General features: G+C 43.0%; 7 protein-coding genes, 1 non-coding gene and 1 pseudogene across 9 annotated transcripts; 2 read left to right on the forward strand and 7 right to left on the reverse strand.

The window, feature by feature from the left end:
* Nucleotides 1–2538: 2538 nt before the first annotated feature.
* On the reverse strand, nucleotides 2539–5132 carry insl3 (insulin-like 3 (Leydig cell)). Its single transcript, XM_065016933.1, has 2 exons — nucleotides 4870–5132; nucleotides 2539–3311 (listed from the first exon to the last, which is right to left on the reverse strand). The coding sequence occupies exons 1-2, from the start codon at nucleotides 5054–5056 to the stop codon at nucleotides 3022–3024; spliced, it is 477 nt and encodes a 158-aa protein (XP_064873005.1). The 5' UTR covers nucleotides 5057–5132; the 3' UTR covers nucleotides 2539–3021.
* A 960-nt stretch (nucleotides 5133–6092) lies between these two features.
* LOC135571142 (potassium voltage-gated channel subfamily V member 2-like) lies at nucleotides 6093–9925 on the reverse strand (annotated as a pseudogene).
* Nucleotides 9926–11380: 1455 nt separating this feature from the next.
* On the forward strand, nucleotides 11381–13078 carry rps28 (ribosomal protein S28). The gene is made up of 4 exons (XM_029642278.2): nucleotides 11381–11449; nucleotides 11745–11792; nucleotides 12208–12332; nucleotides 12950–13078. Exons 1-3 carry the CDS (start codon nucleotides 11411–11413, stop codon nucleotides 12328–12330), a joined length of 210 nt encoding a protein of 69 aa, XP_029498138.1. The 5' UTR covers nucleotides 11381–11410; the 3' UTR covers nucleotides 12331–12332; nucleotides 12950–13078.
* A 30810-nt stretch (nucleotides 13079–43888) lies between these two features.
* On the forward strand, nucleotides 43889–51629 carry angptl4 (angiopoietin-like 4). The gene is made up of 7 exons (XM_029642279.2): nucleotides 43889–44547; nucleotides 45548–45658; nucleotides 45750–45840; nucleotides 48969–49082; nucleotides 49337–49432; nucleotides 49903–50181; nucleotides 50322–51629. Exons 1-7 carry the CDS (start codon nucleotides 44035–44037, stop codon nucleotides 50504–50506), a joined length of 1389 nt encoding a protein of 462 aa, XP_029498139.1. The 5' UTR covers nucleotides 43889–44034; the 3' UTR covers nucleotides 50507–51629.
* A 3084-nt stretch (nucleotides 51630–54713) lies between these two features.
* On the reverse strand, nucleotides 54714–85666 carry LOC115114213 (dipeptidyl peptidase 9-like). 2 transcript variants are annotated; one of them, XM_029642281.2, is made up of 21 exons: nucleotides 85526–85666; nucleotides 82973–83063; nucleotides 82348–82586; nucleotides 82078–82190; nucleotides 74920–75093; nucleotides 69273–69441; nucleotides 69031–69141; nucleotides 68664–68792; nucleotides 67489–67550; nucleotides 67222–67322; nucleotides 65251–65428; nucleotides 63968–64127; nucleotides 63547–63626; nucleotides 63016–63168; nucleotides 61679–61814; nucleotides 60074–60219; nucleotides 59511–59657; nucleotides 58904–59056; nucleotides 57709–57851; nucleotides 56940–57051; nucleotides 54714–56331 (listed from the first exon to the last, which is right to left on the reverse strand). In XM_029642281.2, exons 2-21 carry the CDS (start codon nucleotides 83026–83028, stop codon nucleotides 56239–56241), a joined length of 2655 nt encoding a protein of 884 aa, XP_029498141.2. In that variant the 5' UTR covers nucleotides 83029–83063; nucleotides 85526–85666; the 3' UTR covers nucleotides 54714–56238. The 2 variants fall into 2 exon arrangements, with proteins under 2 accessions (XP_029498141.2, XP_029498140.2); XM_029642280.2 differs by having other exon boundaries at nucleotides 69273–69444.
* A 7822-nt stretch (nucleotides 85667–93488) lies between these two features.
* Nucleotides 93489–95511, reverse strand: LOC115114215 (small ribosomal subunit protein uS19-like). Its single transcript, XM_029642282.2, has 4 exons — nucleotides 95423–95511; nucleotides 94955–95040; nucleotides 94248–94482; nucleotides 93489–93644 (listed from the first exon to the last, which is right to left on the reverse strand). The coding sequence occupies exons 1-4, from the start codon at nucleotides 95423–95425 to the stop codon at nucleotides 93531–93533; spliced, it is 438 nt and encodes a 145-aa protein (XP_029498142.1). The 5' UTR covers nucleotides 95426–95511; the 3' UTR covers nucleotides 93489–93530.
* On the reverse strand, nucleotides 94765–94900 carry LOC115114894 (small nucleolar RNA SNORA35). Its single transcript, XR_003861290.1, has one exon. It is a non-coding gene; the product is annotated as a small nucleolar RNA SNORA35 (small nucleolar RNA).
* Nucleotides 95512–99152: 3641 nt separating the features above from the next.
* cnn2 (calponin 2) lies at nucleotides 99153–105036 on the reverse strand. The gene is made up of 7 exons (XM_029642283.2): nucleotides 104858–105036; nucleotides 102941–103062; nucleotides 102538–102604; nucleotides 101734–101871; nucleotides 101250–101366; nucleotides 100831–100977; nucleotides 99153–100657 (listed from the first exon to the last, which is right to left on the reverse strand). Exons 1-7 carry the CDS (start codon nucleotides 104918–104920, stop codon nucleotides 100376–100378), a joined length of 936 nt encoding a protein of 311 aa, XP_029498143.1. The 5' UTR covers nucleotides 104921–105036; the 3' UTR covers nucleotides 99153–100375.
* A 13138-nt stretch (nucleotides 105037–118174) lies between these two features.
* On the reverse strand, nucleotides 118175–132158 carry LOC115114217 (mediator of RNA polymerase II transcription subunit 26-like). Its single transcript, XM_029642284.2, is given in 4 exon segments — nucleotides 118175–120754; nucleotides 120757–121387; nucleotides 121650–121727; nucleotides 131572–132158. Coding segments are annotated over 4 exon segments (1824 nt in total). The 5' UTR covers nucleotides 131644–132158; the 3' UTR covers nucleotides 118175–119711.
* Nucleotides 132159–144179: the final 12021 nt, after the last annotated feature.

Here is a 144179-nt window from a genome sequence, read left to right on the forward strand (position 1 = left end):
ATCTTATCAAAAGCTATTTAATGTTGTGTTCATTATGAATAATTACTGGCTATACTGATGATTATCTTATAATCAGATTGGAGATTTTATCAGGAAGAGATCAAGTACCTGAAGGTAAATGGCACCGTTATATGGATTGTAGAAACAAACTATAGACAGGAAGGACATTGGTAGCAATTAGATATAGAAGTGACAGAATGAGCTCAATATCTGGCAAATCAGTGGTTCTCAGTCACTCACTATTTGGTCAAATAAGAGCAACTATAATAGTGAAATGCAGACAACGCAATGTTCATATACAATAGATATCTGATGCCCTCTGGTGGCCGACAACACACTGCAAACACACTACTTGCCTTTCCAACCCCAATGGTCACGCCTAGAAGAGATACAGCGTTTGTCAAATTAACGTAAAAGAAATCTAACGTTAATTTGACAAAAACTGGATACCTTCTAGCCATGACCCAACCCAACCAGTATTGGTTGTGGACGGTTAATCCCATTTAATATCACTGATTTCAGGACATGACAAGAAATTCTCAATATATTTGTTTCTCTCTCAAGTTAATCAACCTTGCAGGAAATGCAGTAAGCCTAATATATAGGGTTAAATTTAAAGAATTACTGGTTACCCCCCCAGAGGCACCCCCATTAGTGTTGAAATATAAACATGTGCACCCCTATACAATGTTGGTTCATCACAGAATTTATAGGACACCTTCAAAAGTCAATGTGCAATTTGAACCGCAACTGTGGGCAATCAATGTGAACAGTGATCATTCGATATTAGGCTTATTGGATAGATAATTTCAGTGAGTCAATAACCTACTACGGGAGGTGAAAGTAAAATGAGACATTTTTATTTATTTAACTAGGCAAGTCAGTTAAGAACAAATTCTCATTTACAGTGACAGCCTAGGAACAGTGGGCTAACACGTTAGCCACTAGGCTACCTGCTGCCCCTTTTAACAACTATCCCCTGGTTTTAAGCCAGGAAACCAACCATCCGTCTTTTTCCATATAGCCACTTCTAACAGACACCAAAATAGAGCTCGCCAGTTTGTAGTCTTAAAAAACGGAAATGATTCACTTCTGCTTCATTTAGCCATTCCTATGAGCAAAGGAAGGAAAATGCTTTTGGGATAAACGCCGAAAATAAGGTCGGAGGTTAACACAGGCTTAGGAGATCTACAACGGTAATATTCTATGTATGTGACGCCTTTATAGCCTTCCCCCTTGGGTTCTCAGTTGATACGGACCACATCTGGCTAATGTGAACTACAATCCCAACGCTATGTTTTAACGTTTAGAAACGCTATTAAATCCTCGCTAGCGTTACGGTTTTTGAAACCTTGCCTGGTGCAACTTTGCTAAACTGCATACAGTAAGTTTATCTTTTATATTAAAAACAGTATTTCTTGCTCACCTGAACGTTAAGTTCCAAATGTTTCCAAAACTGTATTGCAAGCGATGCGTATTCGCATATAGACAGAGCATTTGGGCAGCATTGGTGTAATGCAATGGAATTGGAGATATTGAACAAAATCCACAGGTGATTATAATTTTTTTAGCTCAAATTAGCCAATAAATTTGGCATAAATGAAAGGACACGATACGATTGACATGGTTGAAAACTGTATCTCTAGGCCTGCTTGGTGTCTATCACTGCCAGTTCCACCTGTTAATTATTGACCGGCACCATATTGCCATTAACCCCTGAAATGCTACTCTGCTGGTGAAATACAGGTAATCACCAGGTGTCACAATAAAACAAACAAAAAATTGGTTTTATAAAGATATTTATTTTTTCCAAATAACGTTTTTAATACATTTCATACTAAATTATTATGCATTCTGTAATATTCTGTAATGTAACACTTTTTATTTTCATTCAAAATGGCTAACACCATCTGAGCTGACATAACACAACAGTAACCATATATTAGCCCCTATTCTACAGGTTAAATGTTCCACTATATAGTGGCATCTGTAGTGCTTATCATATCTGATGGGATATTAGCCCCCCCCCAGACACACACACACACACATACACACACACACACTGTGCGGTTAAAGGGATTTGTGTTATGGTGTCTTAGTTGGAGCACTTGGCCCAATCCGATTCATCCTTATCAGAGAGCGTCAACCGGATTTCGTGTCTATTCAGACCGAGTATGATTTGGGAGCTGTAATCTGGCTACTGCCATACAGACTTTTGAAGGGATTTTCTCTGCCTTTTTCAATGATGTACACTGATGAAGATTGTAATGAGAATGGAAATTGTTTCAAGTGGAGTGAGAGGGCAGGTGGATCATTTGATCTTTACTAGAGGGGGATGCTCTGTGGGGATGATGCCTTCTCTATGACACATGGATCGATTGCATTTCAACTGTATAGCACATGTCGCTATAGGTTTCAAAGCACTTTCAACATGGCATGGAGCTCGCAACACATTGTGGAGAAGTGAGGGGTTATTGTCCCTGTTTGAAGTCAGAAAAGCATGGTTTGCATAAGACAGACAACTGTTAAGTGACCTCCACTCACCGATGATCTTCAAAAGCTTTATTACATTGTGTTTCAAGATGAACAGGAAGGTTTCTTGACAACTCTCATTTGGCATTCATTGTTGTCCTTCATTGTGCAGGTGAGAATCAAGTATAATATTAATGTGATAAATAATACAAATTATTATTATGATAAATAAAGCCTCTTTCGACAACATTCTTTCCGTCTTGATTTTATCATTACACAAGTCCTTCCACAACAATACTCTAATGATTAGATTAACACACAATTCATGATATCAAGAAAACAACATGAACATTTCTGTAGAACTAACTGCATTAGCTCTAATGCAAAGGTTTGGCAACTGCAAAATGGCCCTTCAAACATCCCAACCAATGTAAATAAACCTGATTTTAACCTATTCCATCATTCCAATGGCTAACCAAGCAATGGCTGACCAACAATTCCTTGTGAAATGTTATTCTTGCCTAGCATTAGTCTAGCATTAGCTTTAGCTTAGCAATACTGGACCAGCTCGCTCATGGTGCAGCCGGATCGGCAGCACACCCCAGCAGGCCCCACGTCTCGGCGGGTACGGGAGGACACGGTGTACCCCAGAGGGACGGTTGAAGGCTCCATGTCCCCCTGGACCTGCGGTGTGCTGGGAAACCCTGGATGGGTCTGCTGGTCTTCTGTCATACTCTCTGTGGAGTCCTGGTCATCTTGCTGTGTCACCACATCTTCACCAGTCTCTGAAGTCCTCAGGTTGGAAAACTGATTGCTGTTCAGCCAATCCAGAATTACCCCTGTAGAAGGAAAAAACAGAATTAGGCATCATTCACAATGTAGGCAGATGTCAGCAGAGGTGTCATGCCTATAGGGGGCACAAGAGCACATGCCCCCTCAGAATTGAATTTGTTATTTTTATTTAACATTTATTTAACTAGGCAAGTCTGTTAAGAATACATTCTTAGTTACAATGCAGCCTACTCCTGCTAAACCCGGGAATCGAACCAGGGTCTGTAGTGATGCCTCCAGCAGTAAGATACTTAGACTGCTGCGCCACTCAGGATTTGTCCTGTTTTGACCTTTTGTAGATGTTAAATGAGTTACTGAACTTAATTTTTAAGCCCAAGTTTTGTCAAAATTGTTTATAAAAATATCTGTCAGTGGTATTTTGCGGGGGGGGGCACTCTGGCTGGAACCCCCTACTCTCCCTAGTAAGTGTTTACTTCGAAGGTGCACCACGGAGCAAGAAAAAGAGTTAAGAGTGACACACAGGGTTTGATTTGATTTTAGTAGTCAGTGATGGGCAGCACTCGCAGGAGGTATGTTTGTAAATTAATTTGATCAAGCTATGTAGCCTATTCATTCCTTCTTGATGAATAAATAAAACAAAAATGTTTCTTTGTTTCTCTGAAATACTACCACCTAGCAATTTTATAAAGTTGGCTTTAGCTAGCTAGCCAGATAGGTTCCCAATCTCCCGACCTTCTAACTAGCTAACAAGCCATTTCAGGCTATCAATCAAATTAGAGTAGATTGTCTAACTATCTTAGCTATCTGCTGGAAGGTTGCTGGACTTTAGCAACCAATTACTAAATGCACTGATTAAGACTCACATCTTTTAACCAGATTTTGCAGAGATACAGAGTAAACATATTTAGTTTCTTGAAAAAAGAACCACCAGTCAGGAGGATACAGACAGCTCAAGAGGTAAGCTTAGATATGCAGAAAAAATGCTTGTTTTAAATGTAATCTGGCACGCTAAGTCTAATATCATGATATTATTGTATTAATTATGACTCCATGATATGTGCCTGTATTGATGATATGTGTTATGTACTGTTTTGTAATTTGTATGTAATATCTTAGGCATGTTATTGCTGTATATTGAGATGTGTGATTTACAGTCAGAAGGACACCCTCATTAAAATGACAATGGGACAGGTGAAGAAGATATGCTGAGATAACCTATGCAGAAAAAAATCATGATGATTATGGCTCTGTTCCAGGTGATTGAAAAATGCTCAATTCTAGGGGTTCTCAGGAGGGGTTCTCCAACTCCATCCTCATATACTTCGTGCTTTGGATGTCAGCTTGTTTGAGAAGAGGATTCCATTTACCTCCAACCTCTATTCTCGTCCCACTGGGCACAGACGTCAATTGAATGTCTATCCCACGTCATTCTTTGAAATGACGTGGAAACAATGTTGATTCAACCCGTGTGTACCCAGTTGGATGCGTTTTAGTATAGAAAATACATGTATGCCTTTCGGATTCAACTAAACTGAACTCCGGCACAAACAGCAGCATAATAAACATATGAAAACAAGCTATTAGGTCCTTGAGAGTTGTACTCACTGTGGTGGTTGACGGGGTGTTGTCCAAGCTCCGGAGTGGAGCGCCTCAGTCTGGAGCTCCCACACGATGTGACTACCATACGGATAAACTCTCTCCCACACAGCTTCACCCTGGCATCCTGCCCGTGGGTCCCATACACCCCAACCATGAGAACTACCACAAGAGACACAAGACACTTAGCATCCATGATGTTGATGAGGATGTTTGCGCCCAAGTGAATCACACAAACAGCAAATCGATGCAGCAGGTATGGTACGATGAGGAGGGATGTGATGTGTAGCTTGTGAGAGCTTCCTAGAGCCTTATATAGTGCCCTGCTGTCTATGCCAGGCCCGGGATTCTCATAAGGAGCCATTCGCCCTTGGCCAAGGAAAAGGATGTCCTGATCTTGAGATCACTACATGTCAAAGAGAGTTCCCCTCAAGGCTGGAACTCTCATTTGAGATAAATACATATCAAATGGTGATCTATAGCATGGGGTTTATGAACTGGGGTTAGTGGTGCAAGTATAGGAAAATGAATACTTCCAGGTGATCTGAAATTGTTTTTCCTTTTCATTATAAAGATTAAGTTTACTCATATTCAAGAAAAGCCTCTTATGGCCCCAAAACCATAGGGTGATCCATATATTGACCTGATGGATAATAAATCTGATTTTTGTTATAGGTAGCCCAGTGGCTAAGGAGTTGGACCTGTGGCTGAAAGGTGGCTGGTTTGAATCCTGGGCCAGGCGCTGAGAAAAAGGGAGTGGGTGGAAGACTCATTTCCATTGTTCTCTGTAACATATGGACAATGAAGTTGCTGTGTTGTATCCTACCATTATGAAATATTTCATTATCTAACCCTGATGAGCCTCTACTGTGAAAATATGGCGCATAACTTACTCCGTAAATCTTCACATTTAGGGACTTTTTATTATTTGAAAATGTTGATATGTGTATGTATTCTCTGTGATTAGTTTGCATATTTTCTTTGAGAAGTGTTATTTACCAACTGTGGCTATGTGTCTGGACTTATCTAGAAGAAGGGGAGCTAATAAAATCAGGATGCAGGTGCAAAACAAAGTCAAGGATAATGACTTACCATGCGCATTCATACCACAGCTTCATATTTCAAACATTTGTTGAATACGGACATTATGCGGTACTTGGCATTGAGCTTCAGTTACATCTTGTTTTGTTCGTCTCAAAATAAAATATGCAGACAATAAAATTCAAAGTGCATCATATCTAGAATAGCAATATCAAGGAGTCCCATGGGGGAGTCACAGCCGTCACACGGACTCCTTTCACTGTGTGTGTGTGTGTGTGTGTGTGTGTGTGTGTGTGTGTGTGTGTGTGTGTGTGTGTGTGTGTGTAGCCTTGGGTGCATTCCCTGTCTTTCCCTACTTGGCTCCAGGTTGACGCTAGAAGACACCGCCAGGCGACTGGCTTCTCGATTTAATTGATGTGGAACATTTTTCGTCATGAATCTTGTTCTGGAGGCAGCTCTGCAGACTGGTCACTAGCTGGCACAGCCACAAAGTCATAAAATCAGATTTTAAACCTAACCTTAACCACACTGCTTACCCTAACCTTATATTAAGACCAAAACAGCTCATTTTTGTTTTCATGAATTTTTACAATATAGTCCATTTTGAATTTGCCATCTAGCAGAAATCTTTCAGTTGTCAATCCAGGGCAAGATTCATGACAATAGGTTGACGTTGCTAGCTTGTACTTATTTAACTCAGCCTGCCTGGTCGACCAGCTAGCCAGACAGTTTTATTTAGCTAACATTAGCTAGCTACTGTAACTGTTATTGTAGCTTTCTGTTTTTATTTTTCCTTTATTTAACTAGGCAAGTCAGTTAAGAACAAATTCTTATTTTCAATGACGGCCTAGGAACAGTGGGTTAACTGTCTGTTCAGGGGCAGAACAACAGATTTGTACCTTGTCAGCTCAGGGGTTTGAACTTGCAACCTTCCGGTTACTAGTCCAACACTCTAACCACTAGGCTACCCTGCCGCCCCTGCCGTTTGTATGTGGCTTGCACTTCAATGGCATCCCTCGAGGAGATTTTCTTGTATCTTTCCAACCAGGCGAAGTACTATGAAGGCACCACTGATCTCGACAAGAGGCGCAACATTCAGAGAAATTCACAAGCAGTTAACTTCTATTAGATAATTGGACAGATTAAGCTATGCACAAACATTTTCCATCTAGTTAGTTGGTCATCTATATGTTGTTAGTTATACATATAGTTCAGTGGAGGCTGCTGAGGCGAGGGTGTGAGAAAGAAAGTGAGAGAAGGAGAGAGAGGTGGGAAGAGAGTGGAAGAGAGACAAAGAGAGAGAGAGAGAGAGAGAGACAGAGAAAAGACAGCAGTGCAAATGTACTGAGACTTGAGTATTTCAACAACTCTTCTCTTCCAACTTGTTAGGTAATCATGTACCTACAAGGGAAGGATGGCCAGCCACACAGGACCGAGATGCATCTTGGCCATTTCAGAGTGAAGCCATGATTGCCAAAATCAACCTACGCTTCTTCTGACGGGGAATTGTCAAGGTGGACAGCTGGGAAAGTGTTTATCAATCACATTCTATTATATCTATTATATCTGAAATGATTTCAATTAATGTCATATCAGAGAGCGCACATGTGATAACGTGCGTCTCGGTGAGAGGTGTAGGAGTCAGGCGCAGGAGAGCAGGGATGTCTGAGAAGCGTATTTAATAATATGGTCCACCAATATAAAAAGAACACAGACGAAAATCCAAAAACTACGCTCTCGAATACTCAGAAACTCATGCAAACACACGGAGTAACAAACACAGTTCCGACACTTTACATACACGTGCGTAATAGTGAAAACAACAAACATCAAATACAATCGAGCGCAACACACACAAATCTAATCCCGCACGAACTAAGGCAGGCAACAGGTACTCTATATACACACAGAAATAAACGCAAATTAAACCAGGTGTGAAAAGAATCACAGACAAAACAAACAGAAAGGGGATCGGTGGCGGCTAGTAAACCGTCGACGCCGACCTCCGAGCGCCGCAGTGTTATTTCATATTTTTGATGTCTTCACTATTATTCTACAATGTAGAAAATAGTACAAATCAAGAAAAACCCTGGAATGAGTAGGTGTGTCCAAACTTTTGACTGGTACTATATATAACAAAAATGCTAAATGATACATGGTCATACTATCTTAAACAATTCCATATGTCAGTTTAGCACCCCCTCCCTCAACATCTTAGACTTTTAAGAATTACAACACTACATTCCTAACCGGCAGTCTGTGCAGATGTGAGACATGCTTGAACGAGAAAAACAACAGTTGAGATTAAATAACTTTTATTCTTTGCACATTCTTTGCAACCATTGCATAGTCTATTTATTGCAATTGAGTCCTATATACAGTACTACAGTGTATCCAGTGCCTTCAGAAAGTATTCACACCACTTGACTTTTACCACATATTTGTTATGTTACAGCCTGAATTTAAAATGGATTAAATTGAGATTTTGTGTCACTGGTTTACACATAATAACCCATAATCTCAAAGTGGAATTATGTTTTTGAGTCAATAAGTATTCATCCCCAAGCGTATATAAATTCAGGAATAAAAATGTGCTTAACAAGTCACATAATAAGTTACATAGACTCACTATGTGTGCAGAAATAGAGTTTAACATGATTTTTGAATGATTACCTTATCTCTGTACCTCACACATACAAATATCTGTAAGGTCACTCAGTCGAGCTGTGAATTGTTTGGTTTGGTGGCCAACGCAAGAGAACGCTACCTTCCCCAATGCATAGTGCCAACTATAACGTTTGGTAGAGGAGAAATAATGGTCCGGGGTTGTTTTTCGTGGTTCGGGCTAGGCCCCTTAGGTCCAGTGAAGCGAAATCTTAACTCTACAGCATGCAATGACATTCTAGATTATTCTGTGCTTCCAACTTTGTGGCAACATTTTGGGGAAGGCCCTTTCCTGTTTCAGTATGAGAATGCCCTCGTCCACAAAGCGAGGACCATAAAGAAATGGTGTGGAATAACTTGACTGGCATGCACAGAGCCCTGACTTCAACCACATCAAACACCTTTGGGATGAATTGGAACATCGACTGTGAGCCAGGCCTAATCGCCCAACATCAGTGCCCACCTCACCAATGCTCTTGTAGCTGAATGGAAGCAAGTCCCCGCAGCAATGTTCCAACATCTAGTGGAAAGCCTTCCCAGAAGAATGGAAGCTGTTATAGCAGCAAAAGGGGGACCAGCTCCATATTAATTCCCATGATTTTGAAATGAGATTTTTGACGTGTCCACATACTTTTGGTCATGTAGTGTATGTAGCTAAAATAGAAGTGGCATACCATAGGAGAAGAACTGAAATGTAGAGCATATTGTACAGAAGACAAAACATAAAGAAGATGGAGTTGTTTACTCACAGCGGCCCACCACCAAGCGTCAGGTATGCTGCTGAAGGGGGTGCCTGGCTGGTCCAGCTCCACAGTGTGCATGAGGGCCGAGAAGGTGAAGATGCCCAGGATAATGAACAGGAAAAGGCAGCACACCTGCTCTGAGCACTGCCGGATGGTGAATCCAAACGCCTGCATGCCTGTGGAATGCTTGGCCAGCTTGAGGATGCGGAAGATGCGCAGGAGCTTGACCACCTTGAGCACCTTGCTAACCTTGCTGACCCGGGCCATGGTCTTCAGGTCCTTGGGGCACTGGCATCATTTACGTCTGTGAAAATCTAAAAAATAATCTGGATGAAGTAGGGCATGACAGCCAAAAGGTCCACAAAGTTTAGAGCACTTTTCACAAAGTGTTTGATGTCACAGGTGGTGTGCAGCCTCAAGAAGTACTCAAAGGAGAAGAATACGATGGAGATGATCTCCACACACTCCATGTAAGTCTTGCCGTAGATGGTGTACTTCCTCAGCTCCTTCACCGTGTTGAGGGTCATCGCCACAATGGAGATGAGGACGAAAAGGCTGGAAAACACGGCAAAGCCCTTAGCCACTAATGAGGAGTAAGAGTTCTCCATCAGGTCCCCCCCCCATCAGGTCCCTCCTCATTAGTGGCTAAGGGCTTTGCCGTGTTTTCCAGCCTTTTCGTCCTCATCTCCATTGTGGCGATGACCCTCAACACGGTGAAGGAGCTGAGGAAGTACACCATCTACGGCAAGACTTACATGGAGTGTGTGGAGATCGTCTCCATCGTATTCTTCTCCTTTGAGTACTTCTTGAGGCTGCACACCACCTGTGACATCAAACACTTTGTGAAAAGTGCTCTAAACTTTGTGGACCTTTTGGCTGTCATGCCCTACTTCATCCAGATTATTTTTTAGATTTTCACAGACGTAAATGATGCCAGTGCCCCAAGGACCTGAAGACCATGGCCCGGGTCAGCAAGGTTAGCAAGGTGCTCAAGGTGGTCAAGCTCCTGCGCATCTTCCGCATCCTCAAGCTGGCCAAGCATTCCACAGGCATGCAGGCGTTTGGATTCACCATCCGGCAGTGCTCAGAGCAGGTGTGCTGCCTTTTCCTGTTCATTATACTTATTTTCCACCATAATTTGCAATTAAATTCATTAAAAATCCTACAATGTGATTTTCTGGATTTTTTTTCTCATTTTATCTGTCATAGTTGAAGTGTACCTATGATGAAAATTACAGGCCTCTCTCATCTTTTTAAGTGGGAGAACTTGCACAATTGGTTGCTACTTTTTTGCCCCACTGTATTGTTGTCTCTACCTTCTTGCCGTTGTCTTTGCCCAACAATGTTTGTACCATGTTTTGTGCTGCTACCATGTTGTGTTGCCCCCATGCTATGTTGTTGTCTTAGGTCTCACTTTATGTAGTGTTGTCTCTCTTGTCGTGATGTGTGTTTTGTCCTATATTTTTATTTTGTATTTTTAATCCCAGCCCCTGTCCCCACAGGAGGCCTTTTGCCTTTTGCCTTTTGCTAGGCCTTCATTGTAAATAAGAATTTGTTCATAACTGACTTGCCTAGTTAAATAAAGGTTCATTTATAAAAGATGTAAATAAAAAAATACCCTTCAAATTTTCATTGATAGACACATTTTATTGATAGACTATATTTGTAAGTGCCATTACAAGTCCATTTGTTTTGTCTAGTCCTTCGAAATTCAACTTTATATTGGTGTAAGACTCCACACTGCTTCAATTAGTTAATCAGGCTTTGTCTTTGCGATTAAAATATACCTATAAAATAATATATATTTTTTATGCAACTATAATTAGAAATCAAAGGCATTATACTGATTATTCATCCCCCCCATCCGCCTATTTCTTGGAGTGAATGAACAACAATACCGGAACCGGAAATGTTCATTTATTTTAAATATACTATGTTTTTAATCCAGGGATATGTATTTTTTAAACGCATATCATACATAATATGAAATAATACAATTACAAAGTGCCTAAATCTATTAAAAGTTGAAAATAATTTGGATTACAGTTTGAATATATACAGTACTCTCACCACGTGACTTCCTTTCCAGTCAACCTGACAATATGGATGCCAGCCGCGTGCAGCCGATCAAGCTTGCAAGAGTAAGAAAACGCAATCATATTCAAGAGACTTTCAATATATTCATGTGTACATTCGTAAATACTCAGTGTTTCATTTGAGCTCATTTTAATAAAAAAAGTTCCTGCCACGTTTATACTTGAACGGAGCCTCATTGCTTGGTGAGCTGCGCGTGCTGGAAGTGCTAAATTACAGCAACCATTAATTTATCTAGCTTAACACTCGCTAGGTAATTTAGCTGAAAAACAGGCACTCATACGTCCCACGTTATCTCAGATGTGTAGTTGGCTAACTAACCGTTTTACGATTCTTCTCCAGGTCACCAAGGTGCTCGGGAGAACTGGTTCCCAGGGACAGTGTACTCAGGTATGTGTTACTGAAACGCTAGTAGGCTAACTTGATAGCCAATTAGTTAATCAATGTCGATGGTTAGCAATATTAGCTTGCTAATGGTGATGTATTGTGCACTAACTAGTAGTCCTTGATTCCACGTCTGTTATTCTGGCTATACCACATGCTAATGTACAAGATTGGTTGTGGCAAAAGGTCACTAAATTAGCCAGCTAACATGTCATGGTAAAACAAAGGTAGTTAATCAATGACATGTGTATCCCAACTGTCACTACATTGAAATGCAATTTATTTCTAGAAATGCACTAGTTTAAACACCTGGTGTGATCAGATGTATTATTTAGGTCCTTGGTTCTGTGTTATGGAATCTGTAAACCGTGTAGTGTGTGGCTGTTGCATGTTCAAATGTATCATGTCTTGTCTCTTTCAGGTCCGTGTGGAGTTCATGGATGACAGCAACCGGTCGATCATCAGGAATGTGAAGGGGCCAGTCAGAGAGGGTGATGTGCTGACACTTCTGGAGTCTGAAAGGGAAGCCAGAAGGCTGCGATAAAGGTGTGCCATACTATTGTCCATTTAAAGCAGGGCTCCAACCCTGTTCCTGGAGAGCTATAGTCCTGTAGGTTCACTCAACCCCAGTTGTAACTCACCTGATTCAGCATATCAACCAGCTGATTATTCAAATCAGGTGTGCTAGTGTTGGTGTGAACATACAGGATGGTAGTTCTCCAGGGACTGGGTTGGAGAGCCCTGATATGTATATTAGGTCAGTCATGTGTACTCCTAGACAGCAGTTGGGTGGGCATGTTTTTGCTTCAGCCTGATTCAATTAAGCTTGATCGTGAAGAGCAGTTTAGACGAATCAGGTATGTCGCAGTAGTGCTGGAATTGCAATCCTGCAGGATTTCTGAAGTAGCTTTTGGTGTGACAATCCAAGGGAACTATAAACCAATGTTGCTATCAATGGTCCTCAAGGGAAGTCAAAACCATTTACCACAACCTCTATAAAAGTATTACTTTAGGGTAAAAGGTAAATAATTGTTGGTGGACTGGGAAGTCATTAGGCTCTACATCCACTTGTATGTCATCCCAGGGATATGTAGGTGTCTGTTAAAATTATGTCCTTGGGTCTGTTATATAAATGTAATTAATTCCCACATCTTTCGTTGCAGTGCCCGGCGAAGTTGTGAGATGCCAAACCAACGCCTGGGGTGCAGACACCCCATCAGTTCATATGCAATGGCCCCACATCTCACTTGTGCAGTTTAAGAAAAAAATAAACATTTGTTGTTCAAGATGAAGATTTGTGTTTTTCCTGTTCAATGACCAATGTGTGTAGACATGTTGTGAACCAAAGTTAACTAATGGTAGTTTATTTTAAAGTACACTTTGTCCTTGAATATGTTATGGATGCCACCTGTTGCATTGATGATCCTATTTTAGACATACAATTCCCACTTACTGCAAAATGTGTGCAGGTGCTGAAGTAAAACCCTAACAGGTTTGATTTGAATGATTGCTCTCCTTTTGTCAGAAGAGCAGCATACAGAAATGTACTGTACAAGGGGACGAAGTAGCAGCAGCGTACTGATTCGGTGATCACTGGAACTAAATGGTGTGTTTATGTACAGTATTTGGAATGCTCACCTACGTTTGCTGAATTTTAAATTGAGCCATGGGGCACCTCTAGATTTGAAAGGATTGGCTTGGGTGGGTGGGATTTTACTATATTGCTTACGCCTATCCAATAGTTTCAGGTCCACGTGGGTGGGTAGGAGGGCTAAGGGTGGATTTCAGCCTGTACTTAGGACTAGTTTATTTGTAGGCCTAAACAATGCCACTTTCGATTGAAATATTAAGAGATGGAATGTTTTCCCTTTTATTTGGATTGGGTTTTTAGCCTGATCAATATTTGGCATAATTTGAGAGCAAGGGTTCTGTGATACTTTTATTTTATCAGATCAGGGTTTACTGTAGGTAAGGGAGGCATGAATCAAAGATTGATAAGTGATGACATCGTTACCACTGGGGGGAATATGGTTAGTCTGCTTAAGGGGTGGTTTTCCCGTAGACCAATGTGACAGTAGCGGGGTCTGTTCTTTGATTATATGAACCAGAAAAAGATATTTGAGATTGGGATGTCTCGCTTCCTCTTACATCTCTGGAAGTATGATGCTGTGTGAACATTGGTCTACAAAAATGGATATTCCTGATCCCGCATACTAGTGTAATATGACTGTATAGTATCGTGCCCATCATTCCTTACTGTGTTGCTATTGCCGTTCCTCAGATTTGTTTTTTTATAGCCTTATACAGCTAGACCCAAATCTAGAGTTTCACTGCTCCAGAATCGTAGGTCAAATATTTCATGCTGAAATCTTATTTCACTATCATTTCCACAAAGTTTAGCCTACCCTTTTATTGTTCAATGTTTTACTGTCAGAAGTTGATTTATTTATTTTTTGTCTGAAGGTTGTTGTAGCAACATGAATTGCCAAATAATTGTAATGGAACTACCCTGTTGGGGCTTTTCGTTATGATGCAATATCAAGTTCATGTTGAGTTAGCTCATTTCCAGTAGAGGGAAGCATCGTTCCTAGTTTAACTCATTACTTTTCAGTAGTCCACAGAGAGGGTTGTGACATCTGCCACGGGGTTATTTTTACACCGATGTTCCATGAACAGTCAGTGATACACTAACTTGAACTCATGAACTCCCTGTCTCCAACATTTTGGGCCAGATTCAAGCAAACTTGCAAAAGGCTGCAAAAATACACCCTTTCATCAAAATTCAAGTGTGTTTTGTGTTTCACCCACCCAGCAGTGTAAACATATATATATATTTTTTTTTAAATAGTGTTTTTTTCTGCGGTGCAAGTTTGAATTCCAGCCTCAATGGGCAAAGTTAAACAAGTCCTTAAATACCAAAAGAAAAGCAGGTCAACCCATTTACAGTTTGAATGAGTATTCTCTTTGCTATGTGCACCTTTTCAACACCTGTGTGGTTTGTGGTGAAATTGCTTTCTATTCTGTAACAGCAACACTTACCGTCTACCTATTTCCAACAACTACAGGACATGGACATACTGTTTGTGGTACCTATATTTCACTCATCTACACATGTATTTGGACAGTGATTTTAAATGTGGCTCCAGTACATTTGATCTCAAATCCAAAATATCCTGTAGGGTGACAGAGGAGACGGTCACCTTTTATTTGAGGGTCTTTTCATGCGTATCGGATTTACTTTTTAGAAATGAAACCACTTGATAGGTCTATGTATGAAAATACCCTCATTTAAAAGGTGACATTCTGTACTGTCACCTCATGAAACATTTTGACATCACTGTCCAAATACATAGGTAGTGGTGTATGTATTTTGAGACCAGAATGGTATATGAATGCTATCTAAATTAAGCTTGATTGACATTATCATTATGCCTCTCTATACTGTGACATGCCTCACAAATTCCTTTAAACATGGCTTGTGTCTGACCTATCATTGTCTACAATGCTTTTGTATGTCTCGTTCCTCTTATCCGATCAATTGTGATTTTGTTCTCTTCTGGTAAGTAAGTGTGATGATTATGAAAGTAATCCATCAGAATGTGAGCTCTCGTGTCTTGTTTAAGAGGGAATTTTAAATATGTTAAAAGGAGGACAGAGCAGTGGACTTGACAGCGTAGAGCAGCATTTGCTGCTGTCTAGTAGAGTACTGTGACCGTTCAGTGGATCAACAGCTCGACACAATCAAAATGACCTGTTAGCTACCCTGTGTCCTGGTGCAACTTTCACATAGACTCCCCTTTTTTTCTACTGTGTTATTGACTTGTTAATTGTTTACTCCACGTGTAACTCTGTGTTGTCTGTTCACACTGCTATGCTTTATCTTGGCCAGGTCGCAGTTGCAAATGAGAACTTGTTCTCAACTAGCCTACCTGGTTAAATAAAGGTGAAATAAAAAACTAAAAAAACTCAGAAAGACGTAAGTTGAAACCCAAAGTGATTTACTTCCGAACTATTACGGGCCCCTCTCACTGGCATACATTTGCAAATGGACCGGATCAACTTTTGCCAAGCTATTCATGGACTTCGAAGAGTGGGTCCAATGACACATGGTATCGTTTGGCATTATCATGAGCTGTCATTTCTCAGAAGACAGGTGGATGAAAGACCAAAGGGTAACCATTGTTTTCATTCCTAAAGTAATATTTCAACATACAAAATGACTAAGATGCATGAGTTTACCCCACTTTCATGTTTACATATCACGAATAGGGTCTTGAATGAAACCTAACCATGTGACCTGACCCGGGAGAAGAGCCCAAAGTTTCAGGTAAAACTCAGGGTCTTAATAATGACGTTTTGGTCATTGAAACCATCTGCAATTATTGAAACTACATCTATCAATTCTATATTTACCTCAGAGGAAAACATGCCAAGTAGACACTACCATACATATCAATCTCTAAACAACATGTTGTTGGATTGTCACAGTTTGTAATCAACTCAGTTGACATAAATATAATATCTCTTAGGTAAGCTGATAACCTATGAGCCATATTTAGTCTCAATCACATTTGACACCCTTGGCGAAGTTTCATTGAAAGTGGCCGATGTGAACGACTAGAAAGAGCAGGCTGGCACTTAATAAGAGGGAGAGATTCCAAGCTGAATGCTTATCAGACTTCTTAGTCAACAACAACATCTCCGAAAGGGATGAAAACAACAAGGTGTCAGCTTACTTCTCATCACTCCACAACACTCATATCTGAATCATCTACACGGGCAGCATGTAGCCTAGCGATTAGAGGCTGTGTGTGCGTGCGTGTGTGTCTTTCTCTGTGTGTGTGTGTCTCTCTATGTGTGTTTGTGTGTAATAAAAGTATAAAGAATAACAAATAATATAAAATGGTAGTAAATAATAATAATAAAAACATGAAAAACAATAAAATGGTAAACAGTCAATATAGAAATATAATAAATATAAAAAGCTAAACATGGAAACTAACTATGTAATTGCCATCTTCACCATTTCGTCAGTACTACAGCTGTTATTTTACAGATGTACTACAGCTGTTAGTACTACAGATGTTATTATTCAGTGTCCTTCAGGCTATGGCAGGCAAATACAAATTTGGCTGCAAGAGGAGCCATTGCTCCTTCGCCTATAAGTATTTTTAGTTTTTCCTCTGGGTTTAATAAGTAAAAATTTGGAATAAGTGTAGTAATTTCTGTGAATAATGAATCTCTTGGTGAGGAATATTTATATATTTTTATGTCTGCCGGTTTCTATTGCCAATTGGTGGTCACTCAGCCTGTACTTGGTAAGAATCTGTCTCTGCTTCGTATTCTCTGTTTAGGGCCAGATAGCAATTTAGTTGAAAAGATTTGGACTCAAACTGCAGCCTTGTCTCACACCTCGACGTTGTGAAAGGAATTCTGTTCTTTGGTTTTAGATTTTTATTGCACACTTGTTTTCTGTGTACATACATTTTATTAAGTCATACACCTTACCACCATAGCCCTTTGTGCCAAATATAATCAAATAATCAGATTTTGTCCTCTTTTTTTTAGTGGACGTGTTTATTAATTGTGTGTGTGTGTAAGGTGCATATATAGTCAGTAGTGCAATGGTTGGGGAGAAAGCCAATTTGATATTTACTTATTACAGGACTTAGCACTGAATGTAGTAAACTTTCACTATAGCCTGAGGGACACTGAGTATCTATGTCTCCACGACACCATGTAAGTAAGATTATGATGTCCTGTCCCATGATGTTTTTAAGAAATTCTGGATTTGTTTTTAAAAACCAAAATAGGAAGAGTATAGGCCCTGGATATTCCAAGAGCTGATAGTATAAATTATCTCATTTATAATAAGTGATAATAACTGGTTTGAGTAAAGTACATTGAAAATAAATAAATCATGTAAATTTCAATATATAGATATATTTGTTGGGGCTCATTTTTCCAGCAGCTGCTGATCAATTTGGATCCCTCCCTCCCTCCCTCCCTCCCTCCCTCCCTCCCTCCCTCCCTCCCTCTGTGTCTGGGTGGAGGTGGCTCTCTCTCTCTGTGTGTCTCTCTCTGTGTGTGGGGATGGCTCTCTCTCTCGCTCTCTCTCAAATTCAATTCGCATTTTGGCATGACGTAACAATGTACATATTGCCAAAGCTTACTTTGGACATTTCAAATATTAACATAATTAATAATAATAAATTATGTGTGCTGCCAACACACAGCTCTCTAAGTCCTCCCCCAACAGGACGGGTAGCCTATCCTCATCAGAGAGGTCTTAGAAACCTTGAATAAGGGTTTCAAATTTGGGGAAATTACACTCCAATTGTTTTATATTTTTGTCATTTTGTCAAGAAATGCAGCTCTGTCTCGGGTTCTGCTGTGGTGCAGTGGTTTCACATTCTTTCCTCTACAGAAAGCCATGATTTCCTGTGTCTACCCTTCTCAATGGCAAGGCTGTGCTCACTGAGCCTGTACTTTGTCAAGGTTTTGCTAACGTTTTGATCAGTAACCATGGTCAAATAGTTTGCCACGGTGTACTGTCGATTTAGGGCCAGATAGCACTGCATTTTGCTTTGTGTTTCCCAATAAGTAATGTAGTTTTGTTTTGACTGTTTGTAATTTGGTTTATTCTGATTGATTGGATGTTCTGGCCCTGAGGCTTCAGTGTGTTAGTAGAACAGGTTTGTGAACTCAGCCCCAGGACCAGCTGGATGAGTGGACTCTTGGTATTGCTGGGCTTGGTAATGATATGAGAGGGGGTCACTGTATTTTAGATGTTTCCAAAACTGAATTGCTATTTTTTTTGTTTTTATTATTAGTGGATACTGGCCTTATTCTGTACTGCATGCATTGTTTGTAGCTTTCCTGTGGACATGTAGGATACTCTTACAGAACTCTGCATGCAGGGTTTCAATGAGGTGTTTGTCCCACTGGGTGAAATCTTGTTTTGCAAGTGGACCCCACACCTCGCTGCCATAAAGTAGAATTGGTTCAATGACACATTCAATTAGTTTTATCCAAATCTTTATAGGTATTTCAATTTGAATTTGTTTTTTAATGGCGTAGAATGCCCTGTGTGCTTTCTCTCTCAGTTCATTCACTGCATCATGAAGGTGTCCAGTTGAGCTTATTTTTAAAGTAATTGTAGTGTGTGCAGTACTCTATATACAGTGCCTTGCGAAAGTATTCGGCCCCCTTGAACTTTGCGACCTTTTGCCACATTTCAGGCTTCAAACATAAAGATATAAAACTGTATTTTTTTGTGAACAATCAACAACAAGTGGGACACAATCATGAAGTGGAATGACATTTATTGGATATTTCAAACTTTTTTAACAAATCAAAAACTGAAAAATTGGGCGTGCAAAATGATTCAGCCCCCTTAAGTTAATACTTTGTAGCGCCACCTTTTGCTGCGATTACAGCTGTAAGTCGCTTGGGGTATGTCTCTATCAGTTTTGCACATCGAGAGACTGACATGTTTTCCCATTCCTCCTTGCAAAACAGCTCGAGCTCAGTGAGGTTGGATGGAGAGCATTTGTGAACAGCAGTTTTCAGTTCTTTCCACAGATTCTCGATTGGATTCAGGTCTGGACTTTGACTTGGCCATTCTAACACCTGGATATGTTTATTTTGAACCATTCCATTGTAGATTTTGCTTTATGTTTTGGATCATTGTCTTGTTGGAAGACCAATCTCCGTCCCAGTCTCAGGTCTTTAGCAGACTCCATCAGGTTTTCTTCCAGAATGGTCCTGTATTTGGCTCCATCCATCTTCCCATCAATTTTAACCATCTTCCCTGTCCCTGCTGAAGAAAAGCAGGCCCAAACCATGATGCTGCCACCACCATGTTTGACAGTGGGGATCGTGTGTTCAGGGTGATGAGCTGTGTTGCTTTTACGCAAAACATAACGTTTTGCATTGTTGCCAAAAAGTTCAATTTTGGTTTCATCTGACCAGAGCACCTTCTTCCACATGTTTGGTGTGTCTCCCAGGTGGCTTGTGGCAAACTTTAAACAACACTTTTTATGGATATCTTTAAGAAATGGCTTTCTTCTTGCCACTCTTCCATAAAGGCCAGATTTGTGCAATATACGACTGATTGTTGTCCTATGGACAGAGTCTCCCACCTCAGCTGTAGATCTCTGCAGTTCATCCAGAGTGATCATGGGCCTCTTGGCTGCATCTCTGATCAGTCTTCTCCTTGTATGAGCTGAAAGTTTAGAGGGACGGCCAGGTCTTGGTAGATTTGCAGTGGTCTGATACTCCTTCCATTTCAATATTATCGCTTGCACAGTGCTCCTTGGGATGTTTAAAGCTTGGGAAATATTTTTGTATCCAAATCCGGCTTTAAACTTCTTCACAACAGTATCTCGGACCTGCCTGGTGTGTTCCTTGTTCTTCATGATGCTCTCTGCGCTTTTAACGGACCTCTGAGACTATCACAGTGCAGGTGCATTTATACGGAGACTTGATTACACACATGTGGATTGTATTTATCATCATTAGTCATTTAGGTCAACATTGGATCATTCAGAGATCCTCACTGAACTTCTGGAGAGAGTTTGCTGCACTGAAAGTAAAGGGGCTGAATAATTTTGCACGCCCAATTTTTCAGTTTTTGATTTGTTAAAAAAGTTTGAAATATCCAATAAATGTCGTTCCACTTCATGATTGTGTCCCACTTGTTGTTGATTCTTCACAAAAAAATACAGTTTTATATCTTTATGTTTGAAGCCTGAAATGTGGCAAAAGGTCGCAAAGTTCAAGGGGGCCGAATACTTTCGCAAGGCACTGTATTTTCTACCAATTGAGAACTTGGGTATAATTCCATGAGATCAGGATCTTCTCTGAAAAATAATTATTTTAGTATTTTTGCACTGTACTGCTCTAGCAGGTCCAGGCTCTGCTGTCGGCCATGTGCTGTGGGTGACAGTAGGCATAGGTCATCTGCAAAGAGCAGGCATTTAATCTCTGAATTGTGGAGACTAACACCAGGGGCTGAGGAGTTTTCTAGAATAGTGGCCAATTCGTTGTAAATATTGAAGAGTGCAGGGCTCAGATTGCAACCCTGGCGAAGGCCCCGCCCCTGGTTAAAGAATTCTGTTATTTTCTTGCAAATTTTGATGCTGCACATATTACCAGTATACAATGATTTAATTATGTCATAAGTTTTACCCCCTACACCACTTTCAATAACTTTGTAGAACAGTCCTGTATGTCAAATAGAATCAAATGCTTTTTGGAAGTCGATAAAGCAAGCATATATTTTGGTATTATTTTGGAGGACATCTACCAGGGTGTGTAGGGTGTACATTTTTGTATTTTTTTTATTTCACCTTTATTTAACCAGGTAGGCTAGTTGAGAACAAGTTGTCATTTACAACTGCCACCTGGCCAAGATAAAGCAAAGCAGTACGACACAAACAACAACACAGAGTTACACATGGAATAAACAAACATACAGTCAATAAAACAATAGAAAAAAGTATATATACAGTTTGTGCAAATGAGGTAAGATAAGGGAGGTAAGGCAATAAATTGGCCATAGTGGTGAAATAATTTCAATTTAGCAATTAAACACTGGAGTGTTAGATGTGCATAAGATGAATGTGCAAGTAGAGACACTGGGGTGCAAAGGAGCAAAAATAAATAACAGTATGGGGATGAGGTAGTTTGATGGGCTATTTACAGATGGGCTATGTACAGGTGCAGTGATGTGTGAGCTGCTCTGACAGCTGGTGCATAAAGTTAGTGAGGGAGAAATGAGTCTCCAGCTTCAGTGATTTTTGCAATTCGTTCCAGTCATTGGCAGCAGATAACTGGAAGGAAAGGCAGCCAAAGGAGGAATTGGCTTGGGGGGTGACCAGTGAAATATACCTGCTGGAGCGCGTGCTACGGGTGGGTGCTGCTATGGTGACCAGTGAGCTGAGATAAGGTGGGGCTTTACCTAGCAAAGACTTATAGACGACCCGGAGCCAGTGGGTTTGGAGACGAATATGAAGCGAGGGCCAGCCAACGAGAAGCATACAGGTTGCAGTGGTGGGTAGTATATGGGGCTTTGGTGAAAAAACGGGTGGCAGTGTGATAGACTGCATCCAAATTGCTGAGTAGAGTGTTGGAGGCTATTTTGTAAATGACATCGCCGAAGTCGAGGATCGGCAGGATAGTCAGTTTTACGAGGGTATGATTGGAAGCATGAATGAAGGATGCTTTGTTGCGAAATAGGAAGCTGATTCTAATTTTAATATTCTCTCTCTCTCTCTCTCTCTCTCTCTCACTCTCTCACTCTCTCTCTCTCCCTCCCTCTCTCTCGCTCTCCACAGGCCTTCAGGCCTCTACTTGTACAGAGCAGGGAGACTTGTCTCGAGGGTATATCATAGTCAACAACACCACGCCAAGTTTCCAACCCAACCGCAGGCGGAAAGAAAAACATGAAAACAGAATCTGAGGTACTTGTTGAGACAAGTTTACATTTACATTTACATTTAAGTCATTTAGCAGACGCTCTTATCCAGAGCGACTTACAAATTGGTGCGTCCACCTTAAGACATCCAGTGGAACAGCCACTTTACAATAGTGCATCTAAATCTAGTAAGGGGGGGGTGAGAAGGATTACTTTATCCTATCCTAGGTATTCCTGAAAGAGGTGGGGTTTCAGGTGTCTCCGGAAGGTGGTGATTGACTCCGCTGTCCTGGCGTCGTGAGGGAGTTTGTTCCACCATTGGGGGGCCAGAGCAGCGAACAGTTTTGACTGGGCTGTGCGGGAACTGTACTTCCTCAGTGGTAGGGAGTTCTAATACAGTAATCTTTACTGTGCACTTAGTATATGATGTGTAAAGCAATTTCTATGTATTTCAGAGGTGCAAACCTCCTGTATTGTGCTGGTTTTCTTTTGTCCTTGGCAATTAATTAGATTTATGGCAGTTCACATAACTGGCTACCCATCTAGCAATCTGATTATTAGGCAGTAACAAACAAAAACAGGCCTACACTCTGGCCCAAGAGAACCAAAGTTATGCACCCTATGCTATATCTAACAATTGTATCACAGATCTTACAGACTTAAAATTCATGATGTACAAATTGAAAGAGATATTTAATGGAGGTTCAATTATGTAAGACTAGCTACCTCAGACCAATAGATCGTTAGTGGTGATTTTGAAAAGGTTCCTTCAGACACTTGGCACGACAAACAGGATGGCTTCAAGACAGCCCACCTAACCTACTCCTCAGGTTTCCTCCAAACATATCGTGATAACCTTGTTTGGAAGCCAGACAGCAGAGTATTAAGCTTCAACAATGCTAAAATTGGATCCTGTGCCAATAACACCCTATCAATGTTAAAATTGGAGTTGGTGTCACTGTTTAAATTATATCCCCCATTGCATATAGAGGACATTTGGGAAAAGGCATCTTTGGAACTTGGCAGAGCCTTTGTCACTCTCATGCTGTGTAGTAGGACATGCTGTGGTGGGGGTCAGGGAACCTCCTGGGGAAGCGGGGCCTCTGATTTACTGCCCTTGACCCGGACAGTGGCCCCAGTCATGGTGCTCATATTTACTAATGGGGCCCTTAGGACACAGAGGGAGGCCTTCAGACAACCGCCTCTGAGGTAACTAGCGGACATTCACTGGTTCTCTGAACTGCAGTGCAACCTTAAGCACAGAGAATCCATTTCCTGCCATTAATTGCAGCACAACGGGTTTAATTAAGCTCCAAGATGGAGGCCAAGTTCCCACAGCTTGGGGACATGAAAGCAAAGCACATTAAATAAGTTAAGAGACAAGAGAAACACAAATTTAAAAAAGGCACAAATACTCTAATTTGCATTGACGCCATGTCGTTCATTAAGATGTTCTGAACTTGTGCTAGCCCAATAACCAGTAAACAACCTGCCTAAAGCTGCCGACTTCCATCCTGTGCAGTAGATGATCAAGTGTGTGTGACCATGAGAAGGACATGAAGAATGGGGAATTGAGTGTGTATGTTCTCAACATGTGTGTGACCATGTAAGATACAGTGGGAATGAGAAAGAGTGCTAGGGGACTTCAGCCCTAGAAAAAAAAAAAATTCAGACTTTTTGCTTTTCACCAGCCCATACAAATAGCACTGGGGATTGGTCAATGAAATCTAGAACTATTTATTTTCAAAGGTGCAGTCCCCCACGTCGCATACCGGTTGTTTGTATATCAGTTTACCACAATTCCCACTACTCAGCAAAGTGGCAGTGCAAATAGCAGGTGCAAAGAGCGACTGCATGCTGGAGCCACGAGGCAGGGTCAGACATGTTGCTGCTGTTAGGCCCGTTTTTGAGTGATTGGGGGGGGGGTAAAAAAAACAGTTATGACCTCCCTTCTTTAGTAAACACTGCTGTGATGAAGCTGATTAACTGTGTACTCTGCGCTGCCGAAGCCAACGCCACTCAATCGCCATAACAGGGAGTTGGGAGCTGAACAACAAGGACTCACTTTGTTTGGCATTCCAGCAACTGGGCCCAGCGCTTTACCCTGTTATCAGCCACATTGCGGTCGTACTTGGTCTGAGAAGAAATTATCATGTTTATCAGAACTTCCAAAATGCTTGTTTTGCTTTCAGTTGTTGTGTTGGCAGTCAAAATGGGTCACTGCAAGATAAAGCAAGAGAAAGTGGTTACTGGAAGGAAATGTCATTTTTTAAATTAAATATTAGAAGCATTATGTTCATAATCAATGTTGGACTTCGGTATTAAATTATCGAATGATTGTATGTTTGGTCAAATAGCCAAGAGAGTTAATTTAGGGATTTGACAAACAATGCTGTAATTTCATGACCGTAAAAAAATATATCAAAATACTACAATTAAACAGCCCACTGACACACCTACAAAGAGAATATGACAACATGTGCAACTCAATATTACAAAGATGTTCCTAATGTTTGCTATACTCAGGGTAGCTGTTTATTATTATATCATCACTGTCGGAGAAATCCTCAACTCCAAATTTTGTGATTTTCATTTTTGTACATAAATCGATACTATTGGTTCCCCTTTACGTCAGTGTGAAAGTTTCATGACCCCTTGACCAATGAAATGTATTCAAAATAGCTTGTCATAAAAACTCTTAAGTCCATTAGCGCTCCGTCAAACACTGCATCTCCACCAAGGCATTTCAGCCACCAGCCCACATCACCTCCCCCTCACACTGTCTTTGCTTCTCTCTCTCTCTCTCTCTCTCTCTCTGTCTGTCTGTCTGTCTGTCTGTCTGTCTGTCTGTCTGTCTGTCTGTCTGTCTGTCTGTCTGTCTGTCTGTCTGTCTGTCTGTCTGTCTGTCTGTCTGTCTGTCTGTCTGTCTGTCTGTCTGTCTGTCTGTCTGTCTGTCTGTCTTCCCTCCCTGAGCCAGCCCTACAGCTGACCGCATACGTCATATGCCCTCCTCAAGTTGGAGGGATCTGAATTGGGTTCTCAGGTGGGGGTGGGGGGTCATGAAGTTATTGCCCAGCAAGGGTCCTTCCGTTTGATCCATATCCACTGGCTGCCTCTTTTAGCTGCTTGAGAAACTGCTCTGACGGTCTGCCGCAGAGCCTGTCCATGGATTCCAAGTTCTTTCAGCAACCTGATGGTGGAAGAAGCCACGAATCCTCTGCATCCCACTTCAACTGGCCACACTTTTGCATTCCAGCCACGCTGAGTTGCGTCTGCTGCCAACTCTGTGTAACACAGTTTCTTACGCTTGTAAGCCTCTTCAACAGAAGTTTCCCACGGGACTGTGAGCTCTGTGATGTACACAGACTTTCGTGAAGGGGACCAGAGTACCATGTCTGGCCTAAGGTTGGTAGAAGCAATCTCAGGTGGAAAAATGAGTTGCTGGTCAATATCGACAAGCATCTTCCAGTCCCGGGCCATGACTAGGTGTCCAATTTCTGGCTTTGTAGGAGGATGCTTGGGCCTTTTCTGTCCCTCCCGGATGAATGTTGTTGTTTTGACGGGATTGCTTGTTTTTGGAGGTAATGAATTGGTTGCACTCCTCTTGGTCTCAAGTGCTGCAGCCAGGCTCTTGAGGGCCTGATTGTGCCTCCAGGTGTAGCGGCCTTGTGAGAGGCTGATCTTGCAACCTGTCATTATATGCCTGAGAGTCGCTGGAGCTGGGCAGAGGGGGCAGGTCGGGTCCTCGCCATACCATTGATGTAGGTTTTTTGGTGATGAAAGCACATCATAAACAGCTCTTATGATGAAGCTGATGTTGCTTGCCTCCATTTGCCAAAGCTCACTCCAGTTGATCTTTCTCCTCTCCAGGCCTTCCCACCGCGTCCATTGCCCTTGTTTAGCAAGAGAGACAGCCATTGCACTTCTTGCAGTCTGCTCCTGTCTGCGCACCTCCTCGACCACCAGCTTCCTGCGTTCAGATGTTGTTGCCTTATGGAACGTTGGTTTGCTTGCTGCCAGGCCAAAGCCTCCTCTTCCATGCTGGATATTCCCCACAATGTCTTGGTGTCTCAGGGCTGATGTTGCTTGCTGCACAGCCTTGGATGATGTCCATTTCTGTCCAGTTTGTAGGGGAGGTGCAGCCTTGCTAATGGTCTGGTCTTTGGAGTCCTTCAATGTCATCTGAAGTCTCACTTTAGAGCACTTGTACTCCTCTGTTAGACTTGTAAGAGGTAGTTCAAGGACCCCTTTGCCATAGAGGCCGATGTTACTCAGGCATCGTGGGACACCCAGCCATTTATTCACGTATGAGCTAATGGTTCGCTCCATCTTCTCCACTGTTGTTATTGGGACCTCATAGACGGTGAGTGGCCACATTACCCGGGGGAGAAGTCCAAACTGTAGGCACCAAAGCTTGAGCTTCCCAGTCTTGTTGATGTTCTCAAGACCGTCGGCGATGTCCTGCCTTACTTGCTGCACTTGATCTTTATCCCGGAGGCTTTCGTTGGAACCATCTACCCAGGCTCTTGACGGGTTGCTCAGACACCGTTGGTATCGGGTCATCTCCAATGCAGAACCTCACATCTTTAAGCTGTCCCTTGACTATGGAGATGCTTGAGATTTGTTTGACTTGATTTTCATCCGGGCCCACTTGATGTTATCCTGCAGTTTTGCAAGTAGCCGTCTGGTGCATGCTGCAGTGGTGGTCAGTGTAGTCATGTCATCCATGTATGCTCGGATAGGTGGGAGACAGATCCCTTCCTTAGTTCTCACACCGTCGACCACCCATCTCGATGCCCTGATGATGACTTCCATGGCCATAGTGAAGGCCAGAGGTGAAATTGTACAGCCTGCCATTATGCCTACTTCCAAGCGCTGCCATGTTGTTGTGAAGTCGGGTGTTGTGAAACACAATTGCAGCTCTTGGAAATAGGCCTTTACCGGTGTAGTGATGGGTTCTGGTTCGTGGAAAATGTTGAAGGATTATATATGTTTCTGGAGTAAGATAAGTATTTCTCAGATATAATTCTGCCGTTGAAATGGTGTTTTTTGAGGGCGAGTTAGCTTTGTCTATCACTCCGTGCGTTGCGAGTAGTGACGGGTTGTTCACAAACGAACGGCTCTTTTTGAACTGCTCTTTTTTCCTGCTTGCAACCAAAGACTTTCGAGATATGTTTGCCCTCTGGTTGGTATTGTCATCGGGAACATCTTAGTCCTTTTTTAATGGACTAAGGGCGATTTATCTATCTATTTGACAAGCATTCCGCCCAATAGAAATAGAGTATTTCCTTGTTTACCACGGAAAATCTACTGTGGCAATTTACCCGACACTGTATGAATGGAAACTAATGTTGGCCTAATGTTATAATTTTATTCATTTCCTATTTATGCTATCCAAAAGTGTCTGGTATGGTCATTTCTTATCAAGATCGGAGGTAAAATATCTTTGGACTGTCAATATTTGAAATGTGTAACTAAAATCAAGTCAAAACAGGGGGGGGTTGAGTTATTTGTGCCAGAAGGGAGTGGGCCAGAATCTAACCCACGGCAACACAGTAGGCCTTTATGTGCGCGCACTGAGGGTAGCAGCCATAAACGCTAGACCACCCCAGGCCACGATTGAATAACATTTTGACCGTTAATTTGTCATTTTAGGATACAGTCCACACTGGTATGTAGTATCATAGTAGAGAACAATATCTTGTGTTATTAAACTATATAAAACGACGGTTGTTGATGTGTATGGCTGCATTCCAGATAGATTTTTGTACATTTGAATGTTGCAATAATAGGACCTAGTCCTACCGTTTGAGCGAGCGAGAGAGAAAATTATTTTGATAGCAAGTCCTGACCCCAATGACTCGACTGCCCCTACATGGAGAGAAAGAGAACGGCTCATTTTCATGTAATCACAAGGCTCATTTGAATTTCCTGATGCAACAGGAAAATGATCTGCTACAAAAGAGTGATCATGTTAAGATCTGACATCTGCAGGCATAACGTTGCTGTTTTCCTGCTTGAGATGGTCATTTTCTTTCCATTAGAGATTAAGGGTCATATCTGGCAGTGCAGAAGGTTGCGCCTGTTATTTACTACAACAACAACAACAACAAAAAGGTCATCTTTCTTTCACTTTCCATTTTTGCTTGTTATGTCTTCTTCCATATGGTAATTATTCCAGGTGCCAACTTTTAACTAGTGCAGATCCTTTGCAAATATGGTCAAGGGTCTCACAGTAGAACTGAAGGCATCCAAATACAGACCTTAAGACGAGGGCTTTCATATCATCCTAAATAGGTCTTGAGCAGGGCAACTCCTCCAACGTTAACCCCTCATGGGGAACTCTCAGCGCTTGAGGCGCGAGCACAGCTGCTGTGGCGGGGTCAGGTCTCCGGCAAATGAGGAGGAACACTGTGTAACCAATATTATTTTCCCCAGTGTCTCATTGCTAGCACTTAACAGTTAGCCACAGACAGCTAGGCTGCCTGCTTAGAACTGTTGCGATTACGTTTCAAAGGGTAGAGATTTGTCACCATTATGAGATTGCATCTCCATACCGGCATACAATTATAAATATACCGTAGATGCTGGAAAATGGAGCTGCATGAACCTATATAACGGGAAAGAGTTTAATATACATAGCATTCTAGATGACATTTCCACAGGCTCGGCTTTGTAGTTTACGCTCAAGCTAGACAAAATAACCCTTCCGTAACATGTTTCAGACCACAGAAATGTAAAAAGATTTGGGTGTGGACTTCTCAGTTAGGCCTAGGTGCTATCCCAAATGAACTGGATTCCCAGACAATTAGAACACATGCTCGTTATTTACAGTTAGCTAATGGATTTCGTAGGAGCCCAGTTGAACTCCATCCGTTGACCCTGGATCTGAAGTCAACAAAAGACTTACTGTAGTTGTGGAGCCGTTCATAGAGTAACCCGTACATCATGTTGATGATACTTGAGTCTCGCCATCACGGTTGACAACTCCATTGTGTCCTCCTCCCAGAGCGCTAAGAACCTTGGCGTGATCCTGGACAACACCCTGTCGTTCTCAACTAACATCAAGGCGGTGGCCCGTTCCTGTAGGTTCATGCTCTACAACATCCGCAGAGTACGACCCTGCCTCACACAGGAAGCGGCGCAGGTCCTAATCCAGGCACTCGTCATCTCCCGTCTGGATTACTGCAACTCGCTGTTGGCTGGGCTCCCTGCCTGTGCCATTAAACCCCTACAACTCATCCAGAACGCCGCAGCCCGTCTGGTGTTCAACCTTCCCAAGTTCTCTCACGTCACCCCGCTCCTCCGCTCTCTCCACTGGCTTCCAGTTGAAGCTCGCATCCGCTACAAGACCATGGTGCTTGCCTACGGAGCTGTGAGGGGAACGGCACCTCAGTACCTCCAGGCTCTGATCAGGCCCTACACCCAAACAAGGGCACTGCGTTCATCCACCTCTGGCCTGCTCGCCTCCCTACCACTGAGGAAGTACAGTTCCCGCTCAGCCCAGTCAAAACTGTTCGCTGCTCTGGCCCCCCAATGGTGGAACAAACTCCCTCACGACGCCAGGACAGCGGAGTCAATCACCACCTTCCGGAGACACCTGAAACCCCACCTCTTTAAGGAATACCTAGGATAGGATAAAGTAATCCCTCTCACCCCCCCTTAAAAGATTTAGATGCACTACTGTTCCACTGGATGTCATAAGGTGAATGCACCAATTTGTAAGTCGCTCTGGATAAGAGCGTCTGCTAAATGACTTAAATGTAGTGCATTTATGTGGTGTATCCCCCCGATTTTACATATTTCGATAGTACACAGTGGTCAATTCTTTGCTTTATTTATTTGCTGAAAAGAAGGGCAGGCCAGTCAACACTAAATAGGACAAAAGGGATATGCTGTTGTCAAAAAATGAATGAAGCATAACCTTGTTGGCTATTTCCGATACACCTTGACAATGAGAGTAACTACAAGCTATCAAATAAACAGCGTATCTACATTACATTCGTCATTGTAGTGCATTCTCCATATGGATCATAGACATGGATCCTAGAAGGCTAAATGAATCACATCATTTAGTTAAAGGAATTTGTTTTTGCCAGCTGTGCAACGGTTAAATCGACGTATGGACTCCAATTGGTTGTCTTGAAAAGAATGCACACAGATGTCCACGGCTTCTGAGGTCAAATTAACGTGGAAATATTTCCCAAATTGGGTTGTGTGTACATTCTGTACTTTTCCATTCTTTAACGTTTCCTGCAAGCTGGGACTCTCGTTTGAAAAAGCTGTGAGAACTAACTGAACTCCAGAGGCAGCATCTGTGTAAGTTGAGATATCTATTGGTCTTCTCTGTAACCTTACATGACAGAGGTTCGAACCCTACGGTATAGCACTTCTCAGCTGGCAGACAACTTAGAAAACACAAGAGCATACTCGTGCCTATGTATGTATGTATGTATGTATGTATGTATGTATGTATGTATGTATGAGATATATATATATATATATATATATATATATATATATATGGAGAGAAACAGATACAAACACTAGTAGCAGAATATTGTGAATATTTTAATGGCAGGCCTGGCTGACGCGACTGAAGTGACTCACCGCGCTGTGACCACACTGGTCTGGAAAGGAGGCTGTTTGTTAAATGCAATATTCGCTTCGAAATTGTGTGATGGGTTTGATTGGTTCTCTAAAGTTTTTTTTCCGTTGTTGTTGTTTTCCCCCTCCAGGGTTGAGACCTCGACTTGTTTGGATTTGAAAATTCAACCGTTGTAAATGGAAGGGTGGCGGCACTTGTGGGCTGCGTGTGGCTGTACATGTGGGTGTTTGAATGAGAAGGACACAGGAGAGCATACCAGTAAAAGCACAGCCCCCGTCGTGAGCCACGCATTGTGCCGACCACATCAAAAGGAGCCATTCTGAAGTCAGTAGGACTATGAGAGCTAGGTGTTAGACAGACTACAGTATCAGGCCCTTTCCTCCTCTCCTCTTTCCAAGAAGCTGACAAACATGAAAAAGATGCCTACTGTATTTGCAGTACTTCTGTTAAAAACACACACACTCACGCTGTCTACCCTTACTTTATCCAGCGGGCATGTTTTCCAGTAAGCATGCCAGTAAACTCCGGCCATCCTGACACAACCGAGCTGATGAACAGCTGTCGCCCATGCTTACTGGGGGTACCTCGGAGCATGCAGAGTACATGATGCGTTGGCCCCTGTGCCAAGTTCAGGCATGCTCAAGCCGTGTCCTCCCTTCATGAATCAGCCAGTGACATTAGAGGTGATCCTGGGACAGTGTGCTGCTGCTGTGCACACAGCAATGCAAACCATTTGGCAGCTAAACATGACCTGAGCAAATAACACAAGAGGGTCACAGGGCGGACATCCATCCTCGTGGGCACGTTTGAGGTGAAGTGACGTGAGGTCGAAAAGGGGTGTCAGCTTATTTTCAGAAATGCTTTATCTTATAGACTGGTATTTAGCTGGTATATACACGTAAAAAGTACATGGTTAAAACATTTTTACATAATAATTACTTTGAGGTATCATTAAATTTTTCATAAACAGGCTCCACTATCAGAAAGTTCATTCATTGAAGTACAGTACCAGAAAATGCATTCCTTAAATTCTTTGACCTTTGAGAATCAAAAAGCTAAAGTTCGGGTTGGCTGCCTTTGGTGCTACTACTGTTGATAGTTTGTGAGTCAACATTCAGGAGTCAGAGGTGACTCGTGCACTTTTTTGGAATGATTTCAACTTTTTTACAAAGAGTTGTAATCATTATTATGAATAATCATTATTCTCAGCTAAGGTGAGTGTGAGTGGAAGGTATGTGGACTAATGAGGGCAGGCTGACAGGAACCTTTTCTGATGAGGCACATGGCATAGCAAGCTGTGTGAATGTTGCACAGTTTTGGTATGTGCAATGTTAGAAGAATGGTTGCGTTTCTTTTTACCTACAGTGCCTTCAGAAAATATTCACACTCCTTGACTTTTTACACATTTTGTTGTGTTACAGCCTGAATTAAAATGAAATACATTTAGATTTGTTATCACTGGCCTACACAAAGTGGAATTATGTTTTTAGAATTATTTTTTAAATTAAAAAAAAAATGAATGCTGAAATGCAGAGTCAATCTATTCCACCCTTTGTTATGGCAACACTAAATAAGTTCAGGAGTAAAAGTCACATAAGTTGCATGGACTCACATGATTTTTGAATTAATACCTCATCTGTTATCTGTTAGGTCCCTCAGTCGAGCAGTGAATATCAAACACAGATTCAACCACAAAGACAAGGGAGGTTTTCCAATGCCTCGCAAAGAAGGGCACCTATTGGTAGATGGGTAAATATATATTATATATTATATATATTACACTTAAAAAGCAGACACTGAATATCCCTTTGAGCATGGTGAAGTTAATAATTACACTTTGGATGGTGTATCAGTCACTACAAAGATATAGGCATCCTTCCTAACTCAGTTGCCGGAGAGGAAGGAAACCGATCAGGGATTTTACCACGAGGCCAATGGTGACTTTAAAACAGTTACAGAGTTTAATAGCTGTGATAGGAGAACTGAGGATGGATCCACAACATTGTAGGTACTCCACAATACTAACATAATTGACATAGTGAAAAGAAGGAAGTCTGTACAGGTAAAAAATATTCCAAAACATGCATGCAACAAAACACTAAAGTAATACTTCAAAAAATGTCCTGAATATTAAGTGTTATGTTTGGGACAAATCCAGTAGAACACATTACTGAGAACCACTCTCCATATTTTCATGCATAGTGTGTGGCTGCATCATTTTATGGTAATGCTTGTAATCGTTAAGGACTGGGGAGTTTTTCAGGATAAAAAGGAAACGGAATGGAGGTAAGCACAGGCAAAATCCTAGAGGAAAAACTGGATCAGTCTGCTTTCCACCAGACACCGGGAGATTAATTCACCTTCCAGCAGGCCAAAAACATGAAAACACAAATATACACTGCAGTTGCTTACCAAGAAGACAGTGAATGTTCCTGAGTGGCCTTAATTACAGTGTTGACATAAATCTGCTTGAAAATATATGGCAAGACCTGAAAATGGTTGTCTAGCAATGATCAACAACCAATTTGACAGAGCTTGAAGAATTATGAAAATAATAATGGTCAAATGTTGTACAATCCAGGTGTGGAAAGTTAGAGACCCAGAAAGACTCACAGCTGCAATTGCTCACAAAATGTGATTCTAACATGCACTGACTCAGGGGGTTGAATAGTTATCCAATGAAGATGTGGTTGTTTTTTTCATTATTCTTTTTTTTTAATACAAATGTTAGAATTTTTCTTCCACTTTGACAGAGTATTTTGTGTAGATCGCTGACAAGATCGTTTATTGCAAGCATAAATTAACTATACTCCTCAAATTTCCAATGATAAAAACCGGGGAAAAAATCCTATATGGTCTGGATATTTTGTCCTATTCTATATTCTTACATTAGAATGATTCTGTTACATCGCCCACTCCTAGGCTTTATATTTAAAGAATGTTATATGCATCACATATGAATTTTAAGAGTAGGAGGTGCGCAAATGTATACAAAAACAAATGTGAGAAGTTTGGCACAATGGACTCAAAGAAGCAGCGGTCAAACATTGAAGAGCAAGCCTCTGAGGTGGGTTCCTACACACTGGAGACCGTTCCCCTCCAAGATAGACAGCATCTGCTAAGCCCTCACAGGAATCCTCTCTCTCACCACTTCTGCTTGGGAGGTGCTGAGTATGCAGCGGTGAAATGAAATAGTCTCGTCTCTTGTTATGAGAGGGGGAAAAGTCCTGGCTTCGGTGTGGTGTGGTAATTTAGACTGAGGACAGATAAGTAGGGAAATCGCTGATGGGGCTCCTCTGCCTTTTCCGAATTTGAGCATAAATTGTCATGCAATTGCACCACAAGAGGGCAGGAGTGAGTTTTGCCATGTATGACTCTCCAACTTGGTTTACACTAAGCATAACACAAATCATCAAATTACCGGTAGTCACATATCCACGTGAATCTCTGCACGTTTTCAAACACTTTCACATCCGCACGTTTGAGAGAGTGTGTAGGAGATTTTTTAGATTTATTTTTTTCCAGTGATGACTAAATGGTGTTTTTTGTGTTCCCCACACCACAAAGAGATGCAAGGTCGTCAAGAAATCAAATTTTTGTGTCACGTGTTTCGTTAGCAACAGGTGTAGACAAACAGTGAAAGGCTTACTTACATGCCCTTATCCAACAACGCAGTTAGAGATTGTTTGTTTAATACCAAATAGAAATAGTGACAGGCGGAATAAATACTCAGTGAATACCAAATAACAATAACATGGCTATATACAGGGAGTACAAGTACTGAGTTGCTGTGCAGGGCTACAAGGTAATTGAGCTATGTAGGGGTAAAGTGACTAAGCAACAGGATAGATGAGACAGAAGCAGCAGCATATGTGGTGAGTGTCAAAGTATACGTGTGTGTGGCAGGTCAAATGACATTTTATTTGTCACGTGTGCCGAATACAACAGTGAAATGCTTACTTATACAAGCCCTTAACCAACAATGCTGTTAAGAACAATACCTAAAGAAATAAAAGTAACAAATAATTAAAGAACAGCGGTAAAATAACAATAGTGAGGCTATACAGAGTAAAATGTGCGGGGGCTAGTCAGGTAATATGTACATGTAGGTAGAGTTATTAAAGTGACTATGCATAGATAATAAACAGAGAGTAGCAGCAGCGTAAAAAAGGGGGGGGCATTGCAAATAGTCTGGGTAGTCATTTGATTAGATGTTCAAGAGTCTTATGGCTTGGGAGTAGAAGATGTCTAGAAGCCTCTTGGACCTTGACTTGGCGCTCTGGTACCGCTTGCCATAAGGTAGCAGAGAGAACAGTCTATGACTAGGGTGGCTGGAGTCTGACCATTTTTAGGGCCTTCCTCTGACACCGCCTGTTATAGAGTTCCTGGATGGCAGGAAGCTTGGCCCCAGTGATGTACTGGGCTGTACCCACTATCCTCTGTAGTGCCTTGCGGTCGGAGGCCGAGCAGTTGCCATACCAGGCAGTGATGCAACAAGTCAGGATGCTCTCGATGGTGCAGCTGTAGAACCTTTTGAGGATCTGAGGACCCATGCCAAATTTTTGCAGTCTCCTGAGGGGGAATATGTTTTGTCGTGCCCTCTTCACAACTTGCTGTGCTTGGACCATGTTAGTTTGTTGGTGATGTGGACACGAAGGAACTTGAAACTCTCAACCTGTTCCACTACAGCCCGTCAATAAGAATGGTGGCATGCTCAGTCCTCCTTTTCCTGTTGCATCCTGCAGCACTGATTCCAAAAAGTTTTGGGACACTGTAAAGGTCCATGGAGAATAAGAGCACCTCCTCCCAGCTGCCCACTGCACTGAGGCTAGGAAACACTGTCACCACAATAATCTAGAATTTCAATAAGCATTTCTCTACGGCTGGCCATGCTTTCCACCTGGCTACCCCTACCAACAGCTCTGCACTACCCGCAGCAACTGGCCCAAGCCCACCCCCCCTGCTTCTCCTTCACCAAAATCCAGATGTTCTGATATAGAGCTGCAAAATCTGGATCCCTACAAATCAGCTGAGCTAGACAATCTGGACCCTCTCTTCCTAAAATTATCCACCGCCATTGTTGCAACCCCTATTACTAGCCTGTTCAACCTCTCTTTTCGTATCGTCTGAGGTTCCTAAAGATTGAAAGCGGCCGTGGTCATCCCCCTCTTCAAAGGGGGAGACACTAGACCCAAACTGTTACAGACCTATATCCATCCTGCCCTACCTTTTTAAAGTCTTCGAAAGCCAAGTTAACAAACAGATCACCGACCATTTCGAATCCCACTGTACCTTCTCCGCTATGCAAACTGGTTTCTGAGCTGGTTACGGGTGCACCTCAGCTATGCTCAAGGTCCTAAACAATCTCATGACCGCCATCGATAAAAGACAGTACTGTGCAGCCGTCTCCATCGACCTGGCCAAGGCTTTCGACTCTGTCAATCACCACATTCTTATCGGCAGACTAAACAACCTTGGTTTCTCTAATGACTGCCTCGCCTGGTTCACCAACTACTTCTCAGATAGAGTTCAGTGTGTCAAATTGGAGGGCCTGTTGTCCGGACCTCTGGCAGTCTCTATGGGGGTGCCACAGGGTTCAATTCTCGGGCCGACTTTTCTCTGTATATATCAGTAATGTCGCTCTTGCTGCGGGTGATTCTCTAATCCTCCTCTACGCAGACAACACCATTCTGTATACTTCTGGCCCTTCTTTGGACACTGTGTTACTTAACCTCAAGACGAGCTTCAATGCCATTCAACTCTCCTTCCGTGGCCTCCAACTGCTCTTAAATGCAAGTTAAACTAAATGCATGCTCTTCAACCGATCGCTGCCCGCACCTGCCCGCCCGTCCAGCATCACAACTCTGGACGGTTCTGACTTAGAATATGCAGACAACTACAAATACCTAGGTGTCTGGCTAGACTGTAAACTCTCCTTCCAGACTCATATTAAGCATCTTCAATCCAAAATTAAATCTAGAATCAGCCTATTTCGCAACAAAGCCTCCTTCACTCATGCTGCCAAACATACCCTCATAAATCTGACTATCCTACCGATCCTTGACTTCAGCAATGTAATTTACAAAATAGCCTTCAACACTCTACTCAGCAAATTGGATGCAGTCTATCACAGTGCCATCCGTTTTGTCACCAAAGCCCCATATACTACCCACCACTGCAACCTGTATGCTCTCGTTAGCTGGTCCTCGCTACATATTCGTCGCCAAACCCACTGGCTCCAGGTCATCTATAAGTCTTTGCTAGGTAAAGCTCCGCCTGATCTCAGCTCACTGGTCACCATAGCAACACCCACCCGTACCACGCGCTCCAGCAGGTATATTCCACTGGCCATCCCCAAAGCAAACACCTCCTTTGGCCACCTTTTCTTCCAATTCTCTGCAGCCAATTACTAGAACTAATTGCAAAAATCACTGAAGTTGGAGACTTATATCTCCCTCACTAACTTTAAGCATCAGCTGTCAGAGCAGCTTACCGATAGCTGCAGCTGTACACAGCCCATCCAACCAACTACCTACCTCGTCCCATATTTGTTTTTCTGCTCTTTTGCACACCAGTATTTCCACTTGTACATCCTCATCTGCACATCTATCACTCCAGTGTTAACTACTAAATTGTAAGTACTTCGCCACTGTGGCCTATTTTATTGCCTTACCTCCTTACTTCATTTGCACACACTGTATACAGATTTTTCTATTATGTTATTGACTGTACGTTTGTTTATCCCATGTGAACTCTGTGTTGTTTTTGTCACACTGCTTTGCTTTATCTTCGCCAGGACGCAGTTGTAAATGAGAACTTGTTCTCAACTGGCCTACCTGGTTAAATAAGAAGGTGAAATGTAAGAAAATGAAAAACATTCTTAAAAGTTTCAGACACTTGCAAATTGAAGGAACGTTTGCGGGTGCACAGTACACTGTTCGGATGCTGGAATAATTGTTGATGAATGTGAGAAGATATCACTTAAAAAAGCAGGTTTCGTTTGACAAATCAGATGAAAATATCATGACTGGTTGTGTTCATGGCACATTAAAAGGTCTGTTTTTACAGTTTTATAATAATAACTTTTAACCCATTACAAACTGGCCTCTGCCTGGGGTCGCCAAACCACTAAGTCCTGAGGGGGAAGCAAGCATTGGCTATCTGAATTTACACTTTAAAAGGAGCTCTGCTGCGAGATGCTAAAATACCATCTGAGGAGCACGCACATGCGTTTTCCGATTAGCAGACCAGGCAGCGTCAGCACACATAATCTGCAGCTGGATGCTTCTCCTTCAGTTGGCTGTACAAATGTTCTGCATTTGGAATCTAGGTTAAAGGTTGTCAAGCTGGGGGAACGTCCATTTTGAAATTGAATAAGCAGCTGTAGTTGTGGTTCCGGTGATCAGTCACAGACGGCTGGAATGCGTCATATTCCCGTAGCCTCCAGCATCCGTGACTTTTCTTAGTTAAAATCCTGTTTAGTCTGTCCTAGGAATGTCCTGCTTATAACTATTGGCGGAGAATATTGATTGCTTCCTTCACTGGTTTGTATTTTGTATGCTGGTTCTCTTCCATAATGTAATTAAGACTCAAAATCAAGAGAATCTTGTTTTGTTATGGAGGACCATGTTAAAGAGTATGGTGATTCTTCCTAGAAAGAACTTAAGCATGATAAAGATAAGGCTTGAGGTATTAATCTACTGTACATGTTTATTTGTGGAATGGTAATTACATCCCCTGAGTTATAATTCCTCTCACAATCCCTGCCCAAAATATATTGGACCCATGGGGGACAAACATCCCCAAATAAGAAACCAAATAAATATCGATAATCACCAGCAACACGGGAAAACATCTATACAGGTGAAGTCGGAAGTTTACATACACTTTAGCCAAATACATTTCAACTCAGTTTCACAATTCCTGACATTTAATCCTAGTAAAAATTCCATATTAGGTCAGTTAGAATCATCACTTTATTTTAAGAATGTGAAATGTCAGAATAATTAGTAGAGAGAATTATTTATTTCAGCTTTTATTCTTTCATCACATTCCCAGTGGGTCAGAAATTTACATGAACCAAATTCTAATAGTGTATTGCCGTTAAGTGTATTGCCGTTAAATTGTTTAACTTGGGTCAAACGTTTTGGGTAGCCTTCCACAAGCTTCCCACAATAAGTTGGGTGAATTTTGGCCCTGACAGAGCTGGTGTAACTGAATTGGGTTTGTAGGCCTCCATGCTCGCACACACTTTTTCAGTTCTGCCCATAAATGTTCTATATGATTGAGGTCGGGGCTTTGTGATGGCCACTCCAATACCTTGACTTTGTTGTCCTTAAGCCATTTTGCTACAACTTTGGAAGTATGCTTGGGGTCATTGTCCATTTGAAAGACCCATGTTGCTTCAATATATCCAAGTAATTTTCCATCCTCATGATGCCATCTATTTTGTGAAGTGCACCAGTCCCTCCAGCAGCAAAGCACCCCCACAACATGATGCTGCCACCCCCGTGCTTCACAGTTGGGATGGTGTTCTTCGGCTTGCAAGCCTCCCCCTTTTTCCTCCAAACATAACGATGGTCATGATGGCCAAACAGTTCCATTTTTGTTTCATCAGACCAGAGGACATTTCTCTAAAAAGTACAATCTTTGTTCCCATGTGCAGTTGCAAACCGTAGTCTGGCTTTTTGATGGAGGTTTTGGAGCAGCGGCTTCTTCCTTGCTGAGTGGCCTTTCAGGTTATGTCAATATAAGACTTGTTTTACTGTGGATATAGATATTTTTGTACCCGTTTCCTCCAGCATCTTCACAAGGTCCTTTGCTGTTGTTCTGGGATTGATTTGCACTTTGACAGAATGTGTCTCTTTCCTTAGCGGTATTTATTTTACCTTTATTTAACTAGGCAAGTCAGTTTAGAACAAATTCTTATTTTCAATGACGGCCTAGGAACGGTGGGGTAACTGCTTTGTTCAGGGGCAGAACGACAGATTTTTACCTTGTACCTCCGGGATTTGATCTTGCAACCTTTCGGTTACCAGTCCAACGCTCTAACCACAGTCCTAATGACGGCTGTGTGTAATCCCATGGTGTTTATACTTGCATACTATTGTTTGTACAAATGAACGTGGTACCTTCAGGCGTTTGGAAATTGCTCCCAAGGATGAACCAGGCTTGTGGAGGTCTACAAAAAAAATGTCTGAGGTCTTGGCTGAATTATTTAGATTTTTCCATGATATCAACGCAAAGAGGCACTGAGTTTGAAGGTAGGCCTTGAAATACATCCACAGGTACACCTCCAATTGAGTCAAATGATGTCAATTAGCCTATCAGAAGCTTCTAAAGCCATGACATCACTTTCTGGAATTTTCCAAGCTGTTTAAAGGCACAGTTAACTTAGTGTATGTAAACTTCTGAGCCACTGGAATTGTGATACAGTGAATTATAAGTGAAATAATCTGTCTGTTAGCAATTGTTAGAAAAATTACTTGTGTCGTGCACAAAGAAGATGTCCTAACAGATTTGCCAAAACTATAGTTTGTTAACAAGAAATTTGGGGAGTGGTTGAAAAATGAGTATTAATGACTCCAACCTAAGTGTATGTAAACCTCCGACTTCAACTGTATAAACATATTTAAAGCCAACTTCTAACACTGACTGAATGACGGTCTGTGGTTCGTGACACAGTCCATCAGTCACATTACCGGTGAAACAACTACTTATATTTGAAATAACCTTTTGACTTGCAGAACCACATTAGTACAGTATGCAGTGGGTCACTTCCTCTGGCTTGTCTCAGACGTCATCAGGCCCAGGCACGACGTGCGGTGCGTGCACCAGCAAAAAGGCAGTAGAAAGCTAGGGGAACCTTCCAGTCTCCAAATGCAGAACTCTGTTCTAGCCCTTTACACCCGTCAATTCCCTTCCCGCCATCTGTAATGAAGCACATGCATATTCTTTCCATATAAAAATCAGTAACCAGTGAGTATTTTTGTTCAATTTGTGTTCGCAACATTATTTCGATATTTCTAGTCTTGAGATAAGGCCACACGTTTGTGGTTAGGCTACAGTGTTATTGCATGTTCCTGCCAGAAACAAAACATTTCTCAGCTTTTCCGTTTATTGGGGGGGGGGGGGTTGTGTTAGCTTTTCAAAAGCTTTCAGCAACACAACATCTGTTTCCTTTCAAATAGTCTCTGTCAGTTACTCTGACCTTATAAATCATATTAGATCACTTTTAGCGCATGGGCATAGGCACAACCCACTGGGGAACCAGGCCCACCCAATAAAATAGAGAAGTTATGTTCCAAATAGGACGTTATGTGTTTTCAATTAAACATGCAAACACCATCAGATAGAATTCATAGCAACCAGTGCACTGCGTTAGTCAGATTTAATGAAATATAACATGACACATGAACTTGACAGGAATTCACTAATAAAAACTAACTGAAAGCCACACCCCCAATAAACCACTCGAATAGGACTGCATTTAGGCATATGTCAATGCATTCTTCATTTAGCAAACAAGACCGCTCATAATCCAGTGCCTTTATCACAGTCAACAACACACCTATATCCACATTTCTGCAGGCCCACCCACCAACACATTTCTGGCTATTTCTGGCTAAATAACAAAAAGTTATTTGACCGTCTTCATAAAGTCCCTGAGCCTTTATCAAACGAATGGATGTTTGGTCCAGGATGTACAGTTCAGTTGAAGTGAGTTTCACTGCCAAGCACTGTAGGAAGCCTTCCCAGTTACCTTTCACCTACTTAGCCTCCACCACGGACATGAGAGGGTTAACTCCTTTTCTTTGTGGTCTGGCCCCAGCTCATGAATTGCCTACTTGCTCCCCAGCAGTTAAATCTGGGCCTTGGGAATTACCATATAATGTAGGCATTCTCTGTGGTGAACTTTCCCCTAATTCTCACACTGCTCCTGCCTCACGGCAGGCCTAAAGAGGAGCACTCCAGGCCAAATTATACAGCACGTTCCCCCTGACTTCCAACACATTGCCAATGACTTCACACAACCGCAATGGGCTTCATTCTATCCCAGCCACATGATTAAGCCGACTCAGAACACTGTCGCAGAAAAAAGCTCTCGCTGTACTTTGATGGATGCGTTTTCTAATAAGCGCTAATATCTACAATCGACACGGAGTGTGTTAATAAGTGCTTCAGTAAATGAAGTACAATCAGTTATTTTTCTTTATGGAGGAAGCAAGACAATGTTTATTCCCAAACTGCATATAATTCAGCCAAATTCTTAACTCTGCAAATGAATATGCAATGTAACATTGAGTTGTTTAATTAAAACCACTGATTTATCTAAATCCCTTTTCTTATCGTATGGGAAATAATGGTAACTTGTGTCATTGCTATATTACGGTCAAGTCACCCCGTAACACATGATCAACAACAAAGAAATCGATGTCAGTGTCAATCACAGGTGACAGGTTTAATACTCATCGCTGCATCCTTTATTAGAAGGTCGGCTAGACCTCTTAATTCCCGTGGATCACGTCACTTCTCCCTTTTTGTTGACAAAGCTCTTGTGCACAAACTTGCAACATTATCTCACTTCTCTGTTAAAGTAGTAAAATACTGGGCACCAAACTCGTTCACAGGGTTGGTTAACTCGAGGTCCTTCGTGTCTCTATCAACCGAGGTAGAACAGCCTTTAGTTAAGGCGAACCATTCAATCTTCAAACCTTGGTGGCGAGGCGGCAGTTTAGAACACTGAAGAGGGTTGAATTCCCTTAGGTTTTGCTTTGATTGTGGTGTTTTATTTGTTTTGTTGAGATGTGGTGTGTCGGTATCTGCTGTGTCCTGTAGTTCATTTTTTTGCTGTTTTATATTGTAAGTTGTTTTTCTCAATTGGTTCCCCTGAATACACACTGAACAAAAACATTTAAAAACTCAACATGTAAAGTTTAGATTTTTTTTAAATCCCAGAAATGTACCATTTGCACAAATAGCATCTCTTAAATGTTGTGCACAAATTTGTTTACATCCCGGTTAGTGAACATTTCTCCTTTGCCAAAATAATCCATCTACCTGACATGTGTGGCATATCAAGAAGCTGATTAAACAGCATGATCCTTACACAGGTGCACCTTGTGCTGGGGACAAGAAAATACCACAATTTGTCACACAACACAGTGCCACAGATGTCGTGAAATTGGCATGCTGACTGGAGCTGCCTCCAATGTAATTTTAGAGAACTTGGCAGTACATCCAACCGGCCTGACAACAGAAGACCACGTGTAACCATGCTAGCCCAGGACCTCCACATTCAGCTTCTTCACCTGCGGGGTCGTCTGAGGGTGTGTGTGTGTGGGGAGGGGGGGATTCAAACTCATTGTGAGGAACAAACTCATTGTGATTAGCTGGGCCTGGCTGCCAAGTAGGTGGGCCGATGCCCTCCAAGGCCCACCCATTGTTGCACCAGTGCCCAGTCATGTGAAATTAATAGATTTGGGCCTAATACATTTATTTCAATTCACTGATTTCCTTATATGAACTGTAACTCAGTCAAATCTGAAATTGTTGCATTTATATTTTTGTTTAGTATACATATATTTTTTAATCAGCCTGTATGGCTTTCCTATCTTGTTTGATGTGAACCACATTCTTTGTTACATCATGATGTGTTCAAAGTGCGTCAATCTATCCCTTGTCATACAGCTGTCTGATTGTCAATTTCTAGTGTACTGACAAGTCTGAACCCCTTTCTGGGTATGGAATGATAGAAACATTATAGATACAGTAGCTTTCTGTTTAACATCCTTATGATCATCAATACATCCTAATGTGTTTGCACAAAAAGCTGTCTTTATCATACAGCAATGTGCAAGGGTTTGCCCGAAAATCTCAATTCTTTACTGTATTCTAAGGGTACTGATGGAAACCAGCTTCATTGTTACATCATGTGCTCCCCTCCCAGTCCTCCTCTAGACAAGAGTGGGGAAGAAACCAGAGAGCAGATCTCCCCCCTCTGCTCAGCCAGCCAATCAGATCAGCCAGCTGGCTGGAGTTGAAGGGCTCTGAAAGTATAAAACTGAAGTGCTCCTCACAGAGAAGTAGGAGCTTGAGATCTAGTAACCAACTGGAAAGGGAAGGGTGCACACTTTGCGTGCCTCTGCAAACCACCGGAGGATAAAACCAACCAAAGAAACCGAGTCAACGAACTAACAAACAAAGGAAAGCAAGCGACAATGAAGACAACACTAGTAACTGTGACTCTGTGCCTGGTCATTCTGATGGCCACCGGCAACCCCTTCGAGAGGAGAGGAGGCTTGGCCGCTGGCGGGAAGGAGAAGAGGGTGCAATATGCGGCGTGGGACGATGTGAACGTGATCGCCCACGGCCTGCTCCAGCTGGGTCAGGGGCTCAAGGAGCATGTGGACAAGACCAAGGGCCAGATGAGGGATATCACTGCCAAGCTGAAGGCCTTCAACGGTACCGTGGCCGACCTGGGCAAGGAGGGTCAGAGGCTGCAGGCGGAGGGCGATGCACTGAAGGCCCGGGCCCGGGGGCTGGAGGACAGGGAAGTCCAGGTACTCAACGTGACGGCCGAGCTGAGGGAGAGGACAGAGGAGATGCAGCAGGAGAGGAAGAGGGTGGATGAGCGGATGAACAAGCTGGAGGAGAAGGTGGATGGCATGCTGCAGGGAGAGGGGCTGCCCGACATGAATGCAGGCAACTACAGCGATGCCCGCATCATTCAGGTAAGGTGGGAATCCAAGACTATTTGGGGATACTTTGTTTTTCTGTTTGAAAAAGCTATAATACAAATTGCGCATTTGATGTGAAAGGAGAGCAAACGACCTGAGAAAGTTACTACTGACAAGACAGACTGAGCTGATTTGCTGCATATCTCCCCCTTCTGTAAGCTTACTTCTCTGCAGTTGCCATTGTATCCAATCATTTCAATTGTATGAAGGCATTACCAATTATTATTTTTTTACAGTAAACAGCCTGGCCTATTCATTCACTGTGCTACATGACAAAACATCACAGAAAAATAGATGAATTGATTAACATCAAGTCATGCTTAATACAGTAAGTTACTAGTAATATACATCAGTCCTGCATAATAGTTTGACAAATTGCCTATTCGCTACCACTACCCATCTTCAGAAAAACAAGTGGAGGGGGGCCGTGTGATGCACTTTGATGGACAAGAACATATGGTCTGGCGTTATTTCCATTGACCCAAAGATATTCAGATTACAGTAAAGAAAGATCTCCAGCAAACCCTTGAGTCACTGGGACTGTACAGAAGGCACGCCAGTGGGTGTGTTACTATTGTGCTGAAGAGCTTGGACTATGTGCAGAGAGAGAACGCAAAATCTTGCCAGACAAAAGGAACTGCACGCCTAATTTTAAAACCGTGATATTTGGAACATGGTCCAATTTAGGAAAATGTCACGCTTGATTTTATAAATGGTTTACAGCTGCAATAGCACCTGAACTCGAAATAATTTATTGTTATGGCCATTTTGGTGGGAGGGATGGAAAACCCCGAGTTATGTAACCAAACCACCCGGTTGGAAAATACAAATACCAGCGTTGATTTTGGACATGTGCTCCGAAGGATATGAGTTGTGTTTTCTGGATATAGTCTAGTAGGTCAATGTGGGCTAGTCATGTTATAAGTAACCTAGGCTACTTACAATTACGTCACAGGAGAAAGACTTACAGGGTACCCTTTCTGTTTTCTTTCAGTGGATGCTGGAAGCTCAGAATAAACGTATTGATGACCTGGTCAACAGAATCCGACTCCAGCAAGATAAACTTGACAAGCAGAACGTGCGCATCAGAACCCTGCAAAACCAGGTGTGGAACACAAGTCCATTTTAAAATGTATCATGATTTATGCGATTGTTTTGTATGAATTATTTAAAGCTTTGTTTTCTTGCTCCCTCAGATTCAGCTAACAAAAGAGAGACCAGCATTCAGGCGTAAACCAGAGGAGGCCGTTCACAATGGTAGCATTGAGCAGCGCGACTCACCCATCGGTAAGTAAAACCAAGCTTCCTGTCGAATCCGTTGACTCAATTTACTTTTAAGACACCCAGACAAACACTGACCTCCCGTCCCATGCCATCTGCTTAGGGACAGTAAGATGCTTAAAACGTCAACTTTAACTGGAGTTGTTCCTACATTACTTGAAGTATAGGCTTATTAGCTTTAATCATCAGATTATTGTATGCACGCATTTTACTGCCCAAAGCTCACGAGAAATTGTGCACAGATGATTGATTACTTGTCTGATGGAATCCCAATCTGATGAATCCCAGTCGGAGCTTGTTTTTTCGCAAGTTTCCAGTTGTCTTGAACGCACTGAAGCCATAATTCGGAGATGTCTGATTTCCCAGTTGTTTTGAACGCGACATTAGGGACATTTTTCCATGTAAATTCAACAACAAAAAATGTGATGTGATGACGTTGAATCAATGTGGAAAACTGATTGGATTTGCAAAAAGTAATCAACATAGTGACATTTTGTATTTTTGTCACCCAAATTTTAACCTAAATCCAATGATTATTTGGTTGATTTCATGTTGAATTAATGTTAGTTGACGACTCAAAACAAATGAACTGACATCTGTGCCCATTGGGTGTTTTTCATTAGGTTCACAGAAAATAGCATGTATTCACAGTCAGGAAGTGTACATTAAGTGAGGCTACTCCCCGTCTTACTCAATACTGCAGTGCAGTACTTGTAAAAGTGATCATGAGCTCCTCCACCTACAGTACACCCTACGTCAGGCAGCTGTTCCCATCTGAAATGTACTACAGCGGCCTACTCATCACGTGGGCTTTCATCAGGGCGGTATAGAGTTGGCTCATGGTTTCTGGCAATGGAACAAGGATTTAGGGCTAACTCGTGGCAAGTTCCTGTTTAGTCCTCAGAGGGGTGGTCACACTAAAAATCCAGCATGAAGGGATATGAATGAATCAATAGGAAATTAGAAGAGTTTATAATCCCTCTGAATGATCCCTATGCAAACCATGCCACTTCATGGATGTTGGTCAGATCTGCGATTGACCGACTCGAGTTAATTGAAGAAGAAAGTACCATTGTTATACAATTTCAATATATTCCCTGTTAAAAACAAGTAATGTATCGCTCTCTCTCAATCACAAGCAACATCATTCGTGGTTATATCAAAATATTTCCCACTGTCTGATAGCCACTAAATGAAGTAGTTGAAAAGTGAACCCGGAGCTTGGAGATGCAGTCGCTCAGGCGAACACAATGAGTCCTCTCACAGCAAGTTCTGACAGCAGGATTTTTAGGAATGTTATAAAAGAAACAAGTCCTCTGGCTGCACTTCCATTGAGGGAGAGTTCAGCAGTCTCGGACAGTGTTATCTCAGGGTCACAATAGACCCCGATCACTGAGGGATTACAGATCTGACAGAGCTCGGGGAGGGGTGAATTTCAAAATCTAGTATGCTATGTTCTTCAGATTAGGTCCTCTGGGCCAGAGCCAGAAAAAAAGTCATAACAGAAAATGGAGGTGGTCTAATTTTGTCTGGTGAACTTTGCACACACATCATTTGTTGTTTTTGATGACACGGACTGCCTTGCTCCATCCTTCCAGCTCTCCACTTTGTACTCCTTCCCATAAAACAAATAATCGCCCATCCCTCAGGAATGTCCAACCGTTCCCCCAGATCTGTCAGAGAAGCCAGCTGTCCACCTTCTCCCCTCCTCCATCCCCGTAGACCCCCGCCTCTTCAGGCCTAGATGAATGCAACTGTGCCAAAGTTGAGGAGAACCCCTCTGAACGCAAGGCAAATTACAACTACCCATCGCTAACCAATAGAGCTCATGCCTCGCCTAGAAGGGTCATTCCAGAAGAGGGATGTGTTGCGGTCCCGTGGTCGGCACTCATGTTTGTACTTGAAAACAAATATCAACCAAGTCAAACCGATATTGATTGATTGGTCCCAATTTCAATCTTGAATCATAGTTTAGGCGATTGGTGCAGACAAAGAGCATCATAGCGGATAAACATGTGCAGTATCTCTCAAGTCAGCATCATATAAACGTGAACTATTTTCTGGAAAACACTTAAGGTTGTGCTGTGCACTAACTCATGCCTTATCAGGCACATTACATCCAATGGGCTCCCCAGGCCTTTTGTTGACGCTGTCTCTATCCCATATAGCGACAGCATGCTCCTAGCACTCTCTGAGCATTCCCTTTGCATGCAGTGGCCATGCACTTCTGTCACTGACTGGCTGCTGTGCATGTGAGGGAGGTGTGACAAACAGGAGGGGAGGGGGAGGACAGAAGGGGGTAGAGGAATGCGAGTTGCCAGGCAGCTGAGGTGGAAGTTTGCTTGGGAACTGGGAGAAAGGTCATGTTTACTACTAAGCAAGGAGCTGCCCCCCCCCCCCCCCCCCAGTTCAGACTAGGGCACAACACATTAACTCTTTCTGTGTTAGGGTATCCAACTATTGATTAACACACTTCACGATAAGGCCCCTTCTTTTTCGCAAGCATTCATATACCCAGAGAGCTACAATAGAGAAGTCAATGATAGGGATCCCAGCAGTGGAGGCTGGTGGGAGGACCTATAGGAGGAGGGGCTCATTGTAATGGTTGAAATGGCATAAATGAAACCGTATCAAACGGTATGGAAACCACATGTTTGATTCCAATGACGGCCTACACGTGTAGGCTGTCATTTTAAATAAGAATGTGTTCTTAACTGACTTGCCTAGTAGCATACTAAAATAAAAAATGTTTGACTCCGTTCCTTTAACTCCATTTCAGCCATTACAATGCACCCGTCCTCTTTATGCTCCTCCACTGGATCCCAGATAGGGAAACCAGGTGGATCCTGATTCCTGAACATCTGACCTAGTTATTAAGTGAAAGGTAGACCATGTTCTCCAATAATGTCCATACAAGTGTGAAGTCTCTCAGTAGAAAACAGTGCCCAGAGTTTTTATTTTCTAGTTGAATTAATCATTTAGAATGTATTTTTATGTTGATTTATATTTGTTCCAGTGTAGAGGAAAGGCCAAAGCACTGTTAGGACACGGACATTGACGACGTGCACTGATACTAACTATTTGAGATACGGTGTGGACAAACTGTGAACCATGTTGTATTTTTGTTCTTTCAGAGATGGCCTCCGATTGCCATGAGCTGTTCCTGAAAGGTGAGACGGCCAGTGGCGTGTACACCATTCAGCCATTAAACTACCAATCCTTTGAAGTCTGCTGCGAAATGACAGCCGGTAAGTGGCATTAGCCAGGGTTATACCCTTGTGTTCTATTTACAGGGCTTAACTAGCAATCGTTAACTAGTCCAACAACCAATCTTTATCTTCAGGCAAAATGATAGCTCAGAAGCCCCTATAGGGGACAAGTCACCGTATAAGGTTTCCCTGTAGCGTAGTTTTTAAACACATTGTATCACTACATGTATGACAATTGGCTGTGGTAAATTGCTCATGGTCAAGACTAATCCAACTACTCTTCCTCTTTCCAGAAGGTGGCTGGACTGTGATCCAGAGGCGCCAGAATGGCTCAGTTGACTTTGACCAGCTATGGCTGGCCTACCAGAGCGGCTTTGGCAGTCTGAGTGGTAAATAAATCCTCTTATCTTTTCTCATCTCCCTCACTAAATTCCACTGGTGCTAGCTAGCGAGGTCACGCCGAGGTTCGGACAGTACCACCTGTAGCCACAGCATAGAACAGTACAGCGCAGCGCTCTTGATCCGAAAACCTCCCAGTTCAGTTTGATTAGCAAGTATTGATACTAACACTAATGCAGGATTGTAGATGTCAAGATCGAGAGATCAGGTGGATCTTGATATGGCAGGTTTGGCACAAACAACCATCTAATCTGCAGCTTTAATGACACTGGTGGCTTTAGGTGCCCGGAGTGACCAAATCGCATGTTCTATTCCTTTTTAAATTCCATTAAGTGATTACCGGCCTCATTACGATCAGATCTTTTAAATTAACGAAGACACATGTAGGCAGACTTTGCACACGCTGCCACAGCCACTGCTTAGGTCTGAACCCTTTCTTTTTGAATCTCTCTCTCACTAGGTGAGTTCTGGCTTGGTCTTGAGAAGATGCACGCCGTGGCCAAAGACATGGACTACACCCTCAAGGTCAAGTTTTCCGACTGGATGGATGATTCTGAGACGGTCCAGTACCCCATCCGTCTGGGCGGGGAGGAGAGCCACTACGCCCTCCACATCCAGGAGACCTCCATCGGAAACCTGGAGAGCTCCCTGGCCACCGAAGCCTCCGGCCTGCCCTTCTCCACCCGCGACCAAGACAATGACCAGAAGAGCGACACCAACTGCGCCAAACACCTCTCTGGTACGCTCCTCTTTATCCAAGTTCAAAGTAACTTTTTGTCCGAATTTGATCTTGAGGTCTCAAGATGTATCTCTCAGTAACTCAAATTTGGAATGTAGCACCAATGCCAATCTAACTAGATGTTTGCGCTCTTTCCCCAGGTGGCTGGTGGTTCAGCAACTGCGGACGCTCCAACCTGAACGGGCGCTACTTCATGAGCCCTCCTCCCAAACAGAGGCATCAGAGGAAGCAGGGGGTTTTCTGGAAGACCTGGCGTGGCCGATACTATCCCCTGAAGACCACCGTCATGATGATCGCACCCATCGCGATCGAGAACAAGTCGTAGGGAAGAGACCCAGCAATCTTCCGACTTTTCTCTTCTTAAACTGAAACACCTTTAGAGGCGGTTGGCCGACGAGTTAGGTTAGCGACCTGCTCATCCCAGGCCTCGCCCACTTAGGCTTCCAACAGAGCCAAGGCCATCATAAAAGCCAAAATGAACTCATAGTTGAATGGGCTCCCTGTTTCCAAAGCTTTGTTTTTCGAAAGTCTTCAAGTTTCTCAGCTACAGACACAACCGAACAATGCAGAAATGTCTGTTTTAAGAAGTGAAGAAGTACATGTGCATCAGCCTTAGTGGAAATGAATGGCACAGAATGAGGCGAGTGCCAACATGTGTTCTGTGTTCCAAGAAACAACGCATTTTCTACATGTGGAGACTCATCTGACAGATGTTTTTAAATGCAAGCGCTCCACCCAGATGTTGAGCAGTGACATCTAGCTAGAATACGGTGTTGTCAGCATGAACACTGCCCTCCACTGCAGTTGTACAAGTGGGGCAACTGTGGAGTTTATTAATCCGATTGTATGGACCAAAATGGTGACTGAAACAATTAGTTGTTTTCCACATGAACGTAATGGCATTAGCTATTCAAAGGCATTATGTAAATAAATAATCAATGTAAACTAGGATTACAGAAAGTGTGTTAAGAATTTTTAAACAATAATGGTTTCTTTGTCTACATTTGCCTGTTCCTCTATGGAGCAAAGCACAATTCCAGCCTTTTGTACAAAGTCACTTTTTATTTTTTTATTTTTTTTATTTTCCTGCAGTTTTATTTTGAATCAAAGTAAGCTCCTGCTCCACTGTTGTGTTCTAGTGGAGACGTTTTATTCCTCAGTCATATTGACTGCATTTAAAATGACCAGAGTCGTTTCTTTCTGTATGATGAACCTTCACTGCAACCCGTTGTCACATTCTCTAGTGTTCTTTGTCGATGACTTTGAGTTTTTTTCCCTTTTTTATTTAAAAGCTTTAAAGAATCTTTATATATTTCTGGTATTGTCTGTTTGTAATTTATATAGTCTATTTTATGTTTGTCAGTTGTAAAATTGTTGTTTTTCTTTTAAAGAAAATAAACTGATTTTTGGCTTCAATAGGAGTCAATAAAAATGATTTAAAGAACCAATATTGTCTGAGCTCTGATCAAACACACTGCTGCAGCTGTAAATACAAAACCAGAAGTGAGCCAAGTATGCAGTCAGAATGAAGTAATATGTCAGACAACTTCAAATGAACATCCGTAGCTAACCCAAAAACAGTCAAATGAATATGGTAGCCAACTTGAAAACTAGGGGTTTTCAAACTTTTCTTGCCCAGGGACCCCATCATATGTTAGCAAAAAATAAAAAGTCATGTCTTGACTTCTCATCAGGTGAATGATAAATGTCAAGTAGAAGTAAAACATTTTGAAATGAATAGATTTGGAAGACAGTTTTCATACTTTCAGTTTATAAAAAAGGTATCTTGCCAGGGGAGAGATTTTGCTGTTGTAAAGCACATTTTCTGCAATTCTACACATATTTCCACTGAGCTGAGAGAAAATGTTGCTGATTTCCTGCAATTTATGCATTTTGCAATGGCTAACGCTGTGTGCCTCTGCTCAAACATATCAAAATCAATGGGCATGCTCGATTCTCCCTTTTTAATTTTTTAGTTCTCAAAGATGGTATTATTTTTAAAATATGTATAGTTCAATATCTTTTCTGCAAGCATTCTATCTGGTTTTGGTTGTTTAAGTTGACACTGAAATTGCCCACCTAAGACTTTTCTATAAAGAAAAAAAACCCAGTAATCAGCTCCAATGACTGCAAGTTCCTCCATATTAAGGGATTTCGAGATGTTGGCAATGACGCCATTTAAATAGGCTCCCGAATGGTGCAGCGATCTAAGGCACTGCGTCTCAGTGGTAGAGGCGTCTCTACAGACCCTGGTTTGATCCCAGGCTGTATCACAACTGGCTGTGATCGGGAGTCCCATAGGGTGCCGCACAATTGGACCATCGTCGTCCGGGTTAGGGGAGGGTTAGGCCGTCAATAAGAATTTGTTCTTATCTGACTTGCCTAGTTAAAGGTTAAATAAATTTTAAAAATCTAGACGGATGAACAGGAACAGCTAGCGTGCTAAACTGTTCCTTTAGACTTCCAATTGTGCCAATGCTAGTTAAAACAACCCTAACTTCCTTCATAAATGGTATCCAAAATGGTATTCTACTGTAGCTAGCGGAATTCATAAAAATGATCATTTTTCACATAAATTCCCCAAAATATTTTCCTCAAAGAAATAAGTAAGATCGTGGACCCGCTGCGGTACCTCCCGCAGACTAGGGTAGCCAACTCGAAAACAGTCAGGTGAACGTAGTCTTAAAACTCCATCCAACACAGATGGTAGGTCAGCATGAGATACTTGATTGGAAAATGGATAAGCAGACTAGCTAACTAATCCATCCCATTCACACACAGAGGGTTAATCAGATCTTTGCATACTGCCTGGCAGGTGATAGAGGAATGTCCTGGCCGTGCTTAAGCTTGCCTTGCGCTGCGCCCCACAGCCAAGAGACAGGCCCTAACTCTACCAGCTGCATCCCCCATCTCTACTAGCAAATGGTTCCCAATGTGAAGATTCCCCACAAACAAACTACAGAGACAAACGTGTCATAGTGCTGAACAGGGACGGGCTGCTGTGTCAAGGTATGTTTGCTTTTACAAAGTGAGGCTGAGTAAGGGTTCCTCCAATTAGCGGTATTGATTGAAATTGAGCTGACACAGAGCCGAGTTCAAACGTGCTTATTATCAAATCAATATGGGTTTTGTTTTTTTTTTTGCCTCAATTTCAATGATTTATTTGCATATTACCAGGCTTGATAATATTGCATTTGATCAAGACTGCAGTACTGAAGCCATTCCATCATCGTAAAAGCAGTGAAGCTCTTGGCTTGCAACTCCCATTTTTCCACCACAGTAAGGAAACATAATATTTCACCAATTCGCCTTAAATTGCAGCCACTCATAAAATCTGGATGGAATACCTGAGGGAAAGAAAACAACTTTCCCTAGGCAGGCTAGGGTTGAGACAGAGACACGTGTTAACAGTATCCGTGCATAGTGTCTTAGAAGCACCATGCACGTGGACCTCTTGTATTCTCCCAGAATTAACAGCTAAGTCATCTTAAAACAAGCTATGTCCAGAGGCTTCCTTCCGTCAACTTCAATGTCTCACACCTCTGATAAATCTGGTCAGGTGTTAGGCTTTACGGCTAATGTGCGTTCTAACACCTTCAGAGAGAGTGAATGACAGGAAGGGGCATCCAATGCCCAATGTCCCACTGTTCGTTATTGACCTCGATCAAATGCTAGCTCAGGTGGAGTTTTCCTTACTCAATCTTGTTCTGAGGGCAGTTCTGCCTCGAAGGGCAGAACAAACGGCATTCTGCCTGGGTGCCGATGTGACTCTAGCCAATTGGTCATTTTCTTTCTGTGACAATCAGGCTATTATTCTGACTTTCAAGAGTCAAAATTCACTGTCCGGTAGGGATCATGCACACATGGAAAAGAAAAACTCTTGAGATGCATTTTTCATAGAGGATGACAAATCAAATATGTTGTCGTTGTCATCAATAAAAAGGTAGCCAAAGGGTAAACCGTTACTTTGACTATCCATTCACTCATAAACTATTTCGAGCTGCAGTTGAACGTCTCACCCTCTGAAACAGGTGCTCAAAATGGCTACCAAAGCTTCATGCGGTGGTCCACATGGACTGCAGTCTACTCAGTAACATCAAGGCATCTGCAGCGTCAATCACGTTCAAGCGCTCTCGCTCCCAGCAAGCTCATCTATAAAAATGCAAGCGTCGATCCCTGGCGGCCATGGCAACTGTCCCCCTCCCAAAGGGAAGGTGGATGCATGAGTACTCAATGATTAAAAGGTGCTTTGCTGTTCCAAAGGGAGATGTCTTTCCCGCTCTGCAACAAACTAGGAGGGTCAAAGAGGAGAATACCTGCTCACGTGGAAAGATGAATAGCCCTGAGATGGAGCGTAGTTTCACTGTGTTTAAGATATCAATCACATCGTAGTTGACCATTGACACTCACGCTTGTTATCATGTACAATATGACACATTGAAGCAGAAGCGTGTCTATATATCTATCCATCCATCCATCCATCTATCTTTGTTCATGTTCATCTAGGACAAATGAAATAACAACAAAGAGCGGAGATTTCATTATACATTTATTCATCGTCATGTATAAATTTTATTCAGGTGGTAAAAAGCTGTTTAAGACTCGGCTGCTCACACTTGCATCGTTATTGGAGTAAAAAAAGAAAATAACAGCATGATCAGAAGTCAGAAGTACTTTGGCAAATATTGTATCTTCAGAGGGCAAGCCGACACCTTGAGCAATGTAATGCGAGGCGAGATTAGAGAAAGGGCGCAAAAATGACTTTATATCAATGAGGGACTTCGTTTGACGCTCATTATAAAATAATAAGAATCCATACAAATATTTTATTTTAACAATACACACTTAAAATAGTTGATGAATGCAAGTAGAGGCAGGGTCTCTTCCGCTAGACATTACACACCACATCCAATGCTTAAACTCACAGTATGTATTATAGCTATATTCTTTCTCTCTGCCTGTCTGTCTGTCTGTCTATATTCCATTTCCTGTTTGAGGAACCCCACTCCTACTACTGACTTGAGTGAATAAAATGTAGGAAAAAGAAAAACATTTGGCAAAACAATCATGGTTCCAGTGAAGAGGAAAACAAGGGAGAGTGATTGCGGCTCAGCCTCCAGATAATGTTGTCCTCCTTTCATTCCACAGTGAAACTTGATAACACTGCCTTGGATCACCTTAGGTAACCTAACCCTACCCCCCACCCTAATGTAGGGGCGAGAGAAAGGAAGAATGGGAGAGCGAGAGAGAGAGAGAGAGAGAGAGCAGGCAACAGAGAAAGAGAGGGAGAGAGCTAGCAACAGAGAAAGAGAGGGAGAGAGCAGGCAACAGAGAAAGAGAGGGAGAGAGCAGGCAACAGAGAAAGAGAGGGAGAGAGCTAGCAACAGAGAAAGAGAGGGAGAGAGCTAGCAACAGAGAAAGAGAGGGAGAGAGCTGGCAACAGAGAAAGAGAGGGAGAGAGCTAGCAACAGAGAAAGAGAGGGAGAGAGCTAGCAACAGAGAAAGAGAGGGAGAGAGCAGGCAACAGAAAGAGAGGGAGAGAGCAGGCAACAGAGAAAGAGAGGGAGAGAGCTAGCAACAGAGAAAGAGAGGGAGAGAGCTAGCAACAGAGAAAGAGAGAGAGAGAGCAGGCAACAGAGAAAGAGAGGGAGAGAGCAGGCAACAGAGAAAGAGAGGGAGAGAGCAGGCAACAGAGAAAGAGAGGGAGAGAGCAGGCAACAGAGAAAGAGAGGGAGAGAGCAGGCAACAGAGAAAGAGAGGGAGAGAGCAGGCAACAGAGAAAGAGAGGGAGAGAGCAGGCAACAGAGAAAGAGAGGGAGAGAGCTAGCAACAGAGAAAGAGAGGGAGAGAGCTAGCAACAGAGAAAGAGAGGGAGAGAGCTAGCAACAGAGAAAGAGAGGGAAAGAGCAGGCAACAGAGAAAGAGAGGTGGAGGCATAATGGAGTGAGATCTCCAGTTCACGGTAAATGTGGGGTGGATGGGCGTGGCTGCAGAGTGCGAGGTCTCTATGCCAAGGTTGAGGGGTTATCGGGGGGAGGGGGGAGGTTCACCCCGGTTTCAGAGGTATTGTTGTAGAAAGTGCAGCAGCATGATCTCATAGTGTTCTCCTGACTCTGGGCAGCGAATACTGTGTCGCTCGTTGGGGTAGACCTGCAAAACAACAGAGGAAAATCAACCACTAATTCCTGCTTCAGTACATACTGTACAGCACATGTGACTCCAGCTACCTACAATCTGCAATGTTCTGAAAATATTCCCTGAAACCCATTCATACCAAGAAGCTGTACACTAATAAAGAGGCCCAACTTTCTGGTCTGCTGGCTTTCATTTTTAAGTGACAGTTTAGTCATAAATTAAGACATTGGCTTCATGCTATATAGGCGCATACCAGTGTATGTTTCTGGGCCCCACTTTGACAGCACATGGAAGAGACTGTAGCAGTATTTTCTCTAATTGTGCAACAATGTTAGGGAGAAAATAATATGGGTAGCGTAGAGATAGTTGATGCACAGTAGTTACCCAACTGTTGCATTCCAACACTGAGGCCCTACAGTATTTTAAGCAAATCTGTCCAATTTGACAGCTGCACTGTGTTATCGCATTGTCATTACGTCAACCCAAGTGATTAAGATTATATCCAGCAGAAGCTGCTATGCCTATGGCCCAGTGGCTATACATTATCCATAACCTGCCATTAACGCTGATTCTAGAAATGTGAAAAACGCATTAATAAATTGTAGAAAAAGTCAAATACTAGCCTGTAGCTGATATGGCTTCCCAGCGCGGATTATTTGTGACACCAGGAAGTTGGTGTGGAAAAAGTGCACATTCTCGTCGAGGAATCCGTGTAGAATCAGCAAGCGGTTTGGCCTGTTAGGACAAGGAGAGGGTTTCAAAGGGATGGAAATGGACATAAAATGGACATTTAAATTTATACTATACAATAGTAAGTATATCCTGGGTTTTTAAAATGTATACAGATGTATACAGGGTATGCAACTTTCACTGGGCACGAGGGGGACATGCCCCCCCACATTCTGAAATTGCATTTTTGTCCCCTGCAGTTTTATCATTGGAATGTGACTCTTCTTTTTTTTTAAACAATGAGGCAATGGTGTGCTTTAGGACCATGCGGACGCCTCCGAGCAGTCGGGGAGGCTGTTTGGAGTGTTTATCCGAATAGATAAAAAAATATATGTGTGTGTCCCCCACTTCTAAAACCAAAGTTGCACCCCTGTAGAAATGTCAATGGTGAAACTCAATAACATCCCATCTGTCCTTGAAATTTGAGCCGAGACATTTTTCGCTCAAAACCCATGCCCGTTTTTAACCAACAATGATGAACAAAATGGAAAGTAAAACAGAATTGTGCGATCATGTTACAACACCTACATCTGACCTCGAGGGCCTACCATTATACCCAGACCACAAAAGTGTTATCTACAGTATATATATATATATAGATAAGTAAGCTATTCTTATTTCTTAGATTCGTTGAATTGTAGAGTGCAGTAAACTGGGACTGACTCGCTGGGCAGCTTGTCCACGTGCAAAGCCACGGAGCCCTCCTCGTAGCCCTGCGGGTTGTTCTCAGGAGTATCCATGTAGCGCTCCGTGTAGCCCGTGTCGTACGCCATCCACACGGTCACCGGGGCACCCGCTATGGCCACCTGAAAGGAACAACAACTTTGCCATTTTTTTCTCTCATTTATTTGACTTGTTTATTTATTTTCAGTTAGGGACAGCACAGAAACTCCCCAGATACAGGTGTGCCAAGCCTTGTAGCGTCACACCCAAGAAGACTTGAGGCTGTAATCACTGCCAAAATGTGCTTCAACAAAGTACAGAGTAAAGGGTCTGAATACTTATGTAAATGTCATATTTCTGCTTCTTTTCTTTTTTTTAAATACATTTGCAAACACATTTTAAAACCCGTTTTTTTATGTGTCATTGTGTAGATTGATGAAGGGGAAAATATTATCTCATCCATTTTAGAATGGGGCTGTAACGTAACAACGTGGAAAAAGTCAAGGGTTTTCTTTGTCATTATAGGGAAGGAGCCAGGGACTAAAATGGAACTGGTCCTTTATGACCTAGCAATAATAGTGAGATTGTGTAGATTGATGAAGGGGACTTTTTTTTAAATTTTATAGCCTGTCCTGCTATTTCTCCCTCCACAGCCTCCATTGGGAAAGACACAATTAAGACATTGACACATTGAAACAAAACGTCACACTTCAGTTTGCGCTAATTTCCAGCATTAGTGGTTAGCGCAAAACGACAGGTCGAAGCACGATTTCTGTCAAGCAGTAATGTACATATTGACAAGAAGCTGAATAGGCCCCCTATTACCCCTGAAGTGGTGGTGAGAGAGATATACTCTTGTTGATCTTCGCCACAGTGATATGTAGAGCAGTACCACTAAGAACAGGCACCATGAGCTAAGACTACTGATGAGAACTGCAGTGTAGAATGACGTGTAAACCCACAGCGACACCATGAGGACAAACAGAGAAACTACATCTATCCAGAACAGATGTATCAAATCAAACCTATTCCATCTATGGTTCAATCAATCCAGCCCACTCTGATTTTAAGGAGAAGGAAATAGTAGAGGGAAGGTAATGACACTTTGTGGAATGAACCTCAGCCCAGTAAAGATCTAGAGATTCTAGTATTCTATTGTCTCGGGAGTGGTGCCTTTAACTGTGGCGCGTCTCACCTTGAAGACGTTGGGCCTCTGGATGAGGCCCATGAGGGAGAGGAAGCCGCCGTAGGACCAGCCGTGGATGGCCACGCGACTCAGGTCCACAAAGTTGAACCTCTCCGACACGTACTGCAGCCCCTCCACCTGGTCCTCGATCTCCACCTGGCCCTGGTAACACACAGAGTGAGAGCGAGAGAGAGAGAAGGGCGTTAGTCACACCGATAGATCCACATGCCCAGATGGCTTGGGTAGAATGAACATGGTTCTAAAATTCACAAAAGGATTCATAGTCTGGATGAAAGCTGTGTGAGAGATATGAAGTGCACATTCCAAATAGTCACGCCGGCGCTGCCCAATGAATAAATAGTATGAAGTAATATTAATAAATAAAAGGAAGCCAGCATACGGTATATGCTGCACACATGTGCTTTAATGAACACGCACAGCCGGAACAGCCTTGGTTGGCAAGGTGCAAATTTGCCATTCCTATGTCTAAAGTTGAACACGGGCGCCTTAACGCTTAACTACAAAAAGACGGAACCATTTGTATTGAAACAATTTATAAACAAAAAGCAAGATACGGGTTGGAAGGGAAATAGTTGTTTTCGAAAACCAATCCTACCATTTTGTTTTTCAGAGCCCCTTCAAACTCCAGGCCCCTCTGACAGGAGCCCCTCCCGTCGATGACCACCACAGCATATCCCAGGGAGGCCAGGGTGTTGAGGCGCAGGTATTTCATCCCCTTGAAGGAGTTATTCACCAATTGGACCTGTGGATACACACAGGTCCCATTTTCACACCACTGAGACAAACCTAGCAGAGCTGAGCCTCACTAAGGCCGGCCTGAACCATGCTGGAAAAGATCACTCAAAAAGAAAATATATCTTAGCAAGCGCAGTGAGGTTTGGGTCAGCCCTATCGTGAACACGGGACTTCAGCCTTGTACACGTCTTGCTACTGTATGTGAAAAGCAAGGTGACAGAGCTTGGAATGGCTATTTCCTGGGTTAAACAGGAAAGCATTCACTATTATTGCTAGTTACAAACAGGTCATAAAGGACCAGTTCCATTTTAGTCCCTGGCTCCTTCCCTAGTTCCTACCTCGTCGGTGCTCACAGGTCTGACTGGATTTCTATCAGGAATCAGACATACAAGAAAAATGGTATGTCTGAGAGAAGCCACAAACCTGTGGGCCGCCATAGACAAAGAGGACTGTGGGATGCTTCTTGCCAGGCTGGAGGTTGTGAGGCTTGTACACCATTCCGTAGAGCTGGAAGCCCGACTTTCCTGGGAAGTCAAAGATCTCCGGAGATTTGTAGTCTCCTGGGCAACCTGAAATACACACAGCGAAATAAGTACTGATGACATCAATAATTGACTGACATAAAATTGCCCACCTAGCTTAAAAACTGCAATCTGGGATTAGTTTTGCAGCAAAACGACAGCCCTGCTACTCGTTTTAGTATATAGCTGAGGAATGGCAGACATATCAGTGTGGATGACGGATCACCACCTCAAGCTGAACCTCGGCAAGACGGAGCTGCTCTTCCTCCCGGGGAAGGACTGCCCGTTCCATGATCTCGCCATCACGGTTGACAACTCCATCGTGTCCTCCTCCCAGAGCGCTAAGAACCTTGGCGTGATCCTGGACAACACCCTGTCGTTCTCAACTAACATCAAGGCGGTGGCCCGTTCCTGTAGGTTCATGCTCTACAACATCCGCAGAGTACGACCCTGCCTCACACAGGAAGCGGCGCAGGTCCTAATCCAGGCACTTGTCATCTCCCGTCTGGATTACTGCAACTCGCTGTTGGCTGGGCTCCCTGCCTGTGCCATTAAACCCCTACAACTCATCCAGAACGCCGCAGCCCGTCTGGTGTTCAACCTTCCCAAGTTCTCTCACGTCACCCCGCTCCTCCGCTCTCTCCACTGGCTTCCAGTTGAAGCTCGCATCCGCTACAAGACCATGGTGCTTGCCTACGGAGCTGTGAGGGGAACGGCACCTCAGTACCTCCAGGCTCTGATCAGGCCCTACACCCAAACAAGGGCACTGCGTTCATCCACCTCTGGCCTGCTCGCCTCCCTACCACTGAGGAAGTCCAGTTCCCGCTCAGCCCAGTCAAAACTGTTCGCTGCTCTGGCCCCCCAATGGTGGAACAAACTCCCTCACGACGCCAGGACAGCGGAGTCAATCACCACCTTCCGGAGACACCTGAAACCCCACCTCTTTAAGGAATACCTAGGATAGGATAAAGTAATCCTTTACAGCAATGCTCCCCATCTAACCTGACAGAGCTTGGGAAGATCTGCAGAGGAGAATGAGATCAACTCCCTAAATACAGGTGTGCCAAGCTTGTAGCGTCATACCCAAGAAAACTCAAGGCTGTAATCGCTGCCAAAGGTGCTTCAACAAAGTACTGAGTAAAGGTTCTGAATACTTATGTAAATGTGATATTTCTGTTTTTTTTTTTTTTTATACATTTGCAAACAAATTTTAAAACCTGTTTTTTTCTTTGTCATTATGGGATAGTGTGTAGATTGATGAAGGGGAAAAAATATTTAATCCATTTTAGAATTGGCTGTAACATAACAACGTGGAAAAAGTCAAGAGGTCTGAATACCTTCCCGAATGCACTATAACATAAATGCATGATGAGGTAATGGAATGAGGCCTAACCCCTCTCTTCCTAACCTGGGGCTTCCATCATGCTGGCCCAGCACTCAGGAAGGAATGATGTTGATTAATCATTATTGGAACGAGGCCTAAACCCTCTCATCCGGTCACCCTTACCTGGGGCTTCCATCATGCTGGCCCAGAACTCAGGCACCATGTGGAGAGGGTCTCCCTCTGAGGCGGTCAGCTTGTAGACGTGGACACAGGGGGGAGTGCTTACGTTACAGTAGTGGCTGACAAACATGTCAAAGTTCTGCCGAGAGAAGAGAGAGAGAGAGAAAGCGGGATGGGAGAGAGAGAGAGAGAGAGAAAGCAGAATGGGAGAGAGAGAGAGAGGGGGGGATGGGAGAGAGAGAGAGAAAGAGAGAGAGAGAGAGGGATGGGAGAGAGAGAAAGAGAGAGAGAAAGCGGGATGGGAGAGAGAGAGATAAAGCGAGAAAGAGAGAGAGAGAGAGAAAGCGGGATGGGAGAGAGAGTAAAGAATAGCGACAGAGCATGCGGAGAGGAGGGATACAGTGAAAGACAGAAGAAGAGGGGAGATACAGTGATAAGAAGGAGAGAGAGAAGGAGACAGAAGAGATGAGTGGCAGTGAATTAATCTTCTTATCATCACATCGGAGACTGAACGTCACTGGGCCCTGATTTCAAGCCAGCTTTGCTGCTCATCTTATAACGTTAGAGGCACACCTGAAACAAATCACACAACTGATCTAAGACCAGCAGCGTCAGAACCAACTCCCTGTGTATTTCAACATGGGTCCAGATGCCCACACAACAGGCCACGACACAGCATTGTCTACTCGGCCCAATCTGTTCACAGCCAGGGCAAATCCCTTACATTGTAGCAACGTCCATCAATATCCTCTCGATGTCTCTCTATGACACACACAGACAGACACACACACACACACACACAGAATGACCAGATGGTTACACCGTATGACATGAGCAGTTCCACAACGCTCCATGGTGTAACCAGGCTTCTCATAGGGAAGGAATCACAGCTGTCCCTCCCTAAGGTTCTTGTGTGGCATGATCTGATGAAGCGTGGGTAGAGGTTGATTAAGTGCAGTGTGTCAGAGGTCAGGGTTGTTGCAGTGTTTTGACAGTATTACCTACTGCAGCGGTGTTGTTTGGCAAGATGGCTAGTGAATGCAATGCCAGGCGACAGAGGGCTCTATTCCACCAAAACCTGTAGCTCGGTTTCAAGAATGCATTTTGCGGTGAGAGTTGTAATTACAGGGGTGCCAGAGGGGGGCTAGGCACACAAAGGTTTACAAATAGCACCGAAAGCCAGGCAGCCCATAAGCGTTACAAAAATCTAAATGCTGAGCTAGCCTACTACTGTTAGCTCAGTCCCAAAGAGTAAACGTATACTCCCTACCCTGCGTTATTAGAGAAAGGGCTAAGGGTAATGCTAACGTTAGCTAAATCATATTTTGTCGCGTCCGTACCTTACTTATGGAGCAGCTGTGGGAGAAGCCAGGCTTGGTGAGTCTGACCACGTCGCCAGGGGACTGATAGCTGACCACATAGAGGTGGTGCTCCAGGGGAGTGTCTCTAGTGCCCTGGAAGTACACCAGCTTAGAGGCCTCATTCACCCAGATCTACAGGGACAGAGGGAGACAGAGAGATACAGAGTGAAAGAGAGAGATACAGAGTGAAAGAGAGAGAGAAGAGAGAAGAGAGAAGAGAAGAAGAGGAGAGAGAAAGAGAGAGAGAAGAGAGAAATAAAGAGAGAGAGAGAGAGAGAGAGAGAGAGAAGAAAGTATGAGCGAAGAGAGCGATGAGAGAGAAGAGAAAGAGAGAGAAGGAGAGAGAGAGAGAAAGAGGTCCTGAGATTTATTTTGACGGCAAAGTACATTATAACTGTAAAATAGCGTGGGCACACACACACACAAATCCATTATAAACATATTCAACACATCAGATTATAAAAACACAGCGACAAGAAGGGCTTTAATCTGATGAACTGAAGTTACTACCTTGGAGCCATGCCTGGCCAACACCTCCCACTCTCCACTGGTCAGAGTCACCTCCTCCTTGATTGCACATTTAAAGTCTCCTGCAGAGGAGGAAGAGACCATCGAGATTTGAGATGCTGTTTTGACGTCCTTCATTAGCATTACTTGACCGACAGTGCGGCAATCTGACACCCCCCTGGATGGCGACCGCAGATATTTCGAGGTCACATCCTATTTGCCTTCAAGATCTCGCCATTCACTTAAACCGGCGACACATACAGATCGGTGATTAGCCCGAGGAAGGAAGGACTAAGCCAGAGTCCTGGATCTGTTTGTGCTGTGACATGGCGATGACAGCAATGACATTGGCAAGACGGAAAAAACTGATCTGAGACTCAAGGCAATTTGACGTTGTTAAAGGTTCTTCAGTCTAATGACTCACCCTCTGTATGTGTGTAGTTTCCTGACCATTGGTAGCAGCCTGGTCGCAAAGTTGACGTGATTTTGTACAGATGGCTGAAGCCCGTTTTGGATTCATTCACCCATATGAAGGAGAAGTCGTCCTCGGACGTTTGAACGAACGGATAGAAAATATCATGAACCTGGAGGCAACAGAAAATCATGGCTGTTATTCGTTTGTCGTGGCCCAACTCTTCCTTGCAAATATACACTGAGTGTACAAAACATTAGGGACACCCGCTCTTTCCATGACACAAACTGACCAGGTGAATCCAGGTGAAAGCTCTGATCCCTTATTGACGTCACTTGTTAAATCCACTTCAAATCGGTGAAGGGGAGGAGACAGGTTAAAGAAGGATTTTTAAGCCTTGAGACAATTGATAAATGGACTGTGTTTGTGTGACATTCAGAGGGTGAATGGGCAAGACAAACTATTTAAGTGCCTTTGAACGTGGTAGGTACCAGGCGCACTGGTTTGAGTGTGTCAAGAACTGCAACGCTGCTGGGTTTTTCACGTGCCACAGTTTCCTGTGTTTATGAAAAATGGTCCACCACCTAAAGGACATCCAGCCAACTTGACACAACTGTGGGAAGTATTGGAGTCAAAATGGGCCAGCATCCCTGTGGAACGCTTTCGACACCTTGTAGAGTCCATGCCCTGACAAATTGAGACTGTTCTGAGGGCAAAAGGGGGTGTTCCTAATGCTTTGTACAATCAGTGTATATGTCAACATACACCCTCAATATATAGTGACTGTTTTACATGTAACTTTTTAGTCATTTTAACAAACACTCTTATCCAGAGCGACTTACAGGAGCAATTAGAGTTAAGTGTTTTGCTCAAGGGCACACTGACAGATTTTTCACCAAGTCTGATCGGGATTCGAACCATCGACCTTTCGGTTACTGGCCCAATGCTTTTAACCACTAGGCTACCTGCCAACTGTCAATTCAATAATCAAAGTCAATAGGCAAATGTTCCAAGAGTAGTTCCCAACAAGCGTCAAACCTTTATTTTTGAAAGAGCACGGATAACCAAATCTAGAGTCTTATGATTCATGGTACACATAATACTAACCACATAATCTGGTAGCTACAATTCTCTCATATAGTACAAAACGGGTTAAATTGAGGGGCCCCTCCATTACCAAACCTTATTCACGTTCCATCATAACAAAATGTTTACTTTCCCTGTTCATGCTCAAAACAACAACTGAGATGTGCCCAGCCTCTTAAGAAGTGCCATCCCCAGAAACTCTCTCTCACATTGATCCAGATGTCGGTGGTCTCCTCATAGACAATGTAAGGGTGGACGTCCTCGGGCACGGCCTCCAGGCTCTCCTGTCTCTGGGCCGGGTCGTCTGTGATGGGGATGAAGAGGGCCGGGGGAAGCAGGACCAGCTGGAGTCTCTTCTGACTGCGGTCCAGCAGCACGGCCCAACCACTGAAGAGGGAGACAGAGAGACACTTTACCTCACTGACTGGATCCTATACAGTACACCAGGCAAAAGCAAATTTGAGCCATGCGTCCTCCGGGATCGAACCCGGGTCTGTAGTGACTCTAGCCTCTAGCACTTAGACCACGGCGCCATTCAGGAGCCCCCCCCCCAAAAAAAGTTTTCTGAACAAAAAATAAATATGGAACTGGGAACTAAGGGGCCTAGTCCAAACCATGAAAATCAGCCCCAGATAATTATTCCTCCTCCACCAAACTTTACACTATTGGGGAAGCTAGAGTTTTCATCCGTTGGACTGACAGATGGTGAAGTGTGATTCATCACTCCAGAGAACGTGTTTCCACTGCTCCAGAGTCCAATGGCGGTGAGCTTTACACCACTCCTGCCAACGCTTGGCATTGTGCATGGTGATCTTAGGCTTGTGTGCGGCTGCTCGGCCATGAAAACCCATTTCATGAAGCTCCCGACTAACAGTTCTTGTACTGACGTTGCTTCCAGAAGCAGTTTGAAACTCGGTAGTGAGTGGTGCAACCGAGGACTGATGATTTGTATGCTCTACGCGCTTCAGCAGTCGGCGGTCTCATTCTGTGAGCTTGTGTGGCCTACCACTTATGGCTGAGCCGTTGTTGCTCCTAGACGGTTCAACTTCACAATAACAGCACTTACAGTTGACCGGGGTAGCTCTAGCAGGGCAGAAATTTGACGAACTGACTTGTTGGAAATGTGGCACCCTATGATGGTGCCATGTTGAAAGTCACTGAGCTCTTCATTAAGGCCATTCTACTCTCAATGCCTGTAGAGATTGCATGGCGGTGTGCTCAATTTTATACACCTGTCAGCAAGGGGTGTGGCTGAAATAGCCGAATCCACTCATTTGAAGGGCTGTCCACATACTTTTGTATATATAGTGTATATGTCTACTGGAACAATGCAGTCATATCCTGCATAAGAGTAATGGTAGTAGGCACCTCCATTAGCACAGCTGATTGATGGAGAGAAAATAATGATATATTCACGGGAAATGACTTTACATACCCAATTTATCAATCGCCAAATTTCTTTCATGATACATCATGTACAAATATAATGTATATTTCTTTATTTTTTACTAAATGTTTTATTGTTGGACATAAGACTGTAAAAAACACCAGCAAATAAGATCCAAGTTATTTCAATTTTGAAAATCTGTTCCCACGCATAATAGAGAGAGAAAAAACCTGAGGAACACCTTCCTAATATCAAGTTGCACCCCCTTTTTCCCTCAGAACAGCCTCAAATTGTCGTGGGCACGGACTCTACAAGGTGTCGAAAGTGTTCCACAGGTATGCTGGCTCCAATGCTTCCCACAGTTTTGTCAAGTTGGCTGGATGTCCTTAGGGTGGTGGACCATTCTTGATACACTCAGGAAAACTGTTGAGCGTGAAAAACCCAGCAGTGTTGCATTTCTTGACACACTCAAACATTATATCTGTTTGGGCTTCCTGCGGACAAATTTGCAGTCGACAAATGATTTGTAATTATGTTCCGGCCCCCCTGACCATCCGCTCAAGAAGATATCGTCCCGCGGCTGAATCTAGATGATGATCCCTGGTGTACAGGCATGTGTTTGAGCTCAACACTAACACAACTGATTAAACTAGTCAACTAACACCTACACAACTCTAGTAGCTTTCATCCAGTTGGGAATCAGTTGCACATCCCCCATCTCTAACCAATATAAGCCCACAAAGAAACAGAGACTAATGCGTTCCCTGGGGAAACATTATGCCGTAACACTCACTATTTGCCGTCACTTGTCCATCCTGCCCGGGCGATGTACTCCGCACCGGGGAATAGGGTGGTGAAGGGGAGAACCAGCTCCTTGTCTTGGATGCTCATGATCTGGAGACAGACAGAAAGACAGGAACAGAGAAGGACGGAGAGACGGACGGAGAGACGGACGGAGAGACGGACAGACAGAGACGTAATTAGTCTGCTCATAAACAATGCAGGGAGCAGAGAGAGAAATAAGAGAATGAAAGAGAGAAGTTGAAAGTAGGCAACTTACTTTGCCTTGGTTGTTAGTCTTTATCTCTGCCAGTTTGAGGGTGGTTTGTGGATTTTTACTGCCTAGAAAAATAGAAACATTCAGATTATAGATAGAGAAAAGAAAACTCAGGAGCTCTACTCTTGAAATGATTTGATTAGGTCATTACTAATGTGTGTTACTACATACACACAATGTACAATTCTACATGAGTAGGCCTCAACCTGCGCCAGGGGCCTCAATCTGCACCGGGGAGGGGCTCAACCTGCGCCGGGGTGGGGGGACTCAACCTGCGCGGGGGGGGGCTCAACCTGCGCCAGGGGGAGGGGCTCAACCTGCGCCAGGGGGGGGCTCAGGGGCTCAACCTGCGCCAGGGGGGAGGGGCTCAACCTGCGCCAGGGGGCGCCGGGGGGCTCAGGGGCTCAACCTGCGCCCTGCACCAGGGGGGGAGGGGCTCAACCTGCGCCAGGGGGGGGGCTCAGGTGCTCAACCTGCGCCGGGGGGGGGGCTCAACCTGCGCCAACCTGGGGGGGCTCCTGCAACCTGCGCCAGGGGGGCTCAACCTGCGCCAGGGGGGAGGGGCTCAACCTGCGCCAGGGGGGGCTCAACCTGCGCCGGGGGGGGACTCAACCTGCACCAGGGGGAGGGGCTCAACCTGCACCAGGGGGGGAGGGGGCTCAACCTGCGCCAGGGGGGGGGCTCAACCTGCGCCGGGGGGGAGGGGCTCAACCTGCACCAGGGGGGAGGGGCTCAACCTGCACCAGGGGAGGGGCTCAACCTGCACCAGGCAACCTGCACCAGGGGGAGGGGCTCAACCTGCACCAGGGGGAGGGGCTCAACCTGCACCAGGGGGGGGGCTCAGGGGGGGAGGGGCTCAACCTGCACCAGGGGGGAGGGGCTCAACCTGCACCAGGGGGAGGGGCTCAACCTGCACCAGGGGGAGGGGCTCAACCTGCACCAGGGGGAGGGGCTCAACCTGTACCAGGGGAGGGGCTCAACCTGTACCAGGGGGGGAGGGGCTCAACCTGCACCAGGGGGAGGGGCTCAACCTGCACCAGGGGGAGGGGCTCAACCTGCACCAGGGGGAGGGGCTCAACCTGCACCAGGGGGAAGGGCTCAACCTGCACCAGGGGGGAAGGGCTCAACCTGCACCAGGGGGGGCTCAACCTGCACCAAAGGGGGAGGGGGGGACTCACCTGTGCGGGGGTATCTATAAGCATCGGCCTTCCGCTCCTCCAGGGCTGGAGAGGGAACATGAATGATCTCTACCTCCGTCTCATCCACCTCTTCATACAGCAGATGCAGGGTTTTCCCCCCATCTGAGTCTAACAGAAGGGAAAAGCAGGCTGAAAATGCATACAGATACAGCTGGAGTTTATATGACAGACATCTTCATGACGACAGTGTCTGGGGCAGGTTGAAGCCTGTACAATGTTCATCAAAGCATCACTGATTGACTGACAGACAAGACTACTTGATTACAGAAGAGCCCAATTTCTCTCGCATGAAAGTGAGTGGTGCTCTACTCGTATGGAAGGAGTGGTAGATGGTGACCCTACTCACCCTCTACAGCAGATGGACTCCACCAGTAGCCAGTGAAGCGGTCAAACTCCTCCTGGATCACAAACGTGGCCACGCCCGCAGACTTGGGGTCCTCCTTCACGTTATCCAGACCTGAACCATGGAGAGGGGATTCATTAATTTGATTAAATCTATGCAGCGTCAGCAGCATGGCATAGAAGAACGTTTACAATGCCATATGACTACAGTACAACAAACGTCCAAAAGTTGCTGACCCCCCTGACCTTTGTGACAGAAGGTGAGTCTCCTCTCCTCCCCAGACTTGATGTTAGCCAGCCACAGGTCGTTGTTGTTGATAAATGCAATGAAGTTGGGCTCTCCTGGGGAGATCTTGGGGTCCATGCGGGTCCCTGAGCACTGTGTCTTAATCTCCACCGGCTTCATTGGGGCAGACTGCTTTTAAACCAGGAAACACACTGTCAGTGTACAGGGTCGTATTCATTAGGCACCAAACGGCACAAAACAGACTGAAACAGGGAAGACCTAGACTTGTCCAATACAACGGCTTGTTTTCATTTTCCATTGAAAAACTTTTTTTTTTGTTCTACAATGTGCACTACTGAATACATACAACCCTGAAGACAACCATATATACAGCAACAGTCATTCATTGCAGAGGCGTTGGGTGCTGTGCTAATGCTCATCTCAACTACTAGATTTTTAAATTCCACTTATATTACGCAGATATCAATCCCAGGATGGTCATAATTGAACCACAACAGGAAATAATCAAAGACTGCTTGCAATGATAGATTCAGTCTTAGACAGATATGTTGACAAGTGTGAACACCGAGGCAGGCCATGTATAGAAAACAACATAACGGTAGATATGGTGTCAAATCGAGCCCATATAGCCAACCTATTCTCTAGAATCTATAAACTAACCACAACCTGAGAGAACTAAGGGAAGAAGTGAGTGTAACGCTCTAGAAAGCACTATAAAAAAGATACACTAGCACACATACAGTGCCTGGTAAAAGTAATCAGACCCCTTGGATTTCTACACATTTTATTGTGTTACAAAGTGGGGTAAAAATGTAATTTAATTGTTTGGTTTTTTTGCCAACAATCTACACAAAATACTGTAATGTCAAAGTGGAAGATTTATTTTTGAAGATATTTTTTTTTAAAGGAATAAACTCAAATATAATTGTTGCTTAAGTATTCAGTCCCTTTGCTTAGGCAAGCCTAAATTAGTTCAGGGGTAATATATGGCATAATAAATCACATAATAATAATAATAATAATAATAATAATAGGGGTTGACTACACCTTCCTCTGTCCCTCATACATAGAACTATCTATCTGTAAGGTCCCACAGTCAAGTATTCAATATAAAGCAAAGATTAAACTACAAAGACCAGGGAGCTTTCCTTCATAAAGAAGGACAGTGATTGATAGATGAGTAACAATAACAAATCAGATATTGAATATCTCCTTAAGCATGGTCAAGATAATAATTATGCTGTGGGTTATGTATTAAACCACCCAGAAACATCAAAGACACAGTCATCCTTCTGAACTGAGCCACAGGACCGGAATGAAACTGCTCAGGGATGTTACCATGAGGCCACAGGTGACTTTAAAATAGCTACCATGTTCAATAGCTGTGATGGGAGAAAGATGAGGATGGATCAACAATATTGTAGTGACTCCAAAATAATTACCTAAATGAGAGTGAAAATATTAATACAAATATGCAGAATAAAAATATTCCAAAACATGCATCAAGCCACTAAAGTAACACTGCAACAAAAACACAGCAAAGGAATACACTTTTTGGCCTAAATGCAAAGCCTTATGTTTGGGGCAAATCCAACACAACATCATTGAGTAACTGTCTCCTTAATTTCAAGCATGGTGGTGGCTGCATCATGGTATGGGTATGCTTGACATTGACAAATACTGGGGAGTTTTTCAGGATAAAATAAACTAGATGGAGCTAAGCACAGGCAAAATCCTAGAGGAAAACCTGTTTTAGTCTGCTTTACACCATATACTGGGAGAGGAATTCACCTTTCAGCAGGACAATAACCTACAACACAAGGCCAAATCTACACTGGAGCTGCTTACCAAGAAGACAGTGAATGTTCCTGCAGTCTTGACTTAAATCTGCTTGAAAATCTATGGCAAGACTTGAAAATGGATGTCGAGCCCATGATCCCCAACATCTTGACAGAGCTTGAAGAAGTTTTTAAATAATAAAATGGGCAAATATTGCACAATCCAGGTGTGCAAAGCTCTTAGACTGACCCAAGAAGACTCACAGCTGTAATCGATCCCAAATGTGTTTTCTTAAAGTTAGAATTTTACTTCCACTTTGACAGAGTATTTGGTGATAGATTGTTTACAAAAAAAAAGACAAATCAATTCAATCAATTTAAATCCCACATCAATTTGAATCCTCAAGGGCATTTGAATACTTATGCAAAGTACCTTTCATACCAAGACGTTTTTCTGCCAACTTGACCAAGCCGGCAACTTTTTGCCACCTTTTCTTTATATCTGAAAGGTGTTGCCGGCAACAACGCCTGCACTTTTATTTCCATCAACCGACCTAGTCAGGATTGCTGTAATGTATTTAAAAGTCCCACCAACTTACCATCTTGGTCACACATTAAATCATTAACATTATATTGTCGTCCAACATTAAACTTGTCCTTATTAAGTTTGGGGCGACAGGTGGTTAAGAGCGTTGGACTAGTAACCGGAAGGTTGCAAGTTTGAATCCCCGAGCTGACAAGGTAAAAAAAAAAAAATCTGTCATTCTGCCCCTGAACAAGGCAGTTAACCCACTGTTCCTAGGCTGTCATTGAAAATAAGAGTTTGTTCTTAACTGACTTCCCTAGTTAAACAAAAGGTAAAATAAAAATTATAATTTTAATGCATTTATTTGCTCTATTTAAATGTATTTAGTTCTGTCCTTGAGCGGTTCTTGTCTGTTGTCACAGTAAACAGGATTGTCACAGTAATGCGTTGGCATTTAGCCTGGGGGGAATGCACACTGCCATTTCATTTGTTTTTTGATTGACTTTGACAGATAAATATTTAACGGCCCTTATAATTAGTTCATAAATGATAGAAACGTGTGCATATTAACCAAACTTAAACAACAAATCGCTAGTAGACTATCTCTGTCTACAGACAAAATAAACATTGGGGCATTTGAAATCAGAGAAAGTGCACAATGATGTGATCACATCCAAAGTGGATCAAAGAAACAACTTTCTGAAATCACCCTACAGAAGTCAGATCGTTTAAAACTTTTCTTATATGATAGTGGTTCCACACATTAGTGACACTCAAGTTGTGTGGGAAAAATATGATTTATTCTGTTATTTATTCCATTAAATTAATTCTTACTATAAAATATGTGTGTTGATTGATCAGGGCAGGGGAATGTATGCTAAGTATGTATGTCTCTTGAATTAACTAAATTAAATAATCATTTGCACAGACAAGTAATATAATTAAAGTCAAAATATACTATTCTATTCTTTTGGTACTAAATTGTTTTAGATGTATGTTTCTTAGGACCTACATAAAATAAATAATAATGGATTTCTTTGTCTAGCCAGCGCATACACAGTTGAAGTCAGAAGTTAACAGACACTTAGGTTAGAGTCATTAAAACTTGTTTTTCAACCACTCCATAAATTTCTTGTTAACAAACTATAGTTTTGGCAAGTCGGTTAGGACATCTACTTTGTGCATGACACAAGTCATTTTTCCAACAATTGTTTACAGACAGATTATTTAGTTTATAATTCACTGTATCACAATTCCAGAAGTTTACATTCACTAAGTTGACTGTGCCTTTAAAGAGCTTGGAAAATTCCAGAAAATGATGTCTTGGTTTTAAAAGCTTCTGATAGGCTAATTGCCATAATTTGAGTGAATTGAAGGTGTACCTGTGGATGTATTTCAAGGCCTACCTTCAAACTCAGTGCCTCTGCTTGACATCGTGGGAAAATCTAAATAAATCCGTCAAGACCTCAGAGAAAAAATTGTAGACCTCCACAAGTCTGGTTCATCTTTGGGAGCAATTTCCAAACGCCTGAAGGTACCATGTTCATCTGTACAAACAATGGCACGCAAGCATAAACAACATGAGACCACACAGCCATTATACCGCTCAGGAAGGAGACGTGTTCTGTCTCCTAGAGATCAACGTACTTTGGTGCGAAAAGTGCAAATCAATCGCAGAACAACAGCAGATGCTGGAGGAAACAGGTAAAAAAGTATCTATATCCAGAGTAATACGAGTCCTATATCGACAAAACCAGAAAGGCCGCTCAGCAAGGAAGAAGCAACTGCTGGCCTGCCGGGTGGCGCAGTGGTTAAGGGCGCTGTACTGCAGCGCCAGCTGTGCCATCAGAGTCCCTGGGTTCGCGCCCAGGCTCTGTCGTAACTGGCCGCGACCGGGAGGTCCGTGGGGCGACGCACAATTGGCTTAGCGTCGTCCGGGTTAGGGAGGGCTTGGTCGGTAGGGATGTCCTTGCCTCATCGCGCACCAGCGACTCCTGTGGCGGGCCGGGCGCAGTGCGCGCTAACCAAGGTTGCCAGGTGCACGGTGTACCCTCCGACACATTGGTGCGGCTGGCTTCCGGGTTGGATGCGCGCTGTGTTAAGAAGCAGTACGGCTGGTTGGGTTGTGTATCGGAGGACGCATGACTTTCAACCTTCGTCTCTCCCGAGCCCGTACGGGAGTTGTAGCGATGAGACAAGATAGCTACTACAACAATTGGATACCACGAAATTGGGGAGAAAAAAAGGGGTAAAATTTTTTAAAATTCAAATTTAAAAAATTAAAAAAGAAGCCACTGCTCCAAAATGTACTCTGGTCTGATGAAACAAAAATAGAACTGTTTGGCCATAATGACCATCATTAGGTTTGGAGGAAAAAGGGGGAGGCTTGCAAGCCAAAGAACACCATCCCAACCGTTACGCACGGGGGTGGTAGCATCATGTTGTGGGAGTGTTTTGCTGCAGGAGGGACTGGTGTACTTCACAAAATAGATATCATGAGGATGCAAAATTATGTGGATATATTGAAGCAACATCTCAAGACATCAGTCAGGAAGTTAAAGCTTGGTCGCAAATGGGTCTTCCAAATGGACACTGACCCCAAGCATACTTCCAAAGTTGTGGCAAAATGGCTTAAGGACAACAAAGTCAAGCTATTGGAATGGCCATCACAAAGCCATGACCTCAATCCTATTGAAAATGTGTGGGCAGAACTAAAAAGGCGTGTGTGAGCAAGGAGGCCTACAAACCTGACTCAGTTACACAGGCTCTGTCAGGTGGAATGGGCCAAAATTCACCCAACTTATTGTGGGAAGCATGTGGAAGGCTACCTGAAACATTTGACCCAAGTTAAACAATTTAAAGGCAATGCTACCAAATACTAATTGAGTGTATGAAAATGTCTGACCCACTGGGAATGTGATGAAAGAAATAAAAGCTGAAATAAATAATTCTCTCTATTATTATTCTGACATATCGCATTCTTAAAATAAAGTGGTGACCCTAACTGACCTAAAACAGGGAATTTTTACTAGGATTAAATGTTGGGAATTGTGGAAAAACTGAGTTTAAATGTATTTATTTGGCTAAAGTGTATGTAAATGTCTGACTTCAACTGTAAGTGCCAGAACATATCTGACAACGTTTTGAGTTGCCAACTTTTTATTCGCCATACAGGAAAATGGCTATGATGGCTATGATGGCAACTTACTGACTTACTGTTGTGAATGTGAAGAAATGAAAGCAGCGGATGGTCTAAATTTAAACGGAGGAATTAAGAACCGCTGATGTAGAAAGGGCTTTATAAATACACTTGATTGATAATAAAAAGGGGGTAAAACTCACAATGAAGCCGTTGTTTCCCCCGTCCTGACAATAGAAGAGGCTGTTGCTGGCCTGGAAGAGGAACAGGCCGGTCTGGGAGTGGTAGTCGTAGGAGGTGATCCCAAACGCTCCCAGACGCTTACGCTCCCGAAGCAGCTCCTCCTCCCGGGAATAGGCCCCCTGGTGCGGTGTGGCCTGGAAGTGTTGGAAAGAGGGGAAAGTCATTTGTATATGTATGTATCCCACAACTGTTGCTAGTGAGTAAAGATGTAAGGGACAATATAGGATGGATCACAATAATTGTTTGCTAAAATAATAATTGCTTGCCAAAAATGTAATTTCTGTAATGACAATCCTGGTTAGAGATAACAATCCTGGTTCGAGGTAACAATCCTGGTTCGAGGTAACAATCCTGGTTAGAGGTAACAATCCTGGTTAGAGGTAACAATTCTTTGCATTAACTGCCTACATTATGACTAATATTATTTGCTAATTGTGGAAACTAAGATAAGCAGGATGTTTATATATATATATATATATATATATATATATATATATATATATATATATTCAGAAAGTATTCAGACATCTTGACTTTTTACACATTTTGTTACGTTCCGGCCATATTCTAAAATGTATTAAATATGTTTTTTTCTCATCAATCTACACACAATACCACATAATGACGAATTGAAAACAGGTTTTTAGACATTTTTGCAAATGTATATATTTATTTATTTAAGTATTCAGACCCTTTGCTATGAGAATCAAAACTGAGCTCAGGTGCACCCTGTTTCCATTGATCATTCTTGAGATGTTGCTACGACTTGAATGGAGCCCACCTGTGGTAAATTAAATTGATTGGTCATGATTTGAAAAAGCACACACCTGTCTGTCTATTTTAGGTCACACAGTACTGAGAGATTCTTGATGAAAACCTGCTTCACAGTGCTCAGGACCTCAGACTGGGGCAAAGGTTCAACGACCCTAAGCACACAGCCAAGACAACGCAGGAGTGGCTTTGGGACAAGTCTCTGAATGTCCTTGAGTGGCCCAGCCAGAGCCCGGACTTGAGCCAGATGGAACATCTCTGGAGAGACCTGAAAATAGCTGTACAGCGACACTCCCCATCCAACCTGACAGAGCTTGAGAGGATCTGCAGAGCAAAATGGGATAAACTCCCCTAATACAGGTGTGCCACGCTGGTAGCGTCACACCCAAGAAGACTCAAGGCTGTAATCGCTGCCAAAGTTGCTTCAACAAAGTACTGAGTAAAAGGTATGAATACTTATGTAAATTTAATATTCTAGGTTTATTTTTTAAAATAAATTTGTTAAAATTTCTAAAAGCCAGTTGTTGCTCTGTCTTTATGGCGTATTGTCTGTAGATTGATGAGGGAAAAATCCATTGAATACATTTTAGAATAAGGCTGTAACGTAACAAAAACAAAATGTGGAAGAAGTCAAGGGGTCTGAATACTTTCCGAATGTACTTTATATTTTTTAATAGCTATATATAACGCAAAAAGAGGTGAGGGCGATGGAAATGCTTTTGACGGTTGATTTGCTTCCGTTCGTAGGGTGGCACTATGTGCTCTTTTCAAAGGATGGGTCCCGGTCTCTCGAGGGGCTCTGGGATCGGGGGTGGTCTGCCGATCACGGGATGACAACCCAACTTGTTGGGGAGGGTTTTTAGTGGGTGGAATAGTGGGGAACAATTGGGGGTTTACTTAGTAGCAATGCAAATATAGTACAGCTATATGGACACTCAATCACCATAGTACTTTTTAAATGGTGAGTTTACAAACATATATTATGATAAATAGATTTGAAACTTGTATCTCATTATGGTAAATGGTGAAATAATTATAGCCAGTTATAACTAATGGCTTAGCAGATAATAAGAAAAAGACTATCAGTATTTACCTGGCTAAAAGAGAAGGAATATAATATCCATTGTTTACAGGAAACTCAATTAACATTTTTATTAGATAAGATAGATAAATAGGAGAGACTTGAGTGACCAGCCGGAGGAAGATGACACGACAGCACCCTTCTCAGAGGATAGGTACTCAGTGTAAAGCCAATTATTACACAGCTGGGCCCACTAATTGCTTTGTGTCTTCCTCTATATAGGTGTGCCAGGAGAGGAGCTAGGGGAGGATTGGGAGTAGAGACGGGGACCTGTGAGGACGTCGGTTTTTCCTACCTCCAGAGAAAGTTCTGTGACCGAGCACCTTGTCTCTCTGTTAACCTAGGCAGGCTTTAGGTAGACAGAAGCGTTCCTCCTTGTAACTGTTATGTGTAGACGATAGTCTAAGACAGGAGTAGCCGTTTGCGGTTTTTCTTTCAATTTTTGCCCACGGCCTTTTGATTCTCGGCTTAGTTTGTTTCTTTTGTTACACTGGTGTTTCAGAATTGGAAGTTCCCTGTACTGGAGTTAACTTGTTGGGCGAAAGAAGACCCGTTTAGTAAACAATACGACAACAAAAAAGGAACCACAACCACTGCCTCTCGTCTGTTCATTTTATGCCTCCTGTGTAAGGGTGTTTCAGACAAGCTGATCCGTTCTAAACGGGTGGAGAATACAGGCACTTTGAGGCAAGATCACAACCTTTCCCCTTTCCGGTGGCTGTGATTTATAATATACATCCCCCCCGGAAGCCCACTACACCCGCTGATGTAGAAATTCTTTGCTCATGCCTGTCAGCTAACGGCCTGCGCCATCGCCCAACAGGAGACCAGACCTCCTCCGGTCCGAAATAGCAGACCACCTGTCTCCCGGGGACCGTAGGATGCCTTCCACCCCCAAGCCATAAGACTGCTACTCGCTGTTTATTATCTATGCATAGTCACTTTACCCCTACCTACATGTACATAATACTTCAACTACCTCATACCCCCGCACATTGGCCCTGTATGTAGCCTCATTATTTTATTGTTGTTATTTTTTCTTTTGTTTATTTAGTCAACTTTTTTCTTAACTCTTTTTCTTAAACTGCATTGTTGGTTAAGGGCTTGTAAGTATTTCACGTTAAGGCCTACACCCGTTTTATTCAGCACAGGTGACAAATACAATTTGATAAATGTAGCTGTGTGGCACTAGCAGAGGCTCTAAAATGTCAACTGCGGCACTCACTGCAACCAAACTATACCACTGCCAGCTAGCCTACTTCAGCAGTACTGTATCATTTGAATTATTTTAGTCAATAAGATTCCTGCTACGTAAGCTTAACTTTCTGAACATTCGAGACGTGTAGTCCATTTGTCATTCCAATCTCCTTTGCATTAGCGTAGCCTCTTCTGTAGCCTGTCAACTATGTGTCTGTCTATCCCTGTTCTCTCCTCTCTGCACAGACCATACAAACGCTCCACACCGCGTGGCCGCGGCCACTCTAATCTGGTGGTCCCAGCGCGCACGACCCACGTGGAGTTCCAGGTCTCCGGTAGCCTCTGGAACTGCCGATCTGCGGCCAACAAGGCAGAGTTCATCTCAGCCTATGCCTCCCTCCAGTCCCTCGACTTCTTGGCACTGACGGAAACATGGATCACCACAGATAACACTGCTACTCCTACTGCTCTCTCTTCGTCTGCCCACGTGTTCTCGCACACCCCGAGAGCTTCTGGTCAGCGGGGTGGTGGCACCGGGATCCTCATCTCTCCCAAGTGGTCATTCTCTCTTTCTCCCCTTACCCATCTGTCTATCGCCTCCTTTGAATTCCATGCTGTCACAGTTACCAGCCCTTTCAAGCTTAACATCCTTATCATTTATCGCCCTCCAGGTTCCCTCGGAGAGTTCATCAATGAGCTTGATGCCTTGATAAGCTCCTTTCCTGAGGATGGCTCACCTCTCACAGTTCTGGGCGACTTTAACCTCCCCACGTCTACCTTTGACTCATTCCTCTCTGCCTCCTTCTTTCCACTCCTCTCCTCTTTTGACCTCACCCTCTCACCTTCCCCCTCTACTCACAAGGCAGGCAATACGCTCAACCTCATCTTTACTAGATGCTGTTCTTCCACTAACCTCACTGCAACTCCCCTCCAAGTCTCCGACCACTACCTTGTATCCTTTTCCCTCTTGCTCTCATCCAACACTTCCCACACTGCCCCTACTCGGATGGTATCGCGCCGTCCCAATCTTCGCTCTCTCTCCCCCGCTACTCTCTCCTCTTCCATCCTATCATCTCTTCCCTCTGCTCAAACCTTCTCCAACCTATCTCCTGATTCTGCCTCCTCAACCCCTCTCCTCCCCTCCTTTCTGCATCCCTTGATTCTCTATGTCCCCTATCCTCCAGGCCGGCTCGGTCCTCCCCTCCTGCTCCGTGGCTCGACGACTCATTGCGAGCTCACAGAACAGGGCTCCGGGCAGCCGAGCGGAAATGGAGGAAAACTCGCCTCCCTGCGGACCTGGCATCCTTTCACTCCCTCCTCTCTACATTTTCCTCTTCTGTCTCTGCTGCTAAAGCCACTTTCTACCACTCTAAAATCCAAGCATCTGCCTCTAACCCTAGGAAGCTCTTTGCCACCTTCTCCTCCCTCCTGAATCCTCCTCCCCCCCCCTCCTCCCTCTCTGCAGATGACTTCGTCAACCATTTTGAAAAGAAGGTCGACGACATCCGATCCTCGTTTGCTAAGTCAAACGACACCGCTGGTTCTGCTCACACTGCCCTACCCTGTGCTCTGACCTCTTTCTCCCCTCTCTCTCCAGATGAAATCTCGCGTCTTGTGACGGCCGGCCGCCCAACAACCTGCCCGCTTGACCCTATTCCCTCCTCTCTTCTCCAGACCATTTCCGGAGACCTTCTCCCTTACCTCACCTCGCTCATCAACTCATCCCTGACCGCTGGCTACGTCCCTTCTGTCTTCAAGAGAGCGAGAGTTGCACCCCTTCTGAAAAAACCTACACTCGATCCCTCCGATGTCAACAACTACAGACCAGTATCCCTTCTTTCTTTTCTCTCCAAAACTCTTGAACGTGCCGTCCTTGGCCAGCTCTCCCGCTATCTCTCTCAGAATGACCTTCTTGATCCAAATCAGTCAGGTTTCAAGACTAGTCATTCAACTGAGACTGCTCTTCTCTGTATCACGGAGGCCCTCCGCACTGCTAAAGCTAACTCTCTCTCCTCTGCTCTCATCCTTCTAGACCTATCGGCTGCCTTCGATACTGTGAACCATCAGATCCTCCTCTCCACCCTCTCCGAGTTGGGCATCTCCGGCGCGGCCCACGCTTGGATTGCGTCCTACCTGACAGGTCGCTCCTACCAGGTGGCGTGGCGAGAATCTGTCTCCTCACCACGCGCTCTCACCACTGGCGTCCCCAGGGCTCTGTTCTAGGCCCTCTCCTATTCTCGCTATACACCAAGTCACTTGGCTCTGTCATAACCTCACATGGTCTCTCCTATCATTGCTATGCAGACGACACACAATTAATCTTCTCCTTTCCCCCTTCTGATGACCAGGTGGCGAATCGCATCTCTGCATGTCTGGCAGACATATCAGTGTGGATGACGGATCACCACCTCAAGCTGAACCTTGGCAAGACAGAGCTGCTCTTCCTCCCGGGGAAGGACTGCCCGTTCCATGATCTCGCCATCACGGTTGACAACTCCATTGTGTCCTCCTCCCAGAGCGCTAAGAACCTTGGCGTGATCCTGGACAACACCCTGTCGTTCTCAACTAACATCAAGGCGGTGGCCCGTTCTTGTAGGTTCATGCTCTACAACATCCGCAGAGTACGACCCTGCCTCACACAGGAAGCAGCGCAGGTCCTAATCCAGGCACTTGTCATCTCCCGTCTGGATTACTGCAACTCGCTGTTGGCTGGGCTCCCTGCCTGTGCCATTAAACCCCTACAACTCATCCAGAACGCCGCAGCCCGTCTGGTGTTCAACCTTCCCAAGTTCTCTCACGTCACCCCGCTCCTCCGCTCTCTCCACTGGCTTCCAGTTGAAGCTCGCATCCGCTACAAGACCATGGTGCTTGCCTACGGAGCTGTGAGGGGAACGGCACCTCAGTACCTCCAGGCTCTGATCAGGCCCTACACCCAAACAAGGGCACTGCGTTCATCCACCTCTGGCCTGCTCGCCTCCCTACCACTGAGGAAGTACAGTTCCCCGCGCAGCCCAGTCAAAACTGTTCGCTGCTCTGGCCCCCAATGGTGGAACAAACTCCCTCACGACGCCAGGACAGCGGAGTCAATCACCACCTTCCGGAGACACCTGAAACCCCACCTCTTTCAGGAATACCTAGGATAGGATAAAGTAATCCTTCTCACCCCCCTTAAAAGATTTAGATGCACTATTGTAAAGTGGCTGTTCCACTGGATGTCTTAAGGTGAACGCACCAATTTGTAAGTCGCTCTGGATAAGAGCGTCTGCTAAATGACTTAAATGTAAATGTAATGTAAATGTAAATACCGAAATTAAATGACCACTTAATAGACGTACCCTAAAACCAAATTGAAATCTGATAGGTGACAATATTAATTGTCAAATTGTGAATGACGAGACTAATGAACAGTGCAGCGTTTGTAGGCTCATTGACACAGAAGCAGGGAATGGAGCAAATGCTTATTCTTACCAACAAGTGACTTTTTGAAATCCTCCTAGTGAGACGCATGCAAGAGAGCACGGGCCACAGACTATATGGCACGGGCTTGACTAGTTAGATTTGCGGTTTTAAATGATCAACCGTGGCGCTATCCATGGTGCTGAATCTCCGCTTTTTGCTGCTGTTGCGTGTCTGTTTCTTTAACGCAGCATCGGATATGCCACAATCAGTAGGTAGGCTAAAACAAACGTCATTTTCAGTAGGCTGTAATAACCTCATCATTACCAGTTGGCAAACAGTGCTTCATAGGCCTACATTAAAACTAGGCTACATCAACGAAATAGCCTAGTGTGTTGACAGAGAACTTTGAGTTGATTCAATTGCAGCAAATACCACAAGAAACCTGTGTTCTTCTGTATATTTACCAATTTACAGTGGTATAATCATGTCAGATTTTTTGGGGTGGTATTATACGCTTTATAACATTTCCGCTTTGAATGGGAATACCGGGATGCACGGTAGGGCTTGCAATTTTCTCGGGAAGGAAAAAGTGTTGATTTTGGGAAAATATTCAGCCCTAGTTTGGATGTCATTAGGTTTCAGTGGAACAAATTAGATAAGTGATATTCACCTGGAAGTGATCCAGCATCTGTTTCCACGACAACACCAAGAGGGCTTCTTTCCGGATCTTCTTGGGGATTTCGGAGTAGAGCAGTGAGTTCTCTCTACTTCCGTAAGACATCCCTGGTAGAGAGATACATTGGAATTGAAAACGAGTTAGGTGACCATGGTACAACTTGCAACACGGTGCAGTTAATTGTAAAAACATAAGTGGTACTCAATGAACCACTGATTGAGCAATAGCGTGACAGTCTTCAGTGGCAGGTGGTTTTGAGCTCACCGAGGTAGTACAGGCGATGGGAGTGGGGGCCTGACTCATCGTTTTTCTGCACAAACTGGAAGTCATGGGGCGCTTTGTTGGCGATCATTCCTGAGTACTTCCTGCTGCTGTGGATGATGTCACGCAGGCCATCCCACGAGTGCTTCTCCACGTAGAACTGAGACGGGACGTCCTCCATCTCCACCACCTCTGTGCTCTCTGTTAGCCCGTCCACCGCCGTCATATTCAATTCTAAACAACTGAGAGGGGTGGGGGGAACAACCCAGAGACAACCCACTGGTCATTTACATGCTCACAAACAAATGACACTTGCATCTGGTATGGAAACGCACACAGACAGAGACTCACACATATGTCTCGGCCGACACAATGGGTTATCTAGCACAGCGTTTCCCAACCCTGGTCCTCCAGTAACCCCAACAGTTTCGTTGTGGCCCTTGACAAACACCTCACTCAACTCATTGAGGACTCAATGATTAGTTGACAAGATTAATCTGGTGTGCTTGTCCAGGGTAACAATAGAATGTGTACTGTTGGGGGGGGTACTGGAGGACCAGGGTTTGGAAAAATACTGATCTAGCACTCCTATTCGCACAGGTTATTTGAACACACAAGGACACCATACCTTTTCCAGTAACCTTCTGTTTTGTTCCCACGCTTCACTTTCTTCACTCTGTGCATTCACCGGCCAACCAGCCTCGACCAGACTCTGCAACCTAAAGTTAACCATTCAAATAAACAGGGGGAAATCTTATAATATAATGTCTTATGGACATTGAGCAACACCTACCTATAGAATGGCTCTCCCTCATTCTAAATCCAGGTGTCATAATCAACGTGACAATCAGGCATGCAGTAAAGGTTTGGCATCTCGGGAGTGGTAGAAGGTAGCAGCAGCATAAGGAATGTCCCACATTCCATTGCTGGTATAGTTGGATGTTACAGGAATACATGACACTTTAGCTAACATACGGTATAATGAAAGTAAAAACAAAGTCAATCAAAACGTTTTAAATAAAAAAAAGCTTTACTTGGCTCATCGCCAAAAGGGGGTAGAAATATATATATATTTTTTTTTAAGTATGAATTTCAGCACCCCGCATTTTCAGCACCCCGCATTTGTACAGGGACAAACACACAGGTATGTTTTCTAGAATTTTAATGTTTTACAAGTATCGACTGATTGTGACTCAATGTTGTTGCCAGAAAATCGCGCAACCAGTTATCAATGCGCAACTCCTCGATATAAGAGAACGAAGATGAGCGCTCCTCGGCTATACTGCCATGAGGATGATAAGCGCAACGTCGTTCACGAATTGCAGCACACCAGCGATTCGTTCTCGAGTTAAGTTTGTTGACCAGACACAGCTGTGTATGTTTTGGTTCTACAAAGCTGTGTCCATCATAGCATTCGATAATCAATTAATTGCATTCATTCTTGCACCATGCGATCATTTATCACTTCTTAACATGTATTTTTCTTCTCTATGATGCCTGCGCGCATAGGCCTACATGTATGACAAAAAGTTGTTTGGTCGGAGCACGTATCTTGGGTCACCGGAGGAGCGCGTATTAATCCTGATGTAGAATTCATTGCGTCCAGCAGCTCAAACGAACCGCTAAAATTAACGAGTCACGCAGGAAAAACTCATCATGACTCTTGAGTCAGTAAAAAGAGTGATTCAAAAAGAACGAATTGTTCGCAAACTGAACTACTAATTTTGAGACAAATATAGATGTTGAATTGACGGCTTTTCCTAGTGGGTTGTGTTAATGGGATTTTCAGAGTACTTGTTATTCATCTGTCATTCCCTTTCAGATGATGTAAAAGAGAAAACATTCAAGTACTGGATGTAAAGGGAATCTGAACACCAATTGCTATAGAATGCTCGGTGTCAATTACACAAACCTACCCGCCTGGCCTGTACAATTTCACATTGAAGGTCCAGAAGGAGCTGATGGGTGTGTAAACAATATGACAATTGCTCAAAATAGCCATCAGGTAGGTTAGGGTATAGATGCACAAATTGGTCCTAGATCCGCAAGGGAAAACCAAGGGGAAAGGAAAATATGGGCAGGCTCGTGGAGTTGGATTAGGAATGGGTAGACCTAAACTGCACCTTACAGAAGAGGTACAAAGAAGTATCACTTTTGCATTTGGAAAGCAGGAAGTGATAGCTGACAAGCTGTTGTCATCCACACATCGCCTGTCTTGGAGCCTCATATATGGAGCATAGACCATGTACACTGAGTATGTCAAACATTAGGAACACCTGCAGGGCCTGGACTCTACAAGGTGTCGAAGGCGTTCCACAGGGATGCTGGCCCATGTTGACTCCAATGCTTCCTGCAGTTGTGTCAAGTTGTCTTTATGTCCTTTGGGCAGCGGACCATTCTTGATACACAGGAAACTGTTGAGTGAAAAACCCAGCAGCGTTGCAGTTCTTGACACAAACGGGTGTGCCCGGCAACTACTACCATACCATGTCCAAAGGCACTTAAATATTTTCTTGCCCATTCATTCTCTGAATGGCACACATACACAATCCATGTCTGAATTGTCTCAAGACTTATAAATCCTTCTTGAACCTGTCTCCTCCCCTTCATCTACACTGTCTGTGATGGAAAGAGCAGGTGTTCTTTTGTATACTCATTTGTATATAAATGGAGTGATGACTACACAAATCTGAGTCACTGTGATTTCCTCTCCCGTTCATAACCCTTTGTTAAAGGAGATTCCAGATTTGAACTAAAATGTCTACCGTTCTAAATATCAGATAGGTTTGGCAGCTAAAATGGGGAAAGGAAAACAGGGAGGGGGAAATAATTTAATGACCAGCACGACATAGCCTAGTTAGAAGCTATCTTTGTTCTCATCAAGAGCCGAGGTCACACAAAAACTAACTGTTTACTGCTGCTAGCTATAGTACAAGTTGACAACAATCTCGTGATTAGCTACATTGTATATCTAATAGAACGTACGTGTTACAGCAAAACCGCAAGCTAGCTAGCTACATAATACCGCAACGTTTCCTAGCTAGGCAGGAAACATTGTAACATGACAGCTCTCTCATGACAGTTCTCGGGTTTACCAGCTATGAGTTAGCTGGTTCCATAGCAAGCCTGTCACTCTAGCTACATCCTCCTGTCGGAAACGAGTTTAGAAGCGAATACTTACCAATCCGGCTACTACTTATTTCCCCAACTATCCTTGGCTTTATTAGCTAGTGATTAAAAAAACAAATATTACTAGTGCTAAAGGTTGCGTCCATGGCCCAGAATGTGTAATAAAATGAATAGCGTCTCATCAGCCACACTAAAGAAGTACTTCCGGGTTACGGAATTTCGAAAATGTTCAAATATAAAAGTTCCCGTGTAAAAGTAGAATAACCTAAATAAGTGTCAATAAATTGTATTTATTCATGATATATGAAACATAATTGTCTAAACATTAACAATGATTCAGATTTGTTCATATTTAAGTGACATTTGCATTAAATGTGGGTTTTAAATGCCCCCAATGAGAATCACTGTATATGGAATACATATTGGTTTATAGAGCAAAAACTATTCTGGGGGCAGCAGTAAAATGATTGTAGGGAATACTCAGTAAGGTCTGTGGAGTGTATATATGGTGTCATTTCATAGGGTTCTGAATAATACGGAGTGTTGCTGGCCTTTAACTGTGGTCAAACAGATTCAAATTGGGTGCCTGGACACTATACGGTACAAATATAACACTACAGAAAAACTATTATTTGTGCTGATGTAAAGTGGGGTGGGGAGATCTTAGTAGCATCTGTAGAATATGTATATGGTGTTTTTTCATGGGGGACTGAGGTCTTTATGCCCAGCAACACTTTCTACTCCACCCATTCTATTGGTCCCAATGCAATACACTGTAGGCCTATAAATTACATATTGGCTTATAAAGAAATGAACTATTCTATGTGCAGAGGTAAAAGTGTGGTTGGGAGTACTCAGTACGGTCTGTAGAAAAGCACCTTCGAATTACCCGGTGGTATTCATGTTTCTGAAGTAATTGCCTCTATACATACTAAACTATCAACACTCAAAAAACAATCACAATAAGGTAACCTTTTCAGTCAAAACAAAAAATGAATTTATTTTCAATTTTAACATAATGAATATCAACCAGGCTATAGGTACACAGTCACTACAGTCAGCAATTTAATACAATGTGTCCATTTCAAATTAATGGTCAAACACACTCTAGGATACATTCATTTGTTTAAGTGGAGTCCAGACAACTGCTTGTGGATTGCCCATTGGGCCAGCTGTGTTCTGGTGGTATAAACCTACTTAACCATTTTAATAGAAAGGGAAGCCCATCCACAATTGATCAGCAGGCAATTAAGTACAGCCTGTTTTTGTTTTGATGGTTTAAAAAAAACTATGCTAAGCAGCCTGTTATAGAAGGTCTGTGAGAGGGCTTTGTGCATGCAAGAACAGTCAGGTATGCTTTTTTTTACAGAATAGTGTAGGTTAACAGGAAGAATAAACCAATATCACGACATGCCTTGCTCATATTGATATCAAACGGTATCGATATCATATCAAGTTATCGATATTGGTGCCAACCACTATATATAATAAATAACATATTTATATTTAAATATAGTTCAATTATTAAGAATATATAGTGTACTCATACTCCTTGATCTATTCCATATTTTGTAGTATTACAGCCTGAATTGAAAATGGATTAAATGGATTTTGCTTTCACACCCATCTAAACACAATAACCCATAATCACAAAGTGAAAACATGTTTTTAAGACATTTTTGCAGAATTTATTACAGAAATATCTAATTAACGTAAGTATTCACACCCCTGAGTCAATACATGTTAGAATCACCATTGGCATCGATTACAGCTGTGAGTCTATCTGGGAAAGTCTCTTAGAGCTTTGCACACCTTTATTGAACAATATTTGCACATTATTCTTTTTAAAATTATTCAAGCTCTGTCAAGTCTTGCCATAGATTTTTAAGCCAACTTAAGTCAAAACTGTAACTAGGTCACTCAAGGAACATTCAATGTCATCTTGGTAAGCAACTCAGGTGTATATTTGGCATTGTGTTTTAGGTTATTGTCCTGCTGAAAGGTTCATTTGTCAACCAGTGTCTGTTGTAAAGCAGACAACCAGGTTTTCCTCTCTGATTTTTCCTGTGCTTAGCTCTATTCCGTTTATTTTTGTCCTAAAAGACTCCCTAGTGCTTGCCGATGACAAGAATACCCAAAACATGATGCAGCCACCCCCATGCTTGAAAATATGAAGAGTGGTACTCAGTGATGTGTTGTGTTTGATTTACCCCAAACATAACGCTTTGTATTCAAGGACATAAATGTAATTTCTTTGTCAATTTTTTTGCAGTATTAACTTTAGTGCCTTTTGCAAACAGGATGCATGTTTTTGAGTATTTTTCTTCTCTACGGGCTTCTTTCTTTCTTTCTCTCTGTCATTTAAGGTTAGTATTGTGGAGTAAATACAATGTTGTTGATCCATCCTCAGTTTTCGCCTATCACAGCCATTAAACTCTGTAGCTGATTTAAAGTCACCATTGGCCTCATGGTGAAATCCGCGAGCAGTTTCCTTCCTCTTTGGCAACTGAGTTAGGAAGGACACCTGTATATTTGTAGTGACTGGGTGTAAACACCATCCAAAAGTGTAATTAATAACTTCACCATGCTCAAAGGGATATTCAATGTCTGCTTTTTTTTACCCATCTACCAATAGGTGCCCTTCTTTGTGAGGCATTGGAAAACCTCCCTGGTTTTCGTGGTTGAATCTTTGTTCGAAATTCACTGTTCAATTGACGGACCTTACAGATAATTGTATGTGTGGAATACAGAGATGAGGACATCATTCAAAAATCATGTTAAAAATTATTATTGCACACAGAGTGAGTCTATGCAACTTATTATGTGACTTGTTAAGCAAACTTACTTACTTAGGCTTGCTATAGCAAAGGAGTACTTATTGACTTATTGACTCAAGACGTTTCAGCTTTTCATGTTTTATTAATTAGTAAAAATGTCTAAAAACATAATTCCACTTTGACATTATGGGGTATTGTGTGTAGGCCAGTGACACACAATCTCATTTAACTAAATCAATTTTAAATTCAGGCTGTAACACAACAAAATGTGGAAAAAGTCAAGGGGTGTGAATACTTTCTGAAGGCCCTGCTGTAGCTTCATTTCGTCAGTCTGCTGTATCATTCAAGCTTAAAATCTTAACTTCTTTCAACCAAGTAATTTCCTCTCCGATAACTCACGTAAAACAGTCTTGCATGCCATTGTGAAAAGGCGTGTTCACATTGCCCTCTCATAAGACTGTTTTAGAGAACAAGCACACGTATACATCACAACTGCTACTGTTTCTAAAAGGCAGAGGTTGCTGATCCAACTTTTCTCGACCTTGCTTCTCGGCGGTGCAAAAAGGCCTACCCATGAAAACTTTTCTAAATACTGTACCTGCCACTATTTCTTTAACCTTCCAAAATGTACCTCATCTGACAAAACACACTTCCTCGCTTATTTCGACGTCAACCTCCAGTTACATGCTGCTCATCTGATTCAATTGTCATAGAGCTTACGATGTCCTCACCTGATAAACCTCGACCACAACTTCTACCTCTAAATGGTAGTATTCATTCCCAATATCTTAGGTGTCTGATTGGGCTCCACCACTGTACCGGGCAGATGGTAGACATGTAGGCAAGCGGTTTGCTGATGTCAACGTTGTGAACAAAGTGCCTCATGGTGATGGTAGGGTTATGGTATGGGAAGGCATAAGCTACAGACAACAAACACAATTGCATTTTATCTACGGCAATTTGAATGCACAGAGATACAGTGAGGAGATTCTGAGGCCCATTGTCTTGCTTTTCATTTGCTGCCACCACCTCATGTTTCAGCATGATAATACACAGCCTCATGTTGCAATGATCTGTACACATGATCTGTCCCAGTTCTTCCATGGCCTACATACTTAGCAGACATGTCACCCATTGGACATGTTTGGGATTCTCTGGATTGACGTGTACGACAGCAGGTTCTAGTTCCTGCCAATATCCAGCAACTTCGCACAGCCATTGAATACGAGTGGGACAACATTCCACAGGCCACAATCAACAGCCGGATCAACTCTACGTGAAGGAGATGTGTCGTGCAGCATTAGGTAAATGGTGTTCACACCAGATACTGACTGGTTTTCTGATCCACACCCCTACCTTTTTTTAAGGTATCTTTGACTCCCAGTCATGTGAAATCCATAGATTTCCATAGTTATTTAAGGCCTAATGAATTTATTTCAATTGATTGATTTCCTTATATGAACTGTAAAATATTTGAAATTGTTGCCTGTTGCGTTTCTACTTGTGTTCAGTGTAGATCGCTAACTCTAAATATAATACCCAATGCTAGTACTATATGTATTCATCCAACAGTACATTTTATGTACTAAAAAAACTTTGCAGTTGTAGGCAACTACCCATGAGACCTACAGGCCTATGCCCTCGAAATGGCTTGTGCGCATTTCGCTGACGTGCTGCTCCATATCTGAAAGGCCTATCAAATATCTTGGTTGTAAAATAGTTGCAACTGAGCTGAATGTTGAGAGTCAAGAAATATAAATTATACCTACAGAAAGCTGATACCCTCCTCTCTTCGACAGGGACGAGTGGATGAAGCTTCCAAAGCTGTATTTCTCCTACATTTGCATTTTGAAATGTTATATGATCAGAACACCTTTTTCTCTCGAGTGCTTGGGGGAGAGAGGAGAGTGGCTTGCTCATCACAGCAGAAGGCCCCAGCGATGCCACAGGGTCTGGGCAGAAACTTTCATTACACAAATCATGAGGATAGGCCTTCTGAGTGGCACTGCATCGCAGTGCTTGAGGTGTCACTATGGAACCGGGTTCGATCCCAGGCTGTGTCACAACTGGCCGTGACCGGGTGTCCCATAGTGCGGTGTACAATTGGCCCAGCGTCGTCAAGGTTAGGGGAGGGTTTGGTCAGGAGGGCTTTACTTGGCTCATTGCGCTCTAGTGACTCCTTGTGGCGGGCCTGGTGCCTGTAGGTAGACTTCGGTCGTCAGTTGAACGGTGTTTCCTCCAATGACACATTGGTGCAGCTGGCTTCCGGGTTAAGCGGGCGGGAGTTAAGAACGCCCGGTTTGGCATGTCATGTTTCGGAGGACACATGACTTGACCTTCTCCTGAGCCCGTTGGGGAGTTGCAGAGATGAGACAAGATCACAATTGGGAAGAAAAAGGCGGCAAAAAAAAACCACGAGGATAATAATGCACTTTACTGTTTGACCAAATCATGATTTTAGCCGCTCAAAAAATAGGAAGTTTTGAGTGAGGTGAAAATTTAGAATGTGCTCTTTCTACATTTATAGGCACCCTTTCTGTTTTTTTACAATCCATGATCTTGGCTGTCTAATGACAGAGACAGAGCAGGTATTGTTGCTGATGCCGGGTATGACTTTGAATGTGAGTTTGCGTGACCTAATGAGCCTTTGGCTGATCAGAATTCCCGACTAGCCCATCTTGGTAGGGGGACCAGCCGTTGTCTACTGATCAGCCAAAGGCTCATTATAGATGAGTAAAGTCAGCAAAAAAAGAAACGTCCCTTTTTCAGGAACCTGTTTTCAAAGATATTCATAAAAATCCAAATAACTTCATCAATCTATAAAACCCTTTACAAGAGCGAGCTGCTCTTGTAAAGGGTTTAAACACTGTTTCCCATGCTTGTTCAATGAACCATAAACAATTAATGAACATGCACCTGTGGAATAGTCGTTAAGACACTAACAGCTTACAGACCGTAGGCAATTAAGGTCACAGTCCTGAAAACTTAGGACACTAAAGAGGCCTTTCTATTGACTGTGAAAAACACCAAAAGAAAGATGCCCAGGGTCCCTGCTCACCTGCGTGAACATGCCTTAGGCATGCTGCAAGGAGGCATGAAGACTGCAGATGTGGCCAGGGCAATAAATTGCAATGTCCATACTGTGAGACGCCTAAGACAGTGCTACAGGGAGACAGGACGGACTGCTGATCATCCTCGCAGTGACAGACCACGTATAACAACACCTGCACAGGATCGGTACATCTGAACATCACACCTGCAGGACAGGTACAGGATGGCAACAACAACTGCCCGAGTTACACCAGGAACGCACAATCCCTCCATCAGTACTCAGACTGTCCGCAATAGGCTGAGAGAGGCTGGACTGAGGGCTTGTAGGCCTGATATAAGGCAGGTCCTCACCAGACATCACCGGCAACAACGTCGACTATGGAAATAAACACACCGTCGCTGGACCAGACAGGACTGGCAAAAAGTGTTCTTCACTGACGAGTCACGGTTTTGTTTCACCAGGGGTGATGGTCGGATTTGCATTTATCGTTGAAGGAATGAGCGTTACACCGAGGCCTGTACTCTGGAGCAGGATCATTTTGGAGGTGTAGGATCCGTCATGGTCTGGGGCAGTGTGTCACAACATAATTGGACTGAGCTTGTTGTCATTGCAGGCAATCTCAACGCTGTGTGTTACAGGGAAGACATCCTCCTCCCTCATGTAGTACCCTTCCTGCAGGCTCATCCTGACATGATCCTCCAGCATGACAATGCTACCAGCCATACTGCTCGTTCTGTGAGTGATTTCCTGCATGTCAGTGTTCTGCCATGGCCAGCGAAGAGCCCGGATCCCAATCCCTTTGAGCACATCTGGGACCTGTTGGATCGGAGGGTGAGGACAAGGGCCATTCCCCCCAGAAATGTCCGGGTACTTGCAGGTGCCTTGGTGGAAGAGTGGGTAACATCTCACAGCAAGAACTGGTAAATTTGGTGCAGTCCATGAGGAGATGCACTGCAGTACTTAATGCAGCTGATGGCCACACCAGATACTGACTGTTACTTTTGATTTTGACCCCCCTTTGTTCAGGGACACATTATTCCATTTCTGTTAGTCACATGTCTGTGGAAGGTATTCAGTTTATGTCTCAGTTGCTGAATCTGATGTTCATACAAATATTTACATCTGTTAAGTTTGCTGAAAATAAACACAGTTGACATTGGAGAGGACGTTTATTTTTTTGCTGAGCTTCTAACAAATATTGCACAAAAAGAACTTACAAAAAAAATCTTAACAGGTCCATGGAATGCCGGCCATGGCACCTGTTTTTTTCTTACTTATTTTTTTGTTTTAATTTGTGTGAATTTCAAACAGCCCACTCACCGAAAACATGGTCCAGCCCATCTGTCATTGCCAGATGGCCAATCCGCCCCTATTATACACTATGAAAAGCGGCAAGAATGACTTTTATTTTGAAGGCAATATTAGGCAAAACGGAAGTCTTAATGTTGCTGCCATGACGCTAATCACAATGCGGCTAGACGTAAACGTAGATCACGAAGAACACCCAGCAACCTTTAACCTGGGCTCCTCTTCGGCAGTGATGAAGCTGCGCGAGGGATTTGGTTGGATATGAGACAATAATTATTCCTTGTTATAAATAACTTGTACGCACTCCAATGTAACCAGTAGGTATTGACATTAGTTTCCCCAAGAAGTAAATGACAAGATTGCATTGGAAAAAGTAGATGCAGATGTGTGAAGGCCCATTTTGCCTTAAAACAATTCAGTTTACTAGGTATGCACCAGCCAACGCAAGCTAGGGGTTTGTTGATTACGCATGTGAATGTTAGGCAGTCATGTTCTTTGAACAAAATACATCTAACAATAGATCTAATAATAGATCTAATAAATCTAACAACAAACCTCACAGACCATCAAATTTGATCTATTTACAGTGGTTGTAATTTTTATGCAAATTCAGCAAACAGGTGTTGATGCACAGGCACCAACAGTTCAGCTCTGCCCATTAAACTGGATCCAAATAATTTGATGCATTGGCACAAGCACCAAGAGTTTAAAAAAAATCATCTTTGGGCAGTTAAGTCTACATATTTCATGCATTTGCTTAACTCAAGGCAATTTACAACCAAATTCCTTTAGGGTAATTCAAACCATGTCCAATGGAGAGAAATTCTCATGTCACAATTCAAGCAAACATTTTTTAATTGAAAGCCAACAGACAAGTGTGTGGGGACTCAAATTTTAATTATACAAAGACCACAGCCATTCTACTTCAGTGGGATGAAACGGGAAGAATGTGTCGCTCCGATACCGGGACGACCGTGCTTGACTGGCTTGTAGGTGATGGAGAACTCCCCCAGGTAGTGGCCACACATCTCAGGCTGGAGAGAGAAATGTACAAAGTTAGTGTTGAGCAGGACAATCAGAATACTTGACATTTCAGCTAGAATACAACCTTGACTAAATAGTAACAACATTCTCTAGTGTGTTGACACTATACAATACCTGAAGAATAAGTGTAACATGACAAATCAGGGGTTGTCACAAAAGGTGAGAAATTTAGATTCATCACGTGCACTTGAGGGGCAAGAGTGAGGAAACCAGCAAAAAGCAAACCATTTTTTACAATTACAATCTCAGGGGAGGCCGGCCATGCTAGGTGTATTTAAACACATATATATATTAAAACCTTTAATCTAGTCAAGTCAGTTAAGAACAAATTCTTATTTACAATGTCAGCCTACCAAAAGGTCTCCTGTGGGGATGGGATTAAAAATATAGGACAAAACACACATCACGACAAGAGACAACACAACAGAGGACTGAGACAACATGGCAGGACAAAACATGACAAAAAACATTGTGCACAGACAACAGCACAAAGGGCAAGAAGGTAGAGACAAGACATCACACAAAGCAGCCACAACTGTCAGTAAGTGTCCATAATTGAGTATGCGAGTCCAGCGATCTCCCCCAAATCTCACCTTGATTTCAACCTGGTTGAAGGTCTTGCCGTTGTACACTCCGACCATGGAGCCGACCATCTCAGGCAGGATGACCATGTCCCTGAGGTGAGTCTTCACCACCTCAGGCTTCTCCATGGGGGGAGCCTCCTTCTTGGCCTTACGCAGACGCTTCAGGAGGGACTGCTGCTTGCGGCGAAGGCCACGGTTGAGCCTCCTCCTCTGGCGGGCGCAGTACAACTGCATTAACTGCTCACTGGAAAGGGGGGGGGGGGGGTGTATGGTCATAATTCCATCCGGGATATTTTCAGATGCACATTAAAACATCAGCTTCAAATAGCAGACTGAAGACTTACAGGGGAGTTTAATGAAAAATTACAATGAATCCTGACTGCCAGTCAGTGTTCCTTCACTAATTGTACTACATGTTAACCACAAACTGGTTGGCCTTAAGTGAACATATTTAGTCAAAGCCCAATTCATTACATAATGATTTGTATGAAATGCACAAAAAAATAACGTAACACAGCACATTCATAAATGTACCCAACTTTCGAAAGAGTGAGTGCCACTGCCAGACTTTCACCCTTCTGCAAGATGGGGTTCATTTAGCATTGGTATGTTGGATACACTCACGGTAAAAGCTGAGCTTTCACCGACATACCACAATGCAACCACCTATTTGGACAAATATAGTGGTGGAGTAGTGAAATGGTTGGTTTACTCACTAGGACATGTCAAGAAGCTGGTCCAGGTCCACACCTCTGTAGGTGAACTTCCTGAAGGTACGCTTCTTCTTGATCTCAACTTCCGCCTAGGAAGCAACGCAAATTACTTCAACGCAGTGGATATCGTGGGCCAACGACAACAGCTATATGTTGAACAAGGCATTTGCTGTGAAATACTTCAGAACATTCCTAGCAACTGTGTTAGTCGGGATTTCGTGCCGAACTCATGTCTCTAAAAGAGAACGTGACTCGGTGAAAAGCATTGGCGCTGCAGGCTACACTGTGTCATTAGCATACATCCCAAGCTTTATGGTGCGCCAATCTTGTTCCATCCTAAAATTTAGCAATGTACCGATTGATAAATGGTGATGAACCGAAATATATGTCTTATTAAATAGAAGGTTTTATAATTTTGCTGAGATGGACATAGATTGTCATATTCGGGTACTTGTAAATTTGGTCACCTACCATCTTGCCTGATGTTCCGGGGAAAAGAACATTCCGAATTCTCGCTGGTCCCAATATCGCGCGACTCACAGAGACATCCGGTTATCTATTTCCGGCCATACAAAATAGTTGTATTTTTCACTGAACCGATAGGTGGTGGTACTGCACTCAATACTGTAACTTGCTCTGGATTAGAGCGTCTGCTAAATGACAAATGTAAAATGCCATCCATTTTCCATAAAATTCCTCACAGAAAAATACATTGACATGCAATAGCACATAGGCAGGAGATAAAATAAATTAGCATTTGATTATTTACCAACAAAGGCAGGTAGCCTAGCGGTTAGAGCGTTGGGATAGTATCTGAAAGGTCACTGGTTCAAATACCCGAGCCGACAAGGCTCATTTGTTGACGTGCCCTTGAGCAAGGCACTTAACCCTAATTTGCTCCAGCATATTTCACTGCACCATATAATGTCAATCATCAGCTGTAAATACACCATGTAGAAACAGGTCCTCATCTGCTTGATCTTCTTCCGTTACCTGCAATGTGCCTTACATCAGAGCTTCTGCTGTGGCAGGATAGCCTAGAAACAAGAACAAGACAGTCAATACCTGTATCAACTCTCTGTACCTGACACATACAATACATGAGCAAAAGTATGTGGACACCTGCTCGTCGAACTTCTCATTCCAAATCATGGGCATCAATATGGAGTTGGTCCCCCCTTTGCTGATATAACAGCCTTCACTCTTCTGGGAAGGCTAGATCTTCGAACAGTGTTGTGGGGACTTGCATCCATTCAGCTACAAGAGCATTAGTGAGGTTTGGCGATTAGGCCTGGCTCGCAGTCGGCGTTCCAATTCATCCCAAAGATGTTCGATGGTGTTGAGGTCAGGGCTCTGTGGAGGCCAGTCAAGTTCTTCCACACCGATCTCGACAAACAATTTCTGTATGGACCTCGCTTTGTACCCAGATTTGTCCGTCAGACTGCCAGATGGTGAATCGTGATTCATCACTCCAGAGAACGTGTTTCCACTGCTCCAGAGTCCAATGGCGGTGAGCTTTACACCACTCCAGCCGACACTTGGAATTGCACATGGTGATCTTAGGCTTGTGTGCGGCTGCTCGGCCATGAAAACCCATTTCATGAAGCTCCCGACTAACAGTTATTGTGCAGATGTTGCTTCCAGAGGCAATTTGGAACTCGGTAGTGAGTGTTGCAAACGTGGACAGACGATTTTTACTTGCTGTGATTTTCCATTTGGCGGTCTCGTTCTGTGAGCTTGTGTGGCCTACCACTTTGGGGTTGAGTCATTGTTGCTCCTAGACATTTCCACTTCACTATAACAGTACTTATAGTTGACCGGGGTAGCTCTAGCAAGGTTGAAATGTTTCGAACTGACTAGTTAGACGGTGCCACGTTGAAAGTCACAGAGATCTTCAGTAAGGCCATTCTACTTCCAATGTTTGTCTATGGAGATTGCATTGCTGTGTGCTTGATATTATAGACCTGTCATTAACGGGTGTGGCTGAAATAGCCGAATCCACTAATTTGAAGGGGTGTCCACATACTTTTGTATATATAGTGTATATGTCTACTGGAACAATGTGGTCATATCCTGCATAAGAGTAATCAGTCAGTGCTGATTTGAACAACAGTAGCTTTCCCTTTCTTGGTTTTGTACTGGGTCAGCACCGAAGTTGTGGTAACTTTCACAGGATCGAATGTTACAGAAAATCTCAACCCTGACAACTGAGCAACACATGACCTTCTGCAGTGGTGCAGCATCATGCTTAAAGAGAATGTCACAACTCAAACCGAGAGAGGAACACTTATAGCTCTATGTGGTCAGAACATACTGAACTATGGGTTATATTTAGTGGAATGCAAGGACAAGGTTAGTGCTAACAAACCACAAGCTTCTGTGAGATACTAAACGTAATGTTTAACACGGAAGTGTGACCTGACCGTCAGACATGAAACACGTGAGAAGAAAAAAACACATATGAAGATGGGTTTAATCAAACATTGAAATCACATATCTAGGTTCTAGCATTTAGCATTTAGCCATATACCTGTTCGAAAAGGAAAGAGAGAGAATACAGGCCACTCAGAACAAGGACAACACAAGGAACTGATATTGTGGTCAAGACATCCACAAGGAATGAATCCAAATATGCTCACAGTTTCCATTCAACCCTTTGGAGGAGGACATTTTTTGTTACATCGAATTATCAGGGTGATACCTTCCGGGGCACAGGTGCCATTTTGTTAGTGAGGGTCCCAGCTACTATAATGACGTCTGCTTGTCTTGGGCTGGCTCTGAACAACACCCATGTGTAACGAACGAAGTGCTGTGTTGCATCATCTCCACCACACACCACGTCAGCCCAAAGGTCCTAGGCCATAGCGAGCTCTGTGGGACAAACAGGCACACACTCAAAGCCCATGTACAACAACAGTAAATATTCCCGACTGTGCTTATATCAGGTTTCCAATCAAGTTTAGTATGACTTTGGGTGATTATCCGAGTGAGATGTTGAAGAGAGAGGGAATTGACAAGATGTGGTCAGGTGCCATTCAAGTCAAATGTTTAAAAAGCGGATCAGCTATTTTAGAAAATTAAACATCCACAAGGGGGCCATCTCTCAATATGGTACTCTATTGCACAGTTATAACACTACCACAGTGACACGACTACTCTGGGGTACGTTTCAATAGAGGAGTCCTTACCCTGCTGCTTGGCACTGCCGACACCAAGGCCATTGGGTGCCAAAGCTGTGCTCTCCTCCCTGACCAGAACCAAGGGGCCCTTACGTAAGCGGATTACAGCTCTAGGCACAATAGGCAGTGAGTGTGTTTACCGAAAACGTACTGCACTTGAAACCGGTTTAGTTAATCCTACCTGCTTTGTTGTAAAACCTACAGGTGACCTAATGCATGATGAACTGGGTCTGAGGAAATAGACACGCCATCCGTCTCTGCTCATCCTAACAACCTATTAACAAGAATATGGATTATGTTTAGTTGCGTTTAAAAAAAATCTATTTACTTATGTTTTATTGTATGAGATTATAACCCGTTCATTATCTTACATAATGATAAAAGACCCAAACCTGGATAAGGAACTACAGACATGCAGAAGACAAAAGTGATTGTCAGTTTTCTTATATTCAATAAAAAGATACTGTGGCTAGATATTCATAGAAGGGGCAGTCCAAAAGGATTGTACAGCTGGCAACAAGGTCACATGCATTGAACCAGCCAATGCCATTTAAATTTGTTGAGAATAACTTCACAGTCATATATCTTGATATTTTCATTGGCCCACCACCACCTGGAAAGTATTCTAGTGCTCCCAGTTGCTGTGGTGTCAACGCATGTGCAGCTTCAACTGATTTGTAAATAATCTGCACAAACTGCTAGTCAAGCAGAGCAAGGGCTACCAACACAGTGCCTTTGTCAATCAGATATCTAGCAGCACTAGGCTTGTTTGAGGGCGCTGTGTTTTAGCTCACATACTTCTCTATTCCCTTAGGAGACCCAAATGACTGAAACCCCACAGCACTGCATTTTTCACATACCATGACATTAGTATGTCCGGCTATGGTACGCAGACATGGTTTAGACAATATTGCTTATGCTAGATAATGCCCTAACTAAAGCCACATGAACTAATGATCCTAGCACAAGTTATGCTAAACATGTAACTAATGAGACACTCTTTAATTGTAACATCAGTCTGGTTGGTATTCAATGTCCATCTTTATTTCACTTTAGTCATGCACACACTTCCAAACGTTAGATGTTTTCATTTATATTGGAAAGATGGACCCAAAGCAGAGCATATAATACCAAAGGTAGTAAAAGCTCATTTTCCTTCAGTCTAGGTAATAAAAAAACATTTTTAAACAGAAATATAAAAATTATCACTTTGAATGTTAGAGTTCAAAATAAGTCTGGTCTTCTTTTCAGTCATCAGTGAATCCAGTAAAACATTAAACAATGAAGACAACTGACAAAATGAAATCCAGTATGCAGCTTGGAATGTTGAAAGCTTGAATGTTTTTTTTCCCAAGATACTCTAACCCAAAGAAAACAACCTTGGCTCCAGTTCTGATTATGCAAACAAAATAAATATTTCCTCCTACAAATTAAAAAAAAATGATATGATCAGTACTCGGCATACATAAAAAGTTAACAGAATGGGGGATGTGTGAACAAACCACTGTCTCATTAAAGACATTATTTTCTCATTCTCAACAGATACTACAAAACATCTTGTCTTTTATATTACCAAGTAAATGTCCTGAATGGATACAAACAGTTAAAACAAATTCACATTATTATTCGCATCAGTTAAGGAAATGTAAATAGTTTACATTAACAATATGACTTTTAGGCATAGAAATACAAGGATGGGTAAATTCCAACTATGGAACAATCCAATTTTTGAACTGAATTATATATATATATTTTTAAAACTACATTTTGATGAAAGTTTAAGAGCTTTCTTTTTCCGTCTCAACACAGATGATTTTTAATCCCATTTTAGATGGATTCTAGGCTATATTTGTATATGAAAATCCTTGGCATAAATGCCATCCCTTTGAAATCTACCTACTTACATTAAGACAGGGGGGAAACTGGCAAGGGGGCTTTGGCACTTTACAAAATTCCCTGTGAGGAAAAAAAGCTAATCACAGCTCAGACAAACACTGGCTTTAGCAGTTGCACTTTAAAAACACATAGTTATAGCCATTTCAACAGATATATAAAAACATACTAATATATAGTACATGTGAGATATGTGTATATTGGTCCTAACCAGTAATTCATGAGGATAACAGGGAACTATTGTCCAATACCAGAAGGAGATCACCCAAAAGGTAGAAAATCCTATGTAACGAATTACTTTGATTACGCCTTCATTGAAGTTTCTACTATTTTCAACAAGCACAACCCACTTTTAATAATCCGTCCCCTCTTCTTGGTACACCGGCACAGTGTCATCTTTGTATTCTTGGTAACCCTCATCTTGGTAGTCGGCCCCGGCCCCGTTCTGCTCCTCCTCATTCTTGGGGCAGTACTTGGCGTCGTAGATCTGACGACCCAGGCCAAAGTTCTGCCCGCTCTGGTTGGCGCCTGCGTTGGAGCCCATCTGCAGCGACATGGTGCTGTTGTCACACTTGTTTGTGCCCAGCTTCTGGTCGTAGATGGCGCGGCGGGTTCCTGGAGCTGTCATGCCAGCCTGAAGAGTAGAGGAAGGGAAAGTTGAATTAAAATATTTGTACTCATCTGAATAAACAAGAATCCATTAGAAATAGCAAAAGTCTACTGAAGCAGTTAGTTCCCCCATTGACAATATTGATACCTTGATTCAGTTTTAAGACATGGTGAGATGGAGTGAGAATTTTATTTTACCTGGCTGGCTCCCTTATTGGTGCCCATTTGCAGACTGATGGTAGAGTTGTCCATGGGGGGCAGGATGTGAGCCTTGGGATCGTAGAGGTGCCTCCTGGTGCCATATGCATTCATGCCCGCCTGGCTGGCACACTTATTCGTCCCCATCTGCGGAATGAGATATCAGTTATTAAAGGGAAAACGACAAAGAATGAGTAGAAAACTACAATTCCCCCCTCCCCTCCCTCCCCTTAGATGGAGAGACTTGAGTAGATAGCATTAAAATATACAATATTATTATTATTCTTGGCACTCTCAGCACCCCCTCCCCATTGACATTTAAAAATAAATAAAAATATCAGCAGCAGCAGCACCCCCCCCCCACAAATAAGTTCTGTACACCCAGCCCTAAATATCTTCCCGCGACCATGCCCTCAGACCTGCAGTCCAATGACACAATGTCCGGCCTTCATCTTCTCCTCGTCGAATAGTCTCTCCTGTTTGTCTGCGTACTTCACCCCAATGTCCACTCGGGACTGGCAGCCCTTGGTCTTGGCCTGCAGGGGAAAGTGTACAGAAATCACTACACTGTTGGATGCGTCAAGATACTACTGGACACAATATTAGGGGCTTGTTGTATTCGGATCCCACTTCCTACACCATATGTTGATAAAGACGGGACACCATTATGTTCGCTTCAGGAACTTCTTTATGAAGATAAAACCATGTGGTACAGAGCATTACTGCAAGGTCAGCCATTTAATCTGTACAATATTAAACGATTCATGCAAGTGGAAATTACCGAAGCGTCGGCTAAAATAAAATACAGAAGTTGCTATTCTCATGAGGGGTGCAAGCTAAAAATAATTTCAAAATAATAATAATAATAACAGTTTCAAAAGTTTTTAATAGTGAAAGTCTTACTGTGCCAGCGAGAGACAACAGGGTGCTCTGGACTTGGGTCATGTTCCCACTCTCAAAGAGGTCATTGGCCTCAAAGATATCATGGGGCTTCAGGCCGTACGTTTGGATGGATTTGATGAAGTTGGTGATGTTCTCCAGCTAGCAACAGAAAAGTGCGTAAGAGGACAAGATTAGTAAAGAGCTTCTCAATAACTTTGGAATGTCATAGCCATAAAGTGGTTATCATAACTACATTTCTTAATTCTTTGCTAGACGGATATCTCTTGCACACAGAGTTCCCACTGTATTCCACATTATAAACTGTGGTTCAAACACTGAATGCTGATTGGCTGACAGACGAGGTATATCAGACCGTATTCCAAGGGTATGACAAAACTTTATTTTTACTACTCTAATTACATTGGTAATCAGTTTATAATAGTAATAAGGGACCTCGGGGGTTTGTGGTATATGGCCAATATACTATGGCTAATGGCTGTATCCAGGTACTCTGCGCTGCGTCCTACATAAGAACAGCCCTTAGCCGTGGTATATTGGCCAAACACCAGCTCCCCCTCGGACCTTATTCCTTCACTCTAACCCATGGACTACTTCAGTGCAGTCTCTGGTCCAGAGAAAGTTGCACCTCTAATAATAATAATAATAATAATCTACCTCTGCTTTTTTGTTAGTTAAAAAAACAGGCTTGGTCAGCGCAACAGCTCAGATTTATTCTCTAACGGTAAAACCACCTGGCAAAGTACAGTACAAGTCTGTTGATGTACTGGCAAGTCTAATGTAGAGAGAACAATCCAAGCTGCTCACCTGATGCCAATTCATGGTGGACGAGTTGATCTTTTTCACAGAGCCAGGTTGAAGTTTGTTGATCAGTCTAGAGGAGGAAGAGAGAGCTTGCCGACTTAGACTTCAGTACCTCAATAGTCAACCGAAGGAATCAGAGGATAAAAATTGTCTGTAGAGCATAATCATTACTGTGTACAGTACAATAAAGCCGACAACTATGAGGACAGTCAGGACATTACAATCCATTAATCATTTGGTTTATTATGCTGTAGCTAGCTGAATGTTTATGATTTGTGTTGTATTCGGTTAAATGCACTGGCAGAACAATACAACGTGAATCAATAAAGCCTTATCTTACATATTATGGTTAGGGTGACATTACAAATAGGATGATGATGGATGCTGGCCCCATTTATAAGCTTACTCGCACAGGATGACACCATTTTTCAGGCCTTTCTGGAAGTCCTCCCCAATAACACATCCCGTCACATCCTCGATCCAGACCCTTAGCTCATCCTCTCTCTGAGGGTCATACTTTCCGGCAATCTGGAAAGGGGGGGTAAAACGGTCATTAGAGGAAGCCTTTAAGTTTCACCTAAAGTCTTGGAAAAGGATGGCACAACCAAAACATGTGTAGGTAACATGTTGGTTACACTTTATTTTACATGACTGTTTCCACTGGTATTTATGAGAAAATTGTGTGCAATGCATACTCCAAATAATTATACACAATTGGTGGCCAGCGGAGTTTGTTTGGTCTGGGTTAACCAAAACAAATTGAATAACACATTGATTCAATGGAGGGAAATATTTACATCCACTTGGCTACCAGTACAGTGTGTTCTGAGGGCCAATGGTAAACTGGAGGAATGGGACCCCTCACCCAGGACAGAGACTATAATGCATGTACAGTGTACAAAATATTAAGAAAAATTGCTCTTTCTGTGACATAGACTGACCAGGTGAAAGCTATGATCTCTATTTATGTCGCCACTTGTTCAATTCAGTTCAAATCAGTGTAGATGAAGGGGGAGGAGACAGGATAGAGAGGGATTGTGTATGTGTGCCATTTAGACGGTGAATGGGCAAGATCAAATATTTAAGTGCCTTTGAACGTGCAACAAATTGTATCAAGAACTGCAACAGTGCTGGGTTTAATCACGCTCAACAGTCTCCCGTGTGTATCAAGAATGGTCCACCACCCAAAGCACATCCAAACAACGTGACACAAATGTGGGAAGCATTGGAGTCAACATGGGCCAGCATCCCTGTGGAACGCATTCGACACCTTGTAGAGTCCAGGGTGGATTATGGTAGCAGTGTGGGGACCTGAGTATTATTTTTGTACAACATAACTTGGAACATGATGGGTGAAGTTAGTTGTTTATGAAAGACAAAGGAGAAATTTGTATTATATTAGTCTTCTCCATTGACACAATACATTTTAAATAAGAGCCAGATCTTGGGGCTTTTGCAGAGTTAAAAAATATATATATTTATCCTATTACACTGCAAAAGTGTAACAAGAGTAGGCCTACACAATAAAATAAAAATGGACAGGAACAAAGGTTGCACCAATTGTTTTTTTTTTTACAGTACATGTGGGATAGAACAGTTATATTTGGCTTGAGGGGGGCGTAGGTTAACTGATATTGATGTTCTGGATGGAGGACACAGGCACTGTCTGTTAAGGTTAACTTTTGAATATGTACATGTTATGAATGAGAATATATTTCTATTTGGACTGTTTTGTGGAGTAATTTGTCTAAGCACGCATCACGTCGGCGCAGAGCGCAAAACAATTGCCGTTCACCAAGGCCCCAATCCACCGCAGCGCAGGAGTTACTATCACGATAGGACAGTGTGACCTCTGGATGGGTCATATCAAACTCAGGGACATGGATGAATGAAAGACATACAACTCTATAGAGTACTGACCAGTTTCACTATGTAAGCTAATGGGATCGCATATTTCAACTTGCCACATTGCCAATATCATGGGAAACGCCCATGCTTTTTTAAGCGCTTCCCAAAACTAAACCAACTTATAGATGTGTGTATTATCATTCTATCATATCAATGAACAATATTTTCCAGAAGTATATGCATAGCGCGGAGTTGGCAAAACTTGTGCAATTGTTGATAAGACCTGCGCTTTATTTAGGTAATTCCAAAAAGTCATTGCCCGTTCCATGTAAATACCTTTTCAAATCATAGCCTAAAATACTTAGGCATACATATTTTTTTCTATAAATAAAACAAGTATTCTATAATATACCTCGCTATATCAGTATAACACAAGTGATTCATTCGCACTAAACTCGACTCCGTGAACACTTACCTTGCTTTTGACTTCCGCAGAAAACCCATAGGCAGGACCCCTGTTAAATGATGAGCCAGACATGATTATAAAAGGAGTACTTCGTTTTTCGTATGGATACTTTTGTATCAGTTTCCTTTCCTTTCCTTTCCTTTCCTTTCTTTCCAGTTAACTCCAGAGTAAACTAAACACTTCCTTTAAAAAAAAAAAACTGTCTTGCAACCAATAAAAAACGTTTATACGATTTTTTAGGCTCCACCTTTTCCTTTCTCTAGATTGTGATTGACATCAAAAAGTCCTTATATGGAAGGAAAGTCCCAAATTCCTAGACGGTGGGAGTATCCTATGGGCCCAGAATGCCAGCGGCGCAGTAATCTTTTAAGTCTTTTGACGGAAAAGTTTGAGGAACTAGCAAAGTACAACGAGCTACTGAATGACGCAATGCTCCTATTCTTGAGCCAAATTTCAGAGTGCAAAGGACCTCGTTTGCTCATTCAAGGGTTTTTACCCTTTTTGTAATACTGAGAATGTTAATTGCGATATGAGAACATGGTTAAAAATATCCACTCGAGCATCAAACAATTAACACTATTTTAGTTCAGCCCACATAAGACAAATGATCATGACTCGAGTTAACTGTTATAAACCACAGTCTACAATATCAAATACAGATGAAAATAATATTAACATCAATTCATTATCAAGTGTCCATTTGTATCACTTCAATGACTGTTTGTGCGGTTGTCAATTCAATTAGGTTCAATAGTCTTTGTAATATTGTCTTGATGTTCCATGACATTACACTAAGTCTCAACTGAAAATGGCATACTGAACACATTTAACTACTTACCAACAACTTTTTTCACACATGTACATACTGTGTAGAATTTTGTTTTCCACCTGAGAGTACTTGGCACCTCTGGTTGCAACACAATCTCACACTCAATTCATGCAAACAAGTTTCACAGCGGTCTAAGGCACTGCTTATTGCCACAGTCATACCCTGGATCTAGTTTTGTCCAATGGAATAAATATTGTGGATCTAAATGTTTTTTTCTCATAATCCTGGATTATCGGATCTGTCACACATCTGTTTCACCTGTCCTCGTTATTGTCTCCACCCCTTCCAGGTGTCGCTTGTTTTCGCCAGTGTATTTATCCATGTGTTTCCTGTCTTTCTGTGCCAGTTCATCTTGTATGTTCCAAGTCAACCAGTGGTTTTTCCCTTGTTCGCATGCCTTTGCTATTTTCCTTTTTCTAGTCCTCCTGGTTTTGACCCTTGCCTGTTCTGGACTCTGTACCTGCCTGCCTGACCATTCTGCCTGCCTTGACCTTGAGCCCGTCTGCCTTGACCTTGAGCCCGTCTGCCACTCTGTACTTCCTGGACTCTGAACTGGTTTTTACCTTTTGCCTGTCCACGACCATTCTCTACCTACTCCTTTTTGAATTATTAACATCTTAAACTCCTCCTGTGTCTGCATCTGGGTCACGCCTTGTGTCATGATAGGACCACCATCTTATTATGTTTGCAATTGCGACAAATAAACTGCTCATACCCCAACCAAAGATCATCAAAAGCAGTGCTATAAATTCTAGGACAACCAAAGATTCCTAGATGCCCTTCCAGACTCCCTCCACCTACCTAAGGACGTCAGAGTACAAAAATCGATTAACCACCTAAGGATCTAAATTTAACCTTGCATAATACCCTAGATGCAGTTGCAACCCTAAAAACAAAACACATTTGTCACAAAAAATTGCTCCCTGGTACATAGAAAATACTCGAGCCCTGAAGCAAGCTTCCAGAAAATTGGAACGGAAATGGCGCTGCACCAAACTGGAAGTCTTCTGACTTGTTTGGAAAGACAATACCGTGCAATATCGAGGAGTCCTCACTGCTGCTCGATAATCCAATTTTTACAACTTAATTGAGGAGAATAAGAACAATCCAAAATGTATTTTAGCTAACTAAAAAGCAGCATTCAACGAGAGGTTAGCTTTCATGACAGCAGTGATACATTCATGAACTTCATGGTCATTAGAAAACAAATGACGGACTCCTCTTTGAGTCTGCGTATTTCTCCAAAGCTGTTATCCTGAGTCTGCACAGAACTGCCAGGACCTAAAATCAATAAAAATACTCAAGGTTTTTATCCAGTATCTCTTGACACATTCATGAAAATAGTCATGGCCTCTAAACCGTTAAGCTGCATACTGGACACTATTCCAACTAAACTACTGAAAGAGCTACTTCCTGTGCTTGGGCCTCCAATGTTGAACATAATAAATCGATCCCCATCCACTGGATGTGTACCAAACTCACTAAAAGTGGCAGTAATAAAGCCTATCTTGAAAAAGCCAGCTTTCACCCGGGAAAATGTAAAAAACGAATCGGCCTATATCGAATCTCCCATTCCTCAAAAAGAAAAATGTAAAAAGCTGTTGTATACGTAATGTTTCAGTCTGGTTTTAGACCCCATCATAGCACTGAGACTGCCACCGTGAAGGTGGTAAATTACCTTTTAATGGCGTCAAACCAAGGCTTTGCATCTGTCCTCGTGCTCGTAGACCTTAGTGCTGCTTTTGACACCATCGATCACCATTCTTTTGGAGAGATTAGAAACCCTAATTGGTCTACATGGACAAGTTCTTGCCTGGTTTAGATCTTATCTGTCGGAATGATATCAGTACGTCTCTGTGGATGGTATGTTCTCTGACAAATCAATTGTACGTTTAGGCGTTCCTCAAGGTTCCGTTTTAGTACCGCTATTGTTTTCACTATTATATTCTACCTCTTGGTGATGTCATTCGGAAACACAATGTTAACTTTCACTGCTATGCAGAATATTTCAAGGACAGCTTTTTCCTATCTTTGTAACATTGCAAAAATCTCAAACTTAATAAAAAATAACGCAGAAAAACTAATCCATGCTTTTGTCACTTCTAGATTAGACTACTGCAATGCTCTGCTCTTCGGCTACCCGGATAAAGCACTAAATATATTTCAGTTAGTGATAAACACGGCTGCTAGAATCCTGACTAAAACCCCAAAATGTAATCATATTACTCCAGTGCTAGCCTCTCTACATTGGCTTCTTTTTACGGCTAGGGCTGATTTCCAAGATGGCATAGCAGTCAGGCGTCTTTGTCTTCGTCGTGTCTTGTGTGTGTAAATATATATTTTCTTTGCATGTATTTTGTTTTTGTTTTAAACCTCAACTCCAACATACTCTCCTGCAACCCGCCTCATCCAATGTGGTATGGATCTGCTATTTTCTTTACTTTAGAACCGGAACCCCCAACAGAAGCTAGTCAGCTAGCCACTGCGAGCGGTCATCAGCTAACCTTTAGCACAGCACGATTCAACCCAGAGCTTACCGGACTAATTTTCCCCACATCTCCGGATTCCTACTGCAAGCTCTGAACCTTTTCACCTGGATCATCGCAGCTAGCTAGCTGCTATCCGAGTGGCTACTCCTGGCTAACGTCTCTGTCCCGAAGCAAGCACTAATTAGCCTGGAGCTAGCCTATGCTAGGCCTATCTTCCGGCTAGCTGAAGAGGTCCATCAGCCACTCCTTGAGCTACAATACCTATTTTGCCAATTGGCCTGGACCCCTTTTACTGCTGATACGGAGCCCCGCAGATCCTTCACAACTGGTCTACCGTCATAATCTGCCCGATGGGGTTCTCAACAGGCTCCTCCATCGTGACATCCCCTGAATGCCCATCTGCTAGCCGCGGCCCACTAGCTGTCTAGAGCATATCGAACTGTTAGCTGAAGAGGTCCATCAGCCAATTATCTTTGGCTACAATACCTCTTTTGCCAATTGGCCTGGACCCTTTTACTAAACGGAGCCCTGCTGATCCATCACGACTGGTCTGCCGATGTAACCGATCGAGGGGGCTACAACTGACTCTTCCGTCGCGACATCCCCCTACGGCCCTTCTGCTAGCCTGCTATGCCCGGCCCGCAAGCTGTCTCAATATGCCTTGTCCATTTCTGTTTTGGTTAGTGATTGTCTTATTTCACTGTAGAGCCTCCAGCCCTGCTCAATTTTCCTTAGCTAACCCTTTTGTTCCATCTCCCACACATGCGGTGACTTCACCTGGTTTAAATGGTGTCGCTAGAGACAGTACCTCTTATCATCACTCGATGCCTAGGTTTACTTCCACTGTATTCACATCCTACCATACCCTTATCTGTACGTTATGCCTTGAATCTATTCTTCTGTGCCCAGAAACCTGCTCCTTTTACTCTGTTCCGAACACACTAGACGACCAGGTCTTATAGCCTTTAGTCGTACCCTTATCCTACTCCTCCTCTGTTCCTCTGGTGATGTAGAGGTTAATCCAGGCCCTGCAGTGCCTAGCTCCACTACCATTCCCCAGGCGCTCTCATTTGTTGACTTCTGTAACCGTAAAAGCCTTGGTTTCATGCATGTTAACATTAGAAGCCCCCTCCCTAAGTTTTTTTATTCACTGCTTTAGCACACTCTGCCAACCCAGATGTCTTAGCCATGTCTGAATCCTGAATCCTGAATCCTGGCTTAGGAAGGCCACCCTGAAATTTCCATCCCTAACTATAACATTTTCTGACAAGATAGAACTGCCAAAGGCGGTGGAGTTAGCCTGCAGAGTTCTGTCATACTATCCAGGTCTGTGCCCAAACAATTTTAGCTTCTACTTTTAAAAATCCACCTTCCCAGAAACAAGTCTCTCACCATTGACCCTTGCTATAGAGCACCTTCTGCCCCCAGCTGTGCCCTGGATACCATATGTGAATTGATTGCCCCCCATCTATCGTCAGAGCTCGTACTGTTAGGTGACCTAAACCAGGACATGCTTAACACCCCGGCCGTCCTACAATCTAAACTAGATGCTCTCAATCTCACACAAATGATCAATGAACCTACCAGTACAACCCCAAATCCGTAAACACGGGCACCCTCATAGATATCATCCTAACCAACCTGCCCTCCAAATACACCTCTGCTGTCTTAAACCAGGATCTCAGTGGTCACTGCCTCATTTCCTGTGTCCGTAATGGGTTTGCGGTCAAACGACCACCCCTCGTCACTGTCAAATGCCCCCTAAAACACTTCAGCGAGCAGGCCTTTCTAATTAACCTGGCCCGGGTATCCTGGAAGGATATTGACCTCATCCCACCAGTAGAGGATGCCTGGTTATTCTTTAAAAGTGCTTTCCTCACCATCTTAAATAAGCATGCCCCATTCAAAAAAATGTTGAACCAGGAACAGATATAGCCCTTGGTTCACTCCAGACCTGACTGCCCTTGACCAGCACAAAAACATCCTGTGGCGTATTGCATTTGCATCGAATAGCCCCCGCGACATGCAACTTTTCAGGGAAGTTAGGAACCAATATACACAGGCAGTTAGGAAAGCAAAGGCTAGCTTTTTCAAATAGAAACTTGCATCCTGCAGCACAAACTCCAAAAAGTTCTGGGACACTGTAAAGTACATGGAGAATAAGAGCACCTCCTCCCAGCTGCCCACTGCACTGAGGCTAGGAAACACTGTCACCACCGATAAATCCACTATAATCGAGAATTTCAATAAGCATTTTTCTACGGCTGGCCATGCTTTCCACCTGGCTACCACTACAACAGCCCTGCACCCCCCACAGCAACTTGCCCAATCCTCCCCCATTTCTCCTTCACCCAAATCCAGATAGCCGATGTTCTGAAAAAGCTGCAAAATCTCGACCCCTACCAATCAGCCGGGCGAGACAATCTGGACCCTCTCTTTCTAAAATTAACTGCCGCAATTGTTGCAAACTCTATTACTAGCCTGTTCACCCTCTCTTTTGTATCTTCTGAGATCCCCAAAGATTGGAAAGCTGCCGCGGTCATCCCCCTCTTCAAAGTGGGAGACACTCTAGACCCAAACTGTTACAGAACTATATCTATCCTACCCTGCCTTTCTAAGGTCTTCGAGAGCCAAGTTAACAAACAGATCACTGACTATTTTGAATCCCACCGTACCTTCTCCGCTATGCAACCCTCCAACACTCCACTCAGCAAATTGGATGCAGTCTATTACAGTGCCATCCATTTAGCACGCGCTCCAGCAGGTATGTTTCACTGGTCACGCCCAAAGCCAATTCCTACTTTGGCTGCCTTTCCTTCCAATTCTCTGCTGTCAATGACTGGAACGAATTGCAAAAATCACTGAAGCTGGAGACTCATATCTCCCTTTCTAACTTTAAGCACCAGCTCTCAGAGCAGCTCACAGATCACTGCACCTGTACATAGCCCATCTGTAAATCACCCATCTAACTACCTCATCCCCTTACTGTTATTTTGTTTTTGCTCCTTTGCACCCCAGTATCTTTACTTGCACATTCATCTTATGCACATCTTTCACTCCAGTGTTTATTGCTAAATTGTAATTATTTCACCACTATGGCCTATTTATTGCCTTACCTCCTTATCTTACCTCATTTGCATACACTGTATATAGATTTTTCTATTGTTATTGACTGTATGTTTGTTTATTCCATGTGTAACTCTGTTGTTGTTTGTGTCAAACTGCTTTGCTTTATCTTGGCCAGGTTGCAGTTGTAAAGGAGAAATTGTTCTCAATGGGCCTACCTGGTTAAATAAGGGTGAAATAAAAATAAATAAATTATAAACATTTCAAGGTTTTACTGCTAACCAACAAAGCATTACATACCTATGAACATACCTACATACCTCCTACCTATGAACAGCAAGGCACGGAAGTGAGGAACCGCCCTTGCTGTTTCTGCCTGGCCGGCAGAAACTCCACTGGGATTCTCTGCCTCTGACCCTATTATGGGGGCTGAGTCACTGGCTTACTAGTGCTCTTCCATGCCATCCATATGAGGGGTACGTCACTTGATTGGATTGAGTCACAGACGTGATCTTCCTGTCCGGTTCTGCTCCCTCTCAGGCTTGTGCGGTGGAGGAGATCTTCATGGGCTATACTCAGCCTTGTCTCAGGGTAATAAGTTGTTTGTCTTTTGATATCCCTCTAGTGGTGTGGGGGCTGTGCTTTGGCATAGTGGGTGGGGATATATCCTTCCTGATTGTCCCTGTCCAGGAGTATCATCGGACGGGGCCACAGGGTCCCTCGACCCATCCCGTCTCCAGTATCTATGCTGCAATTATCTTTGTGCCGGGGGGCTAGGGTCAGTCTTTTATATCTGGTGTCCTGTGTAAATTACAGTATGCTCCCTCTAATTCTCTCCCTCTCTCATTCCCCTCCCAGAAGACCTGAGCCCTAGGATCATGCCTCAGGATGACCTGGCCTGATGACCCCTGCTTGTCCCCAGTCCAACTGGTCATTCTGCTGCTCCAGTTTCAACTGTTTTGTCTGCTGCTAGGGAACCCTGACCCTGATCTCTACCGCACCTGCTGTCTCGACCTCTGAATGCTCGTCTATGGAAAGCCAACTGACGTTTACTCCTGAGGTGCTGACCTGTTGCAGCCTTTACAACTACTGATTATTATTTGACCCTGCTGGTCATCTATGAACGTTTGAATATCTTGAACAATCTGGCCTTAAATGGCCATGTACTCTTATAATCTCCACTCGGCACAGCCAGAAGAGGACTGGCAACCCCTCAGAGCCTGGTTCCTCAGAGCCTTGTTTCTTATTGGGTTCCTGCCTTTATAGGGAGTTTGTCCTAGCCACCGTGCTTCTACATGTGCATTGCTTGCTATTTGAGGTTGTAGGCTGAGTTTCTGTGCAGCACTTTGTGATATCTGCTGATGTAAAAAGGGCTTTATAAATACATTTGATTGACTAAAGATCTGGGTTCGATCCCGGGCTGTGTCACAGCCGGCCGTGACCGGGTGACCCATGAGTTGGCGCACAATTGGCCCAGCGCCATCTGGGTTAGGGGAGGGTTTGGCCTGCTGGGATGTCCTTTGTCCCATCGCGCTGTAGCAACTCCTGTGCGGCCCGGGTGCATGCACTCTGACACGGTTGCCAGTTGGACAGTATTTCCTCTGACACATTGGTGTGGCTGGCTTCGGGGGTTAAGAGAGCAGTGTGTCAAGAAACAGAGCGGCTTGGCAGGGTCGTGTTTCTGGCTCTCAACCTTCACCTCTCCATACAGGAGTTGCAGCGATGGGACAAGACCATAACTACCAATTGGATATTGCAAAATTGGGGAGTAAAAGGGGTCAAATATATATATACATATATGTAAAAAAATATTTTAAGTATTTCAGTAGATTTAGTTTTTGTGTGGCTTAATTTGTCACACCTTTTTGCAACAGTAGGCCTACACATTTTTTTCATAATGAATTTAATATTTTGTTGAGCCTACATTACACAATTTTATTTATAATGCATTCAATACAAGACTTCACTTTTTCATGTACATTACACAATTTCTTTCATAATGCATTTTATACAAAGATATGTCTAATTTTACGAGGGTTGCCAGATTGATATCGGTAAAACTATTTGATTGTGGAATGGGGATACATGTTTATAATGGGAAATTATAATACACACCATAATACACACATGCACAAAAACACTTACACGTATATACACACACACTCACTTTGTTTGTATTATAGCCAACTCTTTTGTACTTTTGTATTAATTATTTTGAATAAAATATTTGTATCTAGTTCTTTAAATGTTTGTAGTTTGCAGGTTTTAGTAATTAATATGGTTGTTCAGTCGTAAATCTCTGCTTGACTTAGCTTTTGGTATATTTGGCATTTTTATATATATTCTGTATTTCCACTGAAGAAAGCAATAATTCATCAACACACTACTGTAAATAAATGGACACTACCGGTTACAAAACGGAAATTGCTCCCCGTAAATAAATCGTGAGAAATGCTCAGTCTGAAGTCATTCGGCTATGGATTTCACAACCCTATAATAATTAAACAAGTTTTATCACCTTTAAAAGGGTTTATTTACAACCTATGGGGTATAAGAGGTTGGGAATAGTGACATAGGAAAGTCTGACAATTAAATACCCTAACCCTAAGCTTTGTTCAAAGTCAGCAACAATTTCCAGTGAGAAATGCTCTGTCTGAAGCCATTCAGCTATGGGTTTTAAATCAAATCAAATTGTATTGGTCACATACACATGTTTAGCAGATGTTATTGCGGGTGTAGTGAAATTATTGTGTTCTGGGCTCCAACAGTGCAGTAACATCTAACAACTAATATTTTACAATTTCACAACAATACACACAAATCTAAAGTAAAGGCATGGAACTAAGAATATATAAATATTTGGATGAGCAACGTCGGAGTGGCATAGACTAAAATACAGTAGAATAGAATACAGTATATACATATGAAATGAGTAAAGTAAAATATGTGAACATAATTAAAGTGACTAGTGTTCCATTATTAAAGTGGCCAATGATTTCAAGTCTATGTATATAGGGCAGCAGCCTCTTTGTGTTAGTGTTGGCTGTTTAACAGTCTGATGGCCTTGACATAAAAGCTGTTTTTCAGTCGGTCCTAGCTTTGATGCACCTGTACTGACCTCGCTTTCTGGATGGTAGTCGGGTGAACAGGCAGTGGCTCAGGTGGTTGTTGTCCTTGATCATCTTTTTGGCCTTCCTGTGACATCGGGTGCTTTAATGTAGGTGTCCTGGAGGGCAGGTAGTTTGCCCCCGGTGATGCGTTGTGCAGACCGCACCACCCTCTGGACAGCCCTGCGGTTGCGGGCAGTGCAGTTGCTGTACCAGGCGGTGAAACAGCCCGACAGGATGCTCTCAATTGTGCATTTGTATAAGTTTGTGAGGGTTCACGGCCCTATAATAATGACAAGTTATATCAACTTAAAAAGGGTTCATTTACAACCTCTGGGGTATAACATGTTGGGCAAAGTGGTATAGGAGATTCTGACATACAACCCCTAACTTGAGTTTAGTCTTCGCCAATGAGAATCAAGAGGGGCCTAGCTTCGTCCTTCATGACCGGGAAAGTTCTTGATTCTAGGCCGTAGAAAATCCTACATCCATCTCATTAGATCAGAACAGATCAGAAAAAGGATAGTTGTGTTTTGCTGCATAAATCACTTACATATAATGTGGATCATTGTCAGGTTATTAGATGTAGAAGTTTCAGTAACGACAGAACACCATGGTTGTAATAACACGTTAAACTTGTAGTTTGAAAATGTGCAGAATGTGTTTGTTTTGGGTCCACACTGGTAAGTTAACTTGTGTAAATTAGACAATCACAGAGGATTTTCTTCTGAATAACTGGTCAGGGCGTAACACTTTTTCATTCAGCTTCAGGCAACTTTGATGCACTGTAAGGCTTGATCACACCTGTAGTGACTGCTTCTGTCACACCCATTTTTGCTTATCCATTGTACACTAGTTATATCAATGTAATTACACCCAACACAATGTTTTAGAACAGAATGCTTCCCACCACTAGATCACATAACTAGATGTGAGCTGGACGTGGTCCCATCGCTGCCACCAATGTAGTGGAATAAAGTGAAAGCTGCAACAAGGTCTTTAACCAGGGCTCATACGTGGCGAGGTGAGGTCTAACGGCAATCGCTTAGCAGGCCACGGGCAGAGGCAGTAGGCCTACAATGCTGGCATTGGCCTTGCTACAATAACCAATGTATATAACATGATTGACACGACCGTATTAATCATCATGGAACGGCCTTGGAAGTGCCATAAGTGGAAGCCAACCTAATTCATTATTTTACATTAACCCGTTACATCTATTGATATGGCTTAATTGATCATAGTCCAGACTCGTTATAGATGCAAATACCATGTCGTTGCACCAGGGGAATTTAAACCAAACAGATATTGTTTTGCAGGGCATCCTTTTCCCCCCACATTTATAGATGAATTAATTTCACCTCATGAAAATGTATCATCATTTCCCAATCAAATACCTTCATCGATACCACACAAAAAAACAGACAAATACAGCTTTTTACGCCAATCTGTCAATCTTCATACAATCCGACAATAGCACAGTATTAAGCAAAAACGAGCATATAAAACAGCATTTGCATATACAGTACAAGTCAAAAGTTTGGACACACCTACTCATTCCAGGGTTTTTCTTTATTTTTACTATTTTTATTTTTACTATTTTCTACATTGTGGAATAATAGTGAAGACATAGTGGTTAGTGTTGGGCCAGCAACCGAAAGGTTGCTAGATCGAATCCCCGAGCTGACAAGGTAAAAATCTGTCATTCTGCCCCTGAACAAGGCAGTTAACCCACTGTTCCTAAGCTGCCATTGTAAATAAGAATGTGTTCTTAACTGACTTACCTAGTTAACAGCTACAATCATTGGATAAACTGTATCCATCAAGCTGGCCTTGATCAAACCAGTAACTTGCCCCTCACTATAGCTGCACATCTGGCATACTTATAGTGGTCTTCTCCCCATCTGCCACCACCAGCTCTAGGGATGGTGCCAGGTTTACTCCAGACGTGGCATTTAAGCAAAATAGCTCACTCTTGGTTTCATCAAACCAGAGAATCTTGTTTCTCATGGTCTGAGTCCTTTTGGTGCCTTTTGGCAAACTCCAAGCAGGCTGTCATGCTTTTACTGACAAGTGTCTTCCGTCTGGCCACTCTACCTGATTGGTGAAGTGCTGCAGAGATGGTTGCCCTTCTGGAAGGTTATCCCATCTCCACAGAGGGACTCTGGAGCACTGTCAGACTAACCATCGGGTTCTTGGTCACCTCCTGACCAAGGCCCTTCTCCCCCGATTTCTCAGTTTGGTCGGGCGGCCAGCTCTAGGAAGAGTCTTGGTGGTTCCAAACTTCCTCCATTTAAGAATGATGAGGCCATTGTGTTCTTGGGGACATTCAATGCTGCAGAAATATTTTGGTACCGTTCCCCAGATCTGTGCCTTGACACTATCATGTCTCGGGAGCTCTACGGACAATTTCTTCAACCTCATGGCTTGGTTTTTGCTCTGACATGTACTGTCAACTGTGGGACCTTATATAGACAGGTGTGTGCCTTTCCAAATCATGTCCAATCATTTGAATTTACCACAGGTACACTCCAATCAAGTTGAAGAAAAATCCCAAGGATGATCAATGTAAACAGGATCCACCGGAGCTCAATTTCGAGTCTCACAGCAAAAGGTCTGAATACTTACGTAAATTCAATTTGATTTGAATAAGGCATTTATTTTTTGCAAAAAAAAATTTAAACAGTTTTTGGCTTTGTCATTATGGGGTGTTGTGTGTAGATTGATGAGGGAAATGTTGTATTTAAATCAATTTTAGTGTAAGGCTGTAACGTAACAAAATGTGGAAAAAGTCAAGGTGTCTGAATACTTTCCGAATGCACTGTATGTGGTTAGCTGATACTTACTAAATATCTAACCAAGGTGTTGTAAGATTTGTCAATCATCAGCAAGGTCGAAGCATAGGAACGCAGCAAATCCTTCAAACACTAGAAAATGTGCACACACATGGTCTACAATTTGCATTGCGTTAAGGCAGGACTTTCCAAACTCGGTACCCCAAGGAGTGCACGTGATCATCAAGCTGAGTAGTTGTTTTGCATAAAAGTTTGGGAAATGCCAACTTTTGTAGCCTCCTCAAAACCCTTTGGATGAGAAAGCATGAGGTTCCGCCCCTCTGACATTCTCCGTGGGTCTTGAGAGGATTAAAGGAATATGCAATTGAGATTCTCCCAGTAACATTCTCATTCCAAGTTGTTTTTATAAATACCAACTTTTGTAGGAAAACTGGAGCACGTTTTTGGGTATATTTTGTACATCCGCAACATTTATGAATGAGGCCCCAGGTGAGGTAAATGTGCACTGAGCAGCTTAGTCATGTGTTGATGGGAAGGGTTCTGCACTGAGATGTTCTGAAATGCATGTAGACTTGGTTATCTTATCAGGAGGGGAAAAGTGTGTTGATAGTTGCGGTTTGTCATAACAATGAAGACAAAACCACTCAAGGAAGTGAAAGACACCCCTTTGCAATTCAAAGATACAAAACAATTCTCAAAAAAAGAATGCGGTATTTTGGACACAGTAATTGCAGCATACTGCACTTTTTTGTAAGTGATGTTCGACACAGTTTAACCGCAGAACTTGTTATAACCCAATCAAAACCATGTTTAAAACTTTTGAATTTCCATATTACTTAAAAAACAGCCAAGTGCTCCCCCATGAGGATTCACTGAGAACACACAATGGAAACGAGTAATGTACCTATATACTGTAGACAAACATTGTATGTACCATATTAATGCCAACATTGACCTGTTAATAACCCCATACAACACAAAAACATCTGGGTTTATATGGCGTAAGAATGAAGTCTTATCGCAAATGACAAAACTGTGCATAGGGTTTAGATCACTTTATTTTTCAAACAAATGAGATGTTAAACACTGAACAAATAAAGATGTCCCAGTCAAACTGACCAGATCCACATCAATCATCTTTAGCATTTCGTTATTGCGAGCTGTGTTCGAGTGATGCCTCATTGTCTGCAATTTACCCATTCTGGATCAGTGTTCACTAAGGACCACTGCTTAGGAAAAAAAGATGGTGCATAGTCCAGCATCATCAGACATGGAATTGCCACACATAAACCTAGTTCCAAGGACAGGAGTGTTATGCGAAAGCGAATCCAGATTTGACATCAAAAAGGCACATTGGTAGGGATGAATGTAGCGGCGCACAGTCTGACCTTACCCCCATCTGAAGTCATGTCATATGTGGAGAACCGTGGCAAGACGAGAACAAAAATTTTAAAAACTACTTCTCCAAATTGTCACATGGAAACCGTGAAGAATGTGCTCTCTTAAGTTTGTAGTTTTCAACAAAATAGCAAAAGAAACGACACTTGTCATTTACCATCACGCACGCTTCTCAATGAGTAGAACATTCCTGAAATACAAACCCGTGAAAGATTGGAGGAAAATTGAGAAAAAAAATTATGTGGACCTTGCAGGTGTTTTGTTTGTATCTACACATACCTTAATGTAAATGATGAAATTACAGAAGATGCCTGCCTCTAAACGAAATACAAAGCTCTCATTTCTGTATATTCATTAAGGCTGTTCAACTCTGAAAGTCTCGTGATTCAATTTCATAAGCCAAAACGATAGCTAACAGGGATTTTAACAAGTATAGTTCCAGCATACAAACATTTCCTTATCCTCACAGTTGTATTAGTACCCTCTGTTTCAACATTTTCTGCCTGGGTGAGGATTGTTGGGGAATAAGTAAATGGAAAAACAAAGATAACTTCTGAAATAATTTGTTGATTGAACAAAAGGAGGCACATTTTTTTGTTAAACTTCCTCCGGAAAGAAACACTCGATGGAATGTGTACATCAGAACAGAGTGGTGAGGAGAGAAGATGAGGGGTGGAGTATGGAATGTTGGATCGCTAACATGTATCGGCCAACCAAAAACAAAATAATGTGTAAAACAATGTTATGCCTCTTTTGCATTGCAGAACAGGTCAACAGTATGTGATGCAAACAGAAAAGCTCTACAGGTTTTGCACATCGTTTCCATAAACCTAAAAAAAAAAAAAATGAAAAAGGTCAAATAAATAGATGCATACATGATAAGAAATTGTATAATTTATTTTTGTATATGTCACATAAAGCTTCTTGTAACTCCCAAATAGGTGTCAGTACTCCACTCGCTGGACACGTTCGGCTTTAACTGTGCTAGATGAACGCTTTCAACACCCTCTGAGCACATAACTGGAAAGGTAAACTCCAGCCAACCCTACACTAGAACCCTAGTTTGCAATTAATTGTTAGTAGCAGCACTCTGCAAACGGGCACATCTTTCCTGCAACTTTTTATTTTTGAAAAACAGAACTGAAAGCCCTTTAACAAACTTGGGACAGACACCCCATCTCAGTCTAGGCAAATATATGGCAGGATATTCAGTTTGCTCTCGTCCCCATGTGGGTCCAACGATATACACTCCGTCCAGTCGAACCAAGTGCCCTTGGTGTCGTAACAACCATTTACCCCTTGCCAGTGCTCCGTATGTACTCTGTGGAGGTCCTTGTCGGTCACCTCTCGGCTCACTCCAGGTGTGTCCGTTACCGAGCTGTCCAGCTGCAAGACATGGACTCCTCGCCTCGCCTCCCTGAGATCACTCTCCTCCCGTTTCAGGTATTCTGACATGAAAAAGTGTGCGCCGGGGGCCTGGACCCTCGAGGATGTGAGCACGTTGCTCTGAAGGTTTAGGTAGGACTGGATGATCTCGTTTCGGGACAGCTCTTTCCAGTTAGTCTGTTGGAAGGGGCTAGGGGTGGGAGCAGGAGGCTGCTGTGGATGCAGATCAGTTCTCTGCTGGGGCTTAGGGGGAGGTGGCATTGGGGGTTCCTCCACCTGACAGGGTTCTTTATGTACCATGGACTTGATCTGTCCAGTCACAGGGTCAAACGTTAGCCTGCGTTCTTTTAACCTCACAGGCTTTGTTTTGTCCTCTATGTCCTGCCCCTGCAGGTTGACAGAGTAGTCCCTGGACCTGTACTTCTTCCTCTTTTTGCGGTCCGAGCTGGAGGCAGAGACTTCTGCCTCAGCCTTCACCACCACTACAGAGGGGGTGGGTCTGTGGAGTTCCGCGCACTCAGAGTTTTGTGGGGCGGGATGGGTGGTGGGAAGGAAGACAGGCGGGGGTTCCAGTGTTCCAGTGCTGTGTGGGGGATTGGTGGTGGCCTCTGAGGAGCCAGGCCAGTGCAGTGAGGCCCTATGGGCAGGGGGTGGCGGCCCATTCACATGAGACACTTGGGCTGGGGACGTTAAAGGCTGGGACGAAGGCAAGCGAGGACTCCGAGCTGGGCTTGGGATAGTCCCTTTTGGTGCATATGTTGAAGAGTGCTTGGACATAGTCTCTTGCTTCATAGTCCGTGGACTTGAAAGGCAGCGGGGGCTTTTGGTCAGATATTGCCCCCTCCTCCTTCGTCCAGCCTTGCTTGCTGCTGCAACACAGCAGTCTTGAGTAAAGAGGAAGTGCTAGGTAGTTTGGCGAGGCCCGGGGAGCTGGGGTGAGGTTTGACAGCATTGACAGGGATTCTACTGTGTTTTTCATTCTCAATGTGCTCTGTCCGGGCCCTGTCTGGCGAAGGTGTAGCCTCTAGGTCTTGGGGAGCCTCAGGGTTACCTGCAATCCCATTTGTGGGAGGTGGCGACAGAGTGAAGTTGTGCATCTGCTCGTTGGGGGACATCTTGGAGGTTTTGGCCGGTAAGTGCACACTGTCCTTTTGCTCCCCTCTACGCTTCCTGCTGCTTGACTTCTCCGCTTTGGGCGAGTAGGTGTTGTGGACGTCATTTCTGGTTTTGACCTCTTGGACACCTTTGCCTGCCAGGGATACGTCAGGGGGTGGAACGTCAGTCCAACAGGGGTGGGCACTGCCATTGGCAGAGCTCGAGACACTTACTGCCCCCCGCGATGGAGTCTCATTTTGCCCTGGGTCGATCAATTTCTGCCAGCTCCGCAAAAGCTTCTTGGCACGCTTGGCAAGGTCTTTATCCTTGGTCTTCTTCCTCACGTCATTGATCAGTTTCCCCAATCGGGTTTCCTAAATTGGTAATTCAAATAAAAAGTTGTTAAAGGGATACTTTTGAATTTTGGCAATGAGGCCCAGAGTCAGATGAACTTGTGGATCCCATTTCTATGTCTATGTGTCCAGTATAAAGGAGGTTGGAGGTAGTTCACAAGCCAATATTAGCTAAATAGATCATTAAAGGCTAAGTTACCAAAATCCCAAGTGATCGTTTTAAGAATACCAAAATCGTTGTCACAGGCAACAATTAAAGCACTTAAAAAGCTTTGGGTCTTACCTCAAGTGCCTCTTTGGTGATAGGGAATTTCTCCAAGTATGTGATAACTTCTAATACTGCCACCATATTGTGAATCTGCTGGAAGGAGCAAAAGAGATGATCAGAACACAGATTTTCAGCAAATAGTTACTAAGCTAGTTAGCTGTTACTTCTAAGTACGCAACAGTTGGCTTGCTGGCTGGCCTATTACCTTCCTAGAGATAAACGATATGCTGGCTATTAACTGTCTAACAAGCAGTCTATCAATTATTTAAAAACAGTGCTCACCAAACGAGTCAAGATCAAAGTCAAAACGCAAGCTGAGATTCTTTCCAAACATGACTTAAACATAAGCCTGTGCAACATGAACCTATTAAAAACAGTTTTGTAGCAATGAGGTTTGGGCAGTAGGGTACAGGCCCAATACATTATCAGTGTATATTGGCTATGCTTGAATTGACCTGCCAGTGCTGTTCTCAGACCTCTCAGATTTTGAAATTATATTAACTCATTTGAGGTACATAATCAAACTGGTAACAGAATTTGCACAGCTGAGCATAATAATTAGCATTTTAAAATTGCACTGGACTGATGGCCTTCGTCTGATGGTCAGAGGGGGAGGAAGAGAGCACAGCAGCAAGGCTGCCTCACCGTCCTGCCTCGCTCCCTCCCGCTGAGGAAAGGGGACATCGTATTCCAGCTAACGGCAAACCTAATTTCTGCATCATGCACCAAATCATGTTGTTACTCCTATGACCAGAGAAAGTGAACCGAAACACTTTGCTACTCAATCATTACAGCTGCAGTGCTGGTTGTAGCATGAGTGGAAGTAGAGAGAATGTTAAAAACTTTTATAAGCCCTAAAATGCACAAAGTGCTGATTGACAGTGCTGAATAACAATTTAAACATGAACTCACTCAAAACCATACTGTATTTGTTGATTCGCTCTAGTCATGGTTTTAAAAGTTTTTAAAATCTTACACTATCAACTTTGCTGTGCGCTCTAGACTTATTTCTAGAGTCTATGGCACAAACAAACTGCAGACATGGTGATCTGAGCTGATTGGCCAGCGGTAGGCCTAAAGGTGCACTTGGTTTTACCTCTGGGCCTGCCAGGTAGGTGGAGTTCAACCTTCAGACACATGAAATGGTTCAAAATGGGAAGACCTTCCCTTCCCGGCACTAGGGCTTCTGAATAAAGTGCACATATCGCCAACAGCGTGAAACAAATGACAAAAATAGGAACGTAAGGCTTTATCGTTGGGTTTTTTACAGAAATGTTTGGTGCTCGACAAGGAATGACTTGGAGATGGACCAGTTGATCACCCAGTTGGTGACCACTGGTTTAAAACATGTTAGCTAGCAGCCAGCTAGCAGCTCGTTGCATATATAAAACTTAAGTATCGGTATCCATAAGAAACAGTGAATAGGACACCCTGTGACAATACAATAATAACTACACTCATAAGCAATAGAATGGTCAAAGTCTTCGACTTGATACAAAAACAGGGTTTATTAAAAATAGACACGCAAACAAATACATGTTTCAGTTTAATACAATACACAAAAAAACAAGATATCAATAATGGCTGTTGATGCAGAAAAGGCTTAAGACAGTCTTGAATGGCCTTTTCTATTCAAAACTTTGGAAGCTTGCAGCTTTCCAGCTGAACTAAATGTAAGAAAAACATTATATAAATGTCCTAAAGCAAAAATATACAGAAATACATTATCGGAGAAAATTGCTTCATAGAATTGGCACAATAATTTTGCTGGCTCAACTGTTCGAGAACTATGGTTTATAATGAACTAAGCTTTATAATGTTAAATAATGTGACCGGTGAAAGAGCGCAACCTGCTTTATCTCCTAATGTATTGCACAAGTTGGCTGCAGGTATTTAATTAAGTAGCTACAAATATGAACATTTATTGAAAAACTTCAAATAAATAGGTTTGAGCGGTACAGAAATACCATCCTCTGGCCATTTCCAAATACCACGGTATATGATCGATCTCATATACATCTTTCTGTGACATTGGGATCAAAATGTTTTGAGTTATTCATTTTTAAGCAGTTCCACGTGTACTTAAATGAATATATTCAAATTAGCCCATAGGCCTAGGACTATACATCCTTTAAGCAGGGTTCATCCAGGCATTGGCAAGTCAAATTCAGGGAGTTTTTCAAGCATTTAATTGTTATTTTCAAAGACCTCAATGTTATACAATTGTGCAGCAGTTAGCCTAGCAGTTAAGAGCATTGGGACAGTAAACAAAAGGTTCCTGGTTTGAATACCCAGAGCCGACTAGGTGAAAAACCTGTCAATGTGCCCTAAAAAAAAAAGAAGGTAACTACCACTAGCATTTTAGGCATTGTGAAAGCATTGATTTTCTCATTATTATGTTTAAAATGTGAGAACCTAATACAGACGATAATAAGCGCAGAGCTGTTGACAGACGTTCAGGTTTCTTCTTGTGGTGGTGGTCGTCGTCAAAGTGGTTTCCACAGGTCGCAAAAATAAACAATTGCATGTAAAAGTCTTGGAAAATAAAGCTTGGCATATTCTCAGTGCTTCATTGACATTTCAGATATGTTTAATTTGTGAGAAATCTTTGAAAATGTATGATTCTGAGTAACATGAAAAGCATATACTAAAATACAACATGTCATGTCTCAAATCGATATCCATCTTACCTTTATTGCTTTATGTCAAAACTCCAGACGAGCTTCAATACCATACAACACTCCTTCCGTAGTCGCTAACTGCTCTTAAATGCTAGTAAAAATAAATGCATGCTCTTCAACCGATGCTGCCCGCACCCGCCCGCTCGACGAGCATTACTACTCTGGACGGTTCTGAGTTAGAATGTGTTGACAACTACCTAGGTGTCTGGTTAGACATATCTCCTTCCAGACTCACATTAAGAATCTCCAATCCAAAAATACATCTAGAATCAGCTTCCCATTTCGCAACAAAGCATCCTTCACTCATGCTGCCAAACATATCCTCGTAAAACTGACTATCATACCGATCCTTGACTTCGGCGATGTCATTTACAAAATAGCCTCCGACACTCTACTCAGCAAATTAGCTGTAGTCTATCACAGTGCCATCCGTTTTGTCACCAAAGCCCCATATACTACCCACCACTGCGACCAATATGCTTTTGTTGGCTGGCCCTCCCTCAAATTCGTCGCCAAACCCACTGGCTCCAGGTCATCTATAAGTCTTTGCTAGGTAAAGCCCCACCTTATCTCAGCTCACTGGTCACCATAGCAACACCCACCCGATGCACTCACTCCAGCAGGTATATTTCACTGGTCACCCCCAAAGCCAACTCCTCCTTTGGCCGCCTTTCCTTCCAGTTCTCTGCTGCCAATGACTGGAATGAACTGCAAAATTCCCTAAAGCTGGAGACATATCTCCCTCACTATCTTTAAGCATCAGCTGTCAGAGCAGCTTTACCGATCACTGCACCTGTACACAGCCCACCCAACTACCATATCCCCATATTGTTATTTATTTTTGCTCTTTGCACCCCAGTATCTCTACTTGCACATCATCATCTGCACATCTTTCACTCCGGTGTTTAATGCTAAATTGTAATTATTTCGCCACTACGGCCTATTTATTGCCTTACCTCCCCAATATTACTACATTTGCACACACTGTATATAGACTTTTCTATTGTGTTGACTGTATGTGTTTATCCCATGTGTAAATGTGTTTGTGTCGCACTGCTTTGCTTTATCTTGGCCAGGTCGCAGTTGTAAAGGAGAAATTGTTCTCAACCGGCCTACCTGGTTAAATAAAAAGTCCTGCGGATTCGAGAAGAAAGATGACGAGTTCAACAGGCAAAGGAGCCTGTCAGGTAGCCAGTAGCCTTATTTCTTGCACATAATCTCGCCTAGCTGACGTGATGCAAATTTCCAGATTTTTGGCCACTTTTCTCTGGCCTCCATTGATTTAGTCACCCTAATTTTGGCCATCCTATAAGGGGTAAAAAAAAAAAAAACATAAATATCTAGTCTTTATGTACCATATCTATCAAAAAACATTGACACACCTACTCATTCCAGGGATTCTTTATGTTTACTATTTTCTACTTCATAGAATAATAGTGAAGACATGATCTATGAACTAACATTTGGAATCATGTAGTAACCAAAGCGCAAAAAAACTAAATATACTTTATATTCAAAGTAGCCACCCTTTTCCTTGATGACAACTTTGCACCTGGCATTCTCTCAACCAGCTTAATAAAGAATGCTTTTCCAACAGTCTTGAAGGAGTTCCCACATATGCTGAGCACTTGTTGGCTGCTTTTCCTTCACTCTGTGGTCCAACTTACCCCAAACCATCTCAATTGGGTTGAGGTCAGATGATTGTGGAGGCCAGGTCATCTGATGCAGCACTCAATCTCTCTCCTTCTTGGTAAAATAGCCCTGACACAGCCTGGAGGTATGTTTTGGGTCATTCTCCTGTTGAAAAACAAATGATAGTCCCACTAAGCGCAAACTAGATGTGGTGGCATATCGCTGCAGAATGCTGTGGTAGCCATGCTGATTAAGCGTGCTTTGAATTCTAAATAAATCCGTGTCACCAGCAAAGAACCTCCCACACCGTCACACCTCCTCCATGCTTCACGGTGGGAATCGCACATGCGGCGATCATCCCTTCACCGACTCTGCATCTCACAAAGACAGGGTGGTTGGAACCAAACATCTCAAATTTGGACTCATCAGACCAAAGGACAGACTTACACCAGTCTAATGTCCATTGCTCGTGTTTCTTGGCCCAAGCAAGTTTCTTCTTATTGTTGTCCTTTAGTAGTGGTTTCTTTGCAGAAATTCGACCATGAAAGCCTGATTCACGCACTCTCCTCTGAGCAGTTGATGTTGAGATGCGTCTGTTACTTGAACTCTGAAGCATTTATTCATAATATGGACTTGGGTCTTTTACCAAATTAGGGCAATCTTCTGTTTTTCACCCCCATCTTGTCACAACACAACTGACTGGTTCAAACGCATTAAGGAGGAAATAAATTCCACTATTTAACTTTTAAGACACACCTGTTAATTGAAATGCATTCCAGGTGACTACCTCATGGAGTTGGTTGAAAGAATGCCAAGAGTGTGCAAGCTGTCAAGGCAAAGGGTGGCTACTTTTGGTTACTACATGATTCCATGTGTAATTTCATAGTTTTGATGTCTTCACTATTATTCTACAATGTAGAAAATAGTAAAAATAAAGCAAAACCCTGGAATGAGTAGGTGTCCAAACTTTTGACTGGTACACACTACCGTTCAAAGGTTTGGGATCACTTAGAAATGTCCTTGTTTTTGAAGAAAACGATGCACATTTTTTGCCCATTAAAATAACATCAAATTGATCAGAAATACAGTGTAGACACTGTTAATGTTGTAAATTACTATTGTAGCTGGAAACAGCAGATTTTTTATGGAATATCTACATAGGTGTACAGAGGCCCATTATCAACAACCATCACTCTTGTGTTTCAATGGCACGTTGTGTTAGCTAATCCAAGTTTATAATTTTAAAAGGATAATTGATCATTAGAAAACCCTTTTGCAGTTCCTCTGTCCAGTGTGTGTGTTCTTTTGCCCATCTTAATCTTGAATTTTTATTGGCCAGTTTGAGATATGGCTTTTTCTTCATAACTCTGCCTAGAAGGCCAGCACCAGAGTCACCTCTTCACTGTTGACATTGAGACAGTGTTTTAGCGGGTACTATTTAATGAAGCTGCCAGTTGTGAGGCGTATGTTTCTCAAACTAGACACTAATGTACTTGTCCTCTTGCTCAGAGGACAAAGTTAAGTTTTTGAAATTGCTGCCAATATATTTTAAAAAATTTAAAAGGCAGAAATACCTTATTTACATACGTAGTCAGACTCTTTGCTAGGAGAATTAAAAATTGAGCTCAGGTGGATCCTGTTTCCATTGATCATCCTTGAAATGTTTCTACAACTTGATTCAAATCAAATCAAATTTTATTTGTCACACACATGGTTAGCAGATGTTAATGCGAGTGTAGCGAAATGCTTGTGCTTCTAGTTCCGACAATGCAGTGATAACCAACAAGTAATCTAACTAACAATTCCAAAACTACTGTCTTATACACAGTGTAAGGGGATAAGGAATATGTACATAAGGATATATGAATGAGTGATGGTACAGAGCAGCATACAGTAGATGGTATAGAGTACAGTATATACATATGAGATGAGTATGTAGACAAAGTAAACAAAGTGGCATAGTTAAAGTGGCTAGTGACATAAGAATGCAGTCGATGATCTAGAGTACAGTATATACATATGCATATGAGATGAATAATGTAGGGTAAGTAACATTATATAAGGTAGCATTGTTTAAAGTGGCTAGTGATATATTTACATCATTTCCCATCAATTCCCATTATTAAAGTGGCTGGAGTTGGGTCAGTGTCAATGACAGTGTGTTGGCAGCAGCCACTCAATGTTAGTGGTGGCTGTTTAACAGTCCTTGAGATAGACTAGATAGAGGCCTTGAGATAGAAGCTGTTTTTCAGTCTCTCTGTCCCAGCTTTGATGCACCTGTACTGACCTCGCCTTCTGGATGATAGCGGGGTGAACAGGCAGTGGTTCGGGTGGTTGATGTCCTTGATGATCTTTATGGCCTTCCTGTAACATCGGGTGGTGTAGGTGTCCTGGAGGGCAGGTAGTTTGCCCCCGGTGATGCGTTGTGCAGACCTCACTACCCTCTGGAGAGCCTTACGGTTGAGGGCGGAGCAGTTGCCGTACCAGGCGGTGATACAGCCCGCCAGGATGCTCTCGATTGTGCATCTGTAGAAGTTTGTGAGTGCTTTTGGTGACAAGCCGAATTTCTTCAGCCTCATGAGGTTGAAGAGGCGCTGCTGCGCCTTCTTCACGACGCTGTCAGTGTGAGTGGACCAATTCAGTTTGTCTGTGATGTGTATGCCGAGGAACTTAAAACTTGCTACCCTCTCCACTACTGATCCATCGATGTGGATAGGGGGTGTTCCCTCTGCTGTTTCCTGAAGTCCACAATCATCTCCTTAGTTTTGTTGACGTTGAGTGTGAGGTTATTTTCCTGACACCACACTCCGAGGGCCCTCACCTCCTCCCTGTAGGCCGTCTCGTCGTTGTTGGTAATCAAGCCTACCACTGTTGTGTCGTCCGCAAACTTGATGATTGAGTTGGAGCGTGCATGGCCACGCAGTCGTGGGTGAACAGGGAGTACAGGAGAGGGCTCAGAACGCACCCTTGTGGGGCCCCGTGTTGAGGATCAGCGGGGAGGAGATGTTGTTGCCTACCCTCACCACCTGGGGGCGGCCCGTCAGGAAGTCAGAACCCAGTTGCACAGGGCGGGGTCGAGACCCAGGGTCTCGAGCTTGATGACGAGCTTGGAGGGTACTATGGTGTTGAATGCCGAGCTGTAGTCGATGAACAGCATTCTCACATAGGTATTCCTCTTGTCCAGGTGGGTTAGGGCAGTGTGCAGTGTGGTTGAGATTGCATCGTCTGTGGACCTATTTGGGCGGTAAGCAAATTGGAGTGGGTCTAGGGTGTCAGGTAGGGTGGAGGTGATATGGTCCTTGACTAGTCTCTCAAAGCACTTCATGATGACGGAAGTGAGTGCTACGGGGCGGTAGTCGTTTAGCTCAGTTACCTTAGCTTTCTTGGGAACAGGAACAATGGTGGCCCTCTTGAAGCATGTGGGAACAGCAGACTGGTATAGGGATTGATTGAATATGTCCGTAAACACACCGGCCAGCTGGTCTGCGCATGCTCTGAGGGCGCGGCTGGGGATGCCGTCTGGGCCTGCAGCCTTGCGAGGGTTAACACGTTTAAATGTCTTACTCACCTCGGCTGCAGTGAAGGAGAGACCGCATGTTTTCGTTGCAGGCCGTGTCAGTGGCAATGTATTGTCCTCAAAGCGGGCAAAAAAGTTATTTAGTCTGCCTGGGAGCAAGACATCCTGGTCCGTGACTGGGCTGGGTTTCTTCTTGTAGTCCGTGATTGACTGTAGACCCTGCCACATGCCTCTTGTGTCTGATTGGAACTATGGTAAATTCAATTAATTGGACATGATTTGGAAAGGCACACACACCTGTCTATATAAGGTCCCACAGTTGGCAGTGCATGTCAGAGCAAAAACCAAGCCATGAAGTCGAAGGAATTGTCAGTAAAGCTCCGAGACAGGATTGTGTCAAGGGACAGATCTGGGGAAGGTTCTCAAAACAATTCTGCAGCATTGAAGGTCCCAAAGAACACAGTCACATTCTTAAATGGAAGAAGTTTGCAACCACCAACACTCTTCCTAGAGCTGGCCACCCGGCCAAACTGAGCAATCAGGGGAGAAGGGCCTCGATTAGGGAGGTGACCAAGAACCCGATGGTCAGTCTGATAGAGCTCCTCTGGAGATAGGAGAACCTTCCAGAAAAACAACCTTCAGGCTTTTATGGTACAGTGGCCAGATGGAAGTCACTCAAGACAGCCCGCTTGCAGTTTGCCAAAAGGCACCTAAAGGACTCAGACCATGAGAAACAAGATTCTCTGATGAAACCAAGATTGTACTCTTTGGCCTGAATGCCAAGCGATATGTCTGGAGGAAACCTGGCACGATCGATGGTAATTTCAATACACAGTGACAAGCTCCTAAGGCCCATTGTCGTGCCATTCAACCGCCGCCATCACCTCACGTTCCAGCATGACAATGCACAGCCTTATGCCGCAAGGGTCTGTACACAATTCCTGGAAGTTGAAAAGTCCCAGGTCTCCCACACATGCTCAATGGGTGACATGTCTGGTGAGTATGGCCTGCATACTCACCTATTACGTCACCCATTGAGCATGTTTGGGTGGCACTGGATCGACGTGTACGACAGCGTGTTCCAGTTCCCACCAATATCCAGCAATTTCACACAGCCATTGAAAATGAGATGGACAACATTCCACAATCAACAGTCCGATCAACTCTATGCAAAGGAGGTGTGTTGCGCTGCATGAGGCAAATGGTGGTGAATGGATTTCTGATCCACTCCACTTTTATTCCAAGTAATGTGAAATACATAGATTAGGGCCTAATTCATTTTTCAATTAACTGATTTCCTTACATGAACTAACTCAGTCAAATGAAATTGCTGCATTTATATTATTGTTCAGTGTTGTGCATATTGTCACAATGATATGAGACAAGTTTTATCTACTCAATTAACATTATTTTACCCATTAGATTTTTGTCTCAAATTCCCCAAGATATATTGATCAACCCTCCTGCCACCAAGTTGAAATGTAATGGTATTTAACTTCTGGCTTCCCACTGACTGTTTTTGTGCAACCCAATACTAGAATTGAAAGCAACGGGTAGTGTATGTTACCAAATACACCCGCGTTGCTTAAACGCACACAGATAAGGTGGTAGCTACTAACTTACTAACGTTAGCTAAGTTATGCAACAACGTATGACGGGTGAGGAATGGGAGAAAAGTTAAGTGTCAACTTGACGTAAACTAGCTAGGCTAACGCTATTTCGTCTGACATTATTTACCTCAGCGTATCAAAAGTTAAAAACAAGTTAAGTTTGCAGCTAGTTCGCCATCTGGCCAGTTAACATATGGTATTGGTAAACGTGAAAACAACCGCAGTTTGACCTGCGAGAGTTGTGTGACTGGCTAGCTTAGAGGCTGGCCAATGCTAACACTAGCTGGCTAAACACTAACATTACCCTGTTGGGCAGGCTAGCAACTTAGCTAACTTACTAGCTGACGCCCGGTACGTTCGCGTCGCAAGCTTGCTAGCTAGCAAGCGTGCTGTCAACTCACAAGCGTGTATGATTAGCTATCATTTAACAGTGAATAATCGGCATTTCGTTTTTTTAACGAGATGGCAAATATTCGTCCAGATAGCTAGCTACTCACATTGCTACGACTATCGATGGCCTGCAGCAGCCGGTCTCTCATCTGCTGCGGAGTTGCTGAGGCCGTTGTCATTGCCTGTTCGGTGCGATCCGGCAGACGGGGGAGGAATCCTCCAACAACGAATACTGTGGTACTTGTAGACACTCACAGGCCTTTATGGAGATATGCAAGACACTTGAGCAGCATATTTATCTGATGCATTTACGCTTAAAGGTTCGTAAAATGTCACATGGATTCAGAGATGTGTCAGCCGCCTGCTATTGACTCTTGGGCGCTTTGGAAACTCACCACCAGCTGCTGGATCTCAACGGCCTCCTATTGCATTATGGGATGCAATACTTGGCCGTGTCAGAGAGGAAGAGGCGATGCAAGAGGTTTCACCACAGAACAATATGTGGTTTCACTCGGTCCAAAACAAGCCCAATGCGTTTCTAAGGGCGTATTTTGGACCTAAACGTGTCGCTTGCCTGCCTTCCCGCTTTTGGGGCAACGACTCCCATTGTTAGGGAGGAGACATGAGATCAATACAAATGGACTCCTCAGTCCTACACCCTATGCGCTTGTGGAGATCCGAGAAGATTTGACAGTGTAAGCAATATGGTAATTAGCCCCCCAGTGGACGCATCATCATACCCATAAAACCTATCGGTCAAACAAGGAAATGGTTCCAATCGTTTTCCACCATTCATTTGATCCATTGTGGATTTTAGGAACACTTCAAATAAGGGCTATGTTTCATGTAGGCTTTCCCTGGCGTGACGTTTTTGATAACATTAAATCTCTCTCGGACAGGGTGACTTTTATCAATATATTTGGCTCTATTTAGTCTCAGATTTGAAAATGCTAATTTGCATCAAGTAGGCATCATGCAAGACTACAAACCACCGCAAACTCTTCGTGCACCTCATCTCTAGTTGACACCTTTGCTCACGGACGGCATTAGGCAAGATTAAGCGGTCACCTAGGGCGGCAGATTAACGAGGGTGGCATTTTCTGATGCAATAACAACACATAAAACCTCATTTTGCCCCCCTAAAATGTTTTTTTTTTCAACCAGTGGCATATGGGCGTTTTTAAGTAAGCACCGATGCCCACCCGGCAATAAACAGTGGCCACTTAGTCAAAGACAGCATGTTTCTCCGATCAAATAGCCTAACCTAATTGCAAAATAGCGCATCTCCAGGGTGCAAATTAACAGTTGGAATGATACACATCCGTAAAAAAAATTTGTATCCGTGTGATCATAAATCATTTCCCGCAAAAACTGCAGATCATGTTGTATATGGCCCTTTTCTGTAGCCTACAGGCTAGAAATAAAATGTATGACAATGTAATGACATGCATGTTTCTCCGATCAAATAGCCTAACCTAATTGCGCCCAATCAAATAAGAAATACAGCTGGAAGACCATGTCCCTTTTTGGTCAGTGTCAGTGGAGGAAAGGGAGAGCGGAGTGATGTTGAGAGGCGGACCCTCAGCCTACTGAGAGTGACCATCAGATGCAGGCACCATCAGCCCAGTACTTTTAAAATAAAAAAAGCAAATTATTCAAATATATACTCACTCAGTGGTGCTTTACAAGAAATACAACGGATCTATTACCTGCGTGATCATATCGCCTACGTCAAATATATACAGTTGAAGTCGGAAGTTTACATACACCTTAGCCAACTACATTTAAAAACTCAGTTTTTCACAATTCCTGACATTTAATCTGAGTAAAATATTCCCTGTTTTATGTCAGTTAGGATCACCACTTTATTTTAAGAATTTGAAATGTCAGAATTATTTATTTCAGCTTTTATTTCTTTCATCACATTCCCAGTGGGTCAGAAGTTTACATACACTCAATTAGTATTTGGTAGCATTTCCTTTAAATTGTTTAACTTCGGTCAAATGTTTTGGCTAGCCTTCCACAAGCTTCCCACAATAAATTGGGTGAATTTTGGCCCATTCCTCCTGACAGAGCTGGTGTAACTGAGTCAGGTTTGTAAGGCCTCCTTGCTTGCACACGCTTTTTCAGTTCTGCCCACAAATTTTCTATAGGATTGAGGGCTTTGTGATGGCCACTCCCAATAGCTTGACTTTGTTGTCCTTAAGCCATTCTGCCACAACTCTGGAAGTATGCTTGGGGTCATTGTCCATCTGGAAGACCCATTTGCAACCAAGCTTTTAACTTCCTGATTGATGTCTTGAGATGTTGCTTCAATATATCCACAATTTTCCATCCTCATGACGCCATCTATTTTGTGAAGTGCACCAATCCTTCCTGCAGCAAAGCACCCCCACAACATGATGCTGACACCCCCATGCTTCACTGATGGGATGGTGTTCTTCAGCTTGCAAGCCTCCCCCTTTTTCCTACAAACATAACGATGGTCATTATGGCCAAACAGTTCTATTTTTGTTTCATCAGACCAGAGGACGTTTCTCCAAAAAGAACGATCTTTGTCCTCATGTGCAGTTGCAAACTATAGTCTGGCTTTTTTTATGGTGGTTTTGGAGCAGTGACTTCTTCCTTGCTAAGCGGCCTTTCAGGTTATGTCGATATATAGGTTCTCGTTTTACTGTGGATATAGATACTTTTGTACCTGTTTCCTCAAGCATCTTCACAAGGTCCTTTGCTGCTGTTCTGGGATTGATTTTCACTTTTCACACCAAAGTACCAGCATTTCTAGAAGACAGAACATGTCTCCTTCCTGAGCAGTATGACGGCTGCGTGGTCCCATGGTGTTTATACTTGCGTACTATTGTTTGTACAGATGAACGTGGTACCTTCAGGCGTTTGGAAATTGTTCCCAAGGATGAACCAGACTTGTGGAGGTCTACAATTTTATTTCTGAGGTCTTGGCTGACTTCTTTTGATTTTCCTATGATGTCAAGCAAAGAGGCACTGAGTTTGAAGGTAGGCCTTGAAATACATCCACAGTTACACCTCCAATTGACTCAAATGATGTCAATTAGCCTATCAGAAGCTTCTAAAGCCATGACAATTTTCTGGAATTTTCCAAGTGTCACGATCTTCTAAATGAGCAGACCAAGCAGACCAAGTCTTGCACAAAGTAGATGGCCTAACCGACTTGCCAAAACTATAGTTTGTTAAGAATAAATTTGTGGAGTGGTTGAAAAACGAGTTTTTATGACTCCAACCTAAGTGTATGTAAACTTCCGACTTCAACTGTATATTTTTAAATGGCTCGAACAACAATGCAGTCATTGGTTGGGCAAAACAAGCTAAGCCAATATGCGGTGATAATGTATTGGGTTTATAGCTTACTGCACAAACCTCATTGCTACAGTACTGTTTTAAATTGGTTAATGTTGCATAGGCTTACTTAAGTCATATTTTTTTTAAATCATCTGAGCAGTAGATCTCAGCTTGCATTTTGAGTCAAAGTGATCTTGACATTTTATGCACTGCACTGCTAGCTAGCTTTAGCTTTCAGCACTAGATTCATTCTCTGATCCTTTGATTGGGTGGACATGTTTGTTCATGTTGCAAGAGCTCTGATAGGTTGGAGGACATCCTGCGGAAGTTGTCATAATTACTGTGCAAGTCCATGGAGGAGGGTGAGAACCATGAGCCTTCTAGGTTTTGTATTGAAGTCAATGTACCCAGAGGAGGACAGAAGCTAGCTTTCCTCCGGCTACACCATGGTGCTACCCTACAGAGTTCTGCTGAGGCTATTGTAGACCATTGCAAAACAGTGTGTTTTAATCAATTTGGTGACGTGAATATATTTGGTATAGTTTTATCTAAAAGGGATAACTCTAATGTTTCACAATTTTAAATTTTCCTTAGGAGCCTCCACTGTCATAGACATCTATGTTCTGTCCAGTCTGGACCAAATCAAATCAAATCAAATTTATTTATATAGCCCTTCGTACATCAGCTGATATCTCAAAGTGCTGTACAGAAACCCAGCCTAAAACCCCAAACAGCAAGCAATGCAGGTGTAGAAGCACGGTGGCTAGGAAAAACTCCCTAGAAATGCCAAAACCTAGGAAGAAACCTAGAGAGGAACCAGGCTATGTGGGGTGGCCAGTCCTCTTCTGGCTGTGCCGGGTGGAGATTATAACAGAACATGGCCAAGATGTTCAAATGTTCATAAATGACCAGCATGGTCGAATAATAATAAGGCAGAACAGTTGAAACTGGAGCAGCAGCACAGTCAGGTGGACTGGGGACAGCAAGGAGTCATCATGTCAGGTAGTCCTGGGGCACGGTCCTAGGGCTCAGGTCCTCCGAGAGAGAGAAAGAAAGAGAGAATTAGAGAGAGCATATGTGGGGTGGCCAGTCCTCTTCTGGCTGTGCCGGGTGGAGATTATAACAGAACATGGCCAAGATGTTCAAATGTTCATAAATGACCAGCATGGTCGAATAATAGTAAGGCAGAACAGTTGAAACTGGAGCAGCAGCATGGCCAGGTGGACTGGGGACAGCAAGGAGTCATCATGTGGTCAGGTAGTCCTGGGGCATGGGTGGACTGGGGCTCAGGTCCTCATGAGGTAGTCCTGGGGCATGGTCCTAGGGCTCAGAAAGAGAGAAGGAGAGAATTAGAGAACGCACACTTAGATTCACACAGGACACCGAATAGGACAGGAGAAGTACTCCAGATATAACAAACTGACCCTAGCCCCCCGACACAAACTACTGCAGCATAAATACTGGAGGCTGAGGCAGGAGGGGTCAGGAGACACTGTGGCCCCATCCGAGGACACCCCCGGACAGGGCCAAACAGGAAGGATATAACCCCACCCACTTACCATCCTGAGACAAGGCTGAGTATAGCCCACAAAGATCTCCGCCACGGCACAACCCAAGGGGGGGGCGCCAACCCAGCCTTGATTTGGCCCAAACATAGACTCCTATAAATGAAGTCTTTTCAAGTTTCACTCAGAACAAAAAATGAGCCTGATTTTGACATTGGGAAAAATACGTATTTTCAACATCTGGAAAATAAGGGCACATTTTTTGGTCTCGCCTAGGGCGGCAGAACAGCAAGGACCAGCCCTGCCTTTGCTATCAGCTAGCTAGCTACTAGCTACCTTGATCCAAAACGAAAGATATATTGAACATTTTAATCTACTGTTCCATATTTTACATAATGTCTTATTTATGCATTTGGTTGTGTCTTGTACAGAATACTGTCCTCGTAGCAGTCATATTTCTAATGTTCCATTAATAGTTGGCTAGTTTTTTTGCAAAGACGCTATAGCTAGCTACCTACCCACCTACATACCAAGATGATATTAGCAACATACCCTTATTTTACCAGATACTCTTCTCCTTCAGTCGGTGGACATCTTTATTTAATCCCTTGTCATTTCTGCCAACTATATGAACAAACTGAAATTATTCAATTCATGGTGTCAGAATTCACTGCTTTATTAAAGCAATTCGGGAACTAACTTGTTGACATGTTCTGTTGCAGAGTCAAAGCCAAATTAAAACATTGCAGAATGTATCCATAATCATGAATGAATAAGCATATTTATTTGACAAGAATGCACCTAGTCACCCAACAATCACGTCAAACACCTGAGCTCCAACAATGACACCGTTTTAGAGAAATCCAAAAACACTGAACAAGAAAAGAAAATGCAACAATTTCAAAGATTTTACTGAGTTACAGTTCATATAAAGGAAATTAGTCCATTTAAATAAATTCATTAGGCCCTAATCAATGGATTTCACAACTGGGAATACAGATATGCATCTGTTAGTCACAGATACCTTAAAAAAAGGTAGGGGTGTGGATCAGAAAACCAGTCAGTATCTGGTGTGGCCACCATTAGCCTCATGCACCATGACACATCTCCTTCGCATAGAGTTGATCAAGCTGTTGATTGTGGCCTATGGAATGTTGTCCCACTCCTCTTCAGTGCGAAGTTGCTGGATATTGGTGGTAACTGGAACACACTGTCATACATGTTGATCCAGAGCATCCCAAACGTGCTCAATGGGTGACATGTCTGGTGATTATGCAGGCCATGGAAGAACAGGGACATTTTCAGCTTCTAGGAATTGTGTGCATATTCTTGCTACATAGGGCAGTGCATTATGCTGAAACATGAGGTGATGGAAGCGGATGAATGGCACAACACTGGGCCTCAGGATATCATCACGGTATGTCTGTGCATTCAAATTGCCATCAATAAAATGCAATTTTGTTTGTTGTCCGTAGCTTATGCCTGCCCATACAATAACCCCACTGTAACCATGGGCCATATTTACATACGTTGACATCAGCAAACCACTCGCCCACACAACGCCATACACTCTGTCGGCCATCTGCCCGGTACAGTTGAAACCTTCTGATTCATTAATGAAGAGCACACTTCCCCAGTGTGCCAGTGGCCAACGAAGGTGCGGATTTGCCCACTGAAGTCGGTTATGACGCCAAACTGCAATCAGATCAACACCCTGGTGAGGACAATGAGCATGCAGATGAGCTTCCCTGAGACTGTTTCTTACAGTTTGTGCAGAAATTCTTCCTTTGTGCAAACCCACAGTTTCATCATCTGTCCGGATGGCTGGTCTCAGACAATCCCGCTGGTGAAAAAGCCAGATGTGGAGGTCCTGGGCTGGCATGGTTACACATGGTCTGCAGTTGTGAGGCAGGTTGGACGTACTGGGCTCCCGAGTGGCGCAGTGGTCTAAGGCACTGCAACTCTGTGCAAGAGGCGTCACTACAGTCCCTGGTTCAAATCCTGGCAGTATTACATCTGGCCGTGATTGGGAGTCCCATCGGGCAGCGCACAATTGGCCCAGCGTCGTCCGGGTTTGGCCGTCATTGTAAATAAGAATTTGTTCTTATCTGACTTGCCAAGTTACATTTTTTAAATAAATACTGATAAATTCTCTAAAACAACTTGGATGCAGCTTATGGTAGAGAAATTCATTCTCTGGCAACCGTTCTGGTGGACATTGTTGTGTGATAAAACTGCACATTTTAGATTGGCCTTTTATTTTCCCCAGCACAACGTACACCTGTGTAATGATTACACTGTTTAATCATCTTCTTGATATGCCACCCTTTTCAGGTGGATGGATTATCTTGGCAAAGGAGAAATGCTCACTAACAGGGATGTAGAAACGTTTTTTGTGCAGGATCTTTTATTTCAGCTCATGAAACATGGGACCAACACTTTACGTTGCGTTTATATTTTTGTTCAGTATAGTAAACAATGCATACATATGCCTTTTATACACAACATATAAAACATTTGAATTTAGGTGAACACTAAATTATATTCATCAATGCTGGAAACCTGGGACATTAAATAACTATCTGAGAGTGCAAAGGTTCTTCTGCTTTTCCATTTGAGTAGTTAGACCAGCACAAATAGTACAATGTAAAACAGCACATTGTGTTTTTGGTGGGCGAGTTACAAATGGAAAACCTGGATGCGTACGGTCAGTTTTACATAAAATACTAGATCAACTCCAGCAGAATGAGAAACCCACTTACCAGACTCAAAACAGGAAGCCATGCCTAAATGCAGCTATATACACCATTCCTGTCAATGTAAAAGGTCCATGTTGCTGCTGTCAATTGTGAGCAGCACATTTACCACTGCATTCGGTCTGAACCCCAACAATAAGCAGGAGGGCAGCATTACACAGGTGAAAAAAGGTAGCAAAAACAGTACACTTTTAAACATGTTACTCAGTCTAGATGTTATCACATCAGGAGAAGAAACAGTGTAGGAAGCAGCATAGAGAAAATGGGTGAAGGTAGGGTGGGTTTATAGAGTTAAGATGGATAGATCCAAAGTGTTCGAAGTTGAGGCAGAAAAGGCATAGATGTGGAATTTCTCATCTATTTAAATGGCTAGTCAAATAGATGGCTAATGTAGCCATTTAGCCAGGCTATCTAGTTGCTAACTATGAGCTAGCTAGATAGCAGGCATTTTTTCAATTTAAAACTTAACCAAGAAAGTTCACAGAATTGTCCATTTAAACAACTTTAGACAATTTATGAATGACTAAATGTTTATTAAAAGCCCGGGAGATTCTTACCTTAGCCTTGATTTGGCAGTCTCATCCAGATGACCATGACCCTTGGTGAGGGATGTGAAGCTTGAGACAGGCATTTGTAGTTCTCTATGATAGCAGTTAAATGTCATTTTGGGGGTTAAATACAGGCAAATATATTAATAAAAGTCACCTTGTCTGGGAGAGATTAACACGGTTATCAAAACGCCAGGCCAGGGTAAGCCTACACAAAACACAGCCTTTATTTGAATATTTTCTAAAACCTACAATGGACATGCAAATATTATCTTTGAATAATCTTAGGAACTCATGGCAGTGTGAATCATGTTATACAGGACATCACAGGCATTATTCAACCAGATCCATGTAATTTCCTCCTAGGTATTGTTCCTGTTCCTGACACTCCAATCCTCTCCACTTAAATTGATAGATTATATTTTAGCAGCAGCAAGGAAATGCCTCCTCCAGAAATAAAGCTTGTCCCAAGTGGGTGTGACACCTGCTCCCACTGCACTGCTGCTTGGATTCCACCTGGTGATCTGTTCACCGTCTGCCCTGGCTTATCTCCCCCTGTCTGGTACATGTACCCCTACCACACTCCCCCCTCCCTACCAAGCTTTCACTTGCCTTCAGCACACAGGCACTGTGTGTGTACATTTTGCCTCATGACTCCTGCATGCTTTGTTGACTATGCACATTCTTGTTTACTCTAAAGTGGGAGTGACTGTTCCCACACTTGGGACTCTGACTCTATTAGTTACACTGACTTTTGTCCCCCCATCCTATTCTAACCACATCTCGCTGGCTTTGTATTCATGTTACCTGACGAAATTGCTGTACAATATGATCCTGTTGCCATCTAATACACATTAAATATCATAAATCAACACTGCAGAGCTCTCCCTGTCCTCTGCCGTGCCTCGATTGTATTACTGTTGATGATATCTGGAAATGTGCATTCTTTCAGTGCTGGCGTTGCATTATGGGAGATGTAGTTTGGTCCTCTACGGTCTGAATGGAATAGAGGCGATTTCACGTTGTAACTTGTTTGTTGCAGTGTTTTTGTACATGAGTTGTTGTATTTTGGTACTGTCAACACTGAAAGCACCTAGCAATGTATTGGGGATGTGAGACAGGATATGTGTTTTACCTTTCTTCATGCTCCTGTGTAGAACAACTTGTCAGATGGTGCATTGGAGACTGATGTGTTCCTGTCCTGTCTTTTCACAATACTATTGCAGATCAACATAAAATCCTAAAAGACAGCCGTGGTGTCGCTCTTCATTTCTTGGTTCTCCTGTGGTACATAAGAAACCCGCTACACATACACATCACTGTGTCGCTCGTCTTTTCAGTTCAGTCTCAATCTCTTCATTCAAAGACTCAATCATGGACACTCTTACTGACAGTTGTGGCTGCTTTGTGTGATATATTGTTGTCTCTACCTTCTTGCCCTTTGTGCTGTTGTCTGTGCCCAACAACGTTTGTACCCTGTTTTGTGCTGCTACCATGCTGTGTTGTCATGTGCTGCTGACATATGTTGTCGTCTTAGGTCTTTCTTTATGTAGTGTCTCTTGTTGTGATGTGTGTTTTGTCCTATTTCTTTTTTTTTTACATTTATTTTTAATCCCATCCCACACAGGAGGCCTTTTGCCTTTTGGTAGGCCGTCACTGTAAATAAGAATTTGTTCTTAACTGACTTAGTTAAATACATAGAAATAATAATAATAATGTAACAAAATGCTGTAAAAATTAACATGCACTCTCAAAAGATATTTGGTTAGGTCTATGCAGGGAGCTTGCTGACTTGGAGAGGATTACATCAATCTTACAACATTGAGAGCATAGGTACGAATGTTTGTTATTTTTCTTTGGCTATAACCAATTTTATTCTTATTCAGACTCTTGAAATATTTTCTCTATACAGGCAAAATGTACCCTTGACCTAAAATGAGCTCCGATTGGGAAAAATTGATTTCAACGGTCATCTAACTCTGTCTAGAGCTCCGACCTTATGACCTGAAGACCACTGACCGAATGATTCAACCTCGTTTCCCCCCTGAGTTCCCAGTTGCCTTCATGGTGCGTTCAAGACAACTGGGAATTCGGAAAAATACAAGGTAAAGTATTAACGTCAGTGATCTTCAGGTTGGAGCTCTAGAAAGGAGACTGGAGTTGGATTCCCCCGAAATTATAATCCCCCCATCTGCAAATGTTCTCATCAATTAAACATTAGATCTCAATACAGTTCTGTTTAAAAAAAACTAGAATATGTTACAGTGGACTAATGTGTAGACTTTACAAGTTTGTTAAAAATTACGTTGTTTTAGGAGTGCATAGCCACAGGAAGTAGGGGTGCAGCACCCCCTTAAAAATCATAATTAAAAAATAATAACAAATACAAAAATTGTGAAAATAGATTTTCTTCACAAAAGTAGCGCACTGGTGGGGCCTCCAGAGTGGCGCAGTGGTCTAAAGCGAGTCCAGGCTCTGTATAATCCGGCCGCGACTGGGAGACCCATGGGGCGGTGCACAATTGGCTCAGGGATGGCAGGGATGTTCTGGTCCCATCGCGCATTAGCGACTCTTGTGGTAGGCCAGGCGCAATGCACAAGCTTCATAATGGGCTTGTTCAACATTGCAGGCGACTGCCGACTGACTGATCTACAAAGAACCTTGTATCATAAATAACTATTCATTAATTGTTTGTAGAGCAGTCAGTCACAATTTATCCATGATGCATTGCGGTTTTGAGACGGCCAGTACCTTAGCTAGACCAAAGATTATCTATTATATTGAGAAGATAGTCGAGTGACCGCTCTAACAATGGAAAGATCAGGCGGGACTATTCTAGCCAATGAGACGGCAGATGCGTGCATGAACAACAGGCACAACAAAGTCGTTTTTCTCAAAGTTGCTGCAACATTTGTAACTAAATATATATTCTATCAAATATGCTTCACGTAATTCAACTCGCTCTCATAGACCTCCATACAAAAAGAGGGCTTATCTCACACGGACAGACTTTGGGCGGAGTAAATCCTCTCGCTCCGCCTCTTCCTCTCTGGCTACACACACACACACCTGGGGCCTGTTGCACAAAACTAGGATAAGGGATTAAGCCAGGATATCTTGGTGATCCTGGCTCAATTGATCCGTAATCCGGTTGCACTAAAGATGGATAGGGGCAGGAGGATATGTTATGGTATAAATTACCATGGAGATTTATTCTGTGGAGCTAGCCTGCTCCAGACCAGGCTAAATTCCAGGATCTATTTAATCTCATCCCTAATGTCAGTCAGCAGTCACCACAAATGGAAACCAATAGTTATTTCACTGCTCACTATACATTGTTATCACATATAACTAGACCCACTGTTATTATTTAAACGTTTGTGATCATTAATTTCAATGATTTTGGATAAAAAAATGATTTTTAGATGTTGCTATCATTAGATAATTTACAGTTTCCCATAGACTATAAGGCTATATATAAAATGATAGAATATTAGGGCCACAGAGGGGAAAAAAAAACACAAGTCATAATATTGTAACCAGTTGTTTTAAAGGAGGACAGTTGTTAAAATGACAGATGTGGGGCATTTCGTGAAATTGTACTTCAGTATGGTTTCATAAACAAAGACATGCTGATGTGCCAGAATATTAAGTATCACATTGTCATAAGTATCAAAACTGTAAAAACAATATGTAGCTTTTCTGCAGAAAGAACCAGCCTCATAAATTTATGACTTAATCCTTTTTCTTCAGTGTGGCCCTAGTACTCTGTCATATAAACAAATACACATTCCATATGAATATAAAAACACAATGTGTAACATTATGTTCCTTTATTGAATAAGGACAAAACAAAGCAGGTAAACCATCAGCTCCTTTCGAAACTGAAGTCACAGTGACTCTACAAGATGGAAAGCACAGAATCCAAGCATATTATACAAAATGATACATACACATTCAAAGGTCTGTATATAACACACCCTGCATGTCTGCACACTAAAATAAATGCAGGACAAATCCATACACATCAACTGAACAGACAAATGAATGGATGCAGTAGCCTCCCTGCAGCCTTGTATTACACACAGTATACACAAACATCATAAGAGGCCAAATTCGTCAAAAAACGATCCCAAAAAAAAACCAAATTCCTCTGCCACCGCAGGACATATTTAACCAAAATTCAAAGCACACATACTAACTAAAATAATTCAACACATATTGGTCCCTCAGCAGCCGACCACTGTCGTCATCAGGAAGATTGCGGATTGTCCCAGTCCATGGCTGGTGGCACTCTGGGGGCCCTCTCCTTCCTCAGGCAGGCCACATTGTGGAGGACAGCACAAGCCACAGTAATATCACATGCCTAACAGGGCTGACCCTTAATTTGTGAAGGCAGTGAAAGCGTGCCTTCAGGAGGCCAATGGTCATTTCAACTCTGGCCCTGGCATGGGCATGGTTGTAGGCCTGCTGTGCTTCCTGGGGGTCTGTGAAGGTGTCAGGAGAAAAGGCTGGCAGCCATACCCCTGTCTCCCAGCAACACACCAGAGAATTCACCTGTCAACACAAAATCTCATCATTACTACCTCAT

The sequence above is a fragment of the Oncorhynchus nerka genome, unplaced genomic scaffold (genome assembly GCF_034236695.1).
Source record: "Oncorhynchus nerka isolate Pitt River unplaced genomic scaffold, Oner_Uvic_2.0 unplaced_scaffold_4___fragment_2___debris, whole genome shotgun sequence".
NCBI lineage: Eukaryota > Metazoa > Chordata > Actinopteri > Salmoniformes > Salmonidae > Oncorhynchus > Oncorhynchus nerka.

Coding starts and splice junctions, on each gene's coding strand:
- LOC115114213 (XM_029642280.2), bottom strand. CDS start 83,028: ATGCACAGAGTGAAGAAAGTGAAGCGTGGGAACAAAACAGAAGGTTAC. Junction 82,191..82,347: donor CCATCGCCTGTACTACCTCG/GTGAGCTCAAAA, acceptor TCTCTCTACCAG/GGATGTCTTACGGAAGTAGA. Junction 56,332..56,939: donor GGAAGCCATATCAGCTACAG/GCTAGTATTTGA, acceptor GTTGTTTTGCAG/GTCTACCCCAACGAGCGACA.
- cnn2 (XM_029642283.2), bottom strand. CDS start 104,920: ATGTCTGGCTCATCATTTAACAGGGGTCCTGCCTATGGGTTTTCTGCG. Junction 100,978..101,249: donor ATTGTGTCATTGGACTGCAG/GTCTGAGGGCAT, acceptor CTCATTCCGCAG/ATGGGGACGAATAAGTGTGC. Junction 100,658..100,830: donor CCAATAAGGGAGCCAGCCAG/GTAAAATAAAAT, acceptor TCTACTCTTCAG/GCTGGCATGACAGCTCCAGG.
- insl3 (XM_065016933.1), bottom strand. CDS start 5,056: ATGGATGCTAAGTGTCTTGTGTCTCTTGTGGTAGTTCTCATGGTTGGG. Junction 3,312..4,869: donor ACACCCCGTCAACCACCACA/GTGAGTACAACT, acceptor TTCCTTCTACAG/GGGTAATTCTGGATTGGCTG.
- LOC115114215 (XM_029642282.2), bottom strand. Junction 94,483..94,954: donor CAGCTTCTTGACATGTCCTA/GTGAGTAAACCA, acceptor CCCCCTTTCCAG/TGAGCAGTTAATGCAGTTGT. Junction 93,645..94,247: donor TCAACCAGGTTGAAATCAAG/GTGAGATTTGGG, acceptor TTCTCTCTCCAG/CCTGAGATGTGTGGCCACTA.
- rps28 (XM_029642278.2), top strand. CDS start 11,411: ATGGATGCCAGCCGCGTGCAGCCGATCAAGCTTGCAAGA. Junction 11,450..11,744: donor AGCCGATCAAGCTTGCAAGA/GTAAGAAAACGC, acceptor ATTCTTCTCCAG/GTCACCAAGGTGCTCGGGAG. Junction 11,793..12,207: donor CCCAGGGACAGTGTACTCAG/GTATGTGTTACT, acceptor TGTCTCTTTCAG/GTCCGTGTGGAGTTCATGGA.
- angptl4 (XM_029642279.2), top strand. CDS start 44,035: ATGAAGACAACACTAGTAACTGTGACTCTGTGCCTGGTCATTCTGATG. Junction 45,659..45,749: donor TCAGAACCCTGCAAAACCAG/GTGTGGAACACA, acceptor TTGCTCCCTCAG/ATTCAGCTAACAAAAGAGAG. Junction 45,841..48,968: donor GCAGCGCGACTCACCCATCG/GTAAGTAAAACC, acceptor TTGTTCTTTCAG/AGATGGCCTCCGATTGCCAT.